Source organism: Erythrolamprus reginae, chromosome 4 (genome assembly GCF_031021105.1).
Source record: "Erythrolamprus reginae isolate rEryReg1 chromosome 4, rEryReg1.hap1, whole genome shotgun sequence".
In the NCBI taxonomy this organism is placed as follows: domain Eukaryota; kingdom Metazoa; phylum Chordata; class Lepidosauria; order Squamata; family Dipsadidae; genus Erythrolamprus; species Erythrolamprus reginae.
Window position 1 is genome coordinate 56726430 of NC_091953.1, and position 144179 is coordinate 56870608.

The 144179-nt window shown below is 40.0% G+C and overlaps 1 protein-coding gene across 1 annotated transcript; it reads right to left on the reverse strand.

Moving 5' to 3' along the window:
- Positions 1–27995: 27995 nt before the first annotated feature.
- Positions 27996–100079, reverse strand: ADAMTS5 (ADAM metallopeptidase with thrombospondin type 1 motif 5). Its single transcript, XM_070750297.1, has 8 exons — positions 98467–100079; positions 76969–77101; positions 54655–54822; positions 40462–40745; positions 38873–39056; positions 37745–37920; positions 36431–36606; positions 27996–32887 (listed from the first exon to the last, which is right to left on the reverse strand). The coding sequence occupies exons 1-8, from the start codon at positions 99517–99519 to the stop codon at positions 32317–32319; spliced, it is 2745 nt and encodes a 914-aa protein (XP_070606398.1). The 5' UTR covers positions 99520–100079; the 3' UTR covers positions 27996–32316.
- Between the last annotated feature and the right edge of the window lie 44100 nt (positions 100080–144179).

Sequence of the window (144179 nt, forward strand, 5' to 3'; positions counted from 1 at the left end):
ATTGATTAATTTGGAAAAATGGTGAAACCCACTAGTGTTATTTTTGCTTGAAAGTAAATACCTTGCATAATATAAATCATTTTCACTGTTTCTATAAACATACTTAATATGGAGCAAACCTTTTCAAGCTTAGTGCCCAGCTCTTAACAAATACCATACAAATTGAACCAATGTGTATAGATTGTACTTAAAAAAGTGTTTTACAACATAAAATTACTAGCATTAGTATATCTTTGGTTTCAGTCTAATTATCTATCTCCCTATTGAAAATTCAGCAAACTAGCTACTTATCAAATACTTAATGATAAGTGTATCCTGAGAACTATGCTGATAGTTTAAAAAATTCAGACCACCTTAAAATTATTTTTAATTAAAATATAGTTTTCCACCAGATGGCACTCTAAGCATTAAAAACCACCAGTTTCCTACTGTTTTACAATATTATGAATTTAGTTTCTTTTGGGAGAGTTAATATTTTTTTATCTGTAAACCACTTAGGGCTGTAAAGCACTGAGGTGTTATTTAAGTCTAACTGTTATTGTTATTGATATTTTGCAAAAAAAATGAATATATATATATATATCACATGTTTTTTTGCTGAATTATATATATAATGTAAGAAACTAAAATTAATGAAAATACTGACACATTTTTGTATTATGTAAACACGAAATTAAGATTAAATCAGAATATACTTATAATGCGTGCGTGCGTGCATGCATGCATGCATTCATTCATTCATTCATTCATTCATTCATTCATTCATTCATTCATTCATTCATTCATTCGACTTCTATGCTGCCCAATCCCGAAGGACTCAGGGCAGCTTACAACAGAATTACAATACAAAAGGATACAGCAATAAAAAGAAGTTGAATATAAACTCTAAAAAACCTAATCCCGATATAACCCATGCTATTATTTTTTGCTTACTAGTTCTTGAATTGTATTATGTTGATAAAATTCAAACCATCATGAAGAAATGTGTAGACAATGAAAAAAAATACTGTAGCATTCTCACTTTTTAAGCTGTATATCTATTTCAAAATATGCTAAATATGTCAGCAATGAAAAAAATATATTTAAAAAAATAGAAAAATAAGTGAGGTTTATGATCTAAACCACCAGATGGCTCACTAACTTCAGGAAAATAATCACTAATAAATTAATGTTTTAAAATATTCATGTGAATTGTATTGCCACAGTAATGTAGAATTTTGCCAATTTTGTACTGATAGGTTGCATGGGTTTATAAATCTGGATTGTCTTGAGAAGATACTGTTTATTGAATGGTAATAGTTATTTACTGCTGCATAAATGAAGTATTAATATGTTCCATGAAATCAGAAAGAAAAAGTAAATTACCAATATCTGTAAATAATGCTTGAAACTGATAGACAATATTATAGCCCAATCCAGTCCAAAGACTTATACAATGCAGAATAACTAATGTTATGGTTTTTACTATTTGGTCTAGGTTACATTAGCGAATGAAACATCTATAGATCATTACTAAGGCTCTGAGTATCATCTGGAGTTTGCACTGCTGTTTTATCAGATTCATGATCCTCTAGTGCAGCAGACCTCAACCTATGGGTTGCTACCCCATTGGGGATTGAACAACCCTTTCACAGGGGTTGCCTAAGACCAACGGAAAACGCATATTTCCGATGGTTTTAGGAACCAAGATACTGCTCCTGTACCCGTCTCCAGGTGGGTCCACCCACATGCAAATGGACTACTGCAAAAATATATATATATCTGTACTATGGGAACTTCTGAGCATATGCAGAAGCCGAATTTGCGGCACTGCGCATGCTTCGCCCTCATGGTTTCACCTTTTTTTTTGCAATTTTTAAAACAAAATTGGCACTGCGCATGCGTGCACGTGCAAAGCGCACATGTGCCTATGAGGTGCAGCCACACAGAACAGGAGGAAGTGAACCGGCAGCAAGGTAAGTTAGAATCCACCCCTGAGATTCCTAATAATTTTATTATTTTATGGTTGGGGGTCACTGCAACATGAGGAACTGTATTAAAGGTTTGTGGCATTAGGAAGATTGAGGACCACTGCTCTAGTGCCTTGTCTGCTCAAATGCATGGGCTATGGCTCATACATAATTGCAATCCCATGAAGATGATTATTCAGCTTCACCTCAAACTTTTTGTTTCTTGTGACAAATAAATGGAGCATCTATCCATTTCATATTAAAAATGATATAAAAGCTGATCAGAGTGATAAAATCCTACTTTGGCATTAATGACTCTGCAATGATGGGCACATTGGGTAGAGTGCAGGCCACTAAAGCTGATTGCTAGATCTGCAGGTCAGCGGTCCAAATCTCATCACTGGCTCAAAGTTGACTCGGCCTTCCATCCTTCCAAAGTGGGTAAAACGAGGACCCGGATTGTGGGGGCAATATGCTGGCTCTTAAAAAGTGCTATTGCTAACATGTAAGCCTCCCTGAGTCTAAGGAGAAGGGCGGCATAAAAAAAAATAGAATAAAATAAATAAATGTGCCTTGTAGCTTACCTTTATAGGCTACTCACAGTTGCCATTGAACTAAAAGATGGATGGCATACAAATTTAATAAATAAATGTAAGCTACAAGGCACTTCACAGGTGACCTTCTAAAACTTTAGGACAGCTTGGCGGTTCTACAATGTACTGGTCAAATGATCCACCCAGCTCTGCCTAATGATACAGCAGACTAATTATCAGCCCCGTCACATGAAGTTGGTTATACAGAAATAAACTAAATTGTTTTCCTGACTCAAATTTTCAAACTTTATTTCAACATAAATAAAGAGTATGGTAGTACCGAATAATGATCAAATTTGGAGTCTGCCTGTTATATATCGTCCTATCGTCCCCTGTCCAATTGTCTTTCCTTATCATATGTCATATATATTCTCTCCTTATCTATCTATCTATCTATCTATCTATCTATCTATCTATCTATCTTCTCTCCTTATCTCTTATATCATATATACTCTCTCCCTCCCATCTACTTCTCTTCTTTTTACTTTCTATCGTCATATATATTACTTAATGTCTATTCTCTTCCATATGTATTGTATATTGGACAAAGAATAAATAAATAAATAAAATAAATAAAATATATGTACAACAAGAACAAACATTTGTAACAATTTACAATTAATTGCATAGATTTCGGTTGTTCAATTTATTGCACTGTTTCTTATTAAATTGGTTGGTCAGCTATTTGTTTCAGGGAAGTCACTGGTAGGCCTCCTATCTGAAAGCTATGGCAATTATGTACAGCTCAGGATTGTGTTTAACCTCAACTAAAATGTTCTGGAAGTCTGGGAAGAGGAAGTATTCAATTCTTATGGGTTTTTTCATGGCATTTTCTCTACTGGAAAGAAATAAGTTGTCATCTTTGGAATGCAGTCTAACTCGTTTCTCTTGTCTTCCTTTCCTAGTACAATTTATTTGCAAATAAGCTGACCATCTTCAGAGTTCTCAGATTTATATGGCTTCCCATTTCACTTCCATGATTCCAGGCAGCTTAGAAAATTAAAAACAAAAACAATACACAAACCAGCAAAAACAAGAGAAATCATTAAAACATTAAAAATAATACAAACTATTAAAATACAATAAACACCATCAATTTCCCTAGCAATACAAGCATTTTTTTAAAAATCTTGCAAGCAATGTATATCTTCTTTCACTTTAATTTTTGAGCTTAATAACACGGATAACAATGCTATTATGTCTTGCCTTTCATGCTCACTTATAACGTTTGATTCAATTTCTATGCAGATTTAGATTTTCTCCTTCCTCCTGACACTTGTCACATAGCTGTTTGAAAACACATGCTTTGGAAACTAGATCTTGGATACATCTGAAAGGCTCTCTGGTTTAGACAAAATTTTTGAATTTACGATGAAGTTCTCCATTACCAGAAATAACCTAATTGCTCTTGCTGCATTCTGGGTTCTTTACTCTTGGCCTTTGAATCTCTCCTTGCCCAGTAGAAAGAGATTTCTTGAGACTTCAGGAGCATTTTTATTTTTAATTATGAGTGGAAGAATTCCCATCCTTCCAGTTTCTCTACAGCATGAAACTTTCCTTGAGCTATATCTGAAAGCTCTTTGCTTTCCCCCTGCCTCTGATCCAATGGTTCTCAACCTTTTCTTCACCATGGACCCCCTTAATATCTTTGGTGACCACAGACCATGGCCACAGACCTCTTGAGATTTAACTTAAGATTTAAGTCATAGCCTTTCTTCAAGCCTTTGCAGACACCCAGTGATCATATTGTGCCCCATGGGCAGATTACAGGTTGAGAACCAGTGCTCCAATCTCCATTTAACCGATCAGCAGCCTTAGCCTTTGCTTTATGGAACTTCATATCATGCTTAATTCTGCTAGGATGTTTGAAGCAGTATTCCTCTGTGAGAACATTTATAAGAATGGCAATCTAACCTGACCAAGCATTAGTCAGGCACATTTTATAATGGAAACAGGAAGGTGCTTATTTAAGGACATTATTTATTTAGGGATTAGGTCAGTGCCTAGCTAATTACATCCTAGCAGATCAGAGGCAAAAAAGGGAAGTGTTCTTGGAAGAAAGGCAGGAGAAACAATCCTTTAGATGAACTAAATGAGTGTAGGAACCATAATAAAAGAGAGATATATTCTTAATACCTTCACCATAATGTCCTTAGAGCAGTGATTTTCAACCTTTTTTGAGCTGCGGCACATTTTTTACATATATAAAATCATGGGGCACATTGAGCAGGGGGGAGTGGGGGGGCTAAAAAAAGTTTGGACAAAAAATTATATCTCTCTCTTCCTCCCTTTTGCTCTATTTCTCTCCCTCTTTCTCTCTCTTCCTTCCTTCCCCTCTCTGTCCATCCCTCTTTCTTTCTCTCTTCCTTCCTTCCTCTTTTTTTGCTCTTTCTATCTCTCCCTCCTTCCCTGCCTCTCTCTCTCTTTCTTTCTTTCTCTCTCTTTGCTTTCTCTCTCTTTCTCTCTTTCTCTCTCTCTTGCTTTCTCTCTCTTTCTCTCTTTCTTTCTTTCTCTCTCTCTCTCTCTTTCTTTCTCTCTTTTCTTTCTTTCTCTCTTTCTCTCTTTCTCTCTCTTGCTGAGCTTCGCGGCACACCTGACCATGTCTCGCGGCACACTAATGTGCCACGGCACACTGGTTGAAAAACACTGCCTTAGAGCAATAAGTCATGAAGTATTGAAGAGTGAGTGCAATTGAATTTAGACCGCCAAAATGTCAAAGGTCATCTATCCTTTTGAAATTGCAGTCTGATTAATTAACAATTCTGCTTCTGCCATTGTGGGCCATTTATTAACAGTAATAACACCTTTAACTCCCTATTTTCTAAGATTACTTGCCACTTTTCCTTTATATATATAGAAAGCACTTATTTCAGGGTTAAATATATATATTTATTTATTTAACCCTGAAATAAATGCTTGTCCTTTTTTGTCATGCACTCAAAAGCCTGATTGGGCTTATCAGGAGATGTCTTATTTGGGGAAAACAGGGTATTATCTAATACTTTTCTAATGTAGAATATTACCTAGATTTGTAATGTCAAATCATGAATAGTAAATGAGAAATTGGAATACTTGATTCAAGCCAGTAGAAAAATTTGGGAATACATGTACTGAGGGCAAGTACTTCCTTCACAACTTGTTTTAAAAGAAAATAAAAGTAGTCCTTGGTTAGGGATTGCCTCATTTAGTCATCATCCAAAATTATAATGATGATGAAAATGTAATTTTATTGCTAATCCCTGCATTTAGGACTTTCAATGTCTATAAAGCAAGATTATAAGCACAGTGAAAGCTTCACTTAGTGATTGATTCTCTTAAAGACCAAGTTGCTGGTCCAAATTATAGTCAGGCACATGCAGAATACTAGCTTTTGATGATGCTTTTGAAGTTTCTTAGTATATGTTTCTAATTAATTATTGAAGTTTTGCAGAAGAGACGGAGTAATGACACGGACACAAGAGCTGGATTTAAACTGGGTCATTTTTATTAAAATAAATTAGCATAATTTATTCAACTAAATTAGCATAAATTAACATATCTAACTATGACCCAAACAATGGACCTGCAGGGTCAAACAATTGCTTCCGGGGCGGAATATGACGTCACATAAACTTCCTGGGCAACATATGGGCATAGCTCCATGCTAGTCCAGGTGAGGGACCCCTCCCTCACCTGAGACCTTGCCATGCACTTGCATGAGGGGGGTCACGCCGGCTAACCCCTAACAGGGGACTTAAAGGTGCGGGACCCAAAGACAGGTTCCCCCCAACTGCTCAGGTCGCTTCCACCACAAGCTTGGAGAGAACCTGTCAATCATCCCCAAAGATGCCCAACGGAGAACACGCAGTTGCTAAACCACATCCCAGTTTTCCGCCCCTAACCTGCCACGGAGCGGGGGTCAGATCTCTATCTTGGCCCCCCGACTCCCCCCTCTAACTGCGCCAGCTCACGCAGAGACCACTGCAGGTCCTGTAAGAAAAATGGTGTTCCCTTGTTCTGACAGAGGAAGACCAGCAGCCAGGTAAAGCCACAGCTGATCTATGATGATGCGGGGATGGGCCACTACCACCCCGCCCAACTCTCTGACTACCATACCCAGGGCCTTAATAACTCCCCGTCTAACCCGGTGAAGGGCCCTAAGGGAAATGGCGTCCCGCCAAGTGATCCTTGGGAGGATCTCTACCACACCACTTGCGTGGTGGGCCCCACAGTGCGAAGCCACCGCAGGCTTCGCGAGCCTGGCAGATCTAAAGTAGACCCCCAGGCCCACACAGGTCCTTGCACCGAGGTGCAAGACCCACCACCTGGGCGCAGCAATGGAATGCCGCCCTCCCAGTACAAACTGGGCGCAGCAATGGGATGCCACCCTCCCAGTACCAACTGGGTGCAGCAATGGGATGCCGCCCTCCCAGTACCACCTGGGTGCAGCAACAAGATGCCGCCCTCCCAGTACCACCTGGGCGCAGCAGTGGGATGCCGCCCTCCCAGCACCATCTGGGCACGGCAATGGGATGCCGCCCCCCCCAGCAACAACTGGGTGCAGCAATGGGATGCCGCCCCCCCCCCGCACCAACTGGGCGCAGCAATGGGATGCCGCCCTCCCAGCACACCTCTGGGCACAGCAATGGGATGCCGCCCCTGGCACCAACTGGGCGCAGCAATGGGATGCCGCCCTCCCAGCACCAACTGGGCGCAGCAATGGGATGCTGCCCTCCCAGGACCAACTGGGCGCAGCAATGGGATGCCGTCCTCCCAGCACCACCTGGGCGCAGCAATGGGATGCCGCCCTCCCAGGACCACCTGGGCGCAGCAATGGGATGCCGCCCTCCCAGCCATATCGGTAGAAACACCTGTCCCACCGCACACCCCTTCTCCCCAGCCAGACAACAATAACCCAGCCGCCACGACGGCAAGGTCCCCCCCCGGCGGTACCTTGTTGCTGAGTGGTCGGCGGGCGCTCCATGACCCAAAGCAACACCGCCGGTCGCGTCCTGGCGGGGTTAAATAGAAGGGGACCAAAGGGGAACCTGGCCTAAGATCCTACCCTGAACCCTCAACCGGCCGTTCGTACCCTAAAACAGGCCGCTGACCACCGGCGGTCGACGTCCCCGAATCCTCCATATCGAAAACGCCGTTACCGCACTAGTGGCAGCGCTGCTACGGAATGAGCGTTCCCTAATCGGCGGGATCCATACTTGGCCTGGCCAAATCCTGTACACTAGAACCCACCTAACGAAGTCAATGAAATGGAAGGCACGGAATGACCTGGCAGCCTGCGATAAGGCCCTGGCCCAGCCTTCCCGCATCCACACAATGTGGAAGTCACCATAAATCAATAACCCACCCCCACCTTAGACAAAAGGCGGGGCCGGCCAACCTGGACCTCAAAGTCCTAACTGAAAGGCCACGCTGCCTAAGCTGAACACAAATATGGCCAGGTACACAACTGGGGTAGGCCAGCTGTAGGGGTAACCCGTATCCTGCCTGAAATCCCCGAACTCATCACCTGCCTGCTGCTAAGCCCCCCAGAGTGCCAGGCACCACTGAGAGGGCCGTAGCCCAGCAGACCTCTACTCTCCACTGCCCAGGAGCCTACTCAGGCTCCAAAGGTGGTCGGGAAAAGCCTCTGGCGACGCACGTGCCCACGGGGCCAGGGTCCGAAACCTGGACAACTGACCATGGGACAAGGCGTCAGCGACCCCGTTATCCAACCCGGGGACATGCCTAGCCAAAAAACAATGTGTTTAGGGACAAGGACCTGTGCACAAAATGGCGGACAAACCGCAGGACCCTGTCACTCTTAGAGGACAGGGCGTTCACAACATGGACAACCGCTAGGTTGTCACACCAAAAATGCACAGTCTTGTCCCTAAACTGCTCACCCCAAAGCTCTAGGGCCACTATCAAGTGGATGAACTCCAAAACGTCAAATCCTTAACCAACGAAGAGGCACTCCATTCTGGAGGCCAAATCGACCAGCGCCACTGGTCACCGCACACTACCCCAAAACCACAAGTCCCCGTGGCATCGGAGCAGAGCTGCAACTCAGCTTCCAAAGAAGCTCGTGCCTCAAAAAAGGCAGCCCAGTAAATTGGTCTAAAAACTCCCGCCACACGCAGAGGTCAGCCCTGACCCCTGCGCATAAGCGGGTACAACGATGGGGCAAACGGAGCCCCTTCATCGCAGCGTATAACCTCCTAGAAAAGGCCCTGCCTGGCACAAAGACCCGGCAGGCAAAATTAAGTATCCCAGCTAGTTCCTGGAGCTGCCGAAGTGTGACCTTCCTGCAGCCCAGAACTGCATCGAGCTTACCCCTGATTTTAATCGACTTGTCCAGGGGCAGTCTAAAAGATTGCTCCCCTGACTCCAATTCAATACCAAGGAAGGTAATCTTGGTGGCGGGGCCATTGGTCTCCTCAGAGGCTAAAGGCACCCCCAACTGAGCACAAAGGGCTCCGAAGTCCCGCATTAGAGCAAAGCATTGCTCCGAACGCGCAGGCCCCGCCATCAAGAAATCATCAAGGTAGTGAACGACCGAGCCCAGACCACTGCGCCTCCTGAGCGCCCACTCCAAGAAGGTGCTAAAGCTCTCAAAAAGAGAGCATGATACAGAGCAACCCATGGGTAAAGCCCTGTCCACATAAAAACCACCTTCGAAATGGAAGCCCAACAGCTCGAAGTCGTCTGGGTGTATGGGGAGGAGCCGGAATGCCGACTTAATGTCGCATGTACCCATAAGGGCTCCGACCCCACACTTCCTCACCACGGCCACGGCCGCATCAAAGGATGCGTACCGGACTGAACAAAGTTCATCAGGAATGCAGACATTCACTGACTCCCCTGTGGAAAAAGACAAACGGTGAATCAACCTAAATTCACCACTCGCCTTTCTTGGTGACCACCCCAAATGGGCACACCCTAATATTCGGGGAGGGCGGTACCAGGAAATGACCCAGAACCCTGCCCTCCCCACCACCTCTTCCTTTATCAAACCTCTAACCTTATCCGCATGACCTGCAACCTGTCCAGGTTGCCGGACATGAAGGCTCTCCTAAACCCCCATAGAAGGGATCCTAAATCCCTCAAAGAATCGCTGCAAGAGAGCAGTCGCTCTCAAGCGAGGGTGGTAGTTTATTCAACCAACCCCCCAAGGACAGAAAGAGTAATTGGGCCGAGCCCCTTCATCCCCAGCAAGCAGGGGGAGCTTAACCCCCCGCCCCTGATGCCCCAGGCCCCAACGGAAAAGCCGTCCGAGGGGCCTGAGCAGCCGTAGCCAGAGTCGGCGGGGACCACACCTGGTTACAGGTGCCCACCGGAGACCCCCCAAAAAATTAACCCCACTCCCAAAAAACCCAGCCGGACAAAGGCCTGACCGGGTAGAGGGAGGAGCGGAATGGATGACTGTAACCTGCCCTGCCCGAAGGGGGTATAAGACTCCCAGGGCAGCCCTGTTCCCCTCGGGTCAGGCAACACCCCAATCGGGGTTCCCACCCCCCGAGCCTCATTTGGACTCACCTAGCCTGAGCCGAAGGCCCACACGTCCTCCATGGCCCTGCCACTGGACGGGCCGGTGCCTGACAGTTTGAATTTATCTACCAGGAGTAGAAATTCAAGGCTTTAATGCTAGTATGTGATAATTTATTGCAGCATTCACAATGATATGTGTTTCTTGTTTTAAACAGGGGGCCAGAGCCACCAGGCCCTTTTATGGCCCTTTTATTTTTATTTTTTATTTTTTATTTTTGTAAACAATGACAGAGGGAACCCTGCCTGGGAAGGCAGAGAAGTAGCAGAGGTGCCACTACCGTTTTATTTTTATTTTATTTTATTATTATTATTATTATTTTTTATGTTTCTAATTTTTTCTAATTTTTTTATCCAAGGGGAGCCAAAACTGACCAACGTCGCCCTCCTCAAACCCAAGGAGGAGCAGGGCCAGACGCTCCCCGCCCCCCCTTTGACGGCCCACTGAAACCGCTGCCAAGGCACTCAGGGGGGGAGCACGCGACCGAGTACCCCCCTCAGCGATCCCCCCGTCCCGAGGGATGAGTTACTGGGGGGGGCACGCCAGACAAGCTTGTTTGGAGCAGGGAGCGCAGCTATCGCAAACCCCTCTTTAACCGAGCGCGCAGCTTCGCTGACGCAGGGGCAAACCGCAGGCCACGGACGGGCCGAAGAGGGTCTTTCCCCAGCTGCTCGGAATGAGCAGCAGTCGCCCCAAGCCTCCGGCGAGGCTTCCAAAGTGACGGCCGACTCCACGCGGCCGCCGAAAAAGGCTCCAAGAGCAGACAGCCAAGTGTCTGCTCTGTTGACGTAGTCCGGGCGAACAGGCCGAACCCAGGCCTGCACGCCCTTTTATAGGGCTGGCAAGCCCCGCCCGGACACGTCAGCAATCAGGCCACCCTGGCCTGACTCTCGGCCGAAGTCTCGCAATCTCGCGAGACTTCAGCCGAGATCCAAGATGGTGGCGGCCATGTGTCCGGTGTCGTCCCGACCCTCCTGCAAAAGGCACCGGCGGGTAAGTCCACCGGTGCTATTTTATTCAGTAGCAAGGTTGTTACAACATTGTGAAAGCATAGTAAATTTGGAAAATCATTGAAGAAATCATTCTCCTTGGTCATTTCCCATCAGCAGTTCCTTCTTTTGAATAGTATATTGGACACTGAATATTATATTGAATAAACAGTAAATTAAAATACCAAAATTTAAGAAAATTTTTATTCTTTCAAGTTTTTATTTTATGGAGTAAATAATTGAATCAGTATCCCACTTGAAGTATTAAGTCTAAATAAAATTTCAACTGAGAAAGAGGACTTTAATATTACTTAAATGTTAATCCTCAAACAAATGGTATAGCTAAGAATACGATACAAAGCAGTGGGTGGGGGAACACCAAGTTGGAATTATTTTTGTTTTACAGGCTCCGAATCCCTGTTGATGAATTTGAGTCAATATAAAATAGAAGGACAGCTGCTTTGGACCACCAAAATTGTTCAAAGCAGTTGTTATAAATCTACATTAACACTCTTAAAATAATGTTATATGATTCTGTCCTTAAGTTATATAATTTTATTTTCATTTTAATTTTATATCTGGGAGACTATTTTGTCTAAGGTACAACTGATTTAAAAGAAAGTAAATTTGAGTGTATTGAAGTACAAAAAGCTGACTTTAATAAGTTCAGAAGGATGAGTTGTTGTTTTTTAAGGGAGATACTAAATCTATATTTGCTTATAATTCCATTTTTTTTAAAAAAAAAATAGGGAAAATATGCTGGTTTGATATTTTACAAGAAAAGAGGCTATAGAAAGAAGGCCAGAGTACCAAGAAAGCAATATGCATGTAGGAGAGGACTAAGACCATCAGTGTTCAAAATGCGTTTTGGGAATGATAGAATAAAAACAGAAAAAGCATTAGTTAAGATATAAATTGAGGAAAGGGAGGAATAAGGCCTAAAAATAAGAAGTACAAGAGAATGAAGGAGTTTGAAAGATAAGCAATAGTGAATAATTTGAAAGAAAATTGAAAATTTAGGATGGTAGTCCCAGGTGACAAAAAATAGGAGGAAGAAGGCAACATTATCTACCGGTAGAAGAAAATATTATATATTTAAATATAGACAAAGGGAAGATATTAGTTTAAGAATAGCACCAATGCTGGAATAAATGTAGGATTTTGGTCTGTCAATCACATAACAGATTAAGATTCGAAGTACTCAGGGAAGGATAAGGAGGAAGTAGGAAGGAGTGGGAGAGAGATAGGAGGGAAGTGGGCAAGAGGGAGAGAGGGAGAAGGAAGGTAGAGGGAAGAGAGGGAGATAGAGGGAGAGGAGTAACAAAATATAGAAGGAAAACAGACGAAGACAAAAGTATAAAAAGTGCAAATTTAGAATACTTCTCTATGATATTGCTGGAGAGACGGAGTAACGACACGGACACAAGAGCTGGATTTAAACTGGGTCATTTTTATTAACATAAATTTGCATAATTTATTCATTACTTTGCATAAATTAGCATAATCAACTATGACCCGGAAATGGACCTGCAGGGTCAAACAAATACTTCCGGGGCGGAAATGACGTTATGCCAAAACATTCCTGGGCAACTCATGGGCGTATCTCGATGCAAGTCCAGGTGAGGGGCCAGACCATCACCTGCGACCCTGCCATGCTGTGCATGAGGGGGGTCCCACCGGCTAACCCGAATCTGGGAATTAAAGGTGCAGGACCCAAAGACAGGTTCCCCCCAGCTGCTCAGGCAGACACACCCTCCATGAGCTTGCGGAGAACCTGTCAATCATCCCCAAAGATGCCCAAGGGAGAACGCGCAGTTGCTAAACCACCCCAGTTTTCCGCCCCTAACCTGCCACGGAGCGGGGGTCAGATCTCTATCTTGGCCCCCTGACTCCCCCCTCTAGCTGCGCCAGCTCACGCAGAGACCGCTGCAGGTCCTGTAAGAAAATGGCGTTCCCCTGTTCTGACAGGTGAACGCCGTCGGCCCGGTAAAGCCATGGCCGGTCTATTGTGATAAGGGGATGGGCCACTACAACCCCACCTAGCTCCCTCACTGTTTTACCCAGAGCCCTATTCACCCTACGTCTCGCCCGGTGAATGGCCCTAAGGGAAGAGGCGTCCCTCCACACGATCCTAGGTAGGATCTCTGACCACACCACTTGCGTAGTGGGCCATACCTCGTGAAGCCTTCGCAGGTCTTCGCGTGCCTGGATGATCAGCGCCAGGCCTCCCAGCATGCACAGGTCATTGCCTCCTAAGTGCAATACCAGCCACCTGGGTGCGGCCACAGGACGCTGCCCACCCAAACCCAACTGGGGACGACCCCGAGGAGCCGCCCCCACCACACTGCCTGGCGCAGCCACAGAATGCTGACCGCCCAGCAACGCCGGTAGGAGACCCTCCCACCGCATACCTCTCCGGCCCATCCAGGCAACCTTGACCCACTGCCCCAGGGACAGCTGGGTCCCGATGGCACTCCTGGCTGCTGAGCGGCCGGCCCAAAATATCATGCTGTGGCCACACAGCAGCGCCGTCAGTTTCGCGTTAGCCTGGGGACCTGCAAGAGGACACACACAGAGAGGTTACCTAGCCTAAGCCCTGCCTAGGATCCTCAGCGGGCCTAACATAACCCAAATATGCCGCTGACCGCCAGCGGCCGATCTCCCGAATCCGATGGGCCGGGAAACCAGAAAGTGCCGCGCTAGTGGCGCCGCCGATGCGGAACGAATGCGTTCCATAACCGGCGGGATCCATGCCTACCCGGGCCATTGCCCTGGACACTAGCACCCAAAATTGGTAACGGGTCAGAGGGGTACCGTCCCAATGCCTAAACAGGTACCCTTGCCCTGACCCACGCAGACCACAGTAAAGCTGTAGGGCGACCACCGGACACACCGACTGGTCGGCAGCCGCACTAAGCTGGATGGTAACCCCTCTGTGTAGCTGATCTGTCTTAGACTGCCTTACTACAAGGGACACCCCCCCTTGTCTAAAGGCCAGATCAGCAAACTGGAAGGCTCGGAGCGAAGTGTCAGCCTGAGACGAAGCCATGGCCTCGCTGACCCTGAGGGCCCCAAAAAACATGACACAAGTCGCTGCCCTAAAAAGACGGGCCTCATACACTGAGGCACACAGACTGTCAAAAACCCCATTAATTAAAGACAGCTGCTCCACCGTCAGAGCCCGACGAGTGTCACCAGGGCCCCCCGCTTGCTCCCTCAGCCAGCCTTCCAGCATCTTCCGGATGCGAAAGTCACCCGAAAAATCTGCAAACCCCCCCGCCTTGGACAGAAAGGCGAGGCCAGCTAACCTGGACCGGATCGTCCTAACTGACAGGCCACGCTGCCTAAGCTGGACGCAGAACTCGGCCAGGTGCTCTACAGGGACAGGCCAACAAAGCTGGTAACCCCTGCCCTGCCTGAAATCCCCAAACTCCTTACCTGCACGCTGGTATGCCCTAAGGGTGCCGGGCGCTACAGACAAGGAGATTGCCCGGGATGCCTCGTCTCTCCACCACTCTGGATCCCCCCCAGACTCCAGAGGTGGCCGGGGAACTCTTCTGGCAACTCTCGGGCCCACGGGGCCAGGGTCCGAAACCTGGACAACTGACCACGGGACAAGGCATCAGCGACCCCGTTATCCAACCCGGGGACGTGCCTAGCCAAAAACAATGCGTTTAGGGACAAGGACCTGTGCACAAAATGGCGGACAAGCCGCATGACCCTGTCGCTCTTAGAGGACAGGGCATTCACCACATGGACAACCGCTAGGTTGTCACACCAAAAGTGCACGGTCTTGTCCCTAACCTGCTCCCCCCAAAGCTCCAAGGCCACTATTAAGGGGAAGAGCTCCAAGAACGTCAGGTCCTTAACCAACGAAGAGGCACTCCATTCCGGAGGCCATGCCGACCAGCACCACTGGTCACCTAACACTACCCCGAAACCACAAGTCCCCGCGGCGTCAGAGCAGAGCTGCAACTCAGCTTCCAAAAGAAGCTCGTGCCTCCAGAAAGACAAACCATTAAACCTGACCAAGAAATCCCGCCACATGCCGAGGTCAGCCCTGACCCCAGCGCAGAGGCGGGTACGATGATGGGGCAAACGGAGCCCCTTCATCGCGTCATACAACCTCCTGGAAAAAGCCCTACCAGGAACAACTACCCGACAGGCAAAATTAAGAATGCCTGCCAATTCCTGAAGCTGCCGTAGGGTAACCTTCCGGCAGCCCAGCACCTCATCAAGCTTCCTTTTAATCTTGAGCAACTTCTCTAGGGGCAATCTAGAAGATTGCTCCTCTGAGTCCAATTCAATACCCAGAAAGGTAATCCTGGTGGCGGGGCCTTCGGTCTTCTCAGAGGCTAAAGGCACCCCTAATTGAGCACCAAGGGCTTCGAAGTCCCGCATTAGAGCAAAACATTGCTCCGAATGCGCAGGCCCCGCCAACAAGAAATCATCAAGGTAGTGAACGACAGTACCCAGACCACTTCGCCTCCTGAGCGCCCATTCCAAAAAGGTGCTAAAACTCTCGAAAAGAGAGCACGAGACAGAGCAACCCATGGGAAGGCTCTGTCCACGTAATTACCCCCCTCGAAATGGAAGCCCAACAGCTCAAAGTCGTCTGGGTGTATGGGGAGGAGCCGGAATGCCGACTTAATGTCGCATTTACCCATAAGGGCTCCCACCCCACACTTCCTAACCATAGTCACGGCTGCATCAAAGGATGCATACCGGACTGAACAAAGCTCGTCAGGAATGAAGTCATTCACTGACTCCCCTTTTGGAAAAGACAAATGGTGAATCAACCTAAATTCACCACTCGCCTTTTTGGGGACCACACCCAAGGGAGACACACGAAGATTCGGGAAGGGCGGCTCCGGGAAGGGCCCGAGGACCCTGCCCTCGGCCACCTCCTTCCGAATCTTCTCCCTAACAATGTCTTCATGACCCACAACCGACCTAAGGTTGTCAGACATGAAGGCCCTCCTAACACCCCTGTAAGGGATCCGAAATCCCTCTGAGAATCCTAGCAAGAGAGCGGCCGCTCTCGGGCGAGGGTGGTAGTCTCCCAACCAACCCTCAAGCACTCGCAAATTGATTGGGCTGGGCCCCTTTACCCCCAACAGGTGGGGGAGGCTTTGGGGGACCCCCGCCCTTCTTTTCCGCCCCCTTCTTGGGGCGGGGACACACGGCTGCGGAATGGTTCCCCCCACAACTCCCGCATGCGTGACGAAACCTGCAAAAGGGACGAAAACATGCCCCCTTTGCGGCGAACTCGTGGCACACCAAAGAGGCCCCTTTCCCGACTCCACCCGCCGCGGCCTTGGCCGGCGCGGGCGTCACGGGCTCCTCTTCCATAAAGTGACCGCTGTTGGTCCTATCACAGCCTTCCTTCCCTGACATATGCGTGGCCTGGAACCACAGGTCCGGAACCACCATATCCCAGGGCAAGTAGGGGTCATGGGCAATACGCATCCTGAACCCCTTATCGTAATGCCTCCATATTGTACCCCCATATTCAAAGTGGGCTCTGCATATGAGGTCGATGTATTTCAGCAAGGCAGCAGCCCTACCCGGCTGCCTCTGAATTACCACTGATGCAAAGGTCAAAAAAGCGTACAGCCAAGAGCTGAAACACTTTGTGACCTTTGTTTTTTTAACCTTCTCCCCAGGCACCACCTCCTTGTCCTGTTTGGGGACCTCCCTGTTTAAAATGGAGAAAAGGTCGACATACTCCCCCCGCCAGATTGCTTCCTTCACCGATGGGTGGAGATGATAACCTAAAGGTGTTGCGGGCAACCCACAAGGGATGGCCCCAGGCTTGATGCTGGCGAACGGGTCCCACACCGTGGTGGCCCCCGACCCCAGCACACCAAGCCCCGGTGGATACACAAAAGGGGGCGGTGGCATAATGGCCGGCTGAGGAGGGATCCAACCCCCCACCCCAGCCCCAGGTGGGAAGGATACCCCTGGCGCCCCTAGTGGCGGGGCCGGCGGGGACCAGACCTGCCCACATGTGCCCGCAGCGGCCCCCATGAAGCTGTTGCCACTCCCCAATGCGGGCGGGATAAACCCGGGACCCTGCACGGGAAGGAGCGGTGAGGTGCCTGCGTGTGGTGCGACCTCACCTGCCCCGTAAGGGGTAGAAGCCATCCACGGGGGGCCCATCCTTGTTGGGCCCTGGAACGATGACCACTGCCCCGACTGGGCCATCTGCCCGGTCTGGGCCGTCTGCCCGGTGTGGGCCATCTGCGTGGTATGGGCCACTTGCCCCTCCTGGGTTGGCACCTCTTCGGGGTCGGTGCCCCATGCTGCGGCGGCAGTCATGGGAAGCCCCTCCGGGCCTGCACCCGACCGCCACCGCTCCAATTCATCGAGCCGCTCCAGGACCCTAGCCCAGGAGAGAGAAGGGGAAACCTCGGTTTGAGGGACTGTGGGCATAAATCCCACCCCCTGCCGCCGGGACCCCCCCGGGGGCCCCTCTGCCGCAGCCCGAGCCCGGGCAGACGGCCTGGCAGCCCTCCTAGGCCGCACCACTGGTTGGGCCAGGAGGGCCTGAGCCTGCCGTTTTTTAGGGGCCATTAACCCGGACTTATAATCTATTCTTTAACAAAGAAGGGGAGAGGGCGTGAACAACCCCCCCCAAAGGACCCTGCACTCACAAGCCAAGGCCTGCCCTAAGCAGCAGGCCTCAGAGGTGCAAACCCCCCAGGAGGCCAAACCACCACCCCTCCCTACGGTGGCAGCAAGGCCCACCACCAGGCCTTTTATGTACAAGGCCTCAATCCACCCAGGAAAACCCCTGCGGGCCCGCGAGGCCACCAACAGGCAGCACCCCACACAACCCCCCAATGAGGCAATGGGGCTCCAAACCGGAGCGGAGCCCAGCCGATGCTGGCTCCGCTGAAGCAAGCAAGGCCTTTCGCTCGAAAACAGGCCACAAAATGGCGCCCCGCACGAGGCTGAGCACAAAATGGCTGCCGCGAGCAGACTATCAAATGTCTGCTCGAGGCTCTGCTGTCCGGGCGAAAAGGGAGAGCCCCGGGCCTGCTCGCCCTTATATAGGGCAAGCAGGCCCCGCCTGGACCAATCAGCAGCTGGGCCAATCAGGCCCGAACTCCCGAGCGAAGTCTCGCATCGTGAGACTTCGCCCGGGATCCAAAATGGCGGCCGCCATGAGGGTCCGTGTCTCCCGGTCCCTCCAGCAAAGCCTGCCGCCGGGTAAGTCCGGCGCTGCTATATTGGAAAAATGCATAAGTATGTAACATGTTGATATTGTGGTATATGTATAAATGTAAAGTTGGTGAAAAAACCCCCCAAACAAACCAAAAGTTCAGAATGAGCTGAAGTTAATGAAGGATGCTAAAAACAAACTTTTTCAAAATCAAAGAAAAGATATGCAATATGGCAGGTAATAAAGGTTTGGATTTGTCAAGAAAAAGACTTGCAAAAGTAAACCTATTTTAAAAAATGTAGTCAAATACTTGATAAAGCATCCAATGATATTCCAGTTAACAAATTATATATGTGTTGAATTCATGGTAATTCAATAGACATTTAGCTTGAAAATAGTACTTAAAGAATGCTTATCAATATTTTCACTATACATTGCTGTGAAATACTGAGTGGCACTGCCTGGGTCCTGTACTCTAGAAGTTTTATTAATAACTTGAATGGAGAGGTGGAGAATATGAAATTTGCAGCTGACACGCAATTAGGAGAATTTGCAGAATATCAATGAAATTCAAAGCAATTTTATAAGGTAAATACACTTGAAAGATACAAAATTTAAAAGAACAGTACGAAGTTCTATTAGGAAATTGCACAACATTTCTGTTGAGTGATATTTAGCAAAATATGTGAAAAAAGCTTGGTTGATTGCAACAGAATATGCCAATAACATTACATGGCTGCAAAGGAGGCAAAAGCAATTTTAGACTGTATCTATAGAAATAGTTTCCAAAGCATAAGAAGTAAATATTTTGCTTCATTTGTTTTGGTCAGACCCAAACCTAGTTTGAATACTGTGTCTAATTCTCATCACCACGTTTGAAGAAGAATTCAGAGAAACTGGAATTGGTTCATGCAAAAGAGGATCAGGGGACTATGTGAATCTCTCGAAAAGAAATTGAAGGATATGGACATGTTTACTTTGAGAAATGAAGATGTGGAATATAATAGTTTAAACAATTTGCACAGTAAAAAAATAGGTTCTTTTTGTTACAGAGCTCAGAACACAAAATAATTTAAATCATTTAAAAGAAAGCTCAATGTTAGAAAAAAAAAATCCAAACAATAAGAACATTTTGATAATAGAATTAGATACCAGAAATTGTGAGCTCCCCTTCATTTGGTGTGTTTAGGTAGAAACAGCATATTTATTTGTCAGAGATGCTTTTATTCAGATAAAGAACATAGTGTTTCCTGTGTGTTACCTGAAACTGAGCTAAGAAGAATGTTACATTGACAGGGGCCTAAATTAGAAGTGAACTCCATAATGATTGGAGTCTCCAGAGAGGGGTGGCATACAAATCCAATAAATAATAATAATAATAGTTTGAGATTGTTGTGGTTCCGTCTGAGGCCCCTCAGGGAATGGCTGATCTTCTGTCGGTTTCCAGCTCAGAGGGAGAGGATGAGGAACAGGAGGTTCAGGCAGACGAGGAGGAGGAATCCCAGGCTGAAGAAGAGGGAGGACAGCCAGAGTCCCCCCAGAGGGAGCTCTCCCCAGCAAGCAGCCTGGATTCCTTAGAGGAAAATGCACAAGCCATAATTGATCTGCGACAGAGAAGAGCTACACAGTGAAGGGACCAATTGGCTAGGTACTTTCAGCATTAAAGAGGCAACAGCTGGGTTTGGGTGTGGTGCTCTTTGGAAAGGCTAAAAGGCAGACCCACCCTTCCTGGCTTGTGGAGTTTTATCTTTGAGAGTCTTGGGACCTGGCTGTGAACTTTGGCGTCTTGGAATCCTGGTTTGTGCCTTTGACTACTGAAACCTTGGGGTGGGTGTGCCAGCAAGAAGCTTGCTGTATTGTCTGGACATCAGGACTCTGCTGTAAAGTATTATAGCCTGTCTGTTGGGAAGAACAGGTTTTCCTCTGTGTTTATTTTTTCCAGCTATAAAGTACTTTTGCTTTTACCAGAGTGTCTGGCTGTTTTTTCCAGTTGGTGTTGAGGTCTGGGGGAACCCAGACAGAACAGTGATAAAACATTTTTCAACAATTAAGTGCACTTTGTTTTCCTTTATCTAGAAAGAATTTTAGAATGCAAACTTGTAATGTATTCTCCCTAATGCACACAGTACAAATAAAAGTGAATTTTATATTTGAAGATAGATGTCCAGAAACAAAATATATTTGAACTATTAAAAAGATTGGGTGTGAGGTATTGATAGATTTCTGTATTAAGAATATGTACCTATAATAAAATACAGGAGGCTTCTGGAACACATCAATATTACTTTTCCTTATTTTTTTCCTCCTGCTTTATTTCCTTTTCCCCATTTCTATCACATTTACCCAGAAAGAATATGACTATGAATTTAAGATGATCTTTAAAAGAATCAAAAAAGCCAATACACAAAATAAAGAATTTATCTTCCTCTTTTATTGTATTCATGATGAGTGAAGGTCAGCTAAGGTGGGCTGGGCTGGGATTTGACTGAGGAAACAAAAATAGCCCAAAACCAGTGATGGGCTCCTATGGGTATGGTCAGATAGCAACAAAGAAAAAACCTTAACTGTAACAAGCTACATGATGTCAATGTCTGCATTCTAAAGATTTCACTCAGTAATCTGAGTATCTGAGCATATGAAAATGGAGAATTGGACCAGATTAAAATTTTGTCTACAATCTGGCAAGCATCCCTTAGATAAAAGGCCATCATGCAAAAGAATAACATTCCCAGCCAAATTTATCTTATTTGTTCCAATTCTTCCAGGACTTCTCATGTTTGGACCTGAATTTTGTCCAAGATCTTGCTTCCTGAATGCCCTAAACCAAGAATGACCAAAACAAAACACCCTCCCAACTTTCTTTTCCCATATCACTCTGTTTGCTGCTCATTGGTTATTTAATATAACTGTCATTGCTCATTTAATATACCTGCCATTATGTATTATGCACTATGCACTGACATATCTATATTACACTACAAAAAATGAAAGATTGGAATAAATCTTTATTGTGTATCCTTAAGATGCCTTAGCTAGGTAGCATGTTTGAATTCCTTTAATCTATTACATACATATCTTTGCTGCTTTGTTATTAATGAAGGGAGAGCATAAACAACACAATCAGATTTGTAAGATTTTATGAGAGAGGCATGGCCAAGCACCGTGGTGACATTGAGTTCCTCGTGCTCCACTGGAGAACCCAATATCCGTCATCTGGGGACCCGGTTTGATCAGAACTGGGTCAGAACCACCCTGGAGGGGTGGTGAAGAAAGGAGATATCCCCCAGGAACCGATAAAGAGCTGACCAGCAGCACCAGAAAATGACTTGCTACAAGCTGTCCAAGCCACAGTGCCACAAACGTACTGATTCATTTGAATTTTGGATTGGAAGTCACCTGGAAAGAAACTTAAGAAAAGTGCTAGAGAGACGAGTTGGAGAATACAAGTTGAGCTGGTGAGTTTCTCTGCTTATGAGAAGATTTTAAAAAATTAAAATAGGAACAAAAGGACCTCCAAAAAAAATGGAAGCAGTTATTTAGCACAGAAGGCTATAGAAGAAAAGAAAATGCTAAAGGAAGCAGTAATGAAATCCCATCCTTTGAGAACTTTGGGAAATATTGTTACATTGAATCAATTTTAAATTAAGAAATGTCTGGATTAAATTTGGAAAATATGAATTGATTTAAAATATTTTAGCATAACTAAGAGGAAGTACAGTGGTACCTCGAGATACGAGTTTAATTCGTTCCGGACCTGGGCTCTTAAGTCGAGCAGCTCTTATCTTGAACGACTTTTCCCCATAGGAATTAATGTAAATAATTTAAATTGGTTCCAGCCCTCAAAAAACTCACAAAGTTAGTCTAAATTATGCAGAAAGACATGTTTTTAATGAAGAAATGTACATGTACATAAAAATGAATAATGAAGTTTCTTTCACTTAACTTGTAAACTTTCTTAAACTTTTAAATTTACATATGTTCAACTTCTCTGCCACCCAATCCTGTAGGACAGAGGTCTCCAACCCTTTTTGCACCAGGGACCGGCTTTAAGCGATCAAGAGAGGAATGGGTGAATGAATGGACGGAGGGTGGGAAGGAAGGAAGGAAAGAGGGAAGGGACAGGAACAGAGGAAGGAAGCAAGGAAACTTATGAAAGGGGAGAGTAAGAGAGGAATGAGTGAAGGGAGGGAGGGAGGGAAGAAGGTGGGAAGGAGAAAGAAAAGAAGAAATAGAGGAAGGGAAGGTAAAAGAGAGAAAGAAAAAGAGCAAGAAAGAAAGAAAGAAAGAAAGAAAGAAAGAAAGAAAGGGGGAAGGGACAGGAACAGAGGAAGGAAGCAAGGAAACTTATGAAAGGGGAGAGTAAGAGAGGAATGAGTGAAGGGAGGGAGGGAGGGAAGAAGGTGGGAAGGAGAAAGAAAAGAAGAAATAGAGGAAGGGAAGGTAAAAGAGAGAAAGAAAAAGAGCAAGAAAGAAAGCTGCAAGCACCCCCCCGAGCCCCCCAGGCCGGCTGCAATCTTTTAAAACATGCGCGCCGCTTCGCAGCTGTCTCCTGAAGCCGAACGCGGAAGTTAGCGTTTGGCTTCAGGAGACAGCTCCTTGGCGCTTGTATCTCGAATTTGGGCTTGTAAGTAGAACAAAAATATCTCTCCCCTCCCAGCTCTTATCTCGAGTTGCTCTTAAGTAGAGCAGCTCTTATGTCGGGGTTCCACTGTAATGGACTTGGGGAGCCAGTGAGGAGTGCCGTCTGTTGGCTGGAGGAATTATTATTCTGGAAAATTTAGGTGAATGTTTAGACTGCTGCTGACCTTGGATTGGGAATACCAGGACTATTCTAGGCTCTGAGACCGATAATTCCTGGCAGCTGGACTGATAGTGAAGATTGATGAATGGTAAATTTTGAATATGGATGTTTCTGAAAAAGAGAACTTAAAGCCTGTCTTAAGGTCTTTCAGTGGTAGTTTAGAATGTAGACTACATTAAGCAATGATCATTCTTGGACCTTGCCCAATTGTAGAAATTGCAGCTGCATAAATCTGTGGGAATTATATAAAACTATGATCCAGATTATGATTGAAATTACCAGCACAAAATTGGTTAAGACTGAAATAGGGCATGCACAGTGATACCTCGGTATTCATTGTTAATTAATTCTGGGAACTGTGATGAGTATCAAAAATGATGAGTACCAAACAAATTTGTCCCATAAGGCATAGCGTACTGAGTCACAAGGCAGCCAATACTGACATGTTCTAGTGTGTGTATTAAATAGCACACAAACGATGAGTACTGGGACAAATTTTTCACATCAAAATGTGTTGAGTACCAAAGTTAAATTTCAAAATGATGCCACTGTATATATTACACACCATGATTTTAGATAACTATTAGCCATTAGTATTTAATATTGCAAAATAAAAACCATTTAATAGACACTGCACAATTTTCTATTAAGAGGGGCGGCATACAAATCTAAATAATAATAATAATAATAATAATAATAATAATAATAATAATAATAATAATAATAATAATAATAATAATAATAATAAGTTGGTATGTGCTACTTTCCGGTTCTTAGTCAATACAGCTTTACTTTAGAATATCTACTCCTAGAAAATATTCTCAGGCTTGGATTTGTGTTTATTAACATGAAATTTGCTTCAATTTCCATGTCATGTTAATTTGGGGATATTCTGCAAGTCAAATTAGCTATTAAATTTGTAGCAATTACCACTGGTAATTTCACCTTTTTCTATTTGTTACTTAAACCAGTCACTCTGACAGCTAGAATGTAGATTTTAGTTCAGAACTTCAGTTTGACTTCAATTTCCACAAAAATATGATTTACAACTGGTGACCATAAGTACCTCCGAAGTCGCTAGATATAGAAAAAACTTGGCATTGCTTGTATGACATTAATTGAAAATTTTGTTTTGAAAGATAGTTCACTTCTACTGAGTCAGTTTTTTAGCTGTTTCATAGAATATACATCGGTAGAGCAACAGTGACATTTCTGTGTTTAATGGAGATCAAATCCATATTTAGCAGTAATATATAGTATTAGCAATGTATAGAGGACCATGTTCTTTTCATAGATAAACAAAGATGGATGGGGAAAGAATGGCGGTATGATGCCTGTGATAAAATATTTCAAATTACAAATTCAAATTACTTATCACTCTATTTTACTTATCGCTCTATATTAGTCATGTCTGACCTCTGTTGTATGATTAACTGCGTTGAATGTACAGTAGTCCCTCACCTATCGCTGGTGTTACGTTCCAGATCCGGCCGCGATAGGTGAAATCCGCGATGGGGAATTTATCGACTGATAGTACTTATTTAAATATGTATATTGTAATTGTTTGGTAAGTTTTCATTGTTTTAAGTGTTTATAAACCCTTCTCACACAGTATTTATTTTAGATACAGTATTTAAATACAGTACAGTGGAACCCCGACATAAGAGCTGCTCTACTTAAGAGCAACTCGAGATAAGAGCTGGGAGGGGAGAGATATTTTTGTTCTACTTACAAGCCCAAATTCGAGATACAAGCGCCAAGGAGCTGTCTCCTGAAGCCAAACGCTAACTTCCGCGTTCGGCTTCAGGAGACAGCTGCGAAGCGGCGCGCGTGTTTTAAAAGGTTGCAGCCGGCCTGGGGGGCTCGGGGGGGTGCTTGCAGCTTTCTTTCTTGCTCTTTTTCTTTCTCTCTTTTACCTTCCCTTCCTCTATTTCTTCTTTTCTTTCTCCTTCCCACCTTCTTCCCTCCCTCCCTCCCTTCACTCATTCCTCTCTTACTCTCCCCTTTCATAAGTTTCCTTGCTTCCTTCCTCTGTTCCTGTCCCTTCCCCCTTTCTTTCTTTCTTTCTTGCTCTTTTTCTTTCTCTCTTTTACCTTCCCTTCCTCTATTTCTTCTTTTCTTTCTCCTTCCCACCTTCTTCCCTCCCTCCCTCCCTTCACTCATTCCTCTCTTACTCTCCCCTTTCATAAGTTTCCTTGCTTCCTCTGTTCCTGTCCCTTCCCTCTTTCCTTCCTTCTTTCCCACCCTCCGTCCATTCATTCACCCATTCCTCTCTTGATCGCTTAAAGCCGGTCCCTGGTGCAAAAAGGGTTGGGGACCTCTGTCCTACAGGATTGGGTGGCAGAGAAGTTGAACATATGTAAATTTAAAAGTTTAAGAAAGTTTACAAGTTAAGTGAAAGAAACTTCATTATTCATTTATATGTACATGTACATTTCTTCATTAAAAACATGTCTTTCTGTATAATTTAGACTAACTTTGTGAGTTTTTTGAGGGCTGAAACCAATTAAAATTATTTACATTAATTCCTATGGGGAAAAGTCGTTCGAGATAAGAGCTGCTCGACTTAAGAGCCCAGGTCCGGAACGAATTAAACTCGTATCTCGAGGTACCACTGTATTTACAATTTTAGATATATTTTTTTTGAAAAACCTGCCGATCGAGTTCGGTGGGCTGTTTAAATCTGCCGATCGACTTCCTCAGAAACCCGCGAACCAGTGAAGATCCGCGAATGATTTTTCTCATGAATATTTCTTGAAAACCCGCATTGAAGTGAAGCCGCAGTAGGTGAAGCATGGTATAGCGAGGGACTACTGTATACGATTCTGTAGTTGGAGATTTTATGACACTGTTTATGTTATATTAATGTTTTTTAATTGACTTTTAAAATTTTTTATTAGATTTGCAATGTATTGTATTATTGCATGTTGTGAGCTGCCCCGAGTCTCCGGAGAGGGGCAGCATACAAATTTAATAAATAATAATAACCTTCTAAGATATGCACTATTGTAAAGCAGTTGGCATAGGGACTGTAGTATTTACACATTTTCTTTGATATCTATATTAGTGATACCAAACAAGCAATATTTCATTATATTTTGGTGATTTATTACATTTTAAATATTTTTTTAAAAAGTGGCATATATTAGGAAGCAGCTGTTATACCCTTATAAATCAGTCTGAATCATAAACAGTTTATTTTTGTGTGGCATATCTGTTGATTTTAAAATTAATGTGTAGACCACTTTTTTATAGTGAACTGTGCCTGGGATTATAAACACAGTTAAACTACTGAATTCACTGAATAATAAACTGTTTTCTTTGGTCCTACTGATTATTATATTATATTGGAACTAAAAGAATAGGTTATTGTACAAATATAAAAATAAACAGGTAATTGCAAACTGGTAAACTGGTAAAATTTATATCCATTTTGGATTACCTTTTTGAATTTAAAGAGTGACACTGCCCTAATGACATACACATATATCTAGTGCAGATTTTTTAAAGAAACCTTCTTGATCTTGAAACTTCCTGCTATGTTCAACTGTGACCCAGCTGTCATAATACCTAGCCAAGCCAAGCTTTTTGTTATGCAGGAAATTAAATTTATGCAATTATTAATATACAGCATTCGTTCTCAACCTTTCTAATGCCGTGACCCCTTAAAACAGTTCCTCATGTTGTGGTAACCCCCAACCACAAGTCTAGCATCAATTCTCTCAACAGAGCTTTAAGCTGATTGGCAGGAATGTCAGAGGGACACTCCCACTGTAAACGCCTGGTTGGTTGGATTGTAAAAATATCTTCCAAGGCCCCAGAATAGAAGCTTTCATTCCTAATACCACAGGAAGTTTTAGGTGATCCCTGTGAAAGGATCATTTGACCCCCCAAAGGATCCTGACTCCCAGGTTGAGAACTACTGATATACAGTACTGTGTCCCAGACATTTATCTGGGAAATCATTTGTATTAAGAATTTTCTGATTACAAAGCAATTCTGAATAAAGCTGAAACCTTTCATTTTTAACATTTCTTGCAGGAAAAGAGAAGTTGAGGCCCCTTTACCTAAATCAGGGCTGGCCACACCCATGGCCACTTTAGCGAAGGGGGGAAAAGTACGTCATGTGATGCCACCAAGATGAAGTGAGTTTGACACCTCTGATCTAACAAATCACCTGAGAACTTCTTCACCTATACAATTGTTTAGAATTCATATGTAATATAAGTAGGCTTTTTCAAGAGTTTCCCCCCCCTATATTTTCACGGGGCATGCGTTCCGAGACTGCCCTCGAAAGTCGAATTTCCGAGAAGTAGAGATGCGGAAGTAAATACACTATTTTTGCCTATGAACAGTATCACAAGCCTTCCCTTAACATTTTAAACCCCTAAAGTGCAATTTCCCATTCCCTTAGCAACCATTTAGATCATTACTCACCATGTTTATTTATTAAAGTTTATTAAAAAAAATATTTATTAAAGTCATTTGAAAGTTTCGCGATGACATATGACGTCATCGGGCAGGAAAAAATCGTGGTATAGGGAAAAAACCCACAAAGTATTTTTTAATTAATATTTTTGAAAAACCGTGGTATAGACTTTTCGCGAAGTTCGAACCCGCGAAAATTGAGGGAACACTGTAATACCAAACTGTTGAAAACTCGGTGTTTCCACACTGAAGCTTAAGGAAGTAAAAGCTATTGAAAAATGTGATAATTTGATACCCATGTGTATGCATTCAGTATGTTTATATATGTGATACAGCCACACTTCCATACACCCAAATATCTTTATTCATGCTGCTTAACATACACACACACGCATGCACCACATTCACATATATATGTTCTATTTTTTTTAAAAAATCCCAATATAAAAGCAGCTAGTGCTGTGTGTGGAAAATTAATATAGCACTTTTGATTCAAATACAAGACAAATAAAAAAGAGAAGAAGAAAAAATAGACCAAATAATGATAGAAAAACAATTTAAATATAGAAGATTTTTACAATTGGCATTTCATGTTAAATAATATAAATAAATTCATTACATCCATTCACATACCAATTTGTAAAAAAAGCACAATAAATTATTTTTTCAGTGCTATGTTGCTTTTTTCCTTTTTGTATGTTGGCATTTGTACTTCTGTTTTATCAATTGCTAGCATACTTTCATTGATTTCCTTTCTATTACAGCAACTATTTAAAGGGAAAATTGCTACATATTCAATTAATTTGAATAGGTTTTGTTGATCACCCACATGCCACTATTTCCCATGTGTTCCAATAATTTGGGTTTTAGCACTTAAATTTAGGTACTGTGAATACATACTTTAATTTATGGCTTAGGTAATTGTTCAGGGACAGAGAGAAGGTTCTTACCAATGATCAAAATCTGGTAATAAGATTTTAGCATTCAATTTAATCCAATTAGATTTTCAGAAAAACATTGAATAATCTAGTAGTGACTAGATCTGTCCTTGAAAGTAGCCTGCTTCCAAATTAGTCTCTAGAACTCTAATATAATTTGCACCAGCTTCACATTTACAAACAGACAAAGTGGTGTGGAGGATGTGAAGATGTCACAAAAGCAGAAGTATAGGAAAGTGCAGGCCCATGGGAAAAAGCTGAAATGTACACATCAGTTTAATTTTTCAACTTTTTTCTTGCCAAAATTTTACAACCACTCTAACATGTTGATACAATTCTAGTCATGATATAGTAAAGAACTGAAACCCAATTTTCTCATGCTTTTATTTAAAACTACCTATCTTACTTACACATGCTACATAACTTAGACTGCTATCTGAGTGCATCCTATCAACCTCAAAGATTCTTCTATTGATTATTCTTTCCTGCATGATAATGTGATAATTGTTATTAGGTGAAAACCTCAAGCACAGGAGAAAATCACTTCACTGTTACAACTCCATGTAGGTATCTATGTATGTATGCATGTATGTATGTATGTATATACAGTGTATGTGTTTATGTGCATGTATGTCTATAATGCCAAAATCTAGTGACAAGGAATTTCAGGAAATGCTGAAATAAGAATAGAATCTGAACATAGTATGAAATGAAATTTATTCTTAATTATTAAAAGAATAAATTTTGAAACTTAGAGCTGAATTGAGACCTTTGTTTTTGTTTTTACTTTGTACTGCCTTTTCTCTATTACATAATAATAACAGAAATTGGCTGAATTCTCAAGAAGTTAAAGAAAAGACTGCATATTTTCTCAACATAAAAGTGCATTTTTACTTGCAAACCTGCATATGGTATGGTTGAATATTTCTCTTAAGCCAAAACAGATAAAACTATTGTTTTATAGCATAATCCAGAGAAGAATGCTCTATGAAATTTTTTGCCTTTGTGGATATATGATTGAGAAATCTATGCAATTATATATGTAGTTACTCAGCTAAATGTACATAACATAGTGTTCATGTACATTGCATTTCTTTTGATGGGAATATTCTGAAATACATGCCTTGATATGTGCATTACTAGTGACATTCTCTTAATTAATCATATAGAATTGTATTTCTTTAAAATTAGAGATGCTTTCTAGAAACCAGTGTAGGTTGCTCCTATGGTGCACTGAGAAATTGCAATCTTATTTCATTTGATGGCCTGAAGATATGAAACTGTAACTGTTTTACATCATGGATAATTGCTTTTAATCCAGTCAGTTTATTTATTTGTAAATTGTGATAACTCCATTACTAATCTAAAATGTCTGTGTTGAATCAGGAAATCTAAAAGCTGTAGGCTTCACTCATGTAAACAGGGCTTCTATAACAAGATAGGTTAGATAGTCAGAATTCTGACACATAGTCATATTTCTTCCCCCTAAAATTCATTGCCTCAGAAAACAAATGCTTAAAATGATGCATTCCATCCACAGCAATATTAAAAGCTGGTGATAGAAGCAAGTATTTAAGTGCAAAGGTTTTTAGATTGTAATGTTCATAAAAATTCAATATTTAATATATATGTGTAGCTCCAATGAAATTCGTAATGAAATTCCATTGGAAATTAAAGCAGCTTGATTTATCTGTACTCAAAATATAGTGGAAGGCACTGGTAACAAAAATACCATCTCTGTTTTCTATATTTTAATATTTTAGCCAAATACTATATATTAAACGTCAATTAATTTCTCTTGATTCCGATGAGGTATTTATATTACTTTTCTAAACTGGAAATTCATTTCCCTAGAGTTGGTAAAAAATAGTTTTCTTTCTGAAAATAATCTTATGAGAGTTAGCTACAGCTCCCAAAACTAAATATGGCTTTATTTTCTTTTGATCTTTCCAGTGCAAGCCTATAGATGTTCAATCTGAAAATTCTCATTTTGTTTATTACACCCTAATAATTACATTTAGGATTTCAGCTTTACAATTAAAACTTTTGTCTATATGTAAGTCTTCTAAATTCGATAAAGTTTACTCCCCAAAGTAGGTAGAAACTAAAGCCTTAATCTAAAAATATATGTAATGACTTAAAAAATAAATACATCTATGATTTGAAAACAACAAAAATATTCCATGGATTCTTCCCATTTATGCATATATAGGTAATTTCTGAAGTGCTCCTGAATGAACATCCTATTCATTTCACAGAAGGAGCTGATATACATGTGCCAAAGGTTATATATCCTCCTTAAAATTATGGGGCAGTTTGTGCATATAAGATATGTACCCAATCTGAGCATGTGCAAATCTCTGGATTCGGGTGCTTGGTAACATTCAGCCAAATATCAAAAGAACTGGACAAAAAAATTGCTTCATAAAAAAAACCCCAATGTTTTTGTTTTTGTTTTAACCACTGTAAAATTCTTCCCTACATACCTAATTCATGACATGCTGTTAGATTTCCAATAGGAACCACATCAAAATTAATAGGGAAAACAGAGGTGAACAGATTTCATAAATCTGAGCTGGTAGACACTTATGACATGACCCAGTGTCTCACCAAAAATTCCCCCTTTCCATATATTGGGGATGAGTAACCCACATGTAATTTCAGACTGTTTTCAAAATCTGTGTCAACAGTTAGTACAGATCTCTAACAAAAGTCAACTGCCTCTCCCATAGCAAGATGAAAAAGGAGAGGAACTGAAGATGGAAAGAAGTAGCAGAAACGGAAAGAGGTAGTATAAATAGAGATGAAAAGGAAGTAGCAGAAAGGGAGACAGCAGAAAGCTAATGCCCCAAGAACCTTTGCTCTAGCTTCATCCATGTCTGGATTTAGTCATATCCTAGACAGGTGGCAGCTAGGGGAAGACGTTCCCATTATATTATGCATTCTGTTCCCACATAATGAATTTCCTCTATCTCTATTTGTGGCACATCTTTCATTAGTTTGATAATTTCTGAGGCACAGTATTCTAAATTGGGAGTTTCCAACTTTTCCAGCTTGGAACTGGTGGGGGAGGGAATGATTCTACCACGCTTCTGTGGCTTGGTTATGAATGGGACACAGTTGGAAAATCTTGTTCTACATGGATAAAATAAAATACATTTCTTTTTCAAATTTTAAAGCATCATACTGGCAGCTTTCCCTCCCTTTCTATTGCTGCAGACTGTGCCTGTAAAAATTCCTCATCAGAAAGGCATTAATATAGAATAAATTCTATTGTCAGGAAATTTTTAGAATAGAAATGTATTTCCTGTTGTCAGAAAGATATTACTTTTTTTCTTTAAAGCAGCAACCTCTTAATTTTCCAGTAAAATACTAACAGCCACTTTTTTTCCTTTTTTTTTTTAAAGAAAGGCATATGAGTCAACAGTGGCTGCAGACTTACTTGTACTTTGGTCAATCACTTGTGTTAAACATAAAGGCTGCTGTTCGTTGTAAGAAAATCAAGTGATATAAAGTGACATACCAAAGCAAAGATATTTACAAATAGTATAAAAGAAGCTATTGTAGAATCATGGGTAATTTTGACAAGTTGTCTAAAGACATCCTATGTTAGAGGTAGGTGAGAAAAGGGAGATGATTCTGTAACTAGATATCCCATAACTTCTCCACTGGCTTATCCTCTTACTTGCAGATACAAAGGGCTCATAACAGCTAACACTTAGTGCTTCTGACATATTAAGATCACCTCATTGGACCAGCTCATATCTCCTTTTGGTCCAAATAGGCATGTTCTGCCAAGAACAATTGCCAAGAATATGAGAGAATATTGATGCATTGTCTTCCTTTTGTTTCTGGGTAGATCTTAATGTCAATATGCCAAATAAGATTCAAGAAGACTCCTTTTGAAGAAGTCTGAAACCACAGGTTAACATTTTTTAAATAAACATTGTTTGAATGCTGAAGGTCTTTGAGTCAGAAGACAGCCTTTAGCTAGTTTTCCATTCCCATCTTTACACTGGACAGTTCTTGTATGCCACCCTGTATCACATGTTCGAGAACAAGAAAGCCATGGTCCAGTTGTCCACTGGGGTTCAGCAAGTGATGGGCTAATTTTGTTACCACTGTTGTTGCTAGTGACAGAATTCGTCATTTGGGTTTGCTTCTTTGGCACATAGAAACTATAGCGGACATCCACCGGTGTAGTTGGATCTGTTGCAAGAATCTGTACTATCAAGATCTCCTTAGTGCCTGTATGTCCCATGGCATGCAAGAAATCATCTTTGTGACTCCAGCCACTGTAGTTCATAACTGTTCCATTGAGGTCAATGATGGTCTCTGAAGTTGAGATTGTGTATTTTCCATTGACAAGATATTCACCACTTTTCTTTTTCAAAGCCAGGTAAGCAGTGAATCTACTTTGGTCTTTCATTTTGAACTGTCGTATTTTGATGTGTGTTGCTCCTTCTGGTATTTTAACAATATCTGTATAACCCTTACTGAAACAAAGAAAAAATATGTTAGTCAAGCAAAACAAAGACCTGATATTTTCCCTCAAAATGCAAAAGGCCTTCAGATTCCTTCAAAAGGTTTAAATATGGCCTTCACTATCGAAAAGCTACTTTAATAGGTATAATATTCTGGGATTTTTTAAAAAATAAAACCAACTTTTCACAAAACACTTCACTTAAAGCAGCCACAAAAGTCCATTGGACTAGTAATTGGCTATAGAACAGAAAGAAGAAATAAAGAGATGGTATTCACATTGGAGAAACATACAAATACAAGTTTGGGGTCTGATGTCACTGTTTTTCAATTTTGTTTATGAATGACAGTGACATGTAATAGAAAGATAACCAAATTTGTTGGCCTGAATAATAAATTTTAAAAAGATACTATATATAGGCCTATACTATAGAGAGTCTGCGGAGAGGGGCGGCATATAAATCTAAATAATAATAATAATAATAATAATAATAATAATAATAATAATAATAATAATAATAATAATACAAAATCCAGAATAGTGATCTTGTTTGCTGAGTTGTATAATAATAATAATAATAATAATAATAATAATAATAATAATAATATTGCAAAGTCTTAAAAGGGAAGAACATAGTTCAATATCAATAAATGGAAGAGGAATTTAAAAAATGCCTTGCATATGCATCAATGGATGCTTTTGCGTGAATTTCATGCTAAGAATAATTAGGAAATTATTAAAAATTAGGGCTGTCAATGTAGTCATTGCCTTATAAATTAATGGTTGGACTGCAGTTGGGGTAGTTTGGTCACTAGATCTTAAAAAGAAAGAAAGATAACGAGGATGACTAAGGGTTAAATCAGTTCTCTAGTAGGAACTAGTTATCATATATGGGCTTTTAATTTAAAAAATTGATAAAAATATACCTAGCATAGAAATTGTCACTAAAACCAAACATGGAATGCTTCTGGATTTTTAAAGTAATGTACTTCTTAATTAACATAGTCCATGCAGACTATCAAACGGGACAGATACAAATTTACCAGCGGTGAAATGCTACCGGTTCAGACTGGTTGTGGCGTCTGGGTAGGGAAAATGTTGATTGGTTTGAAGAACCAGTAAGGAAAATTTTGATTTGTCCCACCCACCTACCCTCCCACTCCTTTCACATCTCCTATATTCTGTTGTTTATTAACTCAGCTGATTCACATACAGTTTGCTGCCTCAGCTGAGCTAAGAAATAGCATTTTTTGCCAGTCCCCCCCCCTTGCTTCAAGCAGGGAAAGGAATACAGTGGTACCTCGGTACTCGACCACAATTCGTTCCAGAACTGTGGTCGAGAACCGATTTGGTCGAGTACCGAATTTATTTATCCCATAGGAAATAATGGAAATGGATTTAATTGGTTCCCAGCCCCTGTTAACTCGCTGGGAACCAATTAAATCTATTTTCTTTATTTCCTATGGGATAAATAAATTCGGTACTCCAAGCTGCAGGAAGGATGGGGACAGCTGCAATCCCGGCAGCTTTGGGGGGCTCCTTTCCTCAATGCTTCGTACCTGTAAGCAGCTGCAAAAACTTTCTCCTTCCAGCTTCCCTTCGAGGAGCAAAAGCCGGGAACGTCACGTAATGAAGGGAAGCTGCTGGAGCAGGGGCAACTGCTGAGATGGCTCCGGCGGCTTCCTTTCATCACGTGACGTTCCCGGCGCTGTTGCTACTCGAAGGGAAGCCACCACCGTTGCCGCCGCCGGGAAGGAGAAAGTTTTTGCAGCTGCTTACAGGTAATAAGAGGAAGCAATGAGGAAAGGAGCCCCCCGAAGCTGCCGGGATTGCAGCCGCCCCCACCCTTCCTGCAGCTTGGAGCTCTTATAGAGCTCCTCAGCCCCCTGAAGCTGCTGGGATTGCATCAGCCCCCGGCGGTAACATTTCTGATAGTGAACAAAATTTTCTGTGGCTGTTCGGTATCCGAATTTTTGTTCAGAAAGCGAAGCAAATTTTTGCCGAAAATTTTGTTCGTTATCCAAAATGTACGAGAACCAAAGCGTTTGAGTACCGAGGTACCACTGTACTAGCTTTAATGAGCTGTCTGGGCATTCAGCCAGGAGCAATTATCATCTTGTTAAAATGTTGCAAGCTCAAACCACCTTGCCTGAAGAAGCACTAACCATTGAGAAACTGCCTTGTCTTCTCTCTCCCTGTCCCGGTCCCTCTCCTCCCTGTCTCTGTCCCTCGCTCTTCTTCTCCCCCCCTCTCTCTCACACACACAGGTCCATGGTAAAATTGTCTTCCATGAAATCAATTCCTGGTGCCAGAAAGGTTGGAGATTTCTGAATTAGATCGTGCAAGGTCACTACAGGAGAGCCCTTTTAAGGATTATGTGTTAATAGAAAAGCAACTATTAAAGCTCTGATCCTTATCTGTTGCACATAAAAAACAGAGGAACTCTGATTAACGATCACAGCCACATTTTGGATCTGAGTGGAGGGCCTGGGAAAGGTGTCAGAATAACAGAATAATACTTAGAAGGACTTTGGAGGGGATCCTGTATCATTTCAGAGAAATGTCTGTCCAGTTTTTTCCTTAAAAACCTCCAATGATTAAACACTCTGAACTTCTGAAGACAACCAATTCCACTGGTTAATTGTTCTCATTGTCAGGAAGATTTCCCTTAGTTTTAGGTTGTTCTTTGTTCAGTTTCCATCCATTACTTCTTGTTTTGCCTTCTGCTTTTTTGGAAAATACATTGTCCCCTCCTCTTCTTTATAACAGTCCCTTAAAAGCCTGTTGCTTATCAAACTCTTGGGAAAAGCACATAAGCCATGTCCTCCTTTCAGTGGTCCATGAAAGTACATCTATAGTATGTAGATAATAAAGTCGAAAAAAGGTGAACAACATTTTTACAGAACTATAGATATGTTGAGTCTGGGTGTGACAAGGAATGGCTGGGGCCAGGTGAGGCACCCCTTGATGTGAGTGACGTTGAGTTGGCCACGCCCACCAAGCCACACCCACAGAAGCGGTAGGGAAAATTTTTAGATTTCACCACTGCAATTTAAGTTTAAGTTTGATTAGATTTGTATGCCGCCCCTCTCTGAAGACTTTACCTTTTTTTAACATGGGGGAAAATGTGACTAAAGTCTTTTGAATTAGACAGGATATCTTAAATAGTAGCTGCAAACATGGACAAGTGTTTTAACTTTCCCTTCCTGTTGTGAGCTTCTCAGGTTTACTTAGTTGACCACTACATGTTACAGAATGGTTCTTTGTCCTGATAGACTACAATTTTATTAAATTCTTAAGTTCTCAGTAAGTAAATACGAAGACAACACATTTGTGTCTTGATGAGTTCAACTGCATACCTTAGTGTGCCCTATGTACATATTTAAAAAAACTTTGATAGCCAAGCATGGGACCATTGTATTATAGGATACAATATTATTTACCATATGTTTGTTATATAAAATACATTTTTTCTGAATGCCACATAAATGCTATTTCCTATGACATAAGGAATTTGGGTGGAAATGATTTACTGTATTGTTTATTTCTTACTTACCTCTTTTTATTAAAGTTCCCTATAATTTTTGTGCAACTGGAATTGTCTCCACCACAAATCCCACACTTATCATACTGGAGCTTTGAACCAATAATGCCATCACATCCAGTTCGAACACATTTTCCACGGACACATACTGAATTGCTATATGGCCTACATTCTGTTCCATCAGTCACCTGTTTGATAACATAAATATATTTAAATTGAAATTTCTTTTCATTTTTAGTTGCATTCAGCCACACAAACAATAAACATTATGGATAAATATAGAACATTGTTATTTATTTATTTATCCATTTATTGATTGATTGATTGGATTTGTATGCCGCCCCTCTCCGTAGACTCGGGGCGGCTAACAACAGTAATAAAAAACATCATATAAATCCAATATTAAAACAACTAAAAAAACCTTATTGTAAAACCAAATATCCCTGCAAACAAACATAACATGCATAAATTGTAAAGGCCTAGGGGGAAAGAATATCTCAATTCCCCCATACCTGATGGCAGAGGTGGGTCTTAAGGAGCTTAGGAAAGGCAAGGAGGGTGGGGGCAATTCTAATCTCCGGGGGGAGTTGGTTCCAGGGGGCCGGGGCCGCCACAGAGAAGGCTTTTCCCCTGGGCCCCGCCAAACGACATTGTTTTGTTGACGGGACCTGGAGAAGGCCCACTCTGTGGGATCTAAGCGGTCGCTGGGATTCATGCGGCAGAAGGTGGTCTTGTAGATACCCTGGTCCGGTGCCATGAAGGGCTTTATAGGTGATGACCAACACTTTGAATTGTGACCGGAAACTGATCGGCAACCAATGCAGACTGCGGAGTGTTGGTGTTACATGGGCATTTTTGGAAAAGCCCATGATAGCTCTCGCAGCTGCATTCTGCATGATCTGAAGTTTCTAAACACTTTTCAAAGGTAGCCCCATGTAGAGAGCATTACAGTAGTCAAGCCTCGAGGTGATGAGGGCATGAGTGACTGTGAGCAGTGACTCCCGGTCCAAATAGGGCCGCAACTGGTGCACCAGCCGAACCTGGGCAAATGCCCCCCTCGCCACAGCTGAAAGATGTTTCTCTAATGTGAGCTAATTCACCTAATAATAGTTTACATCTAATATTAATATTAATATAGTAATAAAATATGTAATTTTATAATAGACTAGTTTTCTCCAACTGTTTAAAGAAAGTCAGCCAGGGCTACTACATGCTGAGGTCTAAAACAACAGTCATATGCTTACACTGGTTTTACTAGTGAACATTCTTTACATAAAACTTTAGAAATGTAAATATTCTATAAGCAAGCAGAGTAGCTATTTTTACCTTTTGAGAGAAAACTACATAGTAGCCAGTTCCTTTAGCTCGGCAGGTAAGCTTGCAAACATCTCCTGGGAGCACTCCTGCATATTTTGGGACCCATTCTACAAAAGTTTTGATACCTTTTGGATCTGATTGGTATCCATTTCTTGCTTCACATTGTTCTTGGCGGAAAGCTTTAGCTGAAGAAGAATAACTTATTCATTATTATTTATACCTATGGGGATAGTGTCTCAAACATTAATGTAAACATACCACAGTACTGTGAGATTCAGGTTCTATTTCAGGACAAAGCAGTTAAAAGCCAAAGACTCTTACTGAATTAAAAAAAAATTGTCTAGTATGCCCATCACTATCCTATTATGATGATTTGGTACCATTCACTGTAGTAATGCACCTGTTAAGCTACATGTTGAGTTTGACATAAGATGGTTGACTATACAGTATAACTGAAATAAATAAAAACCCAAACACATAGTTCAAACTCATAGGGCATCTAATCAGGCCATACAGATGGCCAAACTGTTGTAACAAATTATTTCCTCTACTACTACTGTAATTTCAACTTCCTTTCACAGGCTACAGAAAATAAAAGTGTGACAGCACAGGATAGTCACCTTTTCAGCTTGTAGCTACCAGATCTGTAAGTGTGATGAGATTACCAATGTATTAGAAAAGACAATACTTTTGTTTCTTTCTAACAATCACAACTATGCTTCCTACAAACCTGACCAATACTGTATGATATCTGGAGAGACTGGATTTACATACACAGAAGTGGAATAGAACTTTATCTCTTCCAAGGATATTCACCAAGTGGAATTTGCGTAATTTAGATTTACATAAATCTGAGCCCAGCATTTTTTCAAAATGCCTATCTGAACTTAATTCACAGCCCTTCCTCCCAGTAAGTCAATACAACATCTCAATTTCATATCTTTTTCTCTTTTTTCCCCATAGAGTAAGGTTGGAAGAGGAATTATTAATTTTATTGTTATTGTTAAACATTTGGAATTCAGATATGCAAAAATGGACCAGTAGATTCTGGTCTTGCTTTTACCCAAGTTTTTGGCTATAGTCTAACCTAGCCTTTGTATTGCTTGTGTTGCTATTTTTGGTTTATAGCAATCTTACCATTGGCAGGACAGGGCATGATGTTACAGGACCGATAGACAGCCCGTTTTCCTGTACAATATCGACCGTTGTTTCTAGGTGCTGGGTTATTGCAATGCCGATAGGCAAACTGAACACCTCCACCACATGAACGAGAACAATGTCCCCATGGACCCCAGGATCCCCAGTTCCCATGGTTCGAAGCCTAAAACATAAATTTCACCATATTATAGATTGCCAATTGATGGTAGCTGGGGGAAAAAAATCAAATATCAGTGTCATCTATACTTAGATTCCTATTTTATACAGTAATTCTATCAAATTAGTTTTATTATTGTTATTATTATTTTGGTATTTTAACTTTCTTTGAATAAACCAAATATTATTATTTTTAAAAAGCAACGTAGTCTTTAAAATCAAGGTACATGACATTGGACAGTCACTGATCTTAACAATGTTCCGGGCTGTTGCATTATATAATACTCCCCAGAGGTGCAGAAATTTGTAGAAACTGTAATAAATTAATGCAGGAACAATGTTCAGTCAGTCATTTAATGAATGATCACGTTAACCTATAAGGAAATTCTTCAACCCTTCAGCAAATTTGTTACACTAAAGATGGAAGCCCTAATCAGGTATTTAGAATGCTACACCATATTGCAGTGATGGTGAACTTTTTATCCACCGAGTGCCCAAACTGTGTGTCCACGCATGCCCAAACTGATATGTGTCCATGTGCATGTGTGCACATGTGCAGGCATGCCCACTTTATGCATCAGATATCTGACGAACAGCTGGCTGGCAGGAGATGGGGCATCCCAACACTGGCAGTGCAAGAAGAGGTAAGATCTTTTTCTTTTGTGAACTTCTTTTTCATCGTTTGCAGGGAAACAGGGGCTCACAAAAGAAACGCCACAGAGATCTGACTTGGGGCAATGGCGTGCATGCCATAGCTTTGCCATCACGGCCATATGGCATCAAAAGGCATGTTGTACGCTTGATAAAATAAATTTTTCAATGAAATGAGCAAAAGACACCTCCGATGTCAATTGCACCCCAGTAAGGGAATTTCGGAATTCTTAGAAACATAGAAGACTGACGGCAGAAAAAGACCTCATGGTCCATCTAGTCTGCCCTTATACTATTTACAATGGATATATGTTTATCCCAGGCATGTTTAAATTCAGTTACTGTGGATTTACCAACCACGTCTGCTGGAAGTTTGTTCCAAGGAACTACTACTCTTTCAGTAAAATAATATTTTCTCATGTTGCTTTTGATCTTTCCCCCAACTAACTTCAGATTGTGTCCCCTTGTTCTTGTGTTCACTTTCCTATTAAAAACACTTCCCTCCTGAACCTTATTTAACCCTTTAACATATTTAAATGTTATCTTGATTGATACTTCACTCCTTCAAGGGGTTATCCCATTTCAAACATCAATTAAATATGACTAATGTGATCAAACTAAATGTGCCTTAAAAGTATCCAATTAGTTGTTTATTATTATTATTATTATTATTATTATTATTATTATTATTATTATTATTATTTTGGTATTTTAACTTTCTTTAAACTTCACCTAGTTTAATAATTAAAATAGCAACATACCGAATAATATTTTTTCTTTGTCTTATCAACACATTTCCCTTGTAGGCAGATCCTTCCTTTTCCACATGGTGTCCCCTCCACAGCAGGAAGCTTCTTGGTCAAGCACACCATTTGACCCTGGCGAACGACTGCACACCACAGACGAGAGCACACATCCATTCCAGGACACACTGTGTATTCAGGTCCAAATGCCAGCTTGCATTGGCGAATGGCATCATATGTTTGTCCTGGAAGTTCCTCAGGACCTAAGATATGTTTTCGTGGTTGATCCAGTAAACAGTTACCTGAAACAACAACCTCATTTATAATTTGTTTCCTTTCTAAGATACTTGCCATACTTCTGAGCTTTCCGACATGATAAAATTTTCATTCATATTCATATTTGTGTAAGCCTGGCTACTTATCATTACATCATATTTATGTCTAATGTAGCTAATCTCATAGATTGCCAGTCATTATTAATTTATTTTAGCATACTTTCACACACAAAAAACCCCCTCTGCTATACATTAGATGTAGATGAACACCTTTGCTTTGAATTAAATTAAATTTCAATTTACAATTGATAGTATGAATTACAAAATAGGTCATAGAACTTTACTTTTCGTGTATGTTTGCTTCCATTTACCCAAAGTGACTTTATGAGTGGGATCTTCCATATTAATCAATTGCATTTATAAACATTTTTTAAAAAAATAACCAAAACTGCCATTTGAAAATTGCAATACCACTTCTGTAAAGGTAAAGCTTTTAAAGAAAAGCCAGAATAAGCATGACTTAAAACTGTAGCCAACAAAATCATTTAAGAATAGAAGAAGCAAGTGGGAATCTTCTATTAAAAAACCAAACAAAATTGGTACAGAAATAGAATATTGATGGCAGGAATTCATTAAACATGCTTACCTGCCAGATGAATCACAAAATTGAACAGCAAATATTGACATCTTTGATAAATGGGAAAAGTTGTTATCTATGATGACAGATTTTGACTTAACAGATACTTTCTTGAAAATAGCTTGTAAAGTTGTTTTGGGATTTCTGCTTTAGGTAATAAGGAGTATGGGATAGAGGAGCACGTGATGCTGCTATTTGGAATTCAAATGCAACTCTCAACTTTTTTCCATTATTTTTGTGAAGCTTGGCCCACAACAGTGGGCTGATTTTATATTTGGAGAGGGTAAGACCGTAGTTTTTGTAAGTAGTTTGTGTTCTTTTGTTCATTGTGGTTCCCCAAGCAGAGGTCTTCTGTTTTTCTTATGCACAATACTACTAGGACCAAACATACAGCCTGCATTGGCTGCCAATCAGTTTCCGGTCACAATTCAAAGTGTTGGTTATGACCTATAAAGCCCTGCATGGCATTGGACCAGAGTACCTCCGGAACCGCCTGCTACTGCACGAATCTCAGCGACCGATAAGGTCCCACAGAGTTGGCCTTCTCCGGGTCCCGTTGACCAAACAATGTCGTTTGGCGGGCCCTGGGGGAAGAGCCTTCTCTGTGGCAGCCCCGGCCCTCTGAAATCAACTCCCCCCAGAGATTAGAACTGCCCCCTCACTCCTTGTCTTTCGTATTACTCAAGACCCATCTATACCGCCAGGCATGGGGGAGTTGAGACACCTTTCCCCCAGGCTTTTTTATATTTATGTTTGGGTATGTATATGTTGTTTTCTTTTTAAAAATATGATAGGGTTTTATGTGCTTTTTAATATTAGATTTGTTTTCGCTGGAATATTGTTTTTATTATTGGGGTGAGCCACTCCGAGTCTTCGGAGAGGGGCGGCATACAAATCTAATTAATAATAATAATAATAATAATAATTATTATTATTATTATTATTATTATTATTATTATTATTATTATTACTACTACTACTACTACAATCTGAAAATCATGAATAGAGGGAAAAATTCAGCAGTGAAATCTACTTACCTTTCCTATCAGTTTGGATGTATGCGCCACTGTCGCACACGCTTTTGCACTTGCACGTGCACAGAAGGCTTTGTGCATGCACATAGGGTTGAAAAAAAGCAACTGGTGGTGTCCAGGCAGGTGGGCAGAGTCTCATGCTGCCACCACTACCAATTCTCTGAATCATGGGCAGCCACCACTACTGGTAGGCCCATACTGGACCGAACCAGTAGCATTTCATCGGGCCAGATTACTTGCAGGACCACCTTCTGCTGTATGATTCCCAGCAACCGGTTAGGTCCCACAGAGTCAGCCTTCCCTAGGTCCCGTCAACTAGACAATGTCGCTTGGCGTGGCCTTCCCCTCGAGGACCCTGGCCCTCTGGAATCAGCTCCAGGAGATTCACACTGCCCTCACCCTCCTTGCCTTTCATAATAGTCTTATGCTGCCAGGCTTGGGGCAATTAGATCTCAGCCTCCTAGCCGAAGAATGTTGTATGATTGCTGTTTGAATGAGTATGATTGATTTTTAACACAGCTGTGGTTTTTAGACTGTTTGTTTAATTTTAAATTTAATTGGATTTAGCTATTGAAATTGTTGTTTTATATGTTGTAGGCCGCACTGAGTCCTCGGGGGGGAGTGGCATATAAATCCAACAAATAACTAAAATAGAATAAAATAATAAATTTCACCCCTGGAATTATTCCTGCCTTTTGTGTATAATTTGCACTTTTGTACAGAGTTATTTGACTAATCTGAAAGATTGTCTGCTTTATTTATAGCCATTATAAGAAAAAATAGTTCGCAATTTTTTTTCTGTATGTGGTTTCTTGGGATTTAATGTATCTTTATTTTTCTTCAGTTAAAACAATTTATCACAATCTGTCCTACTTATATTTTATAATGGATGAAAACATTTAAATGATAAGTCTCAAGTCTGATGCTTTAGAAGCATAATGAGGACAGAGATAAGGCCTCATCTAAAGTTTCTTTTTCAATAAATCAATAACAACATTTTCTTGAAGAACTAACCCATCAGGTTTCAGTGAGATCTATATCACTATAATTATGTCTATCAAATCTCTATCAAATCTCCACAAAAAATTCACCACCACTGGCATTTGCAACCATATTTGGAGCAGTGGAACAAATTCACAGTGAATATTATTCTTCACACATTTTTTACCCATTCAAAAGGCCACAAAAGAAAGAAGGTATACAATTTCATTTAGAAAAAGACAGCTAGGTCCATGGCCCTTGGTATGTATAAAGTATTATGTATAACTGCTAGCTTAATAGGAAAGAATATCATTAGAGCAAACTGAAAACCAAGCCTAATAATGATTTAATTAATTAATTCAATTTTGAGATCTTTTCCCCCCCTAGGACTTTAGTGAATATCAAGGTACATATATAAGATTTTAAACCTTCATTTTTGCTTTTTAGAACTTTGTTTTTATCTGAAAGGGAACCTGTTTTGGCTTAGAAGTTCTATAAGTCTATACAGGCTATACTCCCTGAATATTCAAAGCTACTTTGAAGAAGATGGTAAAGAGAGCAATAGCTGTTGCTAAACTTAAGTTTTTATCTCAAATCCCTGTCAGAATTTGAGTGTTTTAAAAAAGACCTGAGATAAATATTCAAAATTTGATTCAATTCTTCAAAAAAAAATATAGTGTTCCCTCGATTTTTGCGGGTTCGAACTTCGCGAATAGCCTATACCACGTTTTTTCAAAAAATATTAATTAAAAAATACTTCACGGGTTTTTTCCTATACCACGATTTTTCCCACCCAATGACGTCATATATCATCACCAAACTAATAATTTTTGCAAATAAATAACAAAAAAATAATTATTGTTAATAAATAATTATGTTTATAAATATCAGGATCACTAAGTGTCTTATTCAATGGTGAGTACCAGCAATAATGGTGAGTAAATGGTTGTTAAGGGAATGGGAAATGGTAATTTAGGGGTTTAAAGTGTTAAGGGATGGCTTGTGATACTGTCCATAGCCAAAAATTGTGTATTTACTTCCGCATCTCTACTTCGCGGAAATTCGACTTTCGCGGGCCGTCTCGGAATGCATCCCCCGCGGAAATCGAGGGAACACTGTATACTGTTTTCCTAGTAACTTCTACATTCCTAGCCAGTGATTATCCGACCTCTGGATAGACAAGATCAATCATCAATCATCAATCATCAATCATCAATCAATCATCAATCAATCATGACCTAAAACTTAACAATGGCCACCTCAGAAGACAGCATTAACACTAGGACCCAGGCTAAGCATTCCCCCAAAAGATCTTGTTCCTTTTTTGGAGAAACACATTTAGAAACTACAAATAAGCATCTTTATTGTTTTTAAAACCCAATTAATGGTTTAGAAACAGTATTTTTGGTAGCTTAGAGTGCGACATTCAATATTGACTTACCACATTGTTTATTTTAACAATAAACAGAAAAATAAGGCTGCTGCTTTAGAGGCTGGCATTTGTTCTGCGTGTAGACAGAGAAATGCTACAGTAGCCAACAAGACAAGTGTCACTGCCCAGAAAACAGCTGGTGGTCACAAGGAATCCTGCAGGCTGTGAAATACTCAAGCAACTGTAAATAGAATGGTGAGCTTATAGTACATGGAGCTACTGCAAGGACAGGTAGCGAAAGATTCCTTTAACTATCTAAGGAAGCTTTTATATTTAGTTACATTGTACACCAAAGCATGTGCCTTTATTATACACACTTCATAGAATTGTACAATCTACCAACTGTGGAGATAGAATAAAGTCTTTCAGCCACTTGCTTTCCTTCTAGCTAGAATACTTGGCTAGCCACATTATTCTAAAAAGAAGAAAAGCATCTTTCTTTCTTCTACTCCTTCCCTTTGTAACCACGTACAGGGGGGGAAAAAGAACCTCCATAAACTTAAATTATTGTCAATGCCAATTCATGAAAATAACTTTCATGTTCTCGTTATTTTAATTTATTTCACTATTTATAATATTTGTGACCTGTATTTTCATTAGATATCATAAAGAAAATGAACCAGAGCTTTGTGGTCTAATCTCTTCCTGAGTAAGAAGCAATTAGAGATAGATTTTTGCAGTTACAGTGATCCCCCGATCATTGCGAGGGTTCCATTCCACAACGAGCAGGTTTTCGCGAAGTAGCGCTGCAGAAGTAAAAACACCATCTGCGCATGCGCAGATGGTGTTTTTACTTCCCAGCAGCGAGGAGCCGAAGATTGGGGTTTCCCCGCCGCCCACGCCCACGTTCGCCTTTCGTTTCTAGCTCGCTGTGCAAATACAGCCTCACGCTAGCCGAAGGGCAGCTCTGGTTTTTTGGAAGGAGGAACGAGTTGAAGGTGAACTGCCCGTTATTAGCAAGCAACCAAAAACGCAATTTCGCCCCCTTTCTGTCTCTTCCTCGCCCGCCCTTCGGCCGGCCACCCGCCGTTCGCTCGCTGTTCGCCCGGCCACCCGGGTTCGTTTGGCTTCGGGACATGCCGGCGGCGACGTTTTAAAACAGCCGCGCGGCTTCCCAACTGAGTCCCGAAGTTCGCCTTTGACTTCGGGACTCAGTTGGTAAACCGTGCGGCTGTTTTAAAACGTCGCCGCCGGCATGTCCCAAAGCCAAACGAACCCGGGTGGCCGGGCGAGCAGCAAGCGAACGGCGGGTGGCCGGGCGAAGGGCGGGCGAGCGGCGAACGGCGGGCGAGCCTGGCGAACGGTGGGCGACCGGGCGAACGGCGGGTGGCCGGGTGAACGGCGGGCGAACGGCGAACGGGGGAAGACCCAGGGAAGCCGCCCAGCAGCTGATCTGCCCGGCGCCATCTACGCATACGTGCCCATAGAAAAAAAGGGCGCGCATGCGCAGATGGTGTTTTTACTTCCGGGTTCAAAAATCGCAAATTAGCCGTTTCGCAATCATCGGGAGCGCAATACCCGGGGGATCACTGTATTGCTATTTTTGTTACCAATTTTGTTACATTGCCACTGTCCACCACCCACCAAAGATGCAAAGTGAAAGCTGATAGAATTCAATTCAAAACACCTACTGACAAATAAGGATTCATTACACAAGATTATTATGCTAATTTTTTTTAAAGCAGCTAATGGCGTAAAGAGACCTGCATATAAAATGATATTTGCAAGTGAGGATAAGGTAAGGAATAGCTTACTGGAAAATATTATAGTTGTAGATTTTTATTGCTTAAGGATACTGTGAAATATTATTTAATAATAATAACAGCAGCAGTCTTGTCTGCTGAAAATATTATTGAATATTATAATAAATTTAACCATAACAACAGCAGTCTTGGTCTGTAAGATTCTGTTAATGTAACTTAACAATTAAGACAGCATTCATTGTTGGGCCGTGTGCCTGGGGCTAACACCCATATTATAATCTGGTTTGCAACCCATATTATAATCTGGTTTGCAACCCATATTATAATCTGGTTTGCAACCAGTCTTTTCTCCCCCTTTCTTTTTACTCTCTGTAAAACGACCCAGAGTCCTCCCAACTTCTTTTTTCTGTTTCTAGGGTAATTCCAGCACGCCACCATTACAGTTCTACAAACACACTCTGAAACAGAATAGGCTATCAGGCATATGGAGGAATCCAGTGTAAAAGTTCCTATCTTTCTACACACAAAGTGGATATAGAACCGGAGCTTCAAATTTTAGCAACTTTAAGATTTGTGTACTTCAGTTCCCACAATTCTATTCTAGTAGGACTGGAACTCACAGTTCTAGTCTGGTTATTAACCACTACACCAAACTGTCATTTATTGTTATGTTTAGTCTCTCAGTGATCCAGATGTTTAGATATTGTCAACTCCCAGTGACCGGTTAGATTGCACAGCCGGCCTCCTCTGGGACCCATCAGCCAAACGATGTCAGCTTGCGGGTCCACAGGTGGAGAGCCTTGTCTGTTGTGGCCCTGATCCTCTGGAACCAACTCCCCCAGATATTTGCACTGCCCCCACTCTCCTTGCCTTTTGGAAGGTGCTAAAGACACACCTGTGTCGGCAGGCCTGGGAACCATGAGCGACAATTTCGCTCTGGTCGTTGCATGAAAGAAGGATGATTGATTGTTTTTAATGTGGATTTTTTATTTATTTGTAATGTTTTAAATTCTATTTATTGTTATTCTCTATTTTATCCTTGTAAGCCACCCTGAATCCGCGAGAAGGGCATCCTATAAATCTAATTAATTAATTAATTAAAAAAATAAAATAAAATAAAATAAAATAAAATAAAATAAAATAAAATAAAATAAAATAAAATAAAATAAAATAAAATAAAATAAAATAAAATAAAATAAAATAAAATAAAATAAAATAAAATAAAATAAAATAAAATAAAATAAAATAAAATAAAATAAAATAAAATAAAATAAAATAAAATAAAATAAAATAAAATAAAATAAAATAAAATAAAATAAAATAAAATAAAATAAATAAAATAAAATAAAATAAAATAAAATAAAATAAAATAAAATAAAATAAAATAAAATAAAATAAAATAAAATAAAATAAAATAAAATAAAATAAAATAAAATAAAATAAAATAAATAAAATAAAATCCAGATAACATTGCCATTTCCCCACCCCCCAAAGATCCAAAGTTTGATCCTCACTGTGCATTAGGCCTTGATAGCTTGGGTCAACTCCCTTGTCACCATGGTGGTCATGAAAGTACAAGTAACTTCAGTCTCTAAACTCTTCCAAAACCATGAAAAATCTAATGCCACTCCAAGCACAGCATCGAGCAGTTGACTCTATACAGCAAGGAGGACATTGCAGTAACAGCGAACACAACTGAAAGCTGCCAGAGACTCTCAGATAACAGTATATTTTCTGCCATTGTTCCAGCCTACACAATTACCATGGATAAGTTTTATAAAGTAATTTCACAGTCCAAACTTTCCACACTCCTAATATTAATCCACCAACACTTAAATATACTAGATCACCAAAATTCTTGGCACCATTGTGAGGAAACACAAGTTATATTACCAATTGGCAACAGGTTTCAGACCCTTTCAAACCCTTTCAGGACAAAAAATGAAAAATCTGTTTTTCTTACTGAAAAGTCAGGATTTTTCTACATTACTATATTTGCCTACTATTTTTCAATGGCTGGATTTTAATTACAATCCTATTTATTTTTGCTATTGGGAGAAACAATAATAGCAGAATCTTGTCTTTTATTAATGTGTAGAACTCAATCTAATTTTCCAGGAGGAAAATCCCCCTGTCAATGTATCAGTATAGCTAATTATAATGCTTCTGAGTATATATAGCACATATGTGAGAGGCAAAAAGATTGTTCACCAAGGAAATGGAAGATATTTAGAATTACTTACATTTTGATAGGAAGATTGCGGGAGATAAGATCAAAATATTACTGAAGAAAAGCCCCCCCCCAGTAACTCAAGGCAGCAAATGTACATAATACTCCTTTCTTCTTTTATTTTGCCCACAACAACTCTATAAGGTTTGTTTGGCTGAGAGACAGTGATTGGCCTAAAGTCACCTAGATGGGTTTCATAGTTAAGGTAGAACTAGAACTTATGAAATTTTCTCTTCTATTTTTCACAATCATGATATATGTATTCTGAATGGCTGAAAGAAAAGATGAGCAAGTTCTGTCCGCCCATCCGTTATCTATCTATCTATCTATCTATCTATCTATCTATCTATCTATCTACCTACCTACCTACCTACCTACCTACCTACCTACCTACCTACCTATCGTCTGTCTGTCTGTCTGTCTGCCTGCCTGCCTACCTACCTACCTACCTACCTACCTACTTACCCATCTAATCACTCATCTTTTGGTTCAAACAACTCTGAGCAGATCTTAACAACAAGAAGGCTTCCCGGCTCCAATCCTCCCCCACAGGGAGGCGGAACTGACTAGGTGGTTCAGCCCCAGATGCATGATGGACCCAGAGGGCTTTCAAAGGGAGCTTGGGGTTATACCAGATGCACTTGTCCAAAGTTCGGCAGAGTCTCTTGCCGTGGTCTGGAAAAAGGCTGCGACGGAGGCTCTTGACCGGATTGCAACGTTGCGACCTCTCTGTGGCACTAGACCCCGGAGAGCTCCTTGGTTTTCTGAGGAGCTCCGGGAGTTGAAACACCAGAAGAGATGTCTAGAGAAGCGATGGAGGAAGAGTAAGTCTGAATTTGACCGAACACTTGTAAGACCTCACATTAAGACTTACAAAGTGGTGCTCAAGGTGGCAAGATGCGTGTATCATGCCGTGCCGTGATTGCATCAGCAGAATCTTGCCCGGCCACTCTGTTTAGGGTGACTGACTCTCTTCTTAATCAGGGGTGAGTTGGGGAGCCCTTGCAGAGCAGTGCTGAGGATTTTAACACATTTTTTGCTGATAAAGTCGCTTGGATCCGGGTGTACCTCGACTTCGATTGGATAACAGAGTCGACTGTCTGGGTAGAGTTTGATCTGGTGACACCTGATGAAGTGGACAAGGCCATTGGAGCTGTGAGTTCCGCCACCTGTTTGCTGGATCCGTGTCCCTCCTAGTTGGTTTCAGCCAGCAGGGAGGTGACATGGAGCTGGGTCCAGGAGATTGTCAATGCTGCTTTAGAGAGGGGGTCCTTTCCGGCCCCCTACAAGGAGGCATTTGTGTGCCCCCTCCTCAAGAAGCCTTCCCTGGACCCAGCCATTCTCAACAACTATCGTCCAGTCTCCAACCTTCCCTTTATGGGGAAGGTTGTTGAGAAGGTGGTGGCACTCCATCTCCAGTGGTCCTTGGAAGAAGCCGATTATCTAGGACCTCATCAGTCGGGTTTCAGGCCCGGCTACAGCATGGAAACTGCTTTGGTCGCGTTGATGGATGATCTCTAGCGGGCCCAGGACAGGGGTTTATCCTCTGTCCTGGTGCTTCTTGACCTCTCAGCAGCTTTAGATACCATCGACCATGGTATCCTTCTGCGCAGGCTGGAGGGGTTGGGAGTGGGAGGCACTGTCCTTCAGTGGTTCTCCTCCTACCTCTCCGGTCAGTCACAGTGGGTGTTAGTGGGGGGGGGTCAGAGGTCGACCTCTAGGTCTCTCCCTTGTGGGTGCCTCAGGAGTCGGTCCTCTTTCCCCTGCTATTTAATATCTACATAAAGCCGCTGGGCAAGATCATCCAGGAGCATGGAGTGAGGTATCATCAGTATGCTGATGATACCCAGCTGTACATCTCCACCCCATGTCCAGTCAACGAAGCAGTGGAAGTGATGTGCCGGTGCCTGGAGGCTGTTAGGGTCTGGATGGGTGTCAACAGACTCAAACTCAACCCTGATAAGACGGAGTAACTGTGGGTTTGGCCTCCCAAGGACAATTCCATCTGTCTGACCATTACCCTGGGGGAGGATTACTGACCCCCTCAGAGAGGGTCCGCAACTTGGGCATCCTCCTCAATCCACAGAGTGGGGCATTTGTCCAGGTTCACCTGGTGCACCAGTTGCAGTTCACCTGGTGCACCTACCTGGACTGGGAGTCACTGCTCACAGTCACTCATGCCCTCAGCACCTCAAGATTCAACTACTGTAACGCTCTCTACATGGGGCTACCTTTGAAGAGTGTTCAGAAACTTCAGATCGTGCAGAATACAACTGCGAGAGCAATCATGGGATTTCCAGATATGCCCATGTCACACCAACACTCCGCAGTCTGCATTGGTTGCCAATCAATTTCCTGTCAGAATTCAAAGTGTTGGTTATGACCTATAAAGCCCTTCATGGCATCGGACCAGAATATCTCCAGGACCGCCTTCTGCCACACGAATCCCAGCAACCGATTAGGTCCCACAGAGTTGGCCTTCTCCGGGTCCCATCGACGAAACAATGTCGTCTGGTGGAACAATGTCATCTGTGGTGGCCCTGACCCTCTGGAATCAACTCCCCCCCCAGAGATCATGATTACCCCCACCCTCCTTGCCTTTTGCAAACTCTATAAAACCCACCTCTGCCATTAGGCATGGGAAAATTGATTCCCCCGGGCTGTTCCGTTTTATGTATGGTTTGTCTGGGATGTATGACTGTTTTTATATTAAGGGTTTTAAATTGTTTTTAATTATTGGATTTGTACTGTGTATTGTTGTTGTGAGCCACTCCAAGTCTCCGGAGAGGGGCGGCATACAAATTTAATAAATAATAATGATAATGATAGTGATAATAATGATAATGATAATAATGATAATGATAATAACAACAACAAATAACAACAACAACAACAACAATAAAATAATAATAATAATAATAATAATAATAATAATAATAATAATAATAATAATAATAATAATAAAAAAATACTTCTACATCCTCTACTGGAATTCAGAAATGAAACTAACTTGAAGAATTGGGATGGATGAGGGAGAAGATATAGAAGGATTCTATAGCAAACCTATTCTTGTCCATATGGATAATTATTAAAAATAGCACATCTATAGTTCATTTATAGATAGAATGTGAACTGATATGAGTTAATACTTATTAATTGTTTAATGAGAAACAAGAAATAATTACAAAAAATAAGATAAAACATGTGATTGAATCGTACTGCAAATATTCACACATAGTGCTGTTTCAGAGTTTTTCATGAAAACTCTGTTTTTCATCTATAAGTATTTTAGTTACCATAACAACTGGATCCATTCCTCAGTTAGGTCATTTTTGTCTAAGCTTTCTGGAATTTAAAATAGTTAAGAGCTGCAATTGCTTTATGAGTGCACTGAAGCATTTTGTTAAAAAGTTGATGAATAATACTATATGATAATAAGAATTTTTGCAAGTTTCCTGAAGCTGTGTGAAGTATGTGTTAATAGTCTAGAAAACCAAGATACTAATGTCTGTTTAACTATCTTTGTAGTGTGTCATTTTTGCTTCATATTCCATATTTTAAATCCATTGCTAGTAGTACTTAGAATTAATTGCAGTTATCATTACTTCATATTTGTTTAATACCTCTTTGTATATATTATCCAAGGCTCCTAGATTGGAGTTTCATAAATCCAAACAATTTCTGAGGGCAGCAAAGATAATGCTCTCTATCACTTTGGGGTCCTTCATTGTTATCAGGATTTTGCATCTGAAATGTAACCCTATACTATTTATATTTGTGTATGTGTGCCTTTGAGTCAGTGGACATCTGCCAATTGCTTGCACAAGTCCCTGCAGTTTTCCTGGCAAAATGTTTCTTCAGAAGTGGTTTGCCATTGCCTGCTTCTTAGGACTGAGAAAGACTGATGAGCAAGATCACATAGTTGGAACTAGAACTCACAGTTCTAGCATGGTTCTTAACCACTAAACCATTTATTTATTATTATTTATTATTATGGTTGGTTGTGCAGTGAGCCAGATATTTAGATTTGATTTAGCATTTCTATTCCCGAGGATCTGAGATAGGCAGATGCTGTTATTTGATGTGTTAAAGTATCCTTGCAGGATGTGAGCTGTTTGAAGTAAAGTTGCATTTTGCAATTGGTTGATAGGTATTTTTGTGGTGCTCTAGTTTATTTATTTATTTATTTATTTATTTATTATTTAGATTTGTATGCCGCCCCTCTCCGCAGACTCGGGGCGGCTCACAACAAAGTGAAACAATTTACAACAAATCTAAAGTACAGTTTAAAAATATTTTTAAAACCCCATTTTCTAAACAAACATACATACAGACATACCATTCATAAATTGTATATGCCCGGGGGAGATGACTCAGTTCCCCCATGCCTGATGACAAAGGTGGGTCTTAAGGAGTTTACGAAAGGCAAGGAGAGTAGGGGCAGTTCTAATCTCCGGGGGGAGTTGGTTCCAGAGGGTCGGGGCCGCCACAGAGAAGGCTCTTCCCCTGGGGCCCGCCAACCGACATTGTTTAGTTGACGGGACCCGGAGAAGGCCCACTCTGTGGGACCTAATCGGTCGCTGGGATTCGTGCGCCAGCAGGCGGTCTCGGAGATATTCTGGTCCAGTGCCATGAAGGGCTTTAAAGGTCATAACCAACACTTTGAATTGTGACCGGAAATTGATCGGCAACCAATGCAGTTGCTTTGGGATTGGACTCAAAGTGCCTAATACTATCGGTATTTTGCTTTCTTTTGCCATAGTCATTCTACTTCTCTTTCCAGGTTTTCATATTTTGTCCAGTTTTCTCTCTTCTATTTTGTGGTCTCCAGGAACTGCAATATCTACTATCCAGTCTTTTTAGTCTTATCAACAATTGCTAAGTCTGGAGTCTTATGTGGCAAGGGCTTGTCTGTTTGAATTCTCAAATCCTAGAGCATTTAACTTTCTTCATTTTCTGTTAATTTATTATTATCTGCTGCTATTACTGCTAATTGAGAGAGCAATTACAGAGTATTAAATATGCTATAGTACTCTGCCTAGACATTGGAGTCAGATACCAACTATTTTTAGAGTTGCATAGATGCTACACTGAAGGATTATGAAAGTATTTATTTATTATTAGATTGCCTCTTAAAACTAAACATAGAAGCATAGAAGTCTGACGGCAGAAAAAGACCTTATGGTCCATCTAGTCTGCCCTTATACTATTTCCTGTATTTTATCTTACAATTGATATATGTTTATCCCAGGCATGTTTAAATTCAGTTACTGTGGATTTACCAACCATGTCTGCTGGAAGTTTGTTCCAAGCACCTACTACTCTTTCAGTAAAATAATATTTTCTCACGTTGCTTCTGATCTTTCCCCCAACTAACTTCAGATTGTGCCCCCTTGTTCTTGTGTTCACTTTCCTATTAAAAACACTTCTCTCCTGAACTTTATTTAACCCTTTAACATATTTAAATGTTTCAATTCATGTTCCCCCTTTTCCTTCTGTCCTCCAGACTATACAGATTGAGTTCATGAAGTCTTTCCTGATAAGTTTTATGCTTAAGACCTTCCAACATTTTTGTAGCCTGTCTTTGGACCCGTTCAATTTTATCAATATCTTTTTGTAGGTGAGGTTTCCAGAACTGAACACAGTATTCCAGACATGGTCTCACCAGCGCTCTATACAGCGGGATCACAATCCCCCTCTTCCTGCTTGTTATACCTCTAGCTATGCAGCCAAGCATTCTACTTGCTTTCCCTATTGCCTGACCGCACTGTTCACCCATTTTGAAACTGTCAGAAATCACTACCACCAAATCCTTCTCTTCTGAAGTTTTTGCTAACACAGAACTGTCAAGCTTACTTTTTGAAACTTGAGACGTTCTCAAGATTTAGCATGACATCCAGTGTCAATGTCAATACATACCATGCCCATCATCCAGAAATTCTGTTATCGTTACTGAAGTACATTTGGACCATGGTTTGGAAGCATCAATGCTTGTTAAGATGGAAGACATGAGTCTCTTATCTTCCATGGAACCAAAGTTCTCTTCACAGAATTTGGAGTCATCATGGGAAAGTCCAAGGAGGTGCCCTTTGGAAACAAACAAACAAACAAACAAAAAGATAGCAATGATAATGTTTTACTGCTGAAATATAAATGAAAATATTTAGCCATTTACTGTATGAAGAAAAATGGTGACCATTTTGTGACCCCGTATATTTTTATTGTAATTGTTGGAAACTACATTTTATAGCTTTCCAAATGGGATTGTATGCTATTATTTTAAGGCAGGCACACTTTGTATTATGAAAGTATACCAAGGAGCTCCAAATCACGATCAGCAGACACTAACCCACAACGAGGAATAACTTTGAAGTTCATGGGAAATGATTGGTTCTACTATAATTAAATTGATCAAATTTATATTTTTTTTCCTGGCTCTACCCAACTCGTCTTAGGTAGAACTCAGAGAAGAAATACAGTATGGCTCTCAGCCTAAAAACACTATTTAAGAACTGCTGCTTTAGAAAGTTTTAGAAACATAACTTGAGTAATGGAGTAATGGATTATTAGTTTTTCTACCATAATTCATTATGAGAAATTATATTGTCCCCCAAAAAAGTTTATTGTTAAAATTTCAAACTTTTGGCCTACATCACATAAGCTTCAAGAACAACTCTTATCGGATTTATGAGACACTGGGAGAAAAATAAAGTATGCATAAAATAGTAAATTCATCATCACCCTGTTACTTTATTCCCTGCTCCTAACTCTACTGTCTTTTATATTTTATCCCTGATTCCAAGGAAGCATTGTGGTTTTGAGACACAGTTTGGCAAAAAAAACATCCCTTCCCTGTCAAATCACTCCATTTCATCTTCATTCCTGAAATTTATTGAAATATATGTATTTGTGGGCTGGATTGCAGCTTTCCCTATGATGACACTGAATTACAGGCTCTGATGATTACAGATTATTCTTTGATTCTGTGAATGAGTTTACGCTGACAAATCTGATGATTCCTTATAGAAATGATTCCGACATAGGATCCCTACATACCAATATCTTTTTTCTCTTGATTTAATACTGCAATGCAAACAAAAATGTGGGTATTATTTCTTACAAGAATATATAGTTGCATGGAAAAGAGCAAGGTACAGTGACTGTAGCTATTGTATATCTGGACCGGGACTCATTGCTCACAGTCACTCATGCCCACATCACCTCGAGGTTCGACTACTGTAATGCTCTCTACATGGGGCTAACTTTGAAAAGTGTTCGGAAACTTCAGATCGTGCAGAATGCAGCTGCGAGAGCAATCATGGGCTTCCCAAGATATGCCCATGTTACACCAATACTCCGCAGTCTGCACTGGTTGCCGATCAATTTCCAGTCACAATTCAAAGTGTTGGTTATGACCTATAAAGCCCTTCATGGCATCGGACCAGAATATCTCCGGGACCGCCTTCTGCCGCACGAATCCCAGCGACCGGTTAGGTCCCACAGAGTTGGTCTTCTACGGGTCCCATCGACTAAGCAATGTCGTTTGGAGGGACCCAGGAGAAGAGCCTTCTCTGTGGCGGCCCCGACCCTCTGGAACCAGCTCCCCCCAGATATCAGAGTTGCCCCCACCCTCCTTGCCTTTCGCAAGCTCCTTAAAACCCACCTCTGTCATCAGGCATGGGGGAATTGAAATTTTCCTTCCCCCTAGGCTTATAGAATTTATACATGGTATGCTTGTATGTATGAGTGGCTCTTTAAATTGGGTTTTTTAAGATTATTTTTAATATTAGATTTGTTTTACATTGTCTTTTCATTGTTATTAGCTGACCCAAGTCTTCGGAGGGGGGCGGCATACAAATCAAATCAAATCAAATCAAGTAAAGTCAAGTCAAACAAACAAACAAACAAACAAACAAACAAACAAACAAACAAACAAACATGCCATCCCTTTAGTGATAATTTCCAGACAAGGTAATATCACAGGGAAGCATCTGAAATGCATACTGAGCTGGTAAAAATATTATAAAATGTACTGTTCTCTCAGTAACTGAAGAAAACTGAAGAAATACACCCATGATTTGCAAGCTGGGTAATTGGCATATTATGTTCTGCAATCCCAACACTTTCCACTGTCCTGAGAACTCTTTTTCCTCCAGTAAAATGCAAGCTTGAGCGACTCCAGTGCCATAAGGATGTGGTCACTATAGCTGACCACACCATAATTAACCATCTCCAGCATTAGTTCTTGAGCCACTTGGAACTAAACAACCTAGAAAAGCAGAATGATATAATCATAGAATTATGCTCAGATGATGGATTGCATCTTTGTCATCACTTCTACAGAATGACTCACAATGATACACTGGTACACAAATTTAAACAGAAAATAATTACATGGATGAAATTATATTTTTGCCAGGAAATGGAGCAGAAGAATGTAAATAGCGGAATAATGGAGTTTAACTTTCTATTCGTGTTGTTGTCACTCCCTCTACCATTTAATGAATTTAAACTAATTTGATCATTAACTGATTATGTGCCATTAGGGACCAGTTAGATAGTTTCAATCATAACTAATTTTGTGTAAAAATTGAAACTGTTGCATGCATTCTTACATAGCATGCATATGTACCCATGCAGCAGAGAATAATTTTTCTCTGTGATGACATGTTCAGGAACTAAAAGCTGAACTTTGACACCAGAGGTATTTTGTGCTGTTGTTGGGAGCACTTATTTCCAGTGAATGTTGACTAAATAAAGGGCATAGCATAACAGTCTATCTGAACTAAATAACAATGGTAAATGAAGCATATCATCAAACAATGCAAACACTGAGGTAGACACAAGACATGCAGAGATTGAGGTTCAGTCTTGAAGTTCAGTCTTTCTTCTCAGCAAGACAAGGTCAGTGACTGGTCTGATGTAGAGTTTCTTGGCAAGAGTCTTTGAGTTGTGGCCTGAGTTATGTGGCTTTACGACTTGCACCTCAACTTGGCGCACTAGTCCATCGGAGCTGGGCATAACTTGGTACACAAGCCCTATAGGCCAAGAGTTCTGCGATGTGTCCTTCTCTTTCAACAGGGCGAGGTCCCCTTGTTTCCCATTTGCAAGAGAGGTCTCTGTAACAAAGGCATGACATCCATCCTTTCATACCATCTTTTTTTGCCAGATAAGCGAGGTGAATTCTGTGAATTCTGTCTGAAACAGACTACCAGCAGTGCTCATATATAAAACTTCCAATCAATATAGCTTTTAATAAGCTCATTTCTTTTAAAAGGCATTACAATGCTGCACTCCATTAAAAAAAAAAGATGGATCTCATTTCTCCAGGGTTAGAAAACATTTTAAATGTCTATTGTTCCCCTCCTCCATAATCATTTTTTTGTTTTTGTTTAAGTTTGGTGGTCCATTTTTTTTCCTTGTTAGAAAAGAAAGCCACCCACACATTTCAGTTCAACATAAATTGAAATGTGGGAATGAATGTGACCATACTGCATATTAAACAAAATAAGCTTTGCATTGTGAAATGAAATGTAGACTCCCATGAGAGATGTAATAGAAACATAGAAACATAGAAGTCTGACGGCAGAAAAAGACCTCATGGTCCATCCAGTCTGCCCCTATACCATTCTCTGCATTTTATCTTAGGATGGATATATGTTTATCCCAGGCATGTTTAAATTCAGTTACTGTGGATATACCAACCACGTCTGCTGGAAGTTTGTTCCAAGGATCTACTACTCTTTCAGTAAAATAATATTTTCTCATGTTGCTTTTGATCTTTCCCCCAACTAACTTCAGATTGTGTCCCCTTGTTCTTGTGTTCACTTTCCTATTAAAAACACTTCCCTCCTGGACCTTATTTAACCCTTTAATATATTTAAATGTTTCGATCATGTCCCCCCTTTTCCTTCTGTCCTCCAGACTATACAGATTGAGTTCATTAAGTCTTTCCTGATATGTTTTATGCTTAAGACCTTCCACCATTCTTGTAGCCCGTCTTTGGACCCGTTCAATTTTGTCAATATCTTTTTGTAGGTGAGGTCTCCAGAACTGAACACAGTATTCCAAATGTGGTCTCCAAATGTAATGGGTTGTCAGAATAACCAGGAAGAACTCCAGCCAGGGCAATGGTTAGATAAGAGCTATTTCAAGTCACACAAGAAATGGGGCTGGAGAAAACATCTCTCAGAAGGGACCCATCCTAATTTTTTGGAAAATAAAGGCAAGGTAGGGGAGAAGTACTTTCAGACCTGAAATGTTTTCTTACTGTCACCCTCCAATAAAGATGATGTTAGTGCTCATGGTTTTGTGTTTCTATCTGGTCTGCCTTGAAAGGCTAATATCAGCTCTTGAAGGAAATGGCGTACATATATCTGAGAAATAAATTACAATAAAATAATCTTTTGCAGTAATCAAATATCATATGAAGTTACAGGGGTTTCTCCCCCCATAGGCTTCAATTGTATTTTAATAAAAGAGGAACATTTACAGTATTCATTGTTCTGAAGAGTAAAATAAAATGGTTTCGACCTGAGATGAAGAGGATACTTTGCTGGAGTTTCGGGAACTTTCTCTGAACCCTCCAGAGTGTAAAAAAACAGCACAACGGAAAACCGGAAGTGCATTTTTTCGAACTTTAGCTCTAATATAACCCAGTTTGTCCATTGGGTGATTTTTTCTGATTCATGTAGCAAAAAATTAGATTCATAAAATCGAATGCAAATTGATTGTATCTAACATCCTGTTACACTAATATGTAAACTAGGGCATAGCATAGTGACATCACAAGCTAGGAATGCTAGATATCAAGTGGCATCTTTACCCAGAAATTCACAGCTTACCTAAAGCCCCTTTTTTTCTTTTTGTGGTGTAACTACACTTTTTTGCCTAATTTTCCTATAAGTATCATAGAAGCTGTAAGAAGAGTCAGCAATTGATTCTAGATTGTTGGGTAATCTTTCTAATGCTGCAGTCTATGCAGTAATGGCACAATAAATAAATGAACAAGTAAATTTATTTATTTATTATTTATTTATTATTTAGATTTGTATGCCGCCCCTCTCCGCAGTCACTATGCAATCACTATGAATTCAGCTATGAATAAAATAAACATATTTTGACTGTCCCTTATAATTGGCATGCCAAAAATCATCTTCTTTACAAAATATATCTATCCAGGCCTCATTTATGTTAAGGGCACTGCTATTTCTACCCACCAGTTACAGGGAGCCTTCTGGCATCTACCAATTAAGGATGGGGGCTCAAAAAATCCACTTTTCTGAGAAGCCTTCAGATTTATAAACTGAAAAGCTTTTCTTTATGTAAAGCCTCAGCACACAAAAAGTAATAGCTGGATCATGTTCTGTCGGGCTCTCTGGTTGACTCCTCCCAAAAATTCACAGGTACAAATTTCAGACACACACATGTTTGAAAATTCAAAACAATGTTCTTTATAATGAAAATTCACTTAACCTAAGCCCTCTTTCGGTATAGCAAAGAGCACTCGTCTCCAAACAAACTGGTAATTTGTACAAGTGCTTATCAGTTCTGTGATACTTAGCTTGCAGCTGTGAGGCAATTCATAGTCCTTCTTCTTTCACAAAGTGAAACACACTTTGCTCTGGTTTAGTTTCAAAGCAGGGAAAAATCAGCACACACAAAAAGTCAAAGTCAGTAAAGCAGTCACGAAACACAACGATCAGATAATCCTCCACAATGGCCAAACCCACAGGCTGTTCTTTATAGCAGCCTCACTAATCACCACAGCCCCACCCAACCACAGGTGGCCTCATTTTCTTTGATAATAATCTCTCAGTTGTTGTTGCCTATGCATCGCTCTCTGCATGCATGGCTGTATCATTAACTCTTGTTCTGAAGCCAACGAGGAGCTAGATAATTGATCTCCTTCTGAGCTGTCTGCCACACTCTCCTCCTCCCTGTCACTCATGTCTTCTTGGTCAGAGGAGCCTTCATCATCAGATTCCACTGGGGAAAAACAGGCCTGAAGCATGTGGATGTCTCCCGCACATCCACAGTCCTTGGGGTGGGAGCTGGGCCAGAGCTAACCACAACAGATCATAAATAGTACTTTTCCTAAGTTATTTATAATAATCTCTGTCCAATTAGGATTCTCTTTTCCCACAGATGATGTATTTTGTCACAAGGGAGCATGCAATACCGTTATTTCAAAATCAAAAATCAAAATGTGAATGCTGGCTTTTAACTGCTATCTAGCATTACTTTGTTTTGTTATTTGTTATTGGTATAAAAGTCTATCTAGGAAACAGATGCTTAAATCTCCCACATCCCAATGGCACTGGTTGATGCAACTGATGCTAAACCTGTGGAAATACTTCACAAGAAGAGTCTTCCACTCCTCCTCACGCAACAAATTACCTTACTCCTCTAGACTTCAATTACTTTGTTTAGAAAATTTATAGCAGCTATGCCAGGGGTCCCCAACCACCGGGCCGCGGACCAGTACCGGGCCGCGGGGCATGTTGCACTGGTCTGTGGAGTCAGCAGCTGCCAGTCCTCCTGCCGCCGCCCCCTCCCTCCAGTGCTTCATCTCCCGCTGGGAAAGAGGCCTCGGGAGGCAGGTTCTGCCGGCCACAGGGCGATGGACGGGACAGAGGGGCGGGAAGGACCGGGAGGCTCAAGCCTCTTTTGGCTTCTGCCGTGGCACGCCTTTGCGTTTTTGGCTGGGGGGGGAGGCAGGAGGGTCGGCCTGACCCCCTCCCTCCAGCGCTTCACCTGCCGCTGGGCAAGAGGGTTTGGGAGGCAGGTTCTGCCGGCCACAGGGCGATGGCGGGAAAGAGGGGCAGGAAGGACCAGCACCCCCATGCTTAATCCCGCCCCCAACCACACCCCTTTCCGCCCCCACCGGGCCATAGAAAAATTGCCTTGCTTAAACTGGTCCCTGGTGGAAAAAACGTTGGGGACCACTGAGCTACGCGGCCTCCGAACTGATTTAACTGTTGTTCATAAAATCATACATCACAATGTACTCCCTGTTAGCGACTACTTCACCTTTAACAACAACAACAACACAAGAGCATGGAATGGATACAAACTAAATGTAAATTGCTCCAAACTAGACTGCAGAAAATATGATTTCAGCAATAGAGTGGTCAACGCCTGGAATTCACTACCGGACTCTGTTGTTTCTTTCCCCAATCCCAAAATCTTCAACCTTACATTTTGTAAGAGGTCTGTAAGGGGCGTGCATAAGTGCACATTTGTGCCTACCGTTTCTGTCCTAATGTCTTTTAATCTTTTCTATCTCTGCTTTATACTTATATTATGTTAAACATACTACAATACAATACTGTATTATATTTGTATGACAAAATAAATAAATAAAAATAAATAAAACATTTCAGAGAGACCTATTCACTGTGTGATGTGATTTTTACAACAACATTGCCCAAAGTGAAGTCAATAGTACTCTGCATACTAGCTCATAAACTTTCAACTTTGCTATGTAGCTATTGAAAACATAGTCTCTCTTAATATACCGTAAATGTTCATGAAACTACATTCAGAGAGATCAGCACATTGCATAAAACCTCTGACCGCAGCCAAACTCAAGTGGAATTACTGTTGGATTTGAGGCATTCCTTTGGTCTTTGACAAAAAATTTCCCTTGACTTTCACATGGCCTATTTCACTGCCTTGGTTTAAGAGTCTGCTGTTCAAAAGCATTTAAATTCCCCAGCAGCTAAACAGCATGGAAGAGAAACTTCCCTCTGAAAAGAAAGACTATCTTTCATGTTAAAAGGGTATTTAAAAATAGCCTTATCCAATGTGATACTTCCTTATTGCTTGGGATTACAATTCTCAAAATTCCCAGGAGTTATAGCACCAGTTTAGACCTATGAAAACTTACTGACAAAGGCAATTTTAAAATAATCTCAAATTAGCATCTGGGACAAAAATTGTCCTTGCAAGGTCAAGATTTGTGGTCAGAAGGTGAACTGGCAATATTTTTACATATAGTAAAAATATAGCCCATAGTTTAAATTCGTTTATGACTTTATGACTATAACTTGTTGCTTGTATCCTTATAATTTATATTAATATTGATTGTTTTCTGATTGCTTATTTGTACCCTATGACAATCATTCAGTGTTGTACCTCATGATTGTTTATAGATGTATCTTTTCTTTTATCTACACTGAAAGCCTATGCACCAATGACAAATCCCTTGTGTGTCCAATCGTACCTGATGAATAAATAATTATTCTATTCTATTCTATTCTGTTTTCAAGTTTGCAGCCCCTGTCCTGTTTTTCACCTCTCACTCAAGATAAATGCTGAAGTTTCATCTTTTTTCCCCCAGACTAAGCATGTTTATGAGGGCTTAATACAAATGCCTTACTCATATCAGAGGTTAAGTTGGGGACTTCGTAAAGACGTAACAACGCAAATGCATTAAATACTTTCTTCCTACAAATGTCAGCAGAACAGCTGTGGTTTAATTATAGTCTCCAACCTTTGTGTGCTTATATATGTGTATGGTTTTAAAAAAAGCCACAGAGCCCCATTCAGACACCTGGATATTTGCCCAAACTTTATCTCTCACAGAGAAAGCTAAGATGAAAGCTAGACATCCTTCACAATAGTTTCTTCTTCCCATGAGACTTCAAAAGATTTGCTCCTGTCTAGCCTAGGGCTTGTTCTTATCTATGATAGTTTGACAACCTTTCAACTCACAAGACACCCTGTTCAGCCACAACTAGAAGAAGCAAAAAGAAAAAAGAAAATGACTTACATTATGTTGATCACCACATCTTAAATATCAAGTTGCATATAGAAAGTTGGATAGATTTAATGTAGTGCATGCTGTTATTAAGCTTATTATTGTATATATATAACTAAATCAGATCACATGCAGGACACATTTAAATAAACCTGTTACAAAGAAGTCTATTTTCTATGAATGAAAATAATAATCTGTAGTAATGGAATAATAAGGAAGTAAGACCTCAAGAAACTGTTGTAATGTTGCAAAACTTTTCTGTTTGAAACAGTCCTCTGTTGCCTTTAATGCTTCATTTTTTCTTCATTTATTTCTTTTGTTCAATACACAATACATATAGAAAAGTATAGACATGTAGTAAGATATATAAAGAAAAGGATAGAAGAAAATATACAAAAATAGAGAAGATATATGAAAGGAAGAAAATATATATGATATATGAGATAAAGGAAAGACAATTGGACAGGGGATGGAAGGCACAGTAGTGCACTTATGTATGCCCCTTACTGACCTCTTAGGAACCTGGAGAGGTCAATCGTGGATAGTCTAAGGGAGAAATGTTGGGGGTTAGGGGTTGACACTATTTAGTTCGGTAATGAGTTCCACGCTTCGACAACTCGATTGCTAAAGTGATATTTTTTACAGTCAAGTTTGGAGTGGTTAATATTAAGTTTGAATCTGTTGCGTGCTCTTGTGTTGTTGTGGTTGAAGCTAAAGTAGTCATTGACAGGCAGGACGTTGCAGCATATGATCTTGTGGGCAATACTTAAGTCGTGTTTTAGGCATCGTAGTTCTAAGCTTTCTAGACCCAGGGTTAGGGTTAGGGTTGTTATTATTATTATTATTATTATTATTATTATTATTATTATTATTATTTATTAGATTTGTATGCTGCCCCTCTCCGTGTTCCTATGCAGTACATTAAAACTTAGTTGAGTAAATTTATCTGCCCATGGATTAATATTCACAATCAGTAATTATATAAAGCAGTGGTCCCCAAACCTTTTTTTCATCAGGATCTGGATCTATGAAATCATCTATGATTTCATAGAAGACATTTTTTCCACAGATCAGGAGTGGGTGGGTGATAGTTTCAGATTTACTTGCTCGCCTGTGCATCCCATTTTCTAAAGACCACAGATTGGTACTGGTCTATGGTTTGATGTTGTGGACTTCTGATATAAAGCATTCTGTTCTACTCTTCCTAACTTTCTACTTTGAATCAGCAATGATATTGGATGTAGTATTTACACTTTCCATCCCATCTTCTTTCTCCATAAGTGTAACAGATAGGAAGATTTTTAAGAAACTGTCTAGATGGTACTAACAAATTTGCAAACTTTTCTCCCTCCCTCCCTTTCTCTCTTTCTCTTTCTCCCTCCCTCTTTCTCTCTATTTCTCTCTCTCTCTCCCTTTTTATATTTTCTCTCTCTCTTTCTCTCTCCCTTCCTTCCTCCCTCTTTCTCTTTCTTTCTCTCCTTTCCTTCCTCTCTCTCTCTCTTTCTCTTTCTCTCTCTCCCTCCTTCTCTCCCTCTTTCTCTCTCTCTTACTTTTTCTCACTCACACATTCTCTCATTCTCTCTCTCTCTCTTTCACGATGTTCAGACCTGGTAGGCACGCTCTTGCATGCAGTCGGCAGATGGGAACATCAACAGAGCACTCAGTATGCTTCCAATTAACCCCTGAGTAGCAGGAGCACCTGATAAAGAAGAGGGCTGGGATGGCGAATCTGCTGCTTCGGCTTCTATGGGAAGCCACCCGGGATTCGCCAGCCACCCCACCCATCCTCTCTCTCTCTCTCTCTTCCTGCGAGGGGGGTGTAGCATCGGCTGCTCAGGCAGGCTGAGGATCAGTGGCATTGACACCTCTTTAGCAGCGTCAACATCCCTTGCGCCCATCCCAGCCCTCCAGGGTGGAAGGTGAGCTGCTTGCTGGCCAATCCCTTCAATCCACCCAATCACACAGCAAGCAGCTCCAACACAATCTCCAGCCAGCATTCAAGGTGCAGGCTGGTATGTAAAAAAAAGTGGGACTTTTTAAAAACCCAGCGTGATGCGGGACAAATGGGCAAAAAATGGGACTACAGTGATCCCTCGAGTTTCGCGATCTCGATCTTCGCGAAACGCTATATCGTGATTTTTCCACCGATGACGTCACTCTCTTCCTTCCTTTCTCATCTTTCTTTCTCTCTCTCTTTCTCTATCTTGCTTCTTCCTCTCTCACACTCTCTTCCTTCCTCCCTCTCTCATCTCTTTCTTTCCTTCTCTCTCTTTCTCTATCTCTCCCCCTCTTGCTGGCGGGCGGCGGGCGGCGGGCGGGCGAGCAGGGGCATCAGCGAGGAGCCGGGGTTTCCCCTTTGCGTGGGCGGCTGGGAAACCCCGATCTTCGTCTGCTCGCTGCTGCTGCACCGAGCAGATCAGCTGCTGGGTGGCCGAAGGAACCTTCCCTTGGTCTTCCCCCTCTTGCTGGCGGGCGGGCGAGCGGCGGGAATCAGCGAGGAGCCGGGGTTTCCCCTTTGCGTGGGCGGCCAGGAAGACCCAGGGAAGGTTCCTTCGGCCGCCCAGCAGCTGATCTGCTCGGTAGCGCAGCAGCAGCGAGGAGCCGAATCGGGGTTTCCAAACCACTGTACATGAATAAAGATTCCAGAAAGTTTACTCTAAAGTTCAAAACCTAGGGAATTTTTGGTTTTTTGCTATAGATATCTAGGTTTACTCTAAGCATATCATGGCAGCAGTCAAAAAAAGCCAATGCAATCCTGTTGTGGTTAGCTCTGGCCCAGCTCCTGCCCCAAGGACTGTGGATGTGGGGGAGACATCCACATGCTTCAGGCCTGTTTTGCCCCCGGTGGAATCTTCTGATGAAGGCTCCTCTGACCAAGAAGACATGAGTGACAAGGAGGAGGAGAGTGTGGCAGACAGCTCAGAAGGAGATCAATTATCTAGCTCCTCCTGGGATTCAGAACAAGAGTTAATGATACATCCACACATGCGGAGAGCGATGCATAGGCAACAACAACTGAGAGATTATTATCAAAGAAAATGAGGCCACCTGTGGTTGGGTGGGGTTGTGGTAATTAGTGGGGCTGCTATAAATAGCAGCCTGTGGGTTTGGCCATTGAGGAGGATTATCTGATCGTTGTGTTCCGTGACTGCTTTGCTGCGTTTGACCTTTTGTGTGCTGATTTTTCCCTGCTTTGAAACTAAACCAGAGCAGTGTGTTTCACTTTGTGAAAGAATAAGGACTGTGACTTGCCTCACTGCTGCAATCTAAGTATCACAGAACTGATAAGGGACTTGTACCAATTACCAGTTTGTTTGGAGACGAGTGCTCTTTGCTATACAAAAAGAGGGCTTAGTTTAAGTGAATTTTCATTATAAAGAATATTGTTTTGAATTTTCAAACGTGTGTGTGTCTGAAATTTGTACCTGTGAATTTTCGGGAGGAGTCTACCAGAGACCCCGACAGAACAAATCCTAGATTAATACAGGGCTGGAATCAAGATTACATGAAATTCTAGTACTTTTTAAAAAATCTTCGTAAGATCTCACTTGGAATACTGAATCCAATTCTGGTCACCACAATATAAAAAATATGTTGAGACTCTGAAAAGAGTCCAGAGAAGAACAACAAAAATGATTAGGAAGCAAGAAGCTAAAACATATGAAGAATGGTTACCAGAATTGGGTATGTTTAGCCCAATGAAAAGAAGGACTAGGGGGAACATAATAGCAATGTTCCAATATTTGAGATGCTCCCATAAAGACGAGAGGAGGGGTGGGTGGGAAGTATTTTCCAAAACTCCAAAGGCAGATGAGAAGCAATGGATGAAAACTTATAAAGAAGAGAAGCAACCTAGAACTAAGCAATATGCAATCAACCAATGAAACAACTTGCCTTCAGAAGTTGTGAGTGCTCCATCACTGAATGCTTTCAAAAAAGAGTCTGACAATCATTTACCGGAAATGGTATATGGTTTCCTGCTGGAGCAGGGGGTTGGATTATAAGACCTCTAAAATCCCTTCCAACTCTTTTATTCTATGTTATATGTTCTCCCACAGTGCAGCATTTCAGACACACACAAATGCACACACACACACACACACACAATCAAAACTGGTTTTTAAAGGGCAGAATTTTGGCTACAGTCAAGAGATACATGGGCAATCCTTCTAACCATTTGTCAGCAACGAAGTTCAAGATAAACTAATTGTTATAAGTAAGTGTAAAGCATAGCATAGGTGCCATTTTTATCTTATTTTGACAATGTTCAAGGACAGTTGCAGGGTGTGTGATGTTGTAAGTATGTTGCCAACAATTTATTTGTTTTAAAGAGATTATAGGAATTGTAATACTGAATTAAAACAAGCATAGTCAAAACATGCCTGTCTTGCCACAGACAGTGCCCTTTACTTTTTAGATTTATGAATCACAAAGTCTATACAAAGATAACATTCATAACCTTTGCTACTTGCTTTCAGATATTTTGCTCCAGTATTAGCGTATCATTTTTAGTCTCTTCCGATCTTACATTTTCTTCTCATGTAAGGTTTTGAGATTATCTTTTCTTAAACTACCTATAGTACAACTCTCAAAAAGTTCAGGGATTGCAAATTTTTATTAATAATTCTCATCTTACAAATGTTCCTCTAGCCTAAGTTGTACTTAAAACCTTATTGGGCTTCAAGTATTAGGTAATCTTAAATCTCAATAACATGGGCAAAATCATTTCTTGCTATCTGGTCATATGAATCTATCGTCATCTCTCTGTCATCTCTCTGCCTGCCTGCCTGCCTGCCTGCCTGCCTGCCTGCCTGCCTGCCTGCCTGCCTGCCTGCCTGCCTGCCTGCCTGCCTGCCTGCCTGCCTGCCTGCCTGCCTGCCTGCCTATCTATCTATCTATCTATCTATCTATCTATCTATCTATCTATCTATCTATCTATCTATCTATCTATCTATCTATCTATCTACCTACCTACCTACCTACCTACCTACCTACCTACCTACCTTCTATTACTTACTTACTTACTTATTTTTTAAATTTATATGCTGCCCAATTCCCAAAGGACTCTGGGTGGCTTACAACATGTAAAAAAACAATATAAAAATAATTTTAAACCCAATAATCCAATCATACAATCTTGTTGTGGCCAGATCACAGGTGTGTCAATTGTTCATGGCCCCCAGGCCTGCTGGCAGAGCCAGGTATTTAAGGCTTTCCGTAAAGCCAATAGAGTGGGGGCAACAGATCTCAGGATATAATTGGTTCCAGAGAGCCCGTGCCACCACAGAGAAGCCCCTCTTCTGTGGCCCTGCCAACCAACACTGCTTAGTCAACGGGTTCCAGAAAAGGTCAACCCTGTGGGCTTTTATCAGTCTTATCGGAAGATGGGTTATCCCATCTTCATTATTTAAAGCAGATACAGAATATGCAACTGCCTGTCTTGGGGGGGCTAATTTTGAGGGCAAGGTGGTGTAAATGAGTATCAGCCTTCAACTCACATACAAAAAAGTAGCAGTAGGACAAAATAGAATATGCATTGTGTACTAACTACCAATGTACAATGGGTATTCTCAACACTTATATACTAGGACATAGTAAATGTAGATGTAAGATTAACTCCTTTCCCCTTCTCCCTAGAAACAAATCCACTAATTACAGCTCCACATGGATTTGGAGCTCCTGCTAAAGCAGTAGGTAATAACTATGCTACAGAGATCACCCAGGTTGGGTACTTTATCAACTGCATGCTTATTTGGATTACGAAGTCCCAACTATAATGACTCACACTCTTATCATCTCAAAGTTATGTTACTACAATGTATTACAAGGGGTTACCTTTGAAAAGACAATTATGAAATTTAATTTGGTCCAAAGTGCAGTTAATTATCATCTAACTAGTAACAGAGATTTTGTTATGCAATGCCTATTCTACTGACTGCCAATTATCTTCTAGGACTAACTCATTATGATAATTGTCCTACATGGCTTGGCTCCTGAGGTATTATTGATGATCACTGGTCTAACTGTACAACTGTGTGTTATCTGCATTTGTCCCTATGTACTGGAATATCTTGCCCTAAAACTTACTCCATTTTTGCATACTGTTTGGGGTAAGTCTGTCCCCTTCAGGGTTTAAAACTCAATGGAGTATGGGCTAGGTTAGGGATAAAATTGTTCTTTGCTGATTTTTAAAATTTGTAAATTTTCTATTTTGTAAGCTGCCATGATTTATATGGAAATGGGAGGTACATATATAAAAGAGTGTAGTAAATTAATTAATTTATCTATCTATCTATCTATCTATCTATCTATCTATCTATCTATCTATCTATCTATCTATCTATCTATCTATCTATTTGATATTTATGCCACCCTTCTCCTTACACTCAGGGCAGCTTTCAATATGTTAGCAATAGCACTTTTTAACAGAGCATGCATATTGCCCCCACAATCTGGGTCCTCATTTTACCCACCTCGGAAGGATGTAAGGCTGAGTCAACCTTGAGCCGGTGATGTGATTTGAACCGCTGACCTACAGATCTACAGTCAGCTTCAGTGGCCTGCAGTACAGCACCCTATCTGCTGCGCCCTGACAATTTCATCATTTGCTTCTTTCTGGAAGCAAAGCTTGAGGCTGTTTGATCTATATACGGTAGTAAGTTACATTTCCTTTACATTGAGAATGATATTCCACATATATTCAAATATGTTGTATTTTTCATTTCAAATATAATTAAAATTCTATTGTTTTGTAATGAAAGCTGCTTATCATTCATGAGTGAAAATTGCTAGAATAGTGTTTCTAAAAAAATATTGTCTGAAATATATAATGGAATTTGCATGGTTTTGCAATATATATATTAATTTTCAAATTCAGCAAAAACATGTGACAATATATATATATTATATATATTATATATATATATATATATATATATATATATATATATATATATATATATATATATATTATATATATATAATAAGGGTATGATTGAGTACTGTATTTTTCGCTCCATAAGATGCAGTTTTTTTCCTCCCAAAGTAGGAAGAAAAATCAGCCCCGTCTTATGGAGCGAAGATGCAGGCAGGGAGGGGGGGGGGAGGCTGCAAACTCGGAAGCGCCATCCCGCCGGCTGGCTGGCTAGCTGCTGCCTGGCCCCCTCCCTCCCGGAGGAGGGTCTCCCTCTGCACCACCAGTGGCGCTCCCCCCGCCAGCCAGCCAGCCAAGCCCCGCACCTGTCAGAACCGGCTCCTCGCTCTCCCCCCGCCGCCCGCCGCATTTGCAGGAGGTGGGGAGGGTCGGGTGGTCCGCCAAGGCCAGGAGGGATGCCGCTGCCCCCCCTTCCCTCTCTCCGCCCGCTGCTGCGCCTCCTTGACGCCGAGAGGAAATGCCGGCAAAGGCTTTTCTCAGCGGAGGTCTTCAATGTCGGGGGCGCATGGGCGGTTGGGCGCGCTCCCTATCTCCCTGCTAGCCCACTCGGAATATTCAAAATAAGAAAAGCCTTTGCCGGCAAAGGTTTTTCTTATTTTGAATATTCCGAGTGGGCTAGCAGGGAGATAGGGAGCGCGCGCAACCGCCCGAGTGCCCCCGACATTGAATATCACCTTCGCCGGCCCCGCCTCTCCTGCAACCCCCTTGCTGGGAGCCAGGGACGAAAGTGCTCTCGGCAAAGGTGAGGCGGGCAGGGCGTGCGCGCGTCACCGCTGAGAAGAACGGAGAGAGAACGAGAGTGAGTGAGAGCAACAGACAGCAAGATAGAGAGAAAGTGAGAAACAGAGAGTGAGAGAAAGGGGGGGAGAGAAAGAGATAGCAAGAGAGAGAGAACAAGAGAAAGAAAGAGCGTGAGAAAGAAAAAAAGAGAGCAAGAGTGAGAGAGAGAGAAAGCAAAAGAGACAGAAAGAAAACAAGAGAGAGAAAGTGAGAAGAAGAGAGAGAAAGAGGGGGAGAGAGAGAGAAAGAGAGAGGGGGAGAGAGAGAAAGAGAGGGAGAGGGAGAAAGAGAGAGGGAAAGGGGGGAGAGGGGGGAGAGAAAGAGAGAGGGAGAGGGGGGAGAAATAGCAAGAGAGGGAGAGAGAGAAAGAGAGAGGGAAAGGGGGAGAGAGGGGGGAGAGAAAGAGAGAGAGAGGAGATAAAGGAAGAGGAGAGAGAGAAAGGAAGAGAAAGAAAGAAAGAGGGATAGAAAGAGAGAGAGAGAGAGTGAGAGATGCTCAGTGAGCCTTTCTTTGAAGTTGCCTTTCTTTCTTTCTTTCTTTCTCTCTTTCTTTCTTTTTCTCTCTTGCTCTCTTGCTCTTTCATTCTTTTTTCTTTCTCTTGCTTTCTTTCTTTCTCTTGCTTTCTCTCCTTCCTTCCCTCCTCCCATTTCTTTCATTCCCCCTCTCTATTTTTATTTCTCTTTCATTTTCTTTCTTTCTCTCTTTCTTTCTTTCTTTCTTGCTCTTTTTCTTTCTCTCTTTTACCTTCCCTTCCTCTATTTCTTCTTTTCTTTCTCCTTCCTACCTTCTTCCCTCCCTCCCTCCCTTCAGTCCTTCCTCTCTTACTCTCCTACCTTCTTCCCTTCCTCCCTCCCTTCCTCTCTTACTCTCCCCTTTCATAAGTTTCCTTGCTTCCTTCCTCTGTTCCTGTCCCTTCCCCCTTTCTTTCTTTCTTTCCTTCCTTCCTTTCCTCCCTCCATTTCTTGCTTTCCTTTTCCTTCCTCCCTTCTTTCCTCCCTCACTCCCTTCTTTCACTCCTTCCTCTCTTCCTCCCCCTTTTTGGCTCAAAATATTTTTTTCTATTTTCCTCCTCTAAAATCTAGGTGCGTCTTATCAGCAGGTGCATCTTATAGAGCGAAAAATACGGTAATTGATAGTATGTCAGAGAAAGCATGCATTGTTCACATCATCAAATTCTGTGTCCTGAATCAAGTTATGTTTGAAAGAGCTTACACACTAATAATCCTTTGAACAATTGGCTACAAATTTTCAGCTTCATGTATCAAAACTACAAATATAAAGTGGTCCTAAAAACAACATAGAAAACCTGATAGGATTTTTCAAACAGACCAAATCTGTTGGTTCAATCTCCTATGATTAAACACAACCTTCACATGAGACTAGAACCTTCATGATCCAGGTTTATATTCATAGGGGGAGATACATAATCATGTACATTTTTCCTATAAATCTTCTCTATAACTTCAGAAAAATTACAGGTGGTAAGAAGGGAGCCATAGCAGATGTTTCTTATTAACCTCTGCACATTTTAGAATTTATGAAGACTAACTAGAGAAAAGAGACGGAAGGGCTTTTTTCATGTTCCTATTAATGTACTTCCCTTGCATCCATAAATGGGAGACAAATATATCAGTCTAAAACGTGGTGCCCATACAAATTATCTTTACCACACCTCAGCAGTACTGCCTTTACAGAGTTTCAATACAGTAATTTCAGATAGCAAATGGAGAACTCCTGCTATCCTTTCCTGTTTCACCCAGTAGGAAAACCAACAAGAAATTGCTTTCCTGAATCTGTCATAGGGAAAGACTGAGGTGTCAAGCTTTGTTTTTTTAAAAAAATAATAATATGATAATACTGTACTTAAATATCATCATTGTCATGAAGTACAAATGACTAGCTCAAATTCTTCTACTTTGTGCATTATTTGAAGACAGTTCTATTGCTGGGAAAGGTGGAAGGAAAGAGAAGAGAAAGCAGCAAGGTGAATGGACCTGAAATAGAAATGATGGTTTCCCCATTGAAATATCAAATTAGGGACAGGTTATCTTTCCATATACAGTTGTTAGAAGTCAACACTGAATTAATTTTTATTATGTATTGTGTGCTTGTTCTGATTGGATTGCTGATATCCTGGGAGTCCTACTGAACTATAAAGTAATTACTGTAATTAAATCAGTACATTTCTTTGAGAGAAATAGAGAAATAGAAAAGGGATATACTCATGTCAACCAGCTTCCTCTCAGAATTGTCTGGGCAATGAAAAGAGCAATTTGAAATACAAAGCACTCAAGCTTGAAAAAGAATCTGAATATTTCTGATTTCTCTCTGTCCAGCTTTCCATAGGAATAAATTTTGGCCAGAGATACAGCTTTTTTTCCTTTCATGCACCATTCTTTCTCTCCCTCCCTCCCTCCCTCCCTCCCTCCCTCCCTCCCTCCCTCCCTCCTCTCTTTCTCCCTTGTGTGTGTGTGTGTGTGTCACTTTGTGTGTATGTGGTATGTGTTACCAGCACATGCAACATTATATGCTGCATATACACAACACAAACACCAAATAGCAGATAATAGATCTATTGTTCTGTGAGTTTGATATCCAGTACAAGAATAGATTATATTCACTCACAAGTGAAGTAGTTGGTATCAGCTAGAGTGGGAACTTTCCCACAGCAGATCGGCAAAGCTAAAGCTAAGCAGATAATTGTCCTTGACTGTGTCATCTCAAGTTTGCCCCTAAGGTGTCTTTGCTTGTCAGCTTGGGAAGTTTTGTCTTGGGAGAAGATAGAAAACACCACTTCCAAACAAGAATTGAAGATAGTTGAAGGTTGCCTCAATAACAAGCTGGTATGAGATGAAAGTGGCATCACAAAGACATGTGATTAAAAAGATTAATAAAATATCTTTCCATCACATGAGACAGCACATGAGAATAAACCTTAAATCCAATTGATTTTCTATTTAATTGTGTTCCACTCATAAATTGAATATATTCTTTATTATATTTTTGCTGAAAGGATAACTTAAGGGGCAAGTTCTTTGACAAAACTATAAAAATCCAGAAATAGTTCATAACCCTAATTCAATGATAGTTTCTAGATGCTTCCCTGCAAGTCCTCAGATTATGAAGAGAGCATTATAAACTGCGCTACTGTTAGAGCATGTCCAATCATTTCCATGTATTTTTTATTATACCTACTGAGCCCACTCTAGGATTTTCACATTGGTCTTGTTGGGTTTTTCATTTTTATGATAGTACTGATGACATTGATTTTGGAAAATTATGTTATTCAAATTAATAATAAAATATTTTTTATAAACAAGTGAAAGTCTCCTGTCTGCTTTTCTTGGGGTAGCATGACTCTAGAGAAATGTCTTAACAGGACACAAAGTGTTAAGTATACAGATGTTTTCATGCACAATTTTCATTTCCCCATATCATTTATCATGAGATTGTTCTAAAAAACATTGAGAACATCAGTTACTTGTCCTTAAAATTTAGGTGCTGTTAATACTGATTAGTTGTTGCTTTATTCTATTCTATGGAATGACTATTTGAAAAACAGTAACTTCTTGAATTGTTGTCATAAAAAAGAGGTCTGCAAATGTGTCTCATAAGAGAATTTATACCACAAATCATTTTTGAGGTTGAGTGCGAACATCTTTCTTCATAAACAACTACTAAAATTTCACTGAACAAATTAGTCCACGAACATGTCATGTCAGTGGGAACATAAATAATTACGTGCATAGAATAACATTATAAAGTAACTATATTTGTTGAAGTTCTGAACAGTTTCTTTATAGTCTTTTGTTCACCTTAACTGTATTGTCTGGCAGATTTCATTGCCAACAGTTAGCATTGTGTTTATTTGTTCCATCTGTTGAACTTGTATTGATTGTTTAATGGCCTTCCGGAATAAAATTAGTATTTGGCCATTGAAGGAAGCCAGGAACCATCCATTAAATGTGGTACCCAGTAGTGTGTTCTAAAACCCGCTGCTACCGGTTTGCATGTGTGATGCTTCTGCACATGTGCAGAAGCATCCGGGGGTGGGGGGCAGAGCCTCCTGCTGCTACTGCTACCAGTTCACAGAACCAGGCTAAACTGGGAACAATTCACCGCTGGTTCTACAATTGACATCCTTCTGTCACATATTTAGATATGAGGTAGTGGTGGCGGGGAAAAAAATGAAAGCTAAAGGATAATTGCCTAAATGGCCACAGGATGTGAGATGGCAATATGACAGTCTCTACAACACTATATTTTATCTTATTAGGGCATTTTAAAGAGGCTAATCCCTTTATTTTATTTATTTATTTATTTTTTAGATTTGAATGCTGCCCCTCTGCTTCCAAGTGGGAGAGACATACTGTGACAAAATGCATTTTCATATGCACTACTGCATGACAAACAACCCTGACATGAATTTGAGCAAGGCTTGTGCTCTCTGTAGTCATAAGCAACAAATTTCATGTACAACTTCAAATGAACAAAAAACATGTGTTCTCTGTGAAGAAGCTACTATTTATGGTGATATGTAGCATGATTTTGAATTCTTAGGACTTTTGGAAAAAATGAACCTATCATGTCAAACACACCACTTATGAGCCACTTCCAAACTATGCCAAGGATGCGTGCAAAGCAACCTATCATTGCATTGTATCCTGATTTGTTTTGTTTTCTTAAAAAAAGATAGGAATGACATTGCAAATATCATAAGTAGATTCTTGGAAGTTAATTATCTGTAGGGTATGGTAATTTTTTAAGAGAAATGGTTGTCAGATGTCTTTCTTCTATACCATTTAATTTTTTTAATGTTAGACTTTTTAAAGTTTTTTAGCGATATTAATTGGATTTTTGGATTTTTGGATATGTACATTGTATATTGTTTGATATGTTGTGAGCTGCCCCGAGTCCTTGGAGAGGGGCGGCATACAAATCCAATAAATAAATATATAAATAAATTTACTGAAATGGTGCAGGTATTCCTGCCTGAGCAAGGGGTTGGACTAAAAGATTTCTATTATTCTGTTATTCTGTTAAATGTTTTAGTTCTAGAAAGTTAACATCAACCAGGCACTTTTTAAGGTCAAGTAATACTTTCAATATTCCTAGTGATTGCTCCTTCTAAGTCTATTTTATAATTGTTTAGAATTTCAGATGAACTAGTGCTGATTATTTCAATCCTTTACCTAGCTTGTCTTAAACATTATTTTACGATAATAATACATCCCTATAGAAAAAGAGTTTTCTTTAATCAAAAATTAACATCTGATTAACTTTTTGTGACTACAGAAAAATAAAGTAGTACAACATAAACAGACCAATTGTTTGCCCAGTTTACTAATAAGTTTCACGTTTAATTGGATTTGTATGCCGCCCCTCTCTGAGGACTTGGGGAGGCTTACAGCATATACAAAGACACTAGTAAAGCAATAAGAAGGCTTATTTCTTTATAGATAAGACATACACTTTAAAAAAACCTTTCTGTATAGATAGAAACTTCCCAATTGTCACTGCAGCTAGTTCCTAGAAGAGATATTGTCAGAAAAGTATGATTCTGTGTATCTTTATTTGCCTTCATTTCCCTAATAATTGACCCCAAAATGCATGCATATGCACACAGCTTTAATCCCCAACTGAATATCTGAATCAGGGGAAAATCTGGAATTACTTGTAGGGTATTTTGGTTTCTAATGCAGCTGTTACAAGTGTTGTATTTGGCAAGGGAACAAAAAAAAGGGCGCTGCATACCAATTTCGTGAGCCACTGTAAAAGCCGCATGGAGGCCGTCATCTTCAATCACTGCACAGCTGCGCTCAGGAGAGCATATGGTTCCAACGTCAGCCATTCCCAGAGTATCACATGAATGATGCCCACATAAATCCTACAAGGAAGGGAAGGGAAAGAAAGCATTTGAAGCATAGTTTGCACCCACAGGGTCTGACAGGATTTGAGTTGCAGTCTGATTACCAACTGTAAGGCCAAATGAGGATTATAGCCCAGATAAGGACAAAGACATCAATAGCTATGGTTTGGAGCATCCTATCCACAGATTGGGTCCTGCAAATTTGTTGCAACTGCAATTCTTAACTAGCAATCCTAACAAGAAATCAAGAGAAACTTCGGTGGTCTAGACCAGTGATTTTCAACCTTTTTTGAGCCGTGGCACATTTTTTTACATTTACGAAACCCTGGGGCACATTGAGCGGGGGGGGGGGTGCGCTAAAAAGTTTGGACAAAAAATTATCTCTTTCTCTTCCTCCCCTTCATTTCTTTCTCCCTCCCTCTTTCTCTTCCTTCCTCTCTTTTTTGCTCTCTTTCTCTCTCCCTCCTTCCCTCCCTCCCTCCCTCTATGTCTTTCTCTCTCTCCTTCCCTCCCTCTCTCTCTTTCTTGCTCTCTCTCTTTCTCTCTTTCTCTTGTTTTCTCTCTCTTACTTTCTCTCTCTCTTGCTTTCTTTTTCTTTCTCTCTCTCTTGCTTTCTTTCTCTCTGAGCTTCGCGGCACACCTGACCATGTCTCGCGGCACACTAGTGTGCCACGGCACACTGGTTGAAAAACACTGGTCTAGACCAGTGTTTCCCAACCTTGGCCACTTGAAGATATCTGGACTTCAACTCCCAGAATTCCTCAGCTAGCATTCACTGGCTGGGGAATTCTGGGAGTTGAAGTCCAAATATCTTCAAATGGCCAAGGTTGGGAAACACTGGTCTAGACAAGACCACAAAGTTCTAACTGTGGGATGCTAAAATCAGATAAAAACTGTCCATTTATGGCAAATAGTTATGTCACTCCATGAATTAATTGCCTTTATTTATAAAGTTATTGTTTTATTCCCTTTGCAGTGCTATAGAAGAAGAGAAAACTAATTTCTGTGTATTCAGTGTTAGACCATGAATATTTATTTATTTATTTGTTTGCTTGTTTATTTATTTATTATTAATATTATTATTGTTATTATTATTATTATTACTATTATTATTATTATTATTATTATTATTATTATTATTATTTATTAGATTTGTATACTTGGGGCGGCTCACAACAATAACAAAGACAATGTAAGAACAAATCTAATAATTTAAAAAACACTAAAAATCCCATTATTAAAAGCAAGCATACACACAAACATACCATGTATAAACTGTATAGGCCCAGGGGAGATGTCTCAGTTCCCCCATGCCTGACGGCAGAGATGGGTCTTAAGAACTTTACGAAAGGCAAGGAGGGTGGGGGCAGTTCCGATCTCTGGAGGGAGCTGGTTCCAGAGGGTCGGGGCCACCACAGAGAAGGCTCTTCTCCTGGGTCCCGCCAAACAACATTGTTTAGTTGACGGGAGAAGGTCAACTCTGTGGGACCTAACCGGTCGCTGGGATTTGTGCGGCAGAAGGCGGTCCCAGAGATTTCTTATTTATTTATTTGTCAATCAAGTATAGGATAGTAGTTTATATAAACATAACATAGAAAGTAATGATAAAAAAAGACAATAGGACAGTAGGACAAGGATGGTAGGCACAAGAGTATTACAATATATTTTTGATGCAATGAGGATTGTTGATGAAGATCAGTACAGTATTGGTAACTTTATACACTGTAAATGTTTCTGTTTACTGTTTACTGTAAACAGACAGTTTACTGTTTACTGTTTACTGTTTACTGTTTACAGACAGCATCTAAGGTATGGAAGAGAAAACTTCCTGTTCTGGTATTCCCCTTCTTTCCTTCTAACTTCTAACTGGCTAACCTCAGGTCTGGTAAGGTAAATGACATCATTCTGTTTAAAGTTTATTATAGGTAGAAGGCCAAAGTTCAGTATGATTTAGAACATGATTGCAATACAGTCAGTGAATTCATTGCAGTATCAACTTACATTATAAGGAACTGATGAGGTAACTAAATCATTAAGAATATTGGAAGGTGTGGTGTGTGCCTCTGAGTCAGTTTTCAATCCTGCATGAATTGCTGCTTTATTCCTAGGGCTGAAAGAGTTATCCTTGGCTTAATTGGCTTTGTGCCTAAAGCGGGGGGGGGGGGGGGAAGGGTGTCTCTAACTTTGGGCACTTTAAGACTTGTACACTTCAATTCCCAGGAGGAATTCTGGGAGTTGAAGTCCACAAGTCTTAAAGTGGCCAAAGTTGGAGACCCCTGGCCTAACGCAAACCTCACAATCTCCTGGTTTCTAATTTGGTACATTAACTATTCCACCATTTTCCATATAATCAATTTTCGTAATAAAATATAAGAAAAGGAGAATATAATTTTCTTTGGTGGACAAGCCACAAATGATGTATATATTCTTCTTCTTCTTCTTCTTCTTCTTCTTCTTCTTCTTCTTCTTCTTCTTCTTCTTCTTCTTCTTCTTCTTCATCATCATAACTTAAGCACTTATCTACAACGGTCCTATCATATACTAGCACTTTTAATTGTATGTTCCATCATGTCTTCCCCCCTTCCATAAGAAAATTTAGCAATTATAAGTAAGAATACAATAAACGGACACTAAATGGCAATTCTAAACATGTAATGTTGTTATTAAGATATTAGGAGCCATTATGCAATGATTAATTGTATTATTTGAATACTACTGTACTACTATAAAAATAAGGACTAATTATATGTGAATGGTTAAATCACAGTGTTAGAGTGTTTAACTGTACTAGAAATATAAATATATATGAAATTTAGTTGAAATTTCCTAATCTATAGTCATATTCTGTAGCATTTGTTGTCTAGCACTTTTGGAGTTATGAAAAGTCTGTTTAGGGCTGGAAGATAATTTATTTCATTAAATATATTATAAAGCAATTATATTTTGTGGACATCTGTGTTAGAAAATTGTTCATTTTATTTTTGCTACTTCAAAGTGAACATCTTTTAATGAAACATAATTGGTTTGTGGGTATTTTTTTCTTGATTGTCAGGGGGGAAAATGATCCCTGTTGATCTGATATTCTCAGCCAAGGAAAACATTCTGGAAAGATGGCAGATGGATAAAACTTAGGTACTACAAACGGAGATGAACCCTTTCTGGCACAATTGGTATTATGCAATTATTTATTATTTATTTATTCATTTATTTGTCAAAACATGTACAAAATAATAGTATAAACATAAACAAAAGCAAGTAGATATAGGTAAATTTGGACAATAGGACAGGGACAGTAGGCACAATGGTGTGCTTATGCATGCCCCTTACATACCTCTTAGGAATGGGGTGAGGTTGATTGTAGACAGTGTAAGGTTAAAGTTTTTGGGGTTTAGGAAAGAAATCACAGAGTCGGGTAGTGCATTCCATGCATTGATCAGCCTGTTGCTAAAGTCGTATTTTTTGCAATCGAGTTTTGAGTGGTTTACATTGCATTTGAATCTATTTTGTGTGCATATGTTGTTGTGATTGAAGCTGAAGTATTCATTGTCAAGTAGGACATTGTGTGAGAATCTCTCCCGCTGTATTTTCCCAAAGGTGGATGCAGAAACATACATATATAAATATACAGTAACATAACAAAGAGCAAAGGAAAACATTGAAAGGAAAAGCATTTTGAAATGTTGTGAAATTAATTTTGTTTTAAATATAAATCATAATAAAATTATGAATTCCTTATAATTAACCTTTCTACTCTGTATTTGCTTAACAGTCTTGTAAAGCAGTAACGGCTATCTTGCTCTGACTTCTTACTCAAAATAAGGATTTAGTAAAAATATAATTTAGGGACAAGCATGGGTGGGCTGCTGCCTAGACAGGGGGGAATGCAGTGGGGTAGCGAAAATGGAGTTCCACCCCAAAACACCCAATTTGCACTGAAAGATATTGAAAGAAAATGCAGGGCATCCTGCATAAGCCACACCCACAGTGTGGTAGTAAAAATTTGGGTAGCCCTTCACTGGGGACAACCCAAATCCCTGATTTTTGTACTAATACAGAACTGTATATCATTATATATCCTTATTAACAATGAATCTTTGAAAAGGGAAGTACAGCCTATGTAAGTACAGTGATGCTTGCCTTTAGATGATATACAACAAAATGTAAGCTAAGAATAATTTACACACAGATGACGAATATCTATTTTTAAAAAAGTATTAGCATACTTCAGGCTTTTTCTGAGACACATTGTATTTAAGAAATGCTGTAATTCTCCTTCTCTGTGGCGGCCCCGACCCTCTGGAACCAGCTCCCCCCAGATATCACAGTTGCCCCCACCCTCCTTGCCTTTCGCAAGCTCCTTAAAACCCACCTCTGTTGTCAGGCATGGGGGAATTGAAAAATTTTTCTCCCTTCCCCCTAGGCTTATAGAATTTATACATGGTATGTTTGTTGGTATGATTGGTCTCTTAAATTGGGGTTTTTTAGATTACTTTTTAATATTAGATTTGTTACGTTGTTTTTTATTGTTGTTAGGCGCCCCGAGTCTTCGGAGAGGGGCGGCATACAAATCTAAATAAAGTAAATAAACTAAACTATTAAAGATGAACTGGCAATCAGTTCTTATTCTGAAATGAAAGTAAATGATTTTTATTTTTGTTTGTGAGTACATGATAGGATGACAGGGGAAAGAGTGCACAGGCTTAGCATGATCTTGGTTAATTACTATCATGCTGAAACATGGTATTCCAAAAATCAAGATGTTGAACCCTGGATACATATGGATTAGTGTAATTGTTCTTCCTTGTTCTCTATCATTAACAAACTCAAACTCAACCCAGACAAGACGGAGTGGCTGTGGGTTTTGCCTCCCAAGGACAATTCTATCTGTCCGTCCATTACCCTGGGGGGGGGAAATTATTGACCTCCTCAGAGAGGGTCCGCAACTTGGGCGTCCTCCTCGATCCACAGCTCACATTAGAAAAACACCTTTCAGCTGTGGCGAGGGGGGCGTTTGCCCAGGTTCGCCTGGTGCGCCAGTTGCGGCCCTATTTGGACCAGGAGTCATTGCTCACAGTCACTCATGCCCTCATCACCTCGAGGCTCGACTACTGTAACGCTCTCTACATGGGGCTACCTTTGAAAAGTGTTCGGAAACTTCAGATCGTGCAGAATGCAGCTGCGAGAGCAATTATGGGCTTCTCTAAGTATGCCCATATCACTCCAACACTCCGCAGTCTGCATTGGCTGCCGATCAGTTTCCAGTCACAATTCAAAGTGTTGGTTATGACCTATAAAGCCCTTCATGGCACCGGACCAGAATATCTTCGGGACCTCCTCCTGCCGCACGAATCCCAACGACCGGTTAGGTCCCACAGAGTTGGCCTTCTCCGGGTCCCGTCGACTAAACAATGTCGTCTGGCGGGACCCAGGGGAAGAGCCTTCTCTGTGGGGGCCCCGACCCTCTGGAACCAGCTTCCCCCTGAGATTAGGATTGCCCCCACCCTCCCTGCCTTTCGTAAACTCCTTAAGACCCACCTTTGCCGTCAGGCATGGGGGAATTAAAACACCTCCCCCTTGCCCATGTTGTTTTGTTGATTGATTGACTGTGTGCCTGTTTTTTATATATACTGTTTTTAATGAGATTATTAATTTAAATTGGAACTGGATGGGTGGGCATTGGATTTGGTATTGTGTACTGTACTGTTTTTTATTATTGTTGTGAGCCGCCCCGAGTTTGCGGAGAGGGGCGGCATATAAATCCAATAAACCTAAACCTAACCTAAACCTAAGTGCCGAACATGAAATAATCTGGATTAGATTCATCCCACAGTCCTTTAGTCCTGTAGTAGTTCTTCTTCTTCTTCTTCTTCTTCTTCTCCTCCTCCTCCTCCTCCTCCTCCTCCTCCCTCTTCCTCTTCTTTTTCATCATCATCATCTTAGCCATTGTCTATCCTATGCAGGATGAAAGCCTTTTCTGTGTGTCTGGCCCGCAATAAATGCTGATGTTGTCAATCCATCTTGTTTTAGGTCTCTTTTGTGGACATTTTTTATTGAGTGGGATCCATTCTATGACTGCCTTGGTCCACCTGCTTTCAGTTCTTCTTGCTATATGACCAGCCTATTTCCATTTAAATTCTTCTACTTTCTTGTTGATATGGTATGCAGAACTTTCGTTTGTTCTCTAATCTATGTGCAGATCTTTCTTTCTTGTCTTGTAATGCCAAGCATGTATTTTCTATGTCTCCTTGAGCCACTGGTAGCATTTGTGTCGATTGTGAGATTATTGTCCATGTTTCACCAGCATATGCTCTAGCAAGTAGTACACTGATCGAAAACTTTTGTCTTTAAGCATATGGGAAGGTTGTTCTTGAAAATTATGCTTAGTTTGCTGAATCCCTGCCAACCATATTTAACAAGTCATTCAATTTTCTTTATTGTATCACATTTCATTGAAATCCATTGGCCAGGGTATATATGTAGTGGTCTACTATGTCTAGTTCTTCTCCAGGTTTATTTTTTTCCCCTTTTCTTTTGTGAATTTATTAAACATAACCTGGCTCTTTTTCAGGTTTATTTTTAAGCCAAATGGTTCTCCTGCTTACATAATTAAGCACTGTATATGACTACAATATGTGTCTGCATATAGTGTACAATCTAGAACTTTAAGACGACAGATCTTTGTGAGCAGAGCTTATTCTTTTGTTTTTAAATAAATGTGTTATATGACTGCGCAAGGTATTTTTTGCCATTATGGGCAAATGCAAATATTCACGGGAAAGGCTTGAGAGTCAATCTGCAGTATGTTCAAGAATGACTTATGATAGTAAATGTGGCAAAACTCTGATTAAAAGCAGCACCTGTGAAAACAGTTAAGATGCTCTCTAGGAGTCATTCCAATCATACCAATTCCATTCTTTATAGAATATGTGGTTAAGTAAGTGCCTTTTCAATAATGTTGTTTTTATAAGAAACCAGCCAGAAAATCTATCAGCAGGTTGCCTTATTTCTTCAAATCCTGATTATCCTGTTTCATTCAAAAATTCCTTTTACTAATTTACCACTTCCGTGAAAATTACATACACCAATAGATGACATTATTAATATCATGTACAGTAGTGATACTTAGCTACCTATGTGTAACCTCTTGATAATGTGTACAGAGACTTTGAGATTTTTTAAATTACTATTATACTATAGTTGTCCATTTCTTTCCACATCTGCATTTGTTCAACCTCATTCAAGAAAGTTGCTAGATTTGGAATACTATACTGCTGAGTCAGGAAGAAGTCAATGTCTGGATCTCATTAAGAAAACTGGAGAATTAATTTAAATTTAAATTTAATTTAATTACATTTAATTGAAGGTGGTTTTTTTGGGGGGGGGGGTTTACCTATCAGTTTAAGGTGACCAGATTTCAACATTGGTAAAGCGGGATGTGATGGTGGAGGGGTGGGTTTCTTGATTAAAAATAACAACCGGGTTACTAACTTATCAACTACGGCAATTCCTTTAACAACTAAGGCAAGGTAGGTCATAAAGTGGAGCGAAACTGAACAAACGCCTCAGTTAGCCACGAAAACATTGGGCTCTGTTCTGGTCATAAGTCTAGGACCACATGTACCAGCCCTCCCACTTTCTGACTCTCAAAGAGTGGGGGAAAAGACAACAGGGACTCACAGAGAAACATGTAGAAATAGTAGGTGACGTGTCTGTATATAGAGAGAGATTCAATAAAGTGAGAGGCTCCGAGGCGTGCAGCAATGTGTGGTTTGGCTCTGCCCCCTCAGTGGTTTCCCCCATCACCCTTAGCAATGGGAGAAGCCTGGCAACACCCCACCTGCAACCCCCGCCGGGCCATGAAAGGTGGGCAGCCACGGCGGGAGGTCAGCCGAGATGCGAGGCGTCTTCCCCACCTGCATGACTAGAGCCTGGGGATCCACAGGTCCTGCATAAACCACAGCCACAGTGTGGCAGTAAAACTTTTGGTAGCCTTTTACTGCTTATTTCCATTTTTTTTCTTACAAATAGTAATATTGAACAAAATTAAATCAACAATTGAATACTTACTATGGTGATTGGAACCTGTTAATAATACAGATTAATGAGATAAGCAAAGAATTTTTGTAATTCATTGTAGGAATTTTTGCATTGCTGCCGGCTCTTCTACCAAATGCTTCAAACGCAATTTGAAGAAATATCACAATCAGCTTCACTTCTGTCAAAATTAATGAGTAAATACTGTTGACCTTCCACAGCAAACAAGCAAGCAAGCAAGCAAGCAAGCTCCCATATTCACTCCATCAGAAGATAAAGGGTTTGCTTTTACTGATCGCAGTGTGTCCTTACTTCACTTTATTTGCATTTGTCTGGTCATATGCACACATAAAAAATGTTTATGTGAGAAAGAGTTAAAAAAAAATCAAGATGTCCTTTGAAGTCTAAAAACCTCAGACTTAGAAATCAGGAAACATGGTATGGCAGAGGTTTCATATTGCCCTGAAATAAATGGGCTCAGCTCTCAAATAGCCAACCTTGAAATACCACAGAGATTTACAGCTCTTCAGATTGCAGCAAAGATCATATGTAGAAGTCTTTTACTCTTAGTTCTCAAAGAAGTATAATTGGGAAACTTTCCTTTTATTTATTTATTTACAACTGGCCTATTCCAAACTGTTGGTTGTAAATGTGCTGATTTTTGGAAAGCAAGCAGACAGTGTAGAGATGACCCAGTAAGGACCTGGATTCTTGTGGGATTTGCTTCCTATAATACAAATAACATATGGAGGGATAAAATGTGGAAAGATGAAGCCCTGGACCTTCAGTGGGGGAAGATTGGATGAATAATAGATGTATCATTTAGTTTCAGACTGAAAATCAAAATGTCATCTTGCTTTCAGGAAATAGCCTCTTCTTGATAGCTACTGAAAGCAGAAAATGACATTTTAATTGTCACCTTGTAATAATTTAATCAACAAAGGTTGACATTTTTTTCATTTTTAATGCACCATCCTGATAGTATTACTGAAATAATGCTTAAATAGATCAAATAACTAATTAACATGCAGCTCTAGACAAGGTTACAAAGATTTTAAATCATATTGATAGGAATGATTTTTTTAAAAAAAAAATAATAGATAAAACTTAAATGCTTAGTGAACTGATTGATTATGAGAGGTTCATAAGAAAGAGAGAAGCTCTTCAGCCCTACCCAAGCAATGACATTAAGAATTGTACTTTTGATATTGAAAATATTAAAACTTATTTATAGTTGGAATCCTACAATATTTTATAATCTTTTAACATTGTACAATTTGGCGGTCTTCATGTTATGATAACGAATTCCATTTTTTAGCTATATGCCCTATGATAAATGTGAATTATAAGAAACTAAGAATATAATACATCATAAAAGCACCCAACTCCCTGTTTCATCAACAACTTTGTTACTTAATTAAGTTTATGGACACAGATTGTGATGAAACAATTAAAAAAATGAGAGGAGAGGAGGATAAGGGAAAAACCACTCATTAGTAAAGAATATGAAAGCTTTTTATCCATAAAAAGGAGAAAGTTATGATACACAGCATTAAACTTTATAGAAGTGATGGAAAAGCAAAAGGTTAAACTACCGTAAGAGGAAAGTATTATCTCTTATCAATCATCCAAAAAATAGAAGTTATAGATGATGAAACACAATCTTTTTTTAAAGGTGCATAATGGTAAATTTTTGTGACAATGTAATTTGTATTGTGATCCCATAATCCAGTTATCCAAGACAAATGTATGCTAGGTGAGAAAAATCTGCTAAATGTAACCCTTCTCTGACCTGCCTCTCTGCAATTTTCTGCTTTGGAAAATGGAAGAGATAATAATAAATTCACTCACATTAATCAATGCTATCAAATAAGCTGATGTTTCTGTTTCAAGTTCAATACATAAAACAAGTCAGTGGGAAGATAGGTAATATGGCTATTAATATCAAGTTAATACAAGAATGAATAAATCAAGTACTTTCATTGCTTTTTTTGGGGGGGGGAAGCAATTATGAAAGATTGAAGCCTTATGATTTCTCATCAAAGAAGGAAAATCATACTGAGAGCTAATTTGGATGCAGTGGTTAAAGCACCAGATGGAAAATTGGACACTGAATTTTAGCCCTGACTTAGACATGAAAGACAGTTGGGCAACTTTGAGACAGTCACTTTCCCCAGCCCTAGAGAGAAGACAATGGCAAACCAAATCTGAAAATATTGCCAAGAAAACTGCAGTGAGTAGTGCAAGCAGTTACCAGGAGTCAATAGACACAAAGATGACAGAGAGAGGGAGGGAGAGAAGATGGGAGAAAAACACTACTGAAAAGCTCACTTTGAACTTAAAAAAATAGCGCCGGCGGACTTACCCGCCGGTGCCTTTTACAAGAGGGCTCGGGAGACTGGACACATGGCGAAGCCGCCATGTTGTTTTTCGGCCGAAGTCTTGCGAGATTGCGAGACTTCGGCCGAGGATCAGGCCACAGTGGCCTGATCGGTGACATGTCCGGGCGGGGCTTGCCAGCCCTATAAAAGGGCGTGCAGGCCCGGGCTCAGCCTTTTCGCCCGGACATTCACCTGGAGCAGACACCCACCCGCCCTCCCTATTTTACAGTGTGCTATTCTTGGGTTGCCCTAGGGGGCCGAATAGGAATTTTTGGCGGTCTGGCCTTTTAGCCGGGCCGTTTTTTCGCCTATTCCACACTGTGGAGAAGGATAAGCAGTTAGGGGGTGCTTGCACTTATTAGGCTAATTGGCTTACCTTTGGTCATTTGGGTAGGCAGGTTAGGGGCGGAAAACTGGGGGGTGGTTTAGCAACTGCATGTTCTCCGTTGGGCATCTTTGGGGATGATTGACAGGTTCTATCCAAGCTTGTGGTGTTGACAACCTGAGCAGTTTGGGGGGAACCTGTCTTTGGGTCCCGCACATTTAATTCCCCTGTTAGGGGTTAGCCGGCGGGACCTCCCACATGCAAGTGCATGGCAGGGTCTCAGGTGAGGGAGGGGTCCCTCACCTGGACTAACATGGAGCTACGCCCATAAGTTGCCCCGGAAGTTTATGTTACGTCATTTTCCACCCCGGAAGCAATTGTTTGACCCTGCAGGTCCACTGTTTGGGTCATAGTTAGTTATGTTAATTATGCTAATTTATTTAAATAAATTATGCTAATTTATTTTAATAAAAATGACCCAGTTTTAAATCCAGCTCTTGTGTCCGTGTCATTACTCCGTCTCTTCTGTAAAAAGGTTGTAAAAAATTCAAGACATTGAAAGCAAAATAGTAAGTATGTTCCCATCTCAGGAGAAGATAGTGGAGCCAGTGCTCAAAAATGATTTCTTTTTTTAAAAAGAAAAGACTGTAAAAGTATGATCACAATTAATTCTGACAATGATTTGACCATGGCAATGAAGATGATTGGAGTAGGTCATGATGAATAGAGGTTAGGGAAGAATGCTAAAAAGAACATTTTAGATTTATTAGAAGTAACAGGAAATAAAATAACATCCCAACCGCTTGGTGAAGGTGACTAAAAGATAACACACAATAAAACAGAAAGTATATACTGAAAATCTGTTGTAATTGTTATCTAAGGTAACAATATCTAACATAAACATGTGAGAAAAATAAGACTGAAGGGTACTTTATTTTGAATTTGAAGAAAACATAGTCAGGAAAAAAAACCCTACTGACTTGGAAAGAGTTCAGATTTAAACTAAGTCTTAATAGGAGAGCCTTTTGTTTAGCCATGTGAATAAAGAAGGATATTATTGCATCTTTTAAAAGATTTGCCTCTTATTGCTGCAGACTCCAGGACATGGAATAATGTTCTTAAATTCCAGGAAGGCATATATACTGTAATTGAATATTAGGAAAACTCCCTGAGAGTGAAAGCAAATGGATAGTGCTACCAATTACTTCCTGTGATTAAAATTGCTCCCTGTGTGGGAGATGATGAATTTCTCTTTATGGGAAGTCTTAAAACAGAGGTTGCCTTTAATCTGAATTTCTGAATAGCATTTGAGAGCGAAATGGTTTTTAACCCAAAACCTATGATTTTATAAAATATTTTAATAATCTGGTTAATATTTTTGTTTCCCATTCTTAGATAATGAAATATGTATTTAAGGGTTTGTTTTGTGTAAGCTTTAGGATAGGATAGGATAGGATAAAATAGAATAGAATAGAATAGAATAGAATTCTTTATTGGCCAAGTGTGATTGGACACACAAGGAATTTGTCATTGATGCATGTGCTCTCAGTGTACACAAAATAAAAGATACATTTGCCAAATATCATGAGGAAAAACACTTAATGATTGTCATTGGGTTCAAATAAGCAATCAGAAAACAATAAATATTAATATAAATCATGAGGATACAAGCAACTAGCTACAGTCATAAAGACATAAATGGGAGGAGATTAGTGATAAGAACGATGAGAAACTAAGAGTAATAGTAATGCAGCATTAGTGAAGAGCTTGACAGTGGCGAGGGAATTATTTGTTTAGCAGAGTGATGGAATTCAGGAAAAAACTGTTCTTGTGGCTAGTTATTCTGGTACTCTATAGCATTGTTTTGAGGGTAAGAGTTGAAACAATTTATGTCCAGGATGTGAGGGGTCAGTAAATATTTTCATGCCCCTTTTTTTGACTCATGCAGTATACAGGTGGCACAGCAGGCAGAGTGCAGTATTGCATGCCACTGAAGCTGACTGTAGATCTGCATGTCAGTGGTTTAGATCTCATCACCGGCTCAAGGTTGACTCAGCCTTCCATCCTTCCGAGGTGGGTAAAATGAGGACCCGGATTGTGGGGGCAATAGGCTGGCTCTGTTAAAAAGTGCTATTGCTAACATGTTGTAAGCCGCCCTGAGTCTAAGGAGAAGGGCGGCATAAAAATCAATCAATCAATCAAACAAACAAAGTTTTTCAATGGAAGGCAGGTTGGAAGTAATTGCTTTTTCTGCAGTTCTCCTCTGAAGTCTGTGTCTGTCTTGTTGGGTTGCAGAACCAAATCAGACTGTTATAGAGGTGCAGATAACAGACTCAATAATTCTTATGTAGAAGTTTATCATCAGCTCCTTGGGCAGTTTGAGCTTCCTGAGTTGGTGCAAAAAGAACATTTTTTGTTGTGCTATTTTGATGATGTTTTGATGTTAGGTGACCATTTTAGGTCTTGATATACAATAGAACCTAGAAATTTGAAGCTCTCTACTGTTGATACAGTCTTGTCTAGTATTGTAAGAGGCGGTAGAATGGGAGGGTTTCCCCTAAATTCTGCCACCATTTCTACGGTTTTGAATGTGTTCAGTTGCAGATTGTTCCAGTCACGCTATGAGTCTAGTTATTCAACCTCCCATCTGTACGCGATTTCATTGTTGTCTCGAATGAGACTAATCACTGTTGTATCATCTGCAAACTTCAGTAGTTTATCAGATGGATTGTTTGAGATTCAATCATTGGTATATAGAGAGAAGTAGTTAAGAGTACACAGCATTGAAGGGTTCCTGTGTTAATTGTACAGGTATCCGATGTGATTTTGCCTAGTTTCATCTGCCGCTTCCTGTCTATTAGGAAGCTTGTGATCCACTTACAAGTGTGTTCAGGTACTGCTACCGTGTTTCCCCGATAGTAAGGCAGTGTCTTACTTTCTTTTTACCCCCAAAAGCCCCCCTATGTCTTACTTTCGGGGTATGTCTTATATTGGAAAAAATAAGACACACCCGGCCAACCCACCTACCCGAACCCGCAACACCCGTGTCCAGTAAAAAGTAGTAGCACCCTCCCCCCCCCCCACACAAACACACGGAGACAAATCCGCATCCCCGCCTGCCTGCCCCGTCCGGAGCTGCCGGAAAGGAGGCGGGCGAAGGAGGGAGCAGCTCCGGCCGCTCGCCTCGCCCGCCCACCCGGCGTCTCCGAAGCTTACCGGTCTCTGGTGGGCGCCTTTCGGCAGGAGAAGCCTTCGCCGGGCTGCTTCACTGCTTGTTGCTGTTCCTGCTGCTCCCGCTGCTCCCGCCGTGTTGCCTGTCCCGGCCGGTAAGCTTCGGAGACGCCGGGTGGGCGGGCGAGGTGAGCGGCCAGAGCTGCGCCCTTCACCTCGAGCTCCCTCCGGAGCCTGCCGCCGCTGCGCTTCCTCCGCCGGCCGAGGAGTCCTCCTTATCCGCACCGGGTTTGGAGTAAGGCTTGAAGCTGGACTTGTCCTCGGCGGGCGAGGCGGCGGCCCTGGCCGAAGCAGCGCGGCTCTGGCTGCGGCACGAGCGGGAGCTCCGACTGCGCTTGCTGCACAAGCCCAACGCCAACAAAGAGACGTCCAAAGGCGGACCCTTGAAGCTCAGTGACATTGGCGCCGAGGACAAGTCCAGCTTCAAGCCTTACTCCAAACCCGGCGCGGATAAGGAGGACTCCTCGGCCGGCGGAGGAAGTGCGGCGGCAGCGGCAGGCTCCGGAGGGAGCTCGGGCGGTGGCCGCTCCACCGCTTCGGCCAGGGCCGCCGCCTCGCCCGCCGGGTTTGGAGTAAGGCTTGAAGCTGGACTTGTCCTCGGCGCCGATGTCGCTGAGCTTCAAGGGTCCGCCTTTGGACGTCTCTTTGTCGCCGTTGGGCTTGCGCAGGAAGCGCAGTCGGAGCTCCCGCTCGTGCCGCAGCCAGAGCCGTGCCGCTTCGGCCAGGGCCGCCGCCTCGCCCGCCGGGTGGCCCAAGCTCTGGGCGCAGCACGCCACCGCGCACAGCTCCCTCGCTTTTAGTACCGTGTTTCCCCGAAAGTAAGACATATGTCTTACTTTCGGGGTATGGCTTATATTAGCCAACCCCCCCTGAAACCCCCCATATGTCTTACAATCGGGGGGGTCTTACTATCGGGGAAACACGGTAGCTGATTTAGTTTAGTTAGAAGAATGTTTGGTATAATGATATTAAAAGCTGAACTAAAGTATACAAAGAACACTCTTGCATAGATCTTTGGAGATTCGAGATGTTGTAGGATGTAGTGCAGAGCCATATTAACAGCATTGTTGATCTATTTGCTTGGAGGTGAATCTGTGATGGTTTTCAAGTGGGATATCACTAGGTTTTCATAGTTACAGATGTTAGAGCAGCCGCCCCGAGTCTGTGGATCGGGGCAGCATACAAATCTAATAAATAGTAATAATAATAATAATAATAATAATAATAATAATAATAATAATAAAGCAACTGGTCTGTAGTTATTCATTTCCTTAATGGATGGCTTCTTCAGCACTGGGATGACAGTAGAATGTTTGAAGCAAGAAGGAACATGACATATTTCTAGTGATTTGTTGAAGATTTGGGTGAAGATGGGGCCAATTGGTTTTCAACTAGCCTTTCAAAGGTTTTCATGACTACAAATGTTAGAGCCACAGTTAGGTCTGTAGTCATTCAGTTCCTTGATGGTAGGCTTCTTTGGCAATGGGATGATAGTGGAGCGTTTGAAGCAAGAAGGAACAAAGCACATCCCTAGAGATTTATTGAAGATTTGGGTAAAAATGGGGGCCAATTGATCAGCACAGACTTTTAAGCAAGAAGGAATTATCTTGTCTGAGCCTGGAGCTTTTCCAGGCTTCTGTCTGTGGAATAGATCTTTCACTTCCTTTTCTGTGATCATCAGGGGTTGTGAACCCAATGGGATGGGGTCAGTTCAGTATCGGGTTCCTACAGTTATGGATGAGGACACATCACTGGTAGTAACACTGGGGCTGCGCATGTAGCTTTGGGTCTCTGGCATTCGTGCGTGTCCCAGCAAGATTTTGGTGTCCTCTTGCAGAAGCAAAAAAATCGACAAAATCTCTCGCACAAATCGTCTCACAAGATTTTGCTTCCTGCGCATGCACAGAAGCAAAATCTCACTGGGACGTGCATGCATGCCAGAGACCCAAAGCTGTGCACACAGAACACCGGTAGAGGCAATAGTGGCAAGTCCCGCCTGGATCAGTTGTAGGAGGTTTGGCTGATGTTGTTGTGTCTGGGTTGGAGGTTGAGGAGATAGATGGCTGTAGTTTCCTTTAAAATCTGCAGTAAAACACATTCGGGTCATCTTCCAGTTGCTGATTTCCTTCAGCTTGGGAAGGAAGCTTGAAAAGTTTACTGTATCTGGTGATGTTTTTAAGAGTTTTCCATATGTTTGCTGGTTCATTTGTTGAGAACTGATTCCTTAGCTTATAAATGTAGCTTCTTTTTGCAACTTTGATCTCCCTTGTTAATACATTTCTGGCCTGATTGTACAGTGTTCTATCACCTTTTCTGTAGGTTTCCTCTTTGGAATGATGTAACTGCTTAAGTTTAGCTGTGAACCAAGATTTATTGTTACATATATTCGTAACTTCCTGGTCAGTTCACATAGGTATTCACAGAAGCTGACATATGATGTTATAGTACCTGTGAATTCATCTAGGTGTGCAGAGGTATCTTCAAAAATATTCCAATCAGTGCAGTCAAAGCAAGCTTGTAGCTTTAACTTTGCCTCTTCAGTCCAATGAAATCAGTCCTCACTGATTTAATTGTTGGTTTTACACCAGTCACATCAATCCATTCTTTTAACATTACATTATGTCCTATAATATTACTATAGAACATTAGTATATAAAGTCCTCTTGAAAGGCAGATACTCATTCAGAGTTAAACTGTTCAGCATATTTGATAGTAACATTACAAAATAAACTCTTTCCTACAGGTGGCTTTGTGGTAGCATATGTATATCTGGGTTAAAATTACTATAAAAAGAAAGCATGTTTATCCTATATCAGTGACGGCAAATCTTTTTTTCCTCAGGTGCCTAAAGAGGATGGACACACACTATCACGCATGCATGAGTGCCCACACCCATAATTCAATACCTGGGGAGGGCAAAAACAGCTTTCCTGGAGGCCCTCTGGAGGCTGGAAACAGCCTGTTTCCCAACTTCTGGTGGGCTCATTAGGCTTGTGTTTTGCCTTCCCCAGGCTCCAAATGCTTCCCTGGAGCCTGGGGAGGATAAAAATGTCCTCCCCACCCCCCCAGAGGCTCTCTGGAAGCCAAAAACACCCTCCCAGACCCTCTGTGCAAGCCATATCAGCTGGCCAGCACACCCATGCACATTGTAGCAGAGCTAGGGCAACAGTTCATGTACCAGCAGATATGGCTCCACGTGCCACCTGTGGCACCCGTGCCATAGTTGTGCCATCACTGTCCTATATAATCAGTGGTATATAAGAACAAGATACTTTAGCTATAAGAACAGTACCAAACTAGCATCCTTTAATAAATAGGACGTTTGATACACCATCATAAACAATGAAATATTTACAGTGATAAAGCAAAACCGGGAATTTGTTAAACTTCCTAGGAACCAGATAAGGCAAGAATTCCAATATTCCCTGTCATGCACCTCTAGAGGGAATACTGCAAGATTGTCTTTGCAGCATTCCTTTCAGAACAGAAGTCAACAATTCTCTTTTAAGTGCCAGAAATATAGGAAAATGTCTCAGGTTGGCACTGGTCTTTGATAAAGAATGGGCCTTAGTCCTACCAAAGAAGATCCATGAATGTTTGCATCGTGACCATTGTTTAAAATCAGAATATGTCAAAAGATAAATTTTGAAGTATGTTGAATTCAAGAAAGGTCAAATAAATCATATGCTTATAATCTAAGAGTCTGTTATTTAGCAAGCACCGTCTGATTGCTTGCACAGCATTGCTATCCGACAGGAAGAGCAATTTAAATTAATCCCAGTAGCAATCTCCAAATTTTATATGTACCTTTTGTTGTCTCAAAGACACATAACACTTAATATGTTAGTTTGAATATATGCAGATATTAATTTTGCAATGAACAGGATGGAAAGTAACTGAAAAACAAACTGTTTAGAAGAAACACTACAGAAATTCAACAGTTTCACATTCAGGCTTAAGCGTCTAGTTGCTAAGGAACCTATATGCATTCAAAAGATAGTTGCAAAAGTTGAATACTCATCCTAATGCTTCTTCTTGTCTCATTGAAAAAAACTTCAGCTATTTTAAAAAAATAACCTTTAAACTCTTAGTTATGCTTACATTCTGCACCTTGAGCAGTGATTCATTCTTCTTCAAATACATTAGATGAGGACCTAAACATATTTCTTCATTTCCAGGCATATTTATTTATTTTTCCCTAGATAAAGCAAAAATATTTTTTTCCAAGTGAAACAAATAATTCAAATTTGTAGTGAATTTAAAACAAACTATTTGCAGCTTAAGCAAATTGAGGTATCTTGATTGAAATGAACAGATGCTACAGTAGTTTTCCTTCATTGTGCTATGCCATTATGCAATGTTGATATAGCATGATGTGTAATTCATCCAGTATGGCTTGTAAATCATATTTGAGTGCTCAGTTTTATGTGCTACTGGGGTTTAAGCAATCAAGATTAAAACGAATATGACCTATAAACCTAACCTATGCTATATCACCTGTATGTTGCCAGACCTGAAACAAGACATAACAATGAAGACAGAATGTACATGATATGAATACTGTTATAACTACTGGTACCTAGTATAGTTATCAAACAATATATATACGAAGCAGGCACACCTTGGCAAACATCTATCTTAAAAAAATCAGTGAAGTTAATTATCATGTTACTTGATGAACTATGCAAAATATAATGGTACCCAATTTATTTTCATATCATTTTAATAAATTGATTAGTCTTCATTCTTACACCCACCATTTGTACAATACAATGAACGGGAGGAAAGATGTAGCCTTTACTAGTCCAGTTTGCCATATTCACATTTATTCAACACAAAGTACACATCAACTTTTTGCTTTTTTTATTTTAAGAGATAATTAAGATTAGAACAAGAAAGCTGTTTTTTGTTATAGCTGGCTCGGTAGTTATCACTTTCTTGGTTCATGAAAAATGGCCGAATTCACATATCATATTAACCAATGGTTTGCTTAACCAGGATTTATAGAAAGATTGGCTGAGGCTGCATAATGCAACAAAAAAGAGAAAAACACCAAATCACCATATATTGTGGATTGGCACAAGATGTAAAATACTATAGGTCATTGAGAGAAGTAAAGAAAATAACAATTTGTTACCTAATTTTAGAGATTAATTTTGTCAATGGAATTTAACTGTGCATGAAATTATGTTTTTAAAACTGGAGTTAAAACCTGAAAAACATGGGGGTATTTTTCTGCCCTGTTCAAAAGGTATTTTTATATTTACTTCAAGAACATATAGCACAAGTACAGCACGACTAGAACATCATAATATTTCAAGTATTTAGAGTAACAGGAAAAAAAATACACAGTTTGGGTATTTTTTTTTCTTTCCTTCTCTACTCTCTCAACCAGAGTAACTCATTCCACAAACTATTCCAAGCCCTTCTTTTTCTGGCACTCTCCAATGCTGTAGTAGAGGAAGGGAACGAATGGAAAGTTATGTGTTTTTCTAAAAGAAGGAGAAGTGGAAGAACACTCTGAACAAGACGTTTGAAGCAAAAACTCAGATTTTCTTATAAGGTGTCCTGTTACACAAACAGTGCCACATGCTCTATACCAGAGCCATGCCCCCAAAATGGTTTAGCCAAACATTCCAAAACAACATTCGGAACTCATTCCAAAAGCAGCAGGAATAAGACTTGGCAGACTGAGGGACCGGTTTCTATCTTGTGGATAGTGGGGTACTGCAATCCCACCGTTCACCTAACCTGGTGCACTACTCTGAGGCTATGTTTACATGTGGTTTGAATTTATGTTCTTCTCTCCTGAGCCACACATGTTGTGCCTCGCCAATTTTATTACTACTTTTACCTCCATGTTGAAAATGCCATGTTAAGTCACCAGCAGCTATACAAGAAGACTGTAAGCTTCCTAAAACTGTATCACACTATTTGTTTCTGCTTAATATCAACAGATACAACTCTGGATCTGATTCAAAGAATCCTTTTGCCTGCTTATGTCACATTTATATACTAACTTTAAAGCACTTAAAGGGGGGAAAGAATACTAATGCAATCTGATGGATTGCTGATTTTTCTATTCATATCTTATTTCACTGAGCCCATTTTTTTAAAAAAAATCAGCAACTTTCAGAAATAGCTCATGATAATGTACCTGGTTAACTTATATCCCTAAGAGAAATTTAATGTATTACTCTTAAGTGCCAATTTTAAAATGGAAAACATTCTATGGCTTACAGAATTGTTCCAGAAGCTGAATTAGCAAAATCGGTTAGAGTAAGATTTCAGAGAGAAGAAGTTGCATAGAATATCTGATCAGATTCCAGGTGAAATAAAAACATAAATGTTGTGAGACCCCTGAAAGATATGCGTAGCACATATATCAGGATTTTATGACATTATAATGTGGTATTAGGCGTGCCTGTTCTATGTTATAGTTAAAGATCAATTTCCAACTTAGGTGGATTCTGAGAAAATCTAATAGGAGACCAATTTATCTAATGTTTATAAAAAGCCCAAGTAAGGATAGCTGCTTAGACACTTGTAGTTGAAGACTGAATCTATAAGCCGTTGTTCCCTTTTAAAAATTCCTGCAGTGGCATCTGTAGCATCACATCAGTCATTGCTTTTGTATATGTGTGAAGTGTCAAGCCATACATACAAGCGAGATGCAACTTTCAGCACCACAGTTAAGATGCTGTTGTCATTGGCCCATCCTTGAAGTCCCCACTGATGTTTCTGCAATCTGATACCAAGAAAACCATAAACAAGGTACTTGTGTGATAACATCTGCCCTCTCCTTGAAATTCCTAATATATAGAGACAATGATTGTTGGATCTTCCAGTGGTAGTTATATGATATATAAATTTAAATTAGGTTTTCATTAGTGTGTCAGTCAACCACATCATGGTTGTCCCAAAGATGTTTTCTTTTCTTCCAAGAGGTACCTGGACATTCTGAAGCTCCTTCAGCTCTGAATTGATAGTGGGGAATGGAAGGATTTATACTCCTTGCAGACAGCCAGACTAGGCTAAAGAATGCAAGTGTCCAGCTGTCTGCAAGGAATATAAATCCTTCCATTTTCCACCATCCAGTCAGGGCTGAAGAAGCTTCTTGGATGAGAAGCAAAACATCTTCAAAGAAAAATCAGAAAGTTCAGTTATCTCAAGAAAAAAAATAAAAGCATCTTTGGGTTTTCATTAGTATTCCAGTAGAGCAGCATATGCAAAGTGCTGATTTGAATAGATGTTAAACCAGAACCTCAACTACAACTCAGTATTAACTTCATGTGAAGTTCAGGAGAAAGCCACCTGATCATCTGACACACCTGTTGTGAAACAGAAACAGTCTTGAAAACGGAAGTCAGTGTTTTTGGAGCCCCTCAGCCATGGCCCCTTTCCTAACTTACCTCACGGGTGAAAAGAACAGCGGCATCATAGTGCTCATTGTGATCATCTTCCAATTGATTGTGCTGGTGCTGCCACTTGCAGAAGTTTTTTAGGGTGGTGGCTGCATTCTTGGTGATCTCCAGACCTTTCTCCTTGTCCCCCAGCACCACGACCTTCACAACCACCAGGCGGATGTGATTCTCAATGCTGGCATGTCCATAGAGTCGAGAAGCGATGGTGGCCAAGGTGAGCAAGTAGTGATGGAGGCCTTTGCCATACTTTTTGGCCATGGAGTCATCAGCCACCAAGAGAAGTTCTACCTGCCTGGCTCTGGATATAGACCGTTTCCTTCTTTTCTTAGAGTCCACAAGAGGGGCAAGAGTAATGGGAGGATGTGCCATTCTGGTGGTCAGATCTATTCCCGATTTCCCATCCTGTCCTTGGGCCAGTTTCTTTTCATCCCAAAGTTGGGTCCTTGAAGAACCATGAGTCTCACAGCTGGGGCGAGAAGGCAGTGTTTCAAAGCTGAAATGATCCCTGAAGAAGAGATGGAGTACCTGAGCGGACACATCTCCGTAGATCCAACCCTGAGATGCCTTTCCCTCTTCTGTCACAGCTTTGTCCCAGGGCAAAGGTTTCACCGTGTAGCGGGTGTGCTTGACCGCAAAATAGCCATCCAAGCCACCACAGAGATTGAAGACTGCCAGAGACTGAGCGCTCCCATCCACCGTGCCCCGATAGTAGCAGTGACCTTTGCCCTGGAGGAGCTGCTCGGTGGTCCCAAGCAAGGCGTCCTTCTCCAGATCCAAAAGGAAGCGCTTCCCATCCAAGTAAAGGACGTAACCCACCTTGCCTCCTCCGGAGTAGGTCCGGTCTATGCTTTCCACCACCCCGCCAGGTCGCTGCCCCCGGTGGAAAGGTCGGAGGAGCCGAGTCATCCCCGGCGCCTTGGATCGCTGCAAAGCTTTATCATAGGCAGGTGCTGAAGTTGCCGGGGAAACTCTAGCGGCGGCAGCGGCTTGCAAGCTTGCAACCAGCAGCAGCAGCAGCGAGCAAACCATTTTCAGTTGCATGGCGCGGAGCTCCGGGACCGGCGATGCGACGGCCGGGCAAGGGGGACGGCGGAGAGGGGCGAAGACCGAGCGTCTGCAAAAGAGGAGCAGCGATCGCTCCGGTTCTCCTTACGGGCTTCGGCGGGGGGGAGAGAGACGCCGCGCTTCCCGCCGCCAGCAGGCATGGGAGAAGTTGGAAGACTTTCACACACTTCACTTCTACGGAGTCATCCGGCTGAGAAAGCCACACACTCCAACCGAAGGAACCCCTCAAGTCCTTCCTCCTCTCGGTTTTTAAGTCTTGCGCTTCTCCCTTCTTCTGGCGTTGGGCGGAAGGCTGGAGGGCGAGCGAAGGAGCGGGGAGGAAGGGAGAAAACAAGCCCTCGCTTGCCGGGCGAAGGAAGCAAGTCGCGTGGAAAGAGGGAAGAGACAGACGTCCCAGGTTGAAAAGTGACGAGCCTCCTCTTTTTCTTTTTTTTTTTTGGAGTTGGCGGGCGGCGGTTAGCCCCAGTCTGCCGAAGCGAACCAGGAGAACCCGGCGAGCGCTGTGGAGATGAGAGGAGGTGGAACAATGCATTTATAGCGGAATGCCATCCTGCAATGGCAATTTCAATAATTCGTCATTGCAGGCTGCCTCTTAAAGGGAGAGCATGCGAAACATCCCCTCCCACACTTCCTTTCGGAAAGGGGGTGGGGGGAGAAGAGCAGGGCAGGGGGATGACGGAGGAAAAAGAAAAAGAAAGGAAGGAAGGAAGGAAGGAAGGAAAGAAAGAAAGAAAGAAAGAAAGAAAGAAAGAAAGAAAGAAAGAAAGAAGAGGAGGTGTTGGGGGGGACCTGGGAGGCGACTTTTGACTAAGAAAGGGGGAGAATTCCCAAGTTTCCTACTGAGGTGGCTTCAAGCTGCAACCTTTTTCGGGGAAAAGGGCAGCTATTTCTTAAGCCACTCAGGTTGACGAGATACTTTCCTTCATTCAGCCCCCTCTTTCCGTCCGGCCAATTTCGACATTGCTCTCTCGTCATGAGCCATGCCAGTGAGGTGGTGCGACAACTTTGTGGGTAGAGGAGAAAGAATGACTCTTGCTCGGAATTTCTCATCAGAAGTTCAGTAAGCAAAAACGAAAAAGGGGGAAAAAGACATTAAAGGGGATTTTTTTATTTTCTCCAAAACAACGTCTGATTCTTAATGTGAGCTGGCCAGAGCCCATGGGTGGCAAACGAATTTAATAAAGAATATCCATTATGACACCATTATTTTATCTAAAGGAGCCCCACACTTCTATAGAAAGCAGCATAATTTCATCAGAATTTGGTATTTAGAGAAAGAAAATTAGTTCATCCATCCTTTCCTTTGTCTCCTTAGATTAAGGAGAACTGGAGAAGACAACTGTCAATTTGGAAGGTCTGTAATTTCCTCAATTTCCCAGAGAGCAGCAAATAATTAGGAAGAATTAATTCTTACTGCAATATATCTGGATTCTATTTTATTATGTTGTAAGCCACTCGGAGTCCCCTCGAAACCACAAGATAAGTAGCATATAAGTTCAATAAATAATTAGGGTCCTTGGTGCTCTCTGAGCTTGCTTGTTTTCTTGCAGATGTTTTGGTACCCAAACTAGGGAATATCATCAGTGCTAGTTATTGTTAAATAATTATACTTTAATGTTAATTTGAATTTGGTCTCTATCTTTTCCTCTCTCTCTCTCTCTCAACTAAGGCAAATGGCTTAAGACAATGATGGTGAACCTTTTTTGGTTCATGTACCAAAAGGGGGAGAGTGGGGGGGTTATGTACCCACACCCATAATTCCATGCCCCCCATGCATGCATGCATGATGCCCCCTCCTTCTCCTGGCATGCTATGGCATGCATTTTTTGGTCTCCCCAGGCTCCAGAGCCTTTGTAGGAACCTGGAGAGGGTGAAAATTGCCTTCTCCAATCTCCTGGAGGTCCTCCAGAGGCCAGAAACGGGCCCGTTTGCTGACTTCCAGAAGTTGGCAAACAGGCCATTTCCAGCCTCTGGATGGCCTCTGGAGAGATGGGGGAGGTTGGTTTTGCCCTCCCCAGGCTCCTAGAAAGTCTCTGGAGCTTGGGGAGAGGAAAAAACGGGTCTTCCCTACCCCCTCCGGAGGCTGGAAATATTTGTTTGTTTGTTTGTTAGGTTTGTTTGTTTGTTAGATTTCTATGCCACCCTTCTCCTGAGACTCAGGGCAGCTGACAACAAATAGCCTGTTTCCTGACTCCCAGTGGGCCTAGAAGACCCCAAAATCAGCTGGCCGGCACGCATGCCTACCGATATGGCACAGGTCACTTGTTGGCCATGTGCCATAGGTTCGCCATCACTGCCTTAAAATATTCTTTATTTATTGAGCTGTTTCATTACCATCTTTTTAAATGTCACCTGGTGCTTGAAGGCCAATCAGAGGTAATAAAAAAGATAAATAATGACAAATGTGTCACACAAACCCCACCATTTTTTCATATGTACTAGACATATGAACCGTGTAGTAAAGGGCAAAATTTTGATCTATGGCTGTCACAGTCATCTTAAAGACTTCATCTACATTTGGACTAAGGAAAATGAAGCAACATGATGGACTCATGAATAGTAAGTCATAAGCAGGCATAATCTGTTATTACTTAATATTGGCATTGATCATGAGGCAATTCAGTTGAGACACCACTTAGCTTCTAATTTCCTATTTCTTGTAACTATTACTAATACAAACCAGTATTTGTTTTTTAAAGGAGTTAATTACCTTATAAGACGGTGAGTTACATTACCAATAAGACTGGATTCTTACAGTCTTATACACACACATCTATTTTTCTGCAAGGCTTATGTTGTTGAATTGGTATGTCATATCTGACTCTTTACAACCCAATAGACCATACCATGCCAGGCTTCCCTGTCTTCCATTGTCTCCCAGACAATGGTTCTGGCCAAAAACATGCCCCCTTCATCAATGACACTATCTAACCATCTATTTTATTTTTATTTTATTTATTTATTTTGTCCAATACACAATACACATTGAAGAGAATAGACAAGTAGTAATATATATAAAGAAAAGGATAGAATAGAATAGATTAGAATAGAATAGAATAGAATAGAATAGAATTTTATTGGCCAAGTGTGATTGGACACACAAGGAATTTGTCTTAGTGCATATGCTCTCAGTGTACATAAAATAAAATATACATTTGTCAAGAATCATGTGGTACGACACTTAATGATTGTCATAGGGGTCAAATAAGCAATGAAGAAGCAATATTAATAAAAATCTTAGGATATAAACAACAAGTTACAGTCATATAGTCAACATGGGAGGAAATGGGTGATAGGAATGATGAGAAAAACTAGTAGAATAGAAGTGCAGATTTAGTAGAAAGTCTGACAGTGTTGAGGGAATTATTTGTTTAGTAGAGTGATAGCGTTCGGAAAAAAAACTATTCTTGTGTCTAGTTGTCTTGGTGTGCAGTGCTCTGTAGCGACGTTTTGGGGGTAGGAGTTGAAACAGTTTGTGTCCAGGATGTGAGGGGTCAGTAAATATTTTCCCCGCCCTCTTTTTAACTCGTGCAGTATAGTCGTGCAGTATACAGGTCCTCAATGGAAGGCAGGTTGGCAGCAATTGCTTTTTCTGCAGTTCCGATTGTCCTCTGAAGTCTGTGTCGGTCCTGTTGGGTTGCAGCACCAAACCAGACAGTTATAGAGGTGCAGATGACAGACTCAATGATTCCTCTGTAGAACTGTATCAGCAGCTCCTTGGGCAGTTTGAGCTTCCTGAGCTGGCACAGAAAGAACATTCTTTGTTGTGTTTTTTTGATGATTCTTTTGATGTTAGGTGACAATTTTAGGTCTTGAGAAAAGGATAGGAGAAAAGATATAAAAATAGAGAAGATATATGAAAGGAAGAAAAGATAAAGGAGATAAAGGAGAGACAATTGGACAAGGGACGGAAGGCACACTAGTGCACTTATGCACGCCCCTTACTGACCTCTTAGGAACCTGGAGAGGTCAATTGTGGATAGTCTAAGGGAAAAATGTTGGGGGTTAGGGGTTGACACTACTGAGTAGTCTCATCCTCTGCCATCCCCTTCTCCTTTTGCCTTCACTCTTTCTCAACATCACAGTCTTTTCCAATGATTTCTTTCTTCTCATTTGGGGACCAAGGTATTTGAGTTTCAGCTTTAGTCTCCGTCCTTCCAAAGAATAGTCAGGGTTGATTTCCTTTAGGATTGACTGATTTGATCTCCTTGCACTCAAAGGGACTCTCAAGAGTCTTCTCCAGCACCACAAAACTCAGTAAACCCACTATAATTTCTCCCATGTGAAGTTGTGTATTGGACTACACCTACCTCTACCTATTAGTATAAACCACAATGTAATGCAAATGGAATGCAAGTAATAAATAGTCAATGGATAAGGTGTCAAATTCTATGTGATAGTTCCTTCATACAGATTATCAAAACACCCATAAATAGGTAGGAAGATGGCATCTATCTTTTTTGATTGAATAACTGAAGAGAATGCAGAGCATTTGTTTGATTGATTTGGTACTGAATGAAAGAGAACAATCAAAATTCAAGTTTTCTTCAGACAAGAAAGCTCACTGTATAGCTCTAAACCACTATCTCAGATCAAACTATGGTGTTGTTATGGGTGAGGGAGGGGAGATGGAAAAGGTGGATGCATGGCAATGTGCACAAACATTTTAATTTTACCTTTAATCACTTCTCTGACTTTGTAATTCTAAAAAGAAGCAATGATTTCCTAGAATTTTCAATGAATTTTGTCTGAAAGATTCCAAGATGCCTCTGGTATGCTAATAAGGTAATTAAAGGTAATAACTCACCTTTATTGTGTTAGATGCAAAAGTTGTATAATAAACTGGATATAGGACACCACATTAAAATTAAATCAGACAAGATGGGGCATTAGTATATAGAAAATTGCACTTCGGAATTGAAACTCATCCCAATTTGGACAGATCCTGTACTTTTACTGGAAGAATTGTTTGCTCACTAGAAATATTCATCACTCAGTTTTCAGATAGTAGCTGTGACATAGCATATGTTTGCATAATTCTAAATGTGCTAATGCTACTTTTTGTTTTGTTCTGTTTAACGTGCCCAATTGGATTAACCCAAACTCATTAAACACAGAAGAATACTGGATACTTTGTTCTGTCTTAAGTCCTCTCTCACTGAGAGCTCTCCTTTTTCTCTCAATGGCCAGAATTTGTGCCCCTCTTTTTTTCCATTGTATATTGTTCCTGCTATACACTTTTCCTCTCTTTTGCACCTTCTATTCCTCCTGAAAGAACACCACCTTGTTTGTTCGGCTGCTATATTGTTTGCTGGTGACGTCAGAGCAGGGATGGGCTACTTCCTGGGCCGGGGGGAGGGAACGCAGTGGGGTAGTGAGAATGGAGCTCCACCTCAGAGCACCCAATTTGCACTCAAAGATGTTGAAAGAAAATGCAGGGCGTCCTACATAAGCCACGCCCACAGTGTGGTAGTAAAAATTATGGTAGCCCTTCACTGCTTCAGAGCTTCAAAAGCGTATCTCCCATCACACACACAAACACACACACACACACACCAATCTGTTTCAAGGTCCTAGCTTGATTGGCAGTTCTGCTGTGGTGGGCAAAAGACAGCATAGACAACACAGAATGGTGTGTGTGCTTGCGTGCGCATGAGCGCCCATCATATCAAAGGAGAGATCCATCCCCTAAAGCCCAGGTGTGATTGATAGCTTCCCAGCACTGATCAAGATAAAAGTCCCCAAACTTGGAATGGTATGTGAATGTGTGTATGTTTATGCCCCTGATAACAGAACAGAACAGAACAACAGAGTTGAAAGGAACTTCTAGTCTCCTAGTCCAATTCCTTCTGACATCTTCAGTGTCAGAGGGTATATAGCCTGTTTTATTTTTTCATCAGAAAGATATTTTTTTTATTGTAGCTTCCTTGTTGATATACTGTAGGTAGTTTGTTTTTCTTGGTTATGGTGGTTATTATGGTACATGTAGTCTGATAGTTCTTTTGAGCAAGAAGATGTTATAGAAGTCATTGACAATGTTACAGCCAGAGAATAGAGTTTGCCAGTCAAGAGTTGAGTGGTCAGCATCTATGAGTTCATAGTTGGCTTTTCAAAAATTGTACTTGGGTATCTCATTATTAAGGTTAAGGTTATTCTTGCAATGGTGTAGACTGAGGCTGAAGTCTATCATGCTGTTCTTGAAGTCGAGGCAGTTGTTGAGTCTAATATTGTTCGTTACTAGTTGGTCAAGTCCCAGATTGGTAACAGCGTTGTATAGAGTTGTACAGATGGGTTCAGTCGTGCATTCGTTTAGGGTCCAGTTAACATGAGGTAGATTGAGGTCTCCAAGAAAGATAAGGTGATATGGGCAGGAGGCTGCCCATGTTAGCAGTGAGGTTAATTTGTTCGCCTGTGTGATGTCATAGTTCTGTAACAAACTAGGAAGCAAAATGTGGCATTTAAGCATAGATTACAGACGATGGTTTCGGGAAGGGTGAGTTCATGTATAACTTGGATATTTTTTAGGTTTACAGTGATCCCCCGAGTATTGCGAGGGTTACGTTCCAAGACCCCTCGCGATACTCAATTTTTCGCAATGTAGTGGTGCGGAAGTAAAAACACCATCTGCGCATGTGCGCCCCTTTTTTCATGGCCGCGCATGCACAGATGGTGGAGTTTGTGTGGGCGGCGGGGGAAGACCCAGGGAAGGTTCCTTCGGCTGCCCAGCAGCTGATCTGCTCGGCAGTGCGGCAGCAGCGAGGAGCCGAAGATCTGGGTTTCCCCTTTCCGTGGGCAGCGATCTTCGGCTCTCTTGGCAGGCAGAAGCAACAAGTCCGGCGCGTCTTTGGCTGGGGCTGCTTTCTTTTTTCCGGGGGGGGGAGGAGGGAGAGAGAGCTTCTCCCCACCACCTCTCCCCACCGCCTCACGGGGGTCGCGTGAACGTGCTACATATTGCATCCCTCCATAAAAGCTATAGGTGTTTAAAATTATACACGCAGGCTGTCGGCGGAAGGTGATAGCTTCAATGCTTAAACAGCTTTCCTCCCCAACTATAAACCGGAGTTCTGAGCTCCAAACACCCACCCACACAAAGAGAGAGATGTGTCGCCGCGGAGTTGGCCTCCCCTGCCGAAAAACATTGCCGGGAGCATCCCCTAGCACGTTCACGCGACCCCCGTGAGGCGGTGGGGAGAGGTGGTGGGGAGAAGCTCTCTCTCCCTCCTCCCCCCCGGAAAAAAGAAAGCAGCCCCAGCCAAAGACGCCCAGCGAGAAAGAGGTCTCCGCGCCGGACTTGTTGTTTCTGCCTGCCAAGAGAGCCGGGCGTGGGCAGCAGCCGAGAAAAGTCGGAGCCGGTCCGGTGCAGCAGGAAAGGGACGGAGAAGGCTCACTGGCAGCCCTTGCCCATCGCCGCGCCTTCGCTTCCCCCCTCCCCCGCTGGATCCGGCAGCGTGCTGAGGGGAATTGCCGCGGACTGGAAAAACCGCCACCCTTCGCCGGGAGTGCCGTTCGTGGCTCTCTCGGGCGAGGACTGAAGGGAGGGTCCGTGCGCGGCCGGCTGGGTGGCGATGCCAAGGCGGCCCGGGGTTTTTTGGGGCTGTTTTTTTCCCCTTTCAGCGGCTTTGGGAAGAACCTTGCCGGGTGATGCGGCGCTGAAGGCAACGCCGCTCTGAGGAAACGGGGCTCTCTCGGCGTTCGAGCGCTAAACAGGAAAAAAGCTGTTTGGCTAGGGGGTGGATTCTTGCTTCTTAACCGGGAGCAGTTGCCCCCTCTCCCAAAGCGATGTTCCAAAGCGGTCTCCGGGAAGCGACCAAGGGAAAGGCAGTCGTCTGCCTTTCCTTCAGCTCTAAAGAAGCGGCAACTGCCCTGCCTTCCCCCAGCCAGTTAACCGAGCACTTCAAGTTAACCGGCTGGGGGAAGGCGGGGCATTTGCCTCCTCTTTCAAGCTGAAGGAAAAGCAGACGACTGCCTTTCCCTTGGTCGCTTCCCGGAGACCGCTTTGGAACATCGCTTTGGGAGAGGGGGCAACTGCTCCCGGTTAAGAAGCAAGAATCCACCCCCTAGCCAAACGGCTTTTTTCCTGTTTAGCACGGCGTTCGAGCGCTAAACAGGAAAAAAGCCGTTTGGATAGGGGGTGGATTCTTGCTTTTAACCGGGCAGTTTCCCCCTCTCCCAGAGCGATATCCTTAGCGGTCTCCAGGCTGCGACCTTTTAAAACAGCCACGCCGCTTCCCAGCTGAGTCCTGAAGCCAAACGCCAAAGGCGAACTTCCGCGTTTGGCTTCAGGACTCAGCTGGGAAGCGGCGCGGCTGTTTTAAAAGGTCGCAGGCGGCCTGGGGGGCTTGCTGGGAAGCCCCCCAGGCCAGCTGCGATCTTTTAAAACAGCCGCGCCGCTTCCCAGCTGAGTCCTGAAGCCAAACACGGAAGTGGGTTTTTTTAATTAATATTTTTTTAAAAATCGCGATATAGCGTTTCGCGAAGATCGAGATGGTATCAATTGCTGAAAAATTGCGATATAGCATTTCGCTAAGATTGAGATCACGAAACTCGGGGGATCACTGTAGTATCTTTTTGTAGAATATAGCTACACTGCCTCCTCTGCAGGTTTCACAGTCGGAGTGGAAGATGAGGTAGTTTCTTGCTGTGATGATGGAGTCAGGGAGGGATGCATTTAGCCATGTTTCTCAGACAAAAATAATGTTGAATGTTTAGTAGTAGAGGAATTCAGATATCTTATTTTTAGATTTTATTAATTTATTAATTAAATGTATATGCCGCCAACTCCCGAAGGACTCTGTGCAGCTTACAACATCTAAAAAACCATATAAGAACAATTAAAAAACCAAATTAATGCAATAATACAATCTTATTGTGGCTGGATCTAGAAATGTGTCAATGATCACAGCCCCCAGGCCTGCCGGCAAAGCCAGGTCTTTAAGGCTTTCTGAGAAGCCAGTAGGGTGGGGGCAGTATGGATCTCAGGAGTATGGTTCAAGAGAGCCGGTGTCACCACAAAGAAAGCCCTCTCCCCGCACCCCCACCAACCGGCATTTCTTAGACAACGGGATCCAGAGAAGGCCAACCCTGTGGGCTCTTATCGATTGCTGGGAGCTATTGGCAAAAGATGTTTCCGAAGATAATCTTAATCCATGTAGATGATAGATGATAACCAACATGTAGAATTGCATCCAGAGACCAATTGGAAGCCAGTGTAGCTAATGGAGAATTGGCATGAGGTGGTTGCACCCACAATAGCTTGCGCGGCTGCATTCTGGACTAGTTGAAATCTCCAAATGCTTTTCAAGGGTAGCCCCATGTCGAGCATGTTACAATAATCAAGGCGTGAGATGATAAGAGCATGAGTGACAGTGACCTTATTAATTATGCTTCTTGCATTGATTAGTTTGCATTTGAAATTAGTATTGGATTGGATTGAGGAAGTAAGGGGCGCCCTTTTCCAGTCTTGGTTGGTGGTGTGTAGGATGTTGATTTGTTGTTAGGGGATGGTGGGTTGGATGTTGTGGGATGGATTGCACATCTTGTGGGTCTAGTCACTAGTTTTTAATCTTGCAGCTATTGTTGGTTCTACTTTTAGTGGAGATGCTTCAATTTGGCACACACGCCCCAAAAGTCAATGTTTGAGAATTGCCCCATGAACGGATAGAATTAATATATTTGAAATTAATTGAAACTGGATTTGAAATAGCAATTAATTTAATTTATGTTTACTTACACTCCTACGGAGAGGGGCAGCATACAAATCTAATAAATAAATAAATGAATGAATGAATGAATGAATGAATGAATGAATGAATGAATAAATAAATAAATATTTCATGCTTTTAAAAAATTAAGGAGCTCTGTTGTTTACAATAACATTCAGAGCAGATATGTGTGCTTGGCTCTACTACTTACAAACACTTTATTTTCCAGTACATCATCAAGAGCAATTACTTCAAGAATAATTCACTCCCACTGGTTAGTTCACATATCATGCTAAACCATAGACTGTTTATTTTTGGTTGAATGAAAAACATGAACAATGTATTAAAAATCTGACTTAACTATTTATATGAACACACCCTCGAATTAACTTTTTTTAAAAAACACAGAATATGGATGCTATGGTATCTATGCTTTGTTATCCCATCTAAAATTGGTAAACTTTTCCTTTACTGTAGAACAAGTTTTGCTTCTTTTCTGTGAGAACACTGTGAGTTTTAATGTATGATTTTGCTTTTCTTTATGATCAAGATATCTTCCTGAAAGACTGGAGCGTGGGAAGTAAAGGAAACGCCTTTGGCTTCAGTCTTATTTTTTTGAGAGAGAATTCTCTCCCTCCCTCTCTTCTTCTCTCATTGAAAGAGAGAGAGGGAGAGGAAAGGAGAGAGGTTGGGGGGGGAGAGAGAAATGTATTAGATGTCAACAGGAATGTGTTTGATACAAATTTGTATCAACTTCATGGATTCTCTACAACTAAGGAAAATAGCCAGATAAAGACTAATGTTAATGTTGGTTTAAGAATAACTTAATAGGTATATTGTTATATTATGTTAGGGGAAGCAGCATTCTGTGATGTACTGTTTATGAAAAAAAATGCTATTTAAAAATTCAATTGTGTTTCTGGTTCATATTCATAATTTTATGTTGTGAATAATTACAATAATTGAAGACCAGTTGATAATTCTTACCTAGAGATAGTGAAAGCTGAAGTTTCAGTGTAACTTTTATCAGCAGTAGGTCTATGTAATGTACAGAGATTTGATGCCTTACATAAACTTTAGTACAAATGCTGAATTCACAGAAATCACTGTGCAAAATAAATGGTAAATTTTGACCACTGAACTTAATATGCAATGTGTTTAAAACACATGTTGGGTGGAGACCTCTGTCTAGAGGAAATATCAAATGCTTATGGTCTCTTACCCCTTCTCTTTTATAAACCACGGCAAGAATATCAAGGGGAGAATAAATATTAAATGCTATGTTTTAAAAAGAAAGAAAGCGAAGGCAGATTCATGTGGAAATGTATTCCAATTGTTGCTTTACAAAACATCAATTTGAAACCTTTCGAGTATAATGCCTTATGATAAGAAGAAATATTTATCTTTTCCCCCCTGTCACTTAATAGCTGCCCCTGGAATTGTAACAGCACAGCTGTAGGCAGGAAAGGGCAAATAGAATTGGAGCCAAGAGTATTTCAAATATGTCCCTTTGAGCTACTATTCCTTTGAAGCAGTTTCAAGAATCTGAATAGCTAATATTTTTTAGTACCATGCTTAAGATTGCCATAAAGAAAATTAGTGTTAAATCTTAAAAGGTGGATTAAATTCACATATTCTAAACCAAGGGTTAGCGTGTTTTGTTTTGTTTTGTTTTGTTTTGTGTAATGTGTGAGCAGTGTATGAGTCTACCCATTATTGAATTATCTAAGACCAATTTAGACAGCATATTTTTGTTGACTAAAGTACAACATATAAAATTGTGCTTGCACCTGTGCAAAGGCATGTGCATGTAGATATATACAAACTCATATACAGTATGGAGGCTGCGTAGAATGGGTTTGTATTGATTCCATATTGCCTTACAAACTTACTTTCCTTTTTAAAAATTATCTATCTTTTAAAAGTTCTTTTACATGGTTGGCATCCAATAGTATAAGCTATGTTACCCCATGGAGTTTGGTTGCATTAACCTGAGAGGGTAACTGAAGCCAAGCAGGTTAGACCTCAGAAGTATTCTTCTCCTTGCACTCTAAATCAGGGCTCTCCAACCTTGGCAAATTTACCTAGCATGCTTGTTGAGGAATTCTGGGAGTTGAAGTCCAGAAGTTGTAAAATTTCCAAGATTGGAGAGCCCTGCCCGAGATTTGCCTACATAGGAGATATTGGGCTGAGAAAGAAGGAAAAACACAAGTTCTACACTGGAGTACTTAAAAAGGATTTGGACTGCCCCAGCCATGAACTAAGGAAGATAGGAAGTCAACACCATAACTGTACATTCTCTGCAAAGCGTTCATTATCTACAACTTCCATGGAGAGCAGGGTGTGTGGATGATGCCTTGGTGTTTCTCTGAGTTTTACCCCTTTGATCCTGGGATTCATTTGTTTTTACATTTTCTAATTTTTAAACACTGCTACTTCTGGAATTTAACCTAAATTCTATTGTCATTAAGCTGTCTTGCTCCAACACTTCAGTAGGAAAGAATTTAAGTTCCAAGAAAGGAAATGGTCTGACCAAGATACTCTGGAGGGAGACTTCATTATTTGGAACGGAAATCTTAGAACAGAAAAATATACATTTTTCTCCTTTAAAAAGCTAGTGAGAACGTTCTCACTCCAAAAAGAATAAATAAATAAAAGAGAAGGTATAGAATTTGTAGACACAGTAAATAATGAATAAGCTGAAGTTGACCTTTGTTGATGCCATGGTTGCTCAATTTCTCTCTGTAATCCTCACAGCTGATGGTAGCTCACTCAGAATTCACCACCAGATATCCTCTGTCATGTCCTCAAAAGTTTATACAGTGGTACCTCTACTTATGAACTTAATTCATTCCGTAACCAGGTTCTTAAGTAGAAAAGTTTGTAAGGACAAGCAATTTTCCCCATAGGAATCAATGTAAAAGCAAATAATGCGTGCAATGGGGAAACCATAGGGAGGGTGGAGGCCCTGTTTCCTCCCAGGAGATTCCTAGAAAGACCCTACAGAGGCTTCTCCCTGCCTTTTCCAGTTACAGCTTTGGAGGCTCGGGTTTGTAAGTGGAAAATTGTTCTTGAGAAGAGGTAAAAAAAATCTTGAACACCCGGTTCTTATCTAGAAAATTTCGTAAGTAGAGGGGTTTGTAGGTAGAAGTGTCACTGTACTTAGAATTGCCATACTTCTTCTTCCCCTCTCTCTATTTCTTCATCAGAGACTGGGGTAAATATTAACTAAGTTTTGTCAAAGCCAAAGTGATAAGGCTTGTGAAAAATAAAATTAAAATGTAGGCTTCTGAATCCATTTATTATCACAGCCATAATTCTATCTTTTGGGTGAAAAAAAAATCTAAGGTAAGCACCTAATTATTATTTATTATTGTAGTAGCTGTTTAATCAGCAGTAGGTTGCTCCCGGTTTGTCCTGGTTCTGTGAACTGGTAGCAGTGGTGGTGGGAGGCTCCATCCACCCATGTACATGTACAGAAGCATCAAGCGAACAAGCGCACATACAAACTGGTAGCAATGGGTTTTAGAACTCCCGACTGTGTTTGATGCCTATTGAATACATTTTACATCATTCTTAAAATTTATCTATTATTGCCATGACAATATCAAAAGCAGTTTAATACTTCTCCTTGACAATCATTTTAGTAATTTAAGAAGGCTATGACCATAGTTCCCTCTAAGCTGAGCAGTGAGCAATCGCTCACTTAAAAATCATCATCAACTCAGAATTTTCCAAACCTGCCCAGAAGCCGAGAGGGAAAGAGTGAGAGGGAAGGAGAGAGAGAGGAAGAGAGGAAGAGAGAGAAACAGATAGAAAAAAGAGAGGAAGGAAAAGAGAAAGAAAAAGAATGGGAGTAAGGAAGAGCGAAAGAAAATCAAAATCTAGTTTGAAACTAGCTCAACTATTTAAGTGGCATTTTGATATTGATAGAGTTGCCCTATTATGAGCTCACTGTTATAGACACACAGTACAGTATTTTATTTTGAAATTCTCTGAGGCAAAACAGGGTTGGTTTTTTATTTGTTTGTTTGTTTGTTTGTTTATATTTATTTATTTATTTATTTATTATTTCCGTGCCGCCCAGTCCCGAAGGGACTGCCGCTCAGACACTATACTTTTCCGCCCACCCCCCCAAAAAATTAGAGGGAACACTGGCTATGACAGCCACAAAAGAGGAATACTTCATACTTTTTTTATTGCACATCTTATAAGAGTTGCAGACCGATGAACTGATATAACTTGAATGTCTTATTGAGAAACAGGTGTTCTTCTTGGCAGAGTATTCCATGTCTCCATTTTAAGGTACAAATCAGATTAAATTTTGTGTATTTGTGCACCTTCTCCAGCTTATTTCTTCCATTGTTCTGCACACTACTTCAAATACTTAGTCAGTAAAGGGAAAATAAAAAATATAGACAACTTACAGAAGAAATTACATTCTTTTGCCCCTGATAAATTGTCATTGAACAGCATCAAATGCAGCAGTCACTCTCAAAGACATTACTTTGTAAGGCATTTTCAGATTGATTGAGGAATTTAAAATTGTTTTGTAAAATTGGTGAAGAACTTGGTAAATAAATAATTCTTCAAATATGTCCTACTGCAATGATACATTTTACTAGCCTGTCTGAGATACAGCTGAAAACAGCATTAGACAAATTCACAAATGGCACCATAGTCTTACAATTTAATTAATTAATTAAATCATTATAGAATTTGTAACTACTCCAGACAATAACTGATTCATGTATATATAAGTAATGAACAAATTGCTCTGGGGGTATTACACAAAGGCCACCTTATTATAAATAACTAAGGATGCCATTTCAGAAAAAATGAATAACATTGTAGATTTGCAGAACCAAGAAATAAAGGAATTATAACTTTTAATATAGCCTTAGAACAAATGTCATAACTGGGTTGGATTTCAATAAAAAAAGCAGAGCCAGCAATCAATATAAACACTGTTTAACTAAGTAAATGAAAGTTATTGTGAGAAGCTCTACAATGTTTGATTTGTGATGCAACATCAGTGGTGGTGGGGTGTTTCCTGGATGTGACAATGGCAGTCAGAAAAGCATGCCTAGCTCATTATATCATATTTTTCCATGCCCAGGAGATAGTAACCCATCTGTAGTTTATCATAAGTACATTGGAAAAAGAATAAGTGAACAGTTAATAATGGTATGTCCTACTGTATCTTGCTTCCTTAGAAATTTAAAGGACATTACCATTCTGTCCAGCAATTGTGAAGTTTTGGGAGTAGACATTTAAAGTCTCTTCAATGAGTATTGAAGAGTACATACACTCTTTTGGAATAGCACCTGAAAAACAATTAACAGCCCAAATGGAGACAAATCAAAAATATATTCATGTATTTTTTTGAAAAGCTGTATAGGTTTGTAAAGAAACATTCTCTTTCCTTTTCCAAATAGAGATGGAATTGATGGAATGAAGAATCAGAATACACAATGGCCACTGTGTACAGTGTTCCCTCACTTTTTGTGGGGGATGCGTTCCGAGACTGCACGGGAAAGTCGAATTTCCGTGAAGTAGAGATGTGGAAGTAAATACACTATTTTTGGCTATGAACAGTATCACAAGCCTTCCCTTAACCCTTTAAATCCCTAAATTGCAATTTTCCATTCCCTTAGCAACCATTCAGATTATTACTCACAATGTTTATTTATTAAAGTTTATTAAAAAATATTTATTAAAGGCAGACGAAAGTTTGGCGATGACATATGACGTCCTCAGGTGGGAAAAACTGTGGTATAGGGGAAAATCCCGCAAAGTATCTTTTAATTAATATTTTTGAAAAACCGTGGTATAGACTTTTCGTGAAGTTCGAACCCGCGAAAATCGAGGGAACACTGTATTCCGATTCTTCGTTCTCCTCCTGATGTCTGCTTCAAAATATATGTTGTTAGCTAAAGGTGGTCTGGTGTGCCATGTACATGGAGCATATAGTCCTTTATCACCTAGAAACATCTTTCTCACCAAATCTGACTTATAATGTAGGGCAGGGATAGGCAAAGTTAGCTCTCCTATGATTTGTGGACTTCAACTCCCAGAATTCCTAAGCCAATCATGCTAACTCAGGAATTCTGGGAGCTGAAGTCCACATGTCATAGAAGAGCCAACTTTGCCTACCCCTGATGCAGGGCATCCAAGATTCTGGAATAAAATAAAGAAAAGTCAGGAGACATTGTAAAATGAGATATAATTGGCAGATTAGAAGAAAATGCTATGACCACCTCCCATATATTTACTGTGATGAATCCCAGTGAAGTCTGTTATTATTTCTGAATCATGTTACTCCTATCATAGGAAAAACAGTATTGTGTGAAAGCATTTGGGGGAACTGTGGAGTTTTTGTTTAGTTGAAATGGCTGAAATGTCTTTTATTTGCCAACTTGGGTGTTCGCACTTTGCTGGATTGCAGAGCAATCAAGAGAAAACTATAGACCACAGGATTTATACAGTAGTTAGCGTTATAAACATTTACCAGAACTGTGTTTTCCATAAGAAAATCAGCTTTTGGCACTCTCTCATGTGGTGTCCTCTAGGATCCACCCCACCAATGGAGGATTCCAAAATGGTGGTTTTGAAAATAAATTTCCAGATTTAGCCACATCTGAAGAATCCACAAAATACTTCTTTGAAGGCTAGGATTAACACCTTTCCCACACTGAACAATAAAAGCAGTATTTATATATAATTTCTTTCCCATTTCTTTTGCTAATATATTATGTATGTATGTATCTACGTATGTATGTATGTATGTATGTATGTATGTATGTATGTATGTACATATGTATGTATGTACATACATATACAGTGATACCTCATCTTACAAACGCCTCATCATACAAACTTTTTGAGATACAAACCCGGAGTTTTAAGATTTTTTTGCCTCTTCTTACAAACTATTTTCACCTTACAAACCCACCACCGCCACTGGGATGCCCCGCCTCCAGACTTCCGTTGCCAGTGAAGCACCCGTTTTGCGGTGCTGGGATTCCCCTGCAGCATCGCAAAAACACAGAAGTCCGGAGGTGGGGTTTCCCATGGAGGGGAGCCTCAGGGGAATCCCAGCAGCACAAAAATGGGCACTTTGGCTGGCAAAAGGAGTGAATTTTGGGCTTGCATGCATTAATCAATTTTCCTTTGATTCCTATGGGAAACATTGTTTCGTCTTACAAACTTTTCACCTTAAGAACCTCGTCCCGGAACCAATTAAGTTTGTAAGACAAGGTATCACTGTATATGTATGCACACACTCTCTCTTTCTCACACACACACATATGTCTATGTGTATCTATGTAAATTTGGCAGAGAGCAGTTGGTGAAAGATTCCAATCAAGAATGCATTGATAAATAAAATGATAAAATCTCAGATTTTCTCATACATTAAATAAACAGAAATAATATGTTGGCTAATATCAATGTTAGTTTCCTTTGGAGATTATGTTCTGTTTCACAATGCATCTCTAATACATACATTTGGGATAAATTAATATCATATTACTTAATGTGCCAAAAAAGAGACTATTTATTAAGGCATTGATGCTTTAAAATATATCTCCTTAGATCTCTGGAACAAACTTCCAGCAGACGTGGTTGGTAAATCCACAGTAACTGAATTTAAACATGCCTGGTATAAACATATATCCATTCTGGGATAGAATACAGGAAATAGTGTAGGGCCAGACTAGATGGACTATGAGGTCTTTTTCTGCCATCAGTCTTCTATGTTTCTATATTTCTATCTGAGGAAATGGTCCAGTGGTGTTGTTCAACTACAAATCATAGACACACAAATAACCTAGTTTTAATATTTGACTAAATGAGTTCCAAATAGTGTTGGGCGAACCGAACCTGCACAATTCGGGTCCGTACCGAATTTTGCGGTGTTCAGCATACCAGACCTGAACCGGAATTTTTTTAAAAATTCATGTGTTTGTCCCGAGCACTGTGAAGTGCCACAGCCTCCTCCTCATCTGCTGAGAAGAGGAGGAGGAGCCGGGTACCGGTGGCGGCAGAGGAAGGTGAAAATCAGGGAGCTGTCCGCCGGTCAGGAGGCTGGGAGGCACAAAAGGCACAAAAGGAGCTGGGGAATCCCACGAAGAGATTCCGGGGGCTGAGCTTTGACGTCACGTATACCGGCAGGTTGCTAAGGACGCCAAGGTGATCACTTCCTGGATTCCATCCTCCCTCCATTATTCTAGTGCTGCCCCCGGAATCCAGGAAGTGATCACCTTGGTGTCCTTAGCAACCTGCCGGTAGACGTGACGTCAAAGATCCAGCCCCAGAATCCCATCATTTTTTATTTTTACGGATTTTTTATTTTTATTTATTTATATTTTTATGAAAAAGGACATCGCAGCAGCGCCACAGCAAAGGGAGGTCCTTTCACATAAAAATAAAAATTGTTACTTTTACATGAAAGGACCTCCCTTTGCTTGCAGCGCTGCTGCGCCATCCTTTCATGTAATTTTTTTTTTTTTACGAAAAAAGATGCCGCAGCAGCGCCACAAGCAAAGGGAGTTTTTTTCATGTAAAAATTAAAAAAAATTATTTTTACGTGAAAGGACCGCCCTTTGCTTCTGGCACTGCTGCGGTGTCCTTTCACGTAAAAATTAAAAATTTTATTTTTACATGAATAGACCTCCCTTTGCTTTTGGCGCTGCTGCAGTGTCCATTTTTGTAAAAATAAAAAAAGAAATTTACGTGAAAGGATGCCACAGTGGCGCTGCAAGCAAAGGGAGGTTCTTTCACGTAAAAATTTAAAAAAATATTTTTACACAAAAGGACCTCCCTTTGCTTGCGGCACCGCTGCGGTGTCCTTTTTTGTAAAAATAAAAATAAATAAAAATAAAAAATCCATAAAAATAAAAAATGATGGGATTCCGGGGGTGAAGCTCTGACGCCACGGACTATTCGGGTTTGGGTTCAGGTTCAGCCGAACTTTGTGAACTCACTGAACTCACCGAACCCAAACACCGTTGGGTTCGCCCATCACTAGTTCCAAAGAATGCTATACATTCAAAGCAGCAATAATAATGTTCGTCCATCGTGTTTGAAGAGGACCTTGACATCTAACCTTGGACTGTCCACGATGTGTCCACAGGTGGCTAGTAAGACCTATAGGGGCATGAAATTTTCTGCCACATGTTGGGCACATATGGGTGGGCACCATTGTCGCAGCATTTGCAGCTCTGGTTTTGCACAGTGTTCGCTTTTCTTTTCTTTTTTTTCTTTCTTTCTTTCTTTCTTTCTTTCTTTCTTTCTTTCTTTCTTGCTTGCTTGCTTGCTTGCTTGCTTGCTTGCTTGCTTGCTTGCTTGCTTGCTTGCTTGCTTTACTTACTTACTTACTTACTTACTTACTTACTTACTTACTTACTTACTTACTTACTTACTTATTTATTGGATTTGTATGCCACCCCTCTCTGCAGACTTCTGCTATGGTTGTTCTTCTGTCCTCAGACATCTGGCTGTCTTGATCGATCATGTGCCAGGGTTTCCCAGAAATTGATACTGAGGAACTTGAAGGAGGCTTTCAAGTTGTTTTTGTATCACTTCATTTGTCCCCCATATGATCATTTTCCTTTAGACAGATCACCACAGAGGAGCTGTTTAGGGATGTGATGGTCTGGCATCCTAGCAACATGGCCTGCCCAAGGTATCAAAGTGGCAATACTATTTGTATGGAAGGTCCTACAAGTGAAATTCAGTTTGGGGCATTCTTATGGATTTGGTGTTCACTGTAAAAGTCTATACACCGAGGTGATTTTTATACATTTATCTGGCTCATGAATGCAGCCACCTGTAAGAAAACTTGGCTTGACCTCAATTACGCATGCCATGGTTATAGTTAGGCTTCATGCACTTTGTGTTTATGGGACTACCTTTAAAATAATATCAGGAAACTACAATTAATGTAAAATATGGCAACGAAAACATTTTGATAACCTAGATATTTTCTATTTCATCATAAGATGATTATTAAATATTTGTATTTTTAAAAAGTTTTTTAGTTTAACAATTACAATTTTTCTGGAAAGAAAGCAGCATTAAAATTATTTTAGAGCTGTTGCACTTTTTTGTATAATGTCAAGCTTGATGAACTTTCCAACATCAAACAGTTTTTCATAAAATGTCAATAATATGTTGAGTTTATGGAATGTTGTTACTGCTTTTTTGGCTCTCATGCTCTATCACATATATTTTAGTGCTTCAGACTCAGATACTGTGGTCAGCAACCACCCTATTTACATGCGTTTTCCTTTCCTTCTACTCCTGATTTCCAGTTAGATGTTTGCACATCACAATAGCCTTTTTTTTTCTCTTTTTCTCCCTCTGGAAATATTTTTGGGAAGGTTCATTTCTCTGAATATTCTTTTGTTTGATCATGAAGGCACAAACAGACATTAGGACAAATAAGCATATTTAGGATTAGCTAAATAATTTAGTTAACACTTTTGCAACTCTATGGATCCCTGCGGTCCACAATTTATGAGTACTCCTGCTAGTGTGAACAGATGTTTCACTTTGGAAAGAGGCATCTCAGGTGCTGGAGACATGGGCCCAAACTAAGAAAATGTCCTGGATTCCATGAGTCCATTTCAGCCACAGCAGTGCAAGCAGTAACATGGGAAAAAATATATTAAAAAATTTCCCATGTGTTTAAATGATGACTTCAACAGGTCTACCTTATCTGGCTGATAAAAATCAGATGACCATAACATGGAAAAAAAAGTTTAGAAATCCTACCATTCATCAACTATTCATCTAGATTTTTTAAGTCCAGTTATATTAGCTCTTACTTGAATATGGTGAATGAGGTGGATTGAGCATTATCATCATCAATATGGCCTCAAGAAGCAATATTTAGAGAATTATATTAGGTAATTATGTCTTGATGTTTCTTTCATTCATAAAGATCGGTATTATCTCCTCATTGAATGAGAGATGAGAATAGAACAAAAAAAAAACCCCATTCTCCACATTCAGATTGATGGATAACAGAATCCATTGATTGTTAGTTATTTTGTTACTTAACTTGGTTTGATCTGGGTGACAATCATGAAAGAGCACAATGGAGAGGGATCAGAGAATGTTATAAAAAGTTGTTATAGAAAAAGACTTTCCAAACAGTCTTTCCTCTGCCTCCTTTCCCAATTCCTACAGCAGCATTTTTTTCCCTGGAATTCTTGGGAAATTCAACTATTTATAAACGTTTAAATATACAAAAGATAGTGTGCCTCATTTTTTATTCTTGGAGCTCTTGTTGGCTTAATTGCAGCCATTTTTCTTTTTTGTTCAGTCAGTGTTGGACTTTATTTTTAATTTAGGACTTAATCAATTGGATATGTACAAGCTACCTGGTTGATCTGTTTGTGCTTAAAAGAAGGACTCTCTTCCTAATTCAATAGATAGAACATGAACATGAAATTGAGACAGAGTTAGATCAATTTTATAAAATTAATAGACATTTTGCAAAATTAATAGACATTTTGCAAAATTAAGAAATATTTCAAGGGATGTCTTCAGGAAGAAAACTGAGGACATGTTTTCTAGAAGTATTTTAATACTGGAGTGATACTACAGTTGTGAGTTAATTTCATTTAAAATGCTTTGATAAGAGAAAAGCTCATTTTTTTCTGTCAAACATAAAATACAGAAAATTCTATTTAAATTGATTGGACATGACTTCGCAATGAACAACAACAACAAATTAGAGGGGGCTGATTTTTAAACAGCAGAGATTCAGATTGAATTCTTTGCAGAAAATATGGTAATGATGTTTTGGGAAAAAAAGAAGAATTGGAGCTAAATGTATGGGAAAAATATAATTTTCGTTATTGGACCAAAAGATAGGAACAATGTAAGACAAAAATGAATTTGCACCAGTAATGAACATGTAATTATTAAATTGTATACATTTTTCTTGAAATTTGAAATATGAAGCCAGAATTTTTTTCTTTTTAAAATTAATAGATATGCATTTAAAAACGAATCATGGAAGATTATTTCAATATATAATTATTGCGGTGACATTACTATATGCATAAAGATGGAAAGATTCAGCACTATTCACTATGAAGGGATGGTTGGTAAAATTGACTGCTCTTGCTGACATGGGTAAATTGAGTAGAAGACAGATAATTCCATTTATACTGAATGGAAGCCACTTATGTACTTTTGGTGTAAAATAGAAAAAATAACTTACTATTTATGGTTTTGATGGTTACACAAGATAGAATGTGGAAAGAAGAGAGTCATGATGCAACTTTAGAGAGGCTAAAATATAATTATAATTATAATTGCTGTGAAGAATATCAGAGGCCAGGCTTTTATGTCTTTATATCTTGCTCTTTTTTCTACTTTATTTTTTGTTGCACTTCTAGGTTTTTCTGTTACCCCTTTCTTTGTTTTTCACTGCCTTTATTCAAATTTAGTTTGTTGTTTCTCTTATTATTGTTCTTAAAACTTTTAATAAAAAATGTATTCCCAAGTTACTGTATAAAAAGATACCATATTTTTCAGAGTATAAGATACACCAAAGTATAAGACACATCTTAGTTTTGGGGGATGAAAACAAGGAAAAAAAGATTTCTGCCTCTCTGTTTGCCAAACAGCAAACAAAAAAACAGCACAGATGTTATATACTGTCTGCTGTGTATTTCTGTGCATGTAGGTTTGACCCATAGAAATAGCAAAGAATTGGATAAATGTACATTATGGAAATATATTAATGCCAGAAAGTTTTCTTAAATGTAGTCACACTAACTCCTCCCAATTATTTAAATAGATCTACTCCAAACATGACTAACTCAGAGTTTATCTCAGCTGCCTTATCTTATACATAAAGCGACCCTGTTACATTTCAGGTTATTCTTTTACAAACCTTTAAATTTGACATGGCTTTCTGAAAGTATAGTTATTCTCTGCTATTAAAAATAAGATGCAATAGAACTGGGCCTCTTCAGATCAAGTAATTTATTTTAAAATCTTCTTCATTTTGTTAAGTTGTCTAAAACAATAATAAAGCAGTCTTTAAAAAATAAATCTGATAATTTGAACATTCTATAGACATTTATAGTTATTGACTTACCTCCTAGCAATTTCAGTGGTCCAACATTGCCAGCAGTCCACCTAGCTAATCAGGCTCTAGACTGCACTGTTTGCTGCAAGGAGGTAAATTTGCAAGGCAGAGACCAAAGGGGTGGGTGGCTGCGTGAGGATACATTTGGTGTATAAGATGCATGCACATTTTCATCCTGTTCTGGGGATTAAAAAGGTGCAATTTACGAAAAGGTGCAATTACATGAAAAATACAGTAGATAGAGATAATAGAGCGATGACAGACAGGCAGACAGACAAAGTTGGAGCCATGAGTTGTTCACTCCTGAAAGAATATCAGCAAATTCATCCTGATTGTAGCCAACTGTTATTACCTTTTACTTGAAAATCATTGAAGAAAAGTCTTCCAGTAAAATTTACATTACATTATTGTGCTCCTACATAAAACCATGAAATAGTAACTCTTGGCAGCTATTTTTTAAATGCTGTTTCACATTTAATAGTTTTTATTTAAAATGGAACTCTTGGAATGCAACTTAGTAGGCTTTTAATCCATAGTTTTTCATTCAGACCATTTATTTCTCTTGCAGTGATACTTTTATCTCAGTGGTCTAAAGATGAACTCAATTGGATCCCCTTTAAAATGTGTAGCTGGGATATAATATATCACGTACTAGTCCAATTTGAACAGTATTCGTAATACTTGAAATTAAAGAATGTTTCTGTTTACTATTTAATTAGAATTTGAGTTTTCTAATTATTTTTAGATAAAAATTTGGGAGAGACGGGTGCAAAAATCTTGCAAGGGTAGTAGTTAAGGAAGCAGGTTTTGCAACAGTTTTAAATGTCATTTAGTCATTTGCATCCTTTAAACGTAATTAAAACTTTTTGACTATTAATGGCAGATGAAAAAAAATCAACATATCTCAATCAGCTTTTAACATCTAACCTTGAAAGGAGAGAATCAGGGTAAGTAATCTAAATTCCAGTTCATGCCTTTATTGATATGCTTGCTGCAGACAGTCCTGTTACATCCATAAAGACTGTCTCTTCTATAATACAAGAAACATAAGTTAGAGTGGAAATATTTTGCTCATATAGTATTACATGTCTGATCTATTCAATAGGACTGTAGAAGTTAACAATACCTGATAAGTGTAAGTGTAATGGTGGAAAATAAAGAAAAAGAAAGAGAGGGAGGGAGGGAGGGAGAAGGGGAGAGAGAGAGAGAAAGAAAGAGAGGAAATGGGTGAGAGAGAGAGAGAAAGAAAAGAAAGAAAGAGACTATGAAGAAAGAAAGGAGGGAGAGAGAGAGAGAAAGGAAGAAGAAAAGAAAGAAAGGAGAGGGAGGGAGGGAGAAAGGAAGGAAGAAATGAGGGAAGGAGAAAAAAGAGGAAGGAAGGAAAAAATGGAAGGAGGGGAGGAAGGAAAAAGAAAGAAAGGAAGGAAGGAAGAGAATATGAAGAAAGGAGGGAGAGAGAGAGAAAGGAAGAAGAAAAGAAAGAAAGGAGAGGGAGGGGGAGAAAGGAAGGAAGAAATGAGGGAGGGAGGGAGAAAAAAGAGAAGGGAGGAAGAAAAATGGAAGGAGGGAAGGGAGGAAGGAAAAAGAAAGAGAAAGGAAGGAAGGGAGGAGGGAAGGGAGGAAGAAAGATAATATGAAGAAAGGAGGGAGAGAGAGAGAAAGGAAGAAGAAAAGAAAGAAAGGAGAGGGAGGGAGGGAGAAAGGAAGGAAGAAATGAGGGAGGGAGGGAGAAAAAAGGGGAAGGGAGGAAGGAAGGAAGGAAAAATGGAAGGAGGGAAGGGAGGAAGGAAAAAGAAAGAGAAAGGAAGAAAGGAAGGAAGAAAGAAAGAAAGAAAGAAAGAAAGAAAGAAAGAGGAAAAAGGATCAAATGGGTGGCAAATCCAAGAACAAGCCAAGTATGTGCTTTTTTTCTGGCCGCAGGGAAAGAGAGAATGCTTACCTTCTCAGATGTAAGTCCAGCTTAGTTCAGTGGTGCACTGGTACGTCAAGCTAAGTGGGATAGAATTGCAGCCCTCATTGTTGATACAATAATCAGATATTTTAATCACTGTAAGCCTTACTGAATTCTCTGAAACTTGCTCTCACTATATGTCTGTGCAGAATGTAAGTTCAATGCAAAAAATAACTAATTCAGATAACTGGTAGATATGAAGGTCACAAATGGCTTTTGCTCACCAGGAGGTCCAAATCTATATTTTATATAAAAAATTATACACTAAAATATAATTGGAAGAAGGACATGGATTAAATGAACTAAACCACAAAAATGAACAACATTGCTAGCTCTGGAATGCAATAAATCAAATAAAGTTGGCAGATTTGAGAGTATTAGGCAGGGATGGAAAATTGTTAGTTATCTCTTGCTCCCATATTTACACAGCCTGAAGAGAAGTGGTTCAAATTTTTGCTCAGATTCTATCAAGATCGGCTTGACATGTTAAAGATGACTATTTACACTTCTAAACTGAATCTTCCTATCTCGTGTTCAGTTCTAACTGCACTAATGATTTCAAATGTGATTCCTATGTGGTAGAAAGATTACAAACTTTCTTTCTCAACTCAAATTCTATTCTTTAGCTGTAACAATGCCAATGACCTCTATAACATCTTGCTCAAAGTAAAAAAAAACAACCTATCAGACTACACATACACATACTTGCTGTGAGCCGCCCCAAGTCTATGGAGAGGGGTGGCATACAAATTTAATAAATAAATAAATAAATAAATAAAACATACCACTAATAATTACCATAACCAAGAAAAACAAACTATCCATATCAATGCCATCCAAAGTCCATAAGGAGTTGGGCGGCATACAAATCAATCAAGCAAGCAAGCAAGCAAGCAAGTAAGCAAGTAAATAAATAAATCAGGAAGCTAAAGCCCAAAAAAATTCCTCCGGTGAAAAAACAAAACAGGCTATGTAGCCAACTTCAAAAACTGCTGCAAAAATATATATATCACCAAATAAAGATGTAATGCTTGAACTATCACAGCAAACAAGAGGAAAACCTTCTCTACACCAAATCTGACCGCACCTTCTACAACTTGGTAAATAACAAACTCAAGGACTCAAGATCCATTCCACCACTAAAAGGACCCAACAACAAGAATGCTATGATGAAACAGTCAAAGCTAACATCTCCAACACTTTCTTTGCCTCAGTCTTTGTAAACAGCAATGGCTCATGCCCCAAATTCCCTAGTCGTACCACAAATACAACGATTTAACACAAATAGACTTCACTGAAAACAATGTTGAAAAAGTACTACACAGCCTAAAACCTTCTCTACCAATCAAGCCTGATTGAAGTAGTCCATACTTCCTAAAAAAGCTCTCTACAGCCATAGTTGAACCACTAAGCATAATCTTTGAAAAATCCTTCAGGACAAGGTTCCCTACCAAACCTATCATCACTAGCTGTGGTAATCCCCATCTTTAAAAAAGTAAATTCCAGTCTAGTAGAAAACTACAGACCAATCTCTCTATGCTGTGTCACATGCAAAGTCATGGAATCATAAACCAATACATTACCCCGCATCTACAAACTAACAACCTACTCCCTAACAAACAATTTGGTTTCAGGAAAAAAATATCCTATAACCTGCAACTCCTACACTTCAAAAACATATGGACTACACATCTTGACCAGGGCAAATCAATAGATGCAATTTACATAGACTTCTGTAAAGCCTTTGACTCAGTGGTTTGCAATAAACTACTCCTAAAACTGAAATCTTATGGCATTTCTGGATCCCTACATGACTGGATAATTGCGTTCCTATCAAACAGACAATAAGTTGTCAAAATAGGAAACACCCTGTCTAATCCTGTTCCTGTTAACAGTGGTTTACCCCAAGGCAGTGTGTTAGGGCCAACACTCTCATACTCTGTATAAATGGCCTTTGCGATCACATAACAAGCAATTGCATTGTCTTCGCCGATTTTGTAAAACTCTTCAACACCAGCTATAACACTACTAAAAGACCTTGACTTTCTGTCAGAATGGTCAAAAATCTGGCAATCCAAATCTCAATCAAAATACTGTATTATCTGTCCTACACATTGGCAAAAAGAATCAGAACAGTAAATATAAGCTAAATAGACAAGATCTTGCAGACAACTCTCCCTCTGTAAAAGACTTTGGAATACTCATATCAAATGCTCATACCATTAATAACTACCATAACCAAGAAAAATAAACTACCCATTTCAATAAGGAATCTAAAATCCCTCTCGCCAAAAAACAAAACAGGTTATATAACCAACTTCAAAAACTCTCACTCTGTAAAAGACCTTGGAATACTCATATCAAATGATCTACAACATCGCCAAAAAGGCTTAAAGAGTTGTTAACCTAATCTTGCATAGCTTCTTCTCTGGCAATATCACACTATTAACCAGAGCATACAAAACATTCACCAGACCAATACAGCTTGAATACAGCTCATCGGTCTGGAACCCACACTGCATATAAGACATAAATACATTAGAAAGTGTCCAGAGATGCTTTGTGAGAAGAGCCCTCCACTCCTCTACTCACAACAGAATACCTTACGCAACCAGACTTTAAATCCTAGGCTTAGAAAGTTTAGAACTATGTCGCCTTTGATACAACCTAAGCATAGCTCATAAAATCATCTGCCACAATGTCCTTCCTGTCAATGACTACTTCAGCTTCAACCACAACAACACACAACCACACAGTAGATACAAACTCAAAGTAAACAGCTCCAAACTTTACTGTAGAAAATACGACTTCAGCAACTGAGTAGTTAATGCCTGGAAGTCACTACCTGACTCTGTACTTCCGTCACCAAACCCCCAAAACTTTACCTTTAGACTATCCACTGTTGACCTCACCTAATTCCTAAGAGGTCAGTAAGGGGAATACATAAGTGCAGTAAGGGGAATACATAAGTGCAGTAAGGGGAATACATAAGTGCAGCAGTGTACCTACCATCCGGTGAAGAGATACCAAGATTTTTACTACCACACTGATGCCCTTCATTTTCTTTTAACATCTTTCAATGCAAATTGGGTGCTCTGGGGTAGAGCTCCATTTTTGCTACCCCCCCCCCCCTCGGGTCTGGGCATTTCGCTATCCCCTGCTACCAACCCTGTCCTAATGTTTCCTCCTTATTAGTACAATTAGTTCAATTGTTCTCTCTTATCAGTAGAAACATAGAAGTCTGACGGCAGAAAAAGACCTCCTGGTCCATCTAGTACCCATCTCATGTATGTAAACAGTGTTATATCTATGTATACTACCAATATGTACTTAACAAAATAAAATAAATAAATAAAATAAATCATACCTTTTTATATAAAAAAGCAAATCCAGATATATTTGTTTTATAAGAGGTTTTATTTTTCATAAGGTCACAGATCTTTTTGTAAAGTTCTAAAATACTGGGGTGGGTGGGTTTAGAAATCACGTAAATTCAATCAAGGGCCACCGACATGTTTCACACAAAAAGCCCTTAGAGGAAACATCACATGCACGGGTATTAACACACACACACAAACACAGAGAGAGAGAGAGAGAGAGAGAGAAAACACACACACACACACTGGTCTAATACAATTTTTTGCTTTGCCTGAAAATACGTTCTGTTTTCCATATCAATACTGTAAGACAATTAGAGATGAAAACTGAAATGTGATTGGTACTTCTGTTTTTCCACTTGGGTATCACTATGAGAGGACTTGGCCCTTCCAAAACTAAAGAGCTCACCTAAAATTCTTTTGAATAGTATTTCCCCAAAGAAATGAGCTTCAGAATAATAGCTGAAAGGTTGTGTCAGCTTCTCTTCATTAGCTTTTCCATATAATAATAATAATAATAAATAATAATTTATTAGATTTGTATGCCGCCCCTCTCCGAAGACTCGGGGCGGCTCACAACAAGCGATAAAACAATATTGTACAGGCACAAATCTAATATTAAGAAAAAAAACTAAAAACCCTATCGATTTAAAAAACCAAACAGCACATACATACCAAACATAAATTATAATAAGCCTGGGGGAAAGGTGTCTCAAATCCCCCATGCCTGGCGGTATAGATGGGTCTTAAGTAGTTTACGGAAGACAAGGAGGGTGGGAGCAGTTCTAATCTCCGGGGGGAGTTGATTCCAGAGGGCCGGGGCCGCCACAGAGAAGGCTCTTCCCCTGGGGCCCGCCAGACGACATTGTTTAGTCGATGGGACCCGGAGAAGGCCAACTCTGTGGGACCTTATCGGCCGCTGGGATTCGTGCGGTAGTAGGCGGTTCCGGAGGTATTCTGGTCCAATGCCATGTAGGGCTTTAAAGGTCATGACCAACACTTTGAATTGTGACCGGAAACTGATCGGCAGCCAATGCAGGCCACGGAGTGATGTAGAAACGTGGGCGAATCTGGGAAGCCCCACGATGGCTCTCGCGGCTGCGTTCTGCACGATCTGAAGTTTCCGAACACTTTTCAGAGGTAGCCCCATGTAGAGAGCGTTGCAGTAATCGAACCTCGAGGTGATAAGGGCATGAGTGACTGTGAGCAATGACTCCCTGTCCAAATAGGGCCGCAACTAAAAAAGCCATTTCAATATGTGTAGCTTCATATTTCAAAGACGACAGAAGCAAGTTGGTTTTGCATCTACTGCTTTGTCACCCTCATCCATACAATCCTGCCCAGTAGCAGAGCAAATGAAGCTATTTGTCTGTTTCATGGTTGCTAAATGTATATGTCTGCAGATGGCAAAGATTTACTAGATATATACTTGGCTTGAGACCAATGAATACATTCTGAAAAATGTAGAGTAGTACAGTTTTGGTAGAATTGTACCACTGCAGAATATAAATATAGGGTAGCCAGAAGAAAAGCCTTTTTTGGGAAGGCAATCACATGGAGAAAATTGTAATGGAAGACATATCTCATTATACAATTGTATAATGTAATCTGCTCTCAGCCTTGTGGGTGGATGGGATCAAAAACGCAATAAAATAATATAAACCGATGATAAATTATGAAGATGCTTCAGAGAATTTGGCCAATTTTAACATATAAGATAAGCAGCTGTTTGGTTTTTTCTCAGTCTTGTTGGCCTAAATAAACAGTGATGTATAAAGCCCTACAAGGCATAGGACCAGACTATCTCCGAGACCACCTTCTACCGCATGAATCCCAATGACCGGTGAGGTCCCACAGAGTTGGTCTCCTTAGGGTTCTGTCAACCAAACAATGTCAGATAGTGTTGTGTCTGGGTCACTCCGGAAGCTATGACCAACCCAAAAAGATAAGTCAGACACACCGGTTGAATCCAAACACAGTTTTATAATGGTAAAAAGCAAAGAAACCAACAGAAAATGTCCTTACAAGTCAGGAAAGCACTGGAAGTCCAAAAGAAACACGAAAGCAATTGTTCATACAGAAAAACAGGATCCTTAATGCCAAACGAGGCTGTTGAGCTAACAGACCCAAACCTTCCACTGGTCTTCAAGACTGCTGGGCCACGAGCCAAGAACAAAAACGCTGAGAGAAAATGCAGATAACACCAACTCCTCTTTGATAACACTCCACGCTGCTGAAATGGTTCTCATGCCTTATAAACCCTTCCCTGCTAATGAGGACCACACCCAACACCCAGGTGCTCCTCATTCAATGCTGATAATATCTATGCAGTTGAGTTCTCCTTTGAGCTATGCGTCTCTGCCGCATACTAATGATAGCTTGTCCTTTGTCATCCAGGGACTCCAGGGAATCCAGAGAATCAAAGCTACTTGCTTTGACTCCCAGGCCTTGCTTCATCTTCACTTTCTTGACTGCTGGCTCCACTGTCCGGCTGTACAGAACTCTCCCCTCCGCTCTCAGACTCCCCTGGGCATGAAGCCAGCAGAGACGCAGCTGGTCTTTGATCTGGCTCAGGCTGAACCACAACAGATAGCAGGACCCAGGGGAAGAGCCTTCTCTGTGGGGGACCTGGCCTTCTGGAATCAGCTCCCCCCAGAGATTCACACTGCCCCCACCCTCCTCGCCTTCCGGAAGAGTTTAAAAACTCATCTTTGCCACCAGGCCTGGGGTTCCTTAAATCTTCCCCCCTGACCAATGAATGCTTTAGTTTGATTGTTGAATGAATTATATTAATGCTTTTTTCTTTTTAATTAAAAATTTTAAAGATTGTTTTTAATGTATTAATTGGATTGCTATTATTCTTGCTTTTCTGTATATGCGTGAGCAGCCCCAAATCCTTGGAGAGGGGTGGCATACAAATCCAATAAAATAAAATAAATAAATGAAATAAATGAAAAAATGTAATGAAAACTATGAATTGTGTCTTCCACATTAAATTTTAAAGCCACCTCAGAATAGTGGTTAAGGCATCAAGCTAGAAACTGTGAGTTCTGTACCTGCCTTGTAGGAAGTCAGCTGGGTGACTTTGGACCAGTCACACTCTCTTAGTTCTAGAAAGGAGGCAATTGAAAACCACTTTTGAAAAACCTTGCCAAGAAAACTGTAGTGCTTCTCTAGAAAGTTGCCAGAAACTAGGATGGTTGGCATAAATAGTACATTACTACTTGAAAAAAAATATTAGCAGAATTATAATTTTGTGGTTGCCCCCAAATTAGTCCCATTCCGCCCACTAGGACTTATTCCAGTAACATATTCAAATATATCACCAATAAATTTCTTCTTAGTAGCAACCTCTTCCAATTCCAATACCTTTCTCCTGAAACCTAGCAGACCTAACTCCTAGCCATCTGAAAAGTTTTCAGTTCCTGCATAGAAGAAATATAAACCCAAACCTTAAACCCCTTCACAGGAATTCCACCCACTCGCTGATGTACATATGTGGGTGCTATCTGGGTCAAGATTAGAACACAGGAAGTGGAAGCCTTCACTAAACACATCAACATTATGGACAGGTACATTACAGGTACATGGGAAGATGTTAAGGGGAAATACTCTCACACATACACAGCTCAATATTTATATTTTGATTCTCATCACCTACTGGAGCACAAAATGGGAATGTTCAGAATTCTTCATCATCGGGCTGATGTTTACCTACCAGCAAAGAGGGAAAAGAAAGAGAACTAAGACACACTAAGGAAGCCCTCAGAACTGGTGACTAGCCCAACTGGGACTCCTCAGATCCAGGGAAAGAGTCAACAGGAGCTCCTCCATAATGCCCTGACGGCAGACTTACCTGCTGGCTGGATTTGCAGCGGGGGTGGGGGAATGCGGCTCCTGGCGTAGCGGCCAGTTTGGGCTGGAATCTTGTGAGATTTTGTGAGATCCCAGCCGTGATTTTGTGAGATAAGGAATGTTCAATTTAGTATACCAATGCCAAAGGTATTAAAAATATTTAGGATTTGGAGCCTAAAAAAATATAAAGTGAAAAAATTGCACACATGCATGGGTTGGTGGGGGGGATTTTCTGAGCAAAATAAACAAATAAGCACCAATTTTTTCATTTCATTTTTTTTTTTATGATCAGGAATGTTCAATTTAGTATACCAATGCCAAAGTTATTAAATATGTTTGGAATTTGGAGCCTAATCTATATGTAAATTGAAAAAATTGCACACAGTAGGGGGGGGGATTTTCTGAGCAAAATAAACAAATAAGCATTAATTTTTTTCATTTCATTTTTCATTTCATTGTGTTCAGAAATGTTCAAATTAATATACCAGTGAAAAAAGTATTCAAAACAACACTTCCAGTAGCTAAAACCAACATTTTTTTAGTCCAGGTCAAATAGACCTGGGAACAGTACAAGTGTGAGTATTTTGCCCAGCAAAAACTAAGCCCCCTGCCCCCCCCCCAAAAAAATACTCATAAAAAGAACCCCTCAAGTGACACATTTTGATGTAATCATGTAAGTTTCAGATATGCAGGGAAAATCTTTTACAGGGTCTCAAACTTCGTTTCGGATCACATACAACCCGAACAGAACAGCAGTGTTTTAACTACTGCATAAGCTAGAAGTGGGATGCAGGAAAGGTATCATTCTTTCATAATTTAACTACCAGACAGTTATTTAAGTGTTGAAATATACACAAAAAATAACATGCAAAAATATTCAATATTGTGAATTACAAAAGTTCAAAATCCAGTTTTAGTATTTGACGGCTATGCAAGAAATAAGTATTCCCCCGCCCCTGTGAAATCAATAATAAAATAGTATTTTGTAAAAAGAATTGTTTACTTTTTTAAGGGATGTCTGACTTAGTAAATTAGTAAATTTGTATAAGTCAGACAAGAAGATTTTAGTTAACAATTTCTTTGGTATTTTCCCGTAGGACAGATATATCATCCACACATGAAGAGCAGTATACAAGCTCTATTGGACTGCCAAGTACTTCAGTTTATTGGATCTCAGTGAATATCTATTCTTCAAGTTCTTTTTTAAAAACAACAACACCTGATTGTTTTCCTTTGCCAATATTTTTTGAAGATCATGCTCCTGTCTGTCATATGTTATTTGCTGAGATGGCATTTTTTTTCAAAATTTCTCCTCCCGGTAAAGGCAATCTCAGGATCCAACTCTTTCAGCAAAATGATGTTAGCAGAGTGCCAGTGGGATGCAAGCACTACCCTTTTTATGTATTTATGTCACATGCATAATCTTGACCTCCAGGGCAGACAGTTTTGTAATTTAATTATTAGTTTCAATTTGAATTTTTTTAATGTGTAGACTTAAGGACAGACAGTCCTCAGTTTGCAAAGACAATTGGAACTAGAATTGCTGTTGCTGAATGATATGTTGTAAAAACATAATGTCACATGACTGTGCCACTTAGTGATAGAAGTTCCAGCAGTCCAGGTTGCCACTGTTAAGCGAGGACCAGGCAGTACTCACATGACTACAATTTACGACTTCCTTCTGGCTTCTCCATTTTCTTAGCTTGTAAGAAGCCAGCAGGGAACTCCAGAAATTGTAATCCATGACTGTTGGGACACTATGATGGCCAGAACTGGAAGGACTGGTCATAAATACTACTTGTTCACTGCCGTTATAAGTTTGAATGGTTGCTGAATGAGTGATCATTAAATGGCTTGACCTGTAGGAGAATACAAGCTTTAAGCAATAAGTGGCTTAATAAGAAATCTATCTTCTACACAATTGTTCAAAAACAAAACATTTCAGAACTATCAGATATAGCTTCTATGTAAACTGATTTATTTATTTTTTTCATTTGAGAGAAGAATATAATTAACTATATATACACAGTATATATGATCAAGTTATTACCACCCCCACCAGTGCCATTTTTTTTTGCTAACTACTATTTTAAATATTGTTTTCAGTTTAATTATTGGATGAATATTCTTTTAAATACATTGTTTAATATTCCCTGTTGTTGTTGTAAATAAAATAAATAACAATAAGTTACATTAAAAACATTCATGAATTTTGTCTGCAACTCATGCTTGTAAGTTAGCTGGGTAGCTTTTGTATAATTGTGAACTTTTAACAACTTTTCAACTCTGCTCTGCATCAAGTGCAGTCTTCTGGCAGAACAGAAAAATCTGCTTTGTTCTTCTCACCTGCTCTTTTTAATAAGCACTGCTAGAAATGTAAGACATTTGATACCGTGTCAAAGGAATGCTTTCCTCTCCAGAGAAACAAAGCCTATACTTTCAGATGCTTGAAATCTGTTCCTAAAAAGAGACAGTAATATAGTGATCTGTGATGTCTACATTTGAAATAGCCTGTTCAACACACCTGTTAATCCTTTTACACATAGTATCTGTATCACTTTGCATTTGTGTTTCCAAGTGTAAGATTCCATTTTAAAAACTACTGTGTATTCTCACTTTGAAGTGAAGATGATGGAAATTATGCAATTTAGCCGCCCCGAGTCTTCGTAGAGGGGCAGCATACAAATCTAATTAATAATAATAATAATAATAATAATAATAATAATAATAATAATAATAATAATTATTATTATTATTATTATTATTATTATTATTATTATTATTATTATTATTATTATTATCTTCCCTACTCCATAGTCAGAATCATTCCTCATAATTAAGTTTAAAAATTCTTCCAAATTCTACTTCAGCTCTGTGTACTAGTTTTGGAATGGAATTAACTCATTTAACCCACACCAAAAATCTATCCTGTCTATATTGGCTCATAAGTCACATGAAATGAACTTGTAATCTCAATATAACTCATTCAGCTCAATCTCAGTATGTTTATTGCTCATGGTACCATTCATCTTTAGTATCTTTGTTTTGGTATAATCACAGAGTAAATAAAAGCAAGATGCATAATGAAAGCTTACTATATATATTATATACAGTGGTACCTCAAGATACGAACCCCTCGTCTTACGAACAACTCGTGATACGAACCCGGGGTTCAGAAAAATTTTGCCTCTTCTTACGAACTTTTTTCGAGTTACGAACCGGCGTTCGGAGACTGCTGGGAAGCCGCGCGGCTGTTTTAAAAGGTGACAGCCGGGCGGCGGGGCTTCCCAGCAGCCTCCCGAACGCCGGTTTGTAACTCAAAAAAAGTTCGTAAGAAGAGGCAAAAATTTTCTGAACCCCGGGTTCGGTTCGGGAGGTTGCTGGGAAGCCCCCCAGCCCGGCTGTCACCTTTTAAAACAGCCGCGCGGCTTCCCAGCAGTCTCTGAATGCCGAACACGGAAGTTCGGGTTTGGCGTTCGGCTTCGGGAAGCTGCTGGGAAGCCGCCCGGCTGTTTTAAAAGGTCACAGCCGGGCTGGGGGGCTTCCCAGCAACCTCCCGAATGCCGAACCCGGAAGTTCGGCAAAAGTTCGGGGTTCAGGAGGTTGCTGGGAAGCCCCGCTGCCCGGCTGTCACCTTTTAAAACAGCCTGGGGGCTTCTTGGCGGCCTCCCGAACGCCAAACCCGGAAGTTCGGGTTTGGCGTTCGGCGTTTGGGAGGTCGCTGAGAAGCCCCCAGGCTGTTTTAAAAGGTGACAGCCGGGCGGCAGCGGGTTTTTTGTGGGGTTTTTTTTGGTTGCACAGATTAATTGACTTTACATTGTTTCCTATGGGAAACAATGTTTCGTCTTACGAACCTTTCATCTTACGAACCTCCCCCTGGAACCAATTAGGTTCGTAAGACGAGGTTTGACTGTACATCATAGAGTTCAGGTTGAAAATTAGTAACTTTGGTATAAATTTGATTTAATTTGGATGTAAGATAACCATTTATATTGCAAACATTGGAATGTTTGTGATGATAACCAAACAGTATCAAGGACATTTTATTTACTACCATATTTTTCTTCATAAAGAAAGAAGAGAAAGTACATAGGATTTGCCATATAAGCAAGCAAAACTCTTCATTCCATCATCTTATATCTCATCGATTGATGTTTTGAAATTTTGCAGTGTTCACTTTGGCCAGGCTGAATGCGACCTTGATGGGCCACTATAAAGGCACTCTTATATTTTGTAAGATTCCCTTTAACAATTATTTATGCTTGCTGTGGAGTGTAAATCTTACCCATTTTATAAAGGTTACCAGAAATGTCCAAATCTTTGAACAAAAAAGCCAAGTTCAAATGGTCTGCATCTAAGAAAATCAGTATAGCTTGTTTTTCATTGTGTTGCTCCAAATATTCCAAAACATCCAACATATTCTAACATTATCCTTTAGCTGTCTTTTAGATGAAAATCCAAATTGATCATCATGAATAAATTCTTGAAAAGTTATTACCAACTTAGAATGATTGCAACAGATGGAAAAATGGCAAATGGCTAAAAGACTGAAATTTTACATTATGTTATAAGTATAAAAATGATTTCTCTTTGTATTAATTTGTATTAGTATTTAACTTCATTTAAAAAATTTAAATTATGCACGCATACAAACTTATACATCTGTAAACATATCCTTGTAAAGATGGCTCAGTAAAGTCCTTGAATCATACGTTACTTAATTTTCTCTCAATGAGATATGCTAGATCAATTTTATCTATGTTATCTAGAAGAAATTTACTGGCAGAGAGCTTGATTTTTATTTGTTTATTCTCCTGGCTGACCATTGTCAGATATATCCTTCTAAGTTGTTGAATAAAGAATTCCTTTCCTTTCCTTTCCATTCCATTCCATTCTATTTCATGATACAGTAGATGAATGTAAAATTTCATTTAATCAATCATATTAATTAACTATATTCACTTTTGGTAATATTCATGGTAGAAAACTACATATTTCTGATAATTAAGCATTTGTTATTCAAACTATAAAAAAATCAATGCAAGGATTCTCATGTATTTTATGATTAAAATACAGTATTATATATTTTTTTACTTATGACTCTGCTTATTAATTTTACAATTCTAACATAAATTATAAGTTTTTTAAAAAAATTCTCACAATTCCTTCTAGATTACATTGCCTGAAAAATACAAAGTATCTTTCTATAATCCACTACTGTCATCTGATCTGCTGGACAAGGGAAGTGTTTAAAGTTTCTACAGTCTTCTGTACCTAATGGGAAATAACTTTTGTTCTGATTATACTCACTAACTACATAAAGATATGTAAGCCTGTTTTATCCAACATTTATTGCTCTCACAAAGGCTGCATCAACATGGGAGATTAAACGTCCATAATAACCTTTGGGCCTGAAGCCATTATAATCCAGTGAAGTAGATGATTACATACAATATGTAATTATGAAGAAATGTGTGCATTGTTGAAGAATTTTCTGGCAATCTCTAACTCAGGGGTCCCCAAACTTGGCAACTTTAGGACTTGTGGATTTCAATTCCCAAAATTTTCCAGCCAGCTATGAGAATTCTCGGAGTTGAATTCCACTAGTCTTAAAGTTGCCAATTTTGGGGACTTCTGCTCTATCTGGTCATTTTTATGTTCTATATCCCTCTGTTTTTAAAGACAAAAATGTTTTTAAACACCTCAGTACAAAGAATCTATTTTACAGCATGTTTCCAAGCCAGGTCTGCATCTGTTGCCTATAATTTACTGAAAGCGTGAAGATATAATATTGTACAGTTTCCAGTTTTGCCAGTAATTTCTGTGTGTGTCTAGAAAAATCTTTGCTCAAGAAATAATATGTGTGATTATTTTTTAATGCTGACACATTGATTCAGTGGGCCAGAAGTCAAACTGAACTATTCAGTAATTTATCAGATTTCAATATTGCAAACTATAATGTTCAAATGGATAGAGTGGTCTTCTTGGAACATCACTTTTCCAATTTGATATTTAAGGTCAGAAATGAGAAAGCATGATTTTTTTTTTTATGTCGGAACTGTGCCTGTTTTTAAAAACTAGATTTGGCCCTAGTCAGCCTTTTAGTTCATTCTTTTGAAAAGCTTTTGAAAACGTCATTTCATTCTGTATCCAATGGCTGTATTCTTGCCTGCCACTAGTGGAGCACAAAATATAAAGTTTAGTTTAGTTTAGTTTAGTTTATTTAGATTTGTATGCCGCTCCTCTCCAAAGACTCGTGGCGGCTAACAACAATAAAAAACAATGTAACAAATCTAATATTAAAAAGTAATCTAAAAAACCCCAATTTAAGAGACCAATCATACCAACAAACATACCATATATAAATTCTATAAGCCTAGGGGGAAGGGAGAAAAAATTTTCAATTCCCCCATGCCTGACAACAGAGGTGGGTTTTAAGGAGCTTGCGAAAGGCAAGGAGGGTGGGGGCAACTCTGATATCTGGGGGGAGCTGGTTCCGCCACAGAGAAGGCTCTTCTCCTGGGTCCCGCCAAATGACATTGTTTAGTCAACGGGACCCAGAGAAGGCCAATTCTGTCCATTACTTTCTGTGTTGACTTCGAGGAAAGATTATTATGGGGAAAAGTACTTAATAATTAATTAACAATGCAAAAGCCTCACACATTTAATGATATTTATTCCATGGCACTTTTAAGCTATAATCCTTTTCCTATTTACCTGGAAGTTACATTTGAGTAAATACATACAGGAATGTATTAGTCATTCTCTTCCGCTAAATATGGTCAGACGTTTTTAATTAATCTATTAGCAGTTTTGCGTTGTTAGTGAAATGTTCAGTTAGCTTATTTTAAAGTTTGGAAATTTATACTTTGATTTTTGTCTAGCTTAATGCCTTTTAGATGGGAAAAGGGAAAGACAAAATTACCCTTTGCAACCCTGAGTGATTTAAAGGCTTCTCAGCATAATGCAAATTATAAAGGGCTAGTCAGAGGGTCTAGAAATCTCAGGGTTTATAGGTTTACTCTGGCTACCAGAATCTTTCCCTTTGTGAGACAGATGGTACTAACAAAGGAGTGTCACTGGATGGTAACTTGATCTTTGAAAAGAGAGAGGTCTTATTTTGCAGTTAAAAAGGAATCAGTCACCCCAAGATCTGAATGGCAAAACAGACAGGGACCAAAAATACTAAATGAAAAATAATGATAGTCTCAGTCAATATAACACAGACAGAAGGCAACCATCTGTGCAAATATTCAAGTTAAATGCAATGGCCCTAGGAAAAATAGAGTCCCATCACTAGGTTAGTACAGACTTTCTTTAATTGTAGTTTTTAATCTTATAATCAACATGTTGTTTAAATAGAGCAACAGTTATATCTCTCCTTAATGTTGTTTGAAAATATAGTTGAGGCTACATAAAAAGGATCCATATTTCTTTTAATATGGATCCTTGCAGGCCCCAAAGACCTGCTCTGGGGCTCAGAGTGCATGGAGAAATCCACTACTTTATTGTGTCAGTGATTGTGTTTGAGTTTGTTGATTCTTGGCTGCTTTGTATTTTTGTTTTTGCAATGTTTTCAATTGTCTTTCTTTATTTTAATTTCATTTACCACATGTTGATATGGGTAGCCATAAAAATTGGATAAAAATAAGTAAAGAAATCCATAAATCCATTCCTCCCCTTCCTCTGTTAAAAAACAAAATTTATTTATTTTATTTATTTATTTATTTATTTTGTCCAATACACAATGAGGGTTTTAGTGGGTATATATCAATATACACATAGTAAAATACATGATGAAGGTTATAGAGGAGATACTCATAGTAAAATATATCTAAGAAATAATAGAAAAGAAGATATAGGAATAGAATATATCAATGAAAGAATAGAAGAAGAGATATAGGAATAGAAGAAAGGTATAGGAGATATAGGAGAGCAATAGGACAGGGGACGGAAGGGACTCTAGTGCACTTGTACTCGCCTCTTACTGACCTCTTAGGAATCTGGATAGGTCAACCGTAGATAATCTAAGGGTAAAGTGTTGGAGGTTTGGGGATGACACTATGGAGTCCGGTAATGAGTTCCACGCTTCGACAACTCGGTTACTGAAGTCATATTTTTTACAGTCAAGTTTGGAGCGGTTAATATTAAGTTTAAATCTGTTGTGTGCTCTTGTGTTGTTGTGGTTGAAGCTGAAGTAGTCGCCGACAGGCAGGACGTTGCAGCATATGATCTTGTGGGCAATACTTAGATCTTGTTTAAGGCGTCTTAGTTCTAAACTTTCTAGGCCCAGGATTGTTTAACAATTAGAGTAAATGTCAACAGAACCCTGATATAAATATTGATTCTGTACTACCATAATATGAAGAAAGACCTATTTCCATTCTTGGTTAGAATGCAGACTACTTCTGCTGACTGCCGGCTGCCAACAGTTCCGCAGTTCAGTTCTTATCACTTCAAGATTGACACAGCCTTCCATCCTCCCAAGGTTGGTAATATGAGGACCTAGATTGTTGGGGGCAATATGCTGGGGTAAACCGCTTAGAGAGGGCTGTAAAACACTGTGAAGTAGTAAATAAGTCCAAGTGCTATAGCTGTCTATATTAGTAAGGGAGACATTAGGACAGGGGACGGAAGGCACACTGGTGCACTTATTCAGAAGTTGCTGAATTTCACCTCTGCTATATGTATAATAGCTTGAATAAGATATTTGATGATGTAAGCTGGGGTTGCCAGATTTATACAGCTCAGTTAAACTTCATTCTGCTGTCCAGTAGAAAGAAAATGAGGAAATTAGAGGAAAATGTGTAGCAAGAAAAAAGGAAAGAAAAAAAAGCACAAATTTGGCATTTTAATCTTCTTTTTTTTGCATTAAGTAAAAAGAAAACTATTAACTTTAGGAAAAGCTTTTGCAAATTTCAAACATTATCTCCTATATTAAACTCAGAAAAAAGAGTGTCTGTCCATATCTGAAAACTGAACCCAAAACAATTTCCAAATCAACTGTCAAACTTTAATTAAATGTTCTTCCTTCTTTTAGTTGAGTGCTTCAAAAGAGACTGATACATCTGTCTGTTCCACTCATTTCCATTAACACAATGGAATGGAGCAACATGATCTGATCTGCTAAATATCAACCAATTAGCTTGTTTTCTCCCTAGAGCCAAATATTATCAACTTGATTCTTGACTCTAGTAATAGAAAAGTGTGGGGAGATACTTAGCAAAATGGGAGTTTTGAAAAAGACAAAAGAAAAGAAAACGTGTTGATCAAATTCTCAAAATTAGCTTTTTTTTTTTTAAAGAGAGTTGCTTTTCAAGACAAAAGAAAGCAAAGGGGATATGTATGCTTGATTTCATTTGTAACACATTGCCCTTGCTACCAAAACATTTTACAATAAAATGCTAAATAGAGAAGAGCAAGAAAAACAAAAAACTAAAATCAAGGGCAAATAAGCAAAAATAGTTGCTTTCTGTTTAAAAAGGTTGAGTTCAAGGAAATGTGTCATTTCATTTCCAAAACATAAGAAATAATTCTAATTCTAGTAGTTTTAAAAATATGTCAATGACTAAATTCAGGAGAATAAACTTGTGTGCTCTATTTGAGGGTCATTGTGAATACAAATACTTCTAAAGTATCCTCACTCCTGCATATTTTAATGTCTGGGCAGTTTTATAATAGCAAGTCCTTAAACTATTTAACATCTTAATGTAATAACAATTCAATGAATTGAACTCAAAGTCATTAGCAGTCAGTATCATGGAATATGATATGGGAATTATAGTTTGCATGTTAGCACTCTGGTTGCCACATAAATTGACTTAATAATGAAGTTTCAGCCCATATCACTACATAATATTAGGTTATGCCTACATCTCATCTGGTATTGATTTACAATAGCTCATCCAATGCCTGAAAAAGTAGTTGGGAGTAATGTGTTGACTATTTTTATGGATGCTTTACATTAATATTATACTTGTATTATTTTGCTGCCACAAAATATTTTTCTGCCACTATTTATTCCAGATTAGGTAGATGCCATTTACCTAATGAGCACTGCACTCATAGTATATTATTGTATACAATTTGAATTTGAAGTTGTACTGATCAAAAGGAAACATTTTTCGTTGATGGGTCTTTTGCTTAAAATAAAGAATTTAATAAAGAATTTATTTTTTCGTTGATGGGTCTTTTGCTTAAAATAAAGAATTTAATATAGAATTTATTTTTTTCTTGATGGGTCTTTTACTTAAAATAAAGAATTTAAGATCAAGTTGTCAGCAAATTGCTCTACTATATTCATCTTTTTCTTCATTTCAGTTTCTACATCAGGTTTCAGCACTATTGGTGAACAAAACATCCTTGTTATTTTCAGCAAATTGTCCCCACAGCCATTCTCACAATTTATGCTAAGGCATGTTAAAACCCATTAAGAATTAGACTGTAGATTTATTGTTTTCTGAAACTACTCAATTAAATGTGGGTGCCTGACCTGTCATTAATACTAGGTGGTCTTGGTTGTTTTCCTTTTCTTGCTGGTGACTTAATTTTTTTCAAAAATCCGTAAAACCTTTCGCCATCTGTATATTAGCACTTTCATAATACATAGATAAACGTTTCCAAGTTGTAACCAATGTTTTTTAGGTTTCAAAGACCTATTTCTTCATTGCTTGAGTTGCATAGTAACCACATAACCTAATGTTGTATTTGACAATAATTTTCATTGAAAGGGATGTTGGCATCTTGATAACAATTTAATAATAATCATACTTTGGTACCAATAAAAGAGAATATATGTATCACAAGGTTGAAATGAGGGGTCTTAAAACAACTTTAGCACTGATTATGTTACGTAGTTTGGGTAATGAAATGTCTACAAGAAAACAAGCATGATCAATTTGTTTATTTAATCTGTAGATTATAGTTTCAATTCCTACTCTCAGAACGTCACTACAGAGCACTGCATACCAAGACAACTAGACACAAGAACAGATTTTTCCCGAATGCCATCACTTTGCTAAACAAATAATTCCCTCAACACTGTTAAACTATTTACTAGGTCTGCAATACTATTATTGCTAATTTTTTCCATCATTCCTATCACCCATTTCCTCCAACTTATGACTGTATGACTGCAACTTATTGCTTGTATCCTTAAGATTTTTATTAATATTGATTGTTTCCTCATTGCTTACTTAACCCCTATGACAATCATTAAGTGTTGTACTTCATGATTCTTGACAAATGTATCTTTTTATTTTATGTATACTGAGAGCATCTGCACCTAAGACAAATTCCTTGTGTGTGCAATCACACTTGGCCAATAAAGAATTCTGTTCTGTTCCGTTCCATTCCATTCCATTCTATTCTATTCTATTCTAGCGAGGAATACCGTATCTTCTAAAAACCCAGAAAACTATAATGCCAGTCAGAAAAATCCTATTTAAAGTTACTAGGAATGTAACATGGTTTAATGAAGCTTTTTAGCATCATTAATGTTAATAGCATTCAAATTATTGTATTGGCAGATGATGTAATGTATCATTAAAGAGCATTGTAAGAACTTCTGCTAGACTGAAACAATAATAATGAGTGACATGTTTAATAAGTCTTACATTTCTATATCCCCAACTATTATAAATCTTCAAGATATGGTACTTCTTATTAAGCTGATTCTTAGTTTCATATAACTTTTTTCATGAATCTTGTAGTGATGGAACCTTTTACATCTTGGTGATGCTATAACTTTTAAAAGGTTATATTTTCAGTGACAACCAGATGAGCCGATAACAGATGAGGCATCACACTCAGTGCAACCACTGGAGAAGGAAATACAAACTCGCTCAAATCTTCTGCCAAAAAAATCAGACTGACATTCATATTCAGTGTCAACAAGTACTAGAACATGAACCCTGCAAATTGGAAGGTATGAATAGCACTGATGCTTATGTGGGTGGAATAAAGCCACAAGAATGACCAACTGCTGACATGCCCGGAAACAAACAAAAAAAAAAGTGATGCTGCAAAGACTTGTGTACTATTTCCACATTGAGTAAATTAACTATAAAGCAAGGCAAACTTGATATTCCCAGAGTAGAAATATCAGCGCTAAATATTGACATTCTGGGAATTGGCAAGCTGAAATAGACAGGAAAAAGTATATTATATTGTTCCACAACATTATATAAGAATAGGAGAACATGTGAACAGGAAAATCAAAAAATACTAAGAATGGTTATACCGTAATTATTATAAAAGGTATCAAAGTGTATAATCGGGTTCAGTCTTCAAAATGAAAAAATAACTGGATACAAGGAAAGATAAGTAGTGCTTAGAGATGAACGTTTGTACTTCTTTTATTATAAACATTTATTCCCAATTCAGAAGAATAGCACAATATGATTATTGCAATACAATCCCATAAAGACAACCCTCAAAAGACATTTTACTAATTACAGTACATGAGACTGAAATTCTAAAAAAAGATTATAATGGCACATGGAATAAAAAAATGGTGTCAATGGAAACTGTAGATGATTAAAAATAAAATGAAAAGGTGGCAGGAATGAGTGAGGTATAAGGAGAAAGACAATCCTTGTCTTTCACATCTGAAACTGTTTAGTGTTGGGGGACCCTTT

Excerpts from the sequence above, each read along its gene's own strand:
- ADAMTS5 (XM_070750297.1), bottom strand. The coding sequence starts at position 99,519 with ATGCAACTGAAAATGGTTTGCTCGCTGCTGCTGCTGCTGGTTGCAAGC. Across the intron at positions 54,823-76,968 it reads TACAGTGGCTCACGAAATTG|GGCACCTCCTTGGACTTTCC; the intron begins GTATGCAGCGCC and ends TTGTTTCCAAAG. Across the intron at positions 40,746-54,654 it reads ATTTCTGGATGATGGGCATG|GTAACTGTTTACTGGATCAA; the intron begins GTATGTATTGAC and ends TTGTTGTTTCAG.